At 66.4% G+C, this 119,275-nt stretch overlaps 8 protein-coding genes and 1 long non-coding RNA gene across 16 annotated transcripts; 6 read left to right on the top strand and 3 right to left on the bottom strand.

Annotated features, from left to right (window-relative positions):
* The first annotated feature begins 9,347 nt into the window (after positions 1-9,347).
* PDIA3 (protein disulfide isomerase family A member 3) lies at positions 9,348-24,219 on the top strand. The gene is made up of 13 exons (XM_075918379.2): positions 9,348-9,598; positions 13,248-13,326; positions 14,937-15,054; positions 18,072-18,179; positions 19,031-19,160; positions 19,681-19,797; positions 20,145-20,270; positions 20,909-21,091; positions 21,569-21,677; positions 21,803-21,931; positions 23,043-23,122; positions 23,544-23,601; positions 23,711-24,219. Exons 1-13 carry the CDS (start codon positions 9,438-9,440, stop codon positions 23,825-23,827), a joined length of 1,515 nt encoding a protein of 504 aa, XP_075774494.1. The 5' UTR covers positions 9,348-9,437; the 3' UTR covers positions 23,828-24,219.
* A 204-nt stretch (positions 24,220-24,423) lies between these two features.
* Positions 24,424-33,196, bottom strand: ELL3 (elongation factor for RNA polymerase II 3). 4 transcript variants are annotated; one of them, XM_075918383.2, is made up of 12 exons: positions 33,000-33,189; positions 31,908-31,949; positions 30,148-30,266; positions 29,014-29,174; positions 26,827-27,041; positions 26,645-26,757; positions 26,427-26,517; positions 25,862-26,048; positions 25,402-25,459; positions 25,044-25,215; positions 24,924-24,968; positions 24,603-24,855 (listed from the first exon to the last, which is right to left on the bottom strand). In XM_075918383.2, the coding sequence occupies exons 1-12, from the start codon at positions 33,126-33,128 to the stop codon at positions 24,748-24,750; spliced, it is 1,440 nt and encodes a 479-aa protein (XP_075774498.2). In that variant the 5' UTR covers positions 33,129-33,189; the 3' UTR covers positions 24,603-24,747. The 4 variants fall into 4 exon arrangements, with proteins under 4 accessions (XP_075774495.2, XP_089638255.1, XP_075774498.2 ...); XM_075918382.2 differs by having other exon boundaries at positions 25,862-26,051; positions 33,000-33,188; XM_075918380.2 differs by lacking the exon at positions 25,862-26,048 and having other exon boundaries at positions 24,424-24,855; positions 33,000-33,195.
* A 921-nt stretch (positions 33,197-34,117) lies between these two features.
* LOC112543646 (peptidyl-prolyl cis-trans isomerase FKBP8-like) lies at positions 34,118-42,838 on the top strand. Of its 2 annotated transcripts, XM_089782127.1 has the most exons (8): positions 34,124-34,814; positions 35,942-36,111; positions 38,767-38,855; positions 39,007-39,224; positions 39,324-39,496; positions 39,805-39,882; positions 40,276-40,401; positions 42,526-42,838. In XM_089782127.1, exons 1-8 carry the CDS (start codon positions 34,430-34,432, stop codon positions 42,565-42,567), a joined length of 1,281 nt encoding a protein of 426 aa, XP_089638253.1. In that variant the 5' UTR covers positions 34,124-34,429; the 3' UTR covers positions 42,568-42,838. The 2 variants fall into 2 exon arrangements, with proteins under 2 accessions (XP_089638254.1, XP_089638253.1); XM_089782128.1 differs by lacking the exon at positions 40,276-40,401 and having other exon boundaries at positions 34,118-34,814.
* Positions 42,839-44,710: 1,872 nt separating this feature from the next.
* SERF2 (small EDRK-rich factor 2) lies at positions 44,711-47,688 on the top strand. Of its 2 annotated transcripts, none has more exons than XM_089782126.1 (3): positions 44,711-44,867; positions 46,735-46,843; positions 47,355-47,688. In XM_089782126.1, exons 1-3 carry the CDS (start codon positions 44,861-44,863, stop codon positions 47,416-47,418), a joined length of 180 nt encoding a protein of 59 aa, XP_089638252.1. In that variant the 5' UTR covers positions 44,711-44,860; the 3' UTR covers positions 47,419-47,688. The 2 variants fall into 2 exon arrangements, with proteins under 2 accessions (XP_089638252.1, XP_075774509.2); XM_075918394.2 differs by having other exon boundaries at positions 44,724-44,867; positions 46,643-46,843.
* Positions 47,689-49,266: 1,578 nt separating this feature from the next.
* SERINC4 (serine incorporator 4) lies at positions 49,267-66,802 on the bottom strand. 2 transcript variants are annotated; one of them, XM_089782125.1, is made up of 12 exons: positions 65,002-66,802; positions 59,432-59,599; positions 58,831-59,009; positions 58,673-58,752; positions 55,631-55,724; positions 55,311-55,522; positions 54,346-54,441; positions 54,134-54,260; positions 53,595-53,667; positions 53,157-53,208; positions 51,673-51,820; positions 49,267-50,294 (listed from the first exon to the last, which is right to left on the bottom strand). In XM_089782125.1, the coding sequence occupies exons 1-12, from the start codon at positions 65,026-65,028 to the stop codon at positions 50,078-50,080; spliced, it is 1,473 nt and encodes a 490-aa protein (XP_089638251.1). In that variant the 5' UTR covers positions 65,029-66,802; the 3' UTR covers positions 49,267-50,077. The 2 variants fall into 2 exon arrangements, with proteins under 2 accessions (XP_089638251.1, XP_089638250.1); XM_089782124.1 differs by lacking the exon at positions 49,267-50,294 and having other exon boundaries at positions 50,302-51,820; positions 55,311-55,724.
* On the top strand, positions 59,500-66,939 carry LOC149523622 (uncharacterized). The gene is made up of 2 exons (XR_016350689.1): positions 59,500-59,637; positions 66,798-66,939. It is a non-coding gene; the product is annotated as an uncharacterized LOC149523622 (long non-coding RNA).
* Positions 66,940-67,646: 707 nt separating this feature from the next.
* On the top strand, positions 67,647-69,567 carry HYPK (huntingtin interacting protein K). Its single transcript, XM_075918385.2, has 4 exons — positions 67,647-67,917; positions 68,140-68,195; positions 68,968-69,019; positions 69,293-69,567. The coding sequence occupies exons 1-4, from the start codon at positions 67,732-67,734 to the stop codon at positions 69,386-69,388; spliced, it is 390 nt and encodes a 129-aa protein (XP_075774500.1). The 5' UTR covers positions 67,647-67,731; the 3' UTR covers positions 69,389-69,567.
* A 928-nt stretch (positions 69,568-70,495) lies between these two features.
* MFAP1 (microfibril associated protein 1) lies at positions 70,496-77,527 on the bottom strand. The gene is made up of 9 exons (XM_075918384.2): positions 77,347-77,527; positions 76,751-76,970; positions 74,955-75,084; positions 73,869-74,056; positions 73,294-73,402; positions 73,057-73,217; positions 72,677-72,836; positions 71,352-71,441; positions 70,496-71,199 (listed from the first exon to the last, which is right to left on the bottom strand). The coding sequence occupies exons 1-9, from the start codon at positions 77,423-77,425 to the stop codon at positions 71,017-71,019; spliced, it is 1,320 nt and encodes a 439-aa protein (XP_075774499.1). The 5' UTR covers positions 77,426-77,527; the 3' UTR covers positions 70,496-71,016.
* Positions 77,528-88,174: 10,647 nt separating this feature from the next.
* Positions 88,175-114,140, top strand: FURIN (furin, paired basic amino acid cleaving enzyme). 2 transcript variants are annotated; one of them, XM_075918398.2, is made up of 16 exons: positions 88,175-88,198; positions 92,027-92,375; positions 103,425-103,523; positions 104,029-104,124; positions 105,248-105,376; positions 105,528-105,604; positions 106,063-106,151; positions 106,289-106,461; positions 106,893-107,105; positions 108,319-108,419; positions 108,514-108,617; positions 109,043-109,160; positions 110,019-110,198; positions 110,272-110,396; positions 113,269-113,385; positions 113,459-114,140. In XM_075918398.2, the coding sequence occupies exons 2-16, from the start codon at positions 92,196-92,198 to the stop codon at positions 113,998-114,000; spliced, it is 2,343 nt and encodes a 780-aa protein (XP_075774513.2). In that variant the 5' UTR covers positions 88,175-88,198; positions 92,027-92,195; the 3' UTR covers positions 114,001-114,140. The 2 variants fall into 2 exon arrangements, with proteins under 2 accessions (XP_075774513.2, XP_089638249.1); XM_089782123.1 differs by lacking the exon at positions 88,175-88,198 and adding an exon at positions 89,368-89,571.
* Positions 114,141-119,275: the final 5,135 nt, after the last annotated feature.

The raw sequence follows: 119,275 nt of genomic DNA, 5'->3' as shown, positions 1-119,275 counted from the left end.
CTGTTTGGCCGGTGTTTCACGGTGTACACCGACCACTGCCCCCTGACCTGGCTGCACCAGATGAAAGGGACCAACGCCAAGCTGCTGTGGTGGAGCCTGCTCCTGCAGGACTACGACATGGAAGTGATCCACGTCAAGGGGAGCGCCAACATCATCGCCGACGCGCTATCCCGTGGGGGGGCCCGAACTTCCCTAGGTCACGAGTGGAGTGACCCTGCTCAGTTCGCTCTCGGAGGGGGGAGAACTGTGACGTAGTGGGGGTACTTGCTGGGCTGTGGTGACCCCTGCAGTCTGGAGCAAGACCCATCAGGGAAAACCTTATTATGCAAAGGTACCATACCGGTTGAACCATCCTACCCCCTATGGGGAGAAACAAAGGGAGGTGGAATGCTGCCCTGGCTGGGGGCAGGGCTGGGAGAGGTAGAGTTAGTTCCTGTCTGGAAAGCAGGGGAGAAGGAGCTGGGGAGGGGGCTGGGACTCCCCTATCTCAAGGGGGCACTGAGGCCTCTTAGCCCCAGTTCCTGTAACCAGATTACATCTGTGCTGTGCTGTATCCTGGAGGAGCAATAAACCACCCTCAATTCCACTGGCTGGTGGAGTCTGTTTGTGCCATTTCGGGGTGCAGGAGACGGGGGACCCCCAACGCGCCGTCACAGGGCTGCTTCAGCCTGGCCATGGCAGATGGGGCGTTCCAGCAGGCTGGAAATGCCCCCCCACCTGCCCACATTGAATCTGTTAATTAACCCGGGTTTTACATCCCAGTAAGTATCCTTCGAGCACGCTCTGACATGCCCAAGCAGCATTTGCCTTATGTTCCTATCTTATCTGTACATTAATCACTGGTCTGTCTGTGTGTGTCTCCGTGCATGTCTGTATGTGGTGACATCAACATTTGCCAACATGTACCGATGGCAAAAATCGAACCCTATGCAGGAATATTGACTGTGTATCTGTGCTTCCTCTGGGCACCAGCCACCAGACACGATGTTTTCCATCCTGATTGGAGCGGGCAGTTTGCCAGGGCTAGCTCCCGGTGGGTCGCCACTGCATTTACCTGCGCCTCTGTGGGTATCAGCTCCCGCAGACCACGATTCCCAGCCAATGGGAGCAGCAGAAAGCAGTGCAGACTGGGACATGGCTTCCCGCTGCTCCCATTGGCTGGGAATCATAGAATCATAGAATAATAGGACTGGAAGGGACCTCGAGAGGTCATCGAGTCCAGCCCCCCGCCCTCAAGGCAGGACCAAGCTCCGTCTACACCATCCCTGACAGATGTCTATCTAACCTGTTCTTAAATATCTCCAGAGAGGGAGATTCCACCACCTCCCTTGGCAATTTATTCCAATATTTGACCACCCTGACAGTTAGGAATTTTTTCCTAATGTCCAATCTAAACCTCCCCTGCTGCACTTTAAGCCCATTACTCCTTGTCCTGTCCTCAGAAACCAAGAGGAACAAATTTTCTCCTTCCTCCTTGTGACACCCTTTTAGATATTTGAAAACCGCTATCATGTCCCCCCTTAATCTTCTTTTTTCCAAACTAAACAAGCCCAGTTCATGAAGCCTGGCTTCATAGGTCATGTTCTCTAGACCTTTAATCATTCTTGTCGCTCTTCTCTGTACCCTTTCCAATTTCTCCACATCTTTCTTGAAATGTGGCACCCAGAACTGGACACAGTACTCCAGCTGAGGCCTAACTAGTGCAGAGTAGAGCGGCAGAATGACTTCACGAGTTTTGCTTACAACACACCTGTTGATACAACCTAGAATCATATTTGCTTTTTTTGCAACAGCATCACACTGTTGACTCATATTCAACTTGTGGTCCACTATGACCCCTAGATCCCTTTCCGCCATGCTCCTTCCTAGACAGTCGCTTCCCATCTTGTATGTATGGAACTGATTGTTCCTTCCTAAGTGGAGCACTTTGCATTTCTCTTTATTAAACCTCATCCTGTTTACCTCTGACCATTTCTCTAACTTGCTAAGGTCATTTTGAATTATGTCCCTATCCTCCAAAGAAGTTGCAACCCCACCCAGTTTGGTATCATCTGCAAACTTAATAAGCATACTCTCTATCCCAATATCTACATCATTGATGAAGATATTGAACAGTACGGGTCCCAAAACAGACCCTTGAGGAACTCCACTTGTTATCCCTTTCCAGCAGGATTTAGAACCGTTAACAACAACTCTCTGACTACGGTTATCCAGCCAATTATGCACCCACCTTGTCGTGGCCCTATCTAAGTTATATTTGCCTAGTTTATCAATAAGAATATCATGCGAGACCGTATCAAATGCCTTACTAAAGTCTAGGTATATGACATCCACCGCTTCTCCCTTATCCACAAGGCTCGTTATCTTATCAAAGAAAGCTATCAGATTAGTTTGGCATGACTTGTTCTTCACAAACCCATGCTGGCTATTCCCTATCACTTTATTACCTTCCAAGTGTTTGCATATGATTTCCTTAATTACCTGCTCCATTATCTTCCCTGGGACAGACGTTAAACTGACCGGTCTGTAGTTTCCTGGGTTGTTCTTATTCCCCTTTTTATAGATGGGCACAATATTTGCCCTTTTCCAGTCTTCTGGAATCTCCCCTGTCTGCCATGATTTTTCAAAGATCATAGCTAAAGGCTCAGATATCTCCTCTATCAGCTCCTTGAGTATCCTGGGATGCATTTCATCAGGACCTGGTGACTTGCTGACATCTAACTTTCCTAAGTGATTTTTAACTTGTTCTTTGTGTATCCTATCTTCTAAACTTACCCTCTCTCTGCTTGTATTCACTACATTAGGCACACCTCCAGACTTCTCGGTGAAGACCGAAACAAAGAAGTCATTGAGCATCTCCGCCATTTCCAAGTTCCCTGTTACTGCTTCTCCCTCCTCACTGAGCAGTGGGCCTACCCTGTCCTTGGTCTTCCTCTTGCTTTTAATGTATTTATAAAAGGTCTTCTTGTTTCCCTTTATGCCTGTAGCTAGTTTGATCTCATTTTGTGCCTTTGCCTTTCTAATCTTGCCCCTGCATTCCCGTGTTGCTTGCCTATATTCATCCTTTGTTAGTTGTCCTACTTTCCATTTTTTATATGACTCCTTTTTTATTTTGAGATCATGCAAGATCTCCTTGTTAAGCCAAGCTGGTCTTTTGCCATATTTTCTATCTTTCCTACACAGCGGAATTGTTTGCTTTTGGGCCCTTAACAACGTCCCTTTGAAATACTTCCAACTCTCCTCAGTTGTTTTTCCCTTCAGTCTTGCTTCCCATGGGACCTTACCTACAAGTTCTCTGAGCTTATCAAAATCTGCCTTCCTGAAATCCATTACCTCAATTGTGCTGGTCTCCCTTCTACCTTTCCTTAAGATCATGAACTCTATTATTTCGTGATCACTGTCCCCTATACTGTCTTCCACTTTCAAGTTCTCAACTAGTTCCTCCGTATTTGTTAAAACCAAATCCAGAACAGCTTCTCCTCTGGTAGCTTTTTCAACCTTCTGAAACAGAAAGTTGTCTCCAATGCAGTCCAGAAACTTATTGGATAGCCTGTGCCTCGCTGTGTTAGTTTCCCAACATATGTCTGGATAGTTGAAGTCCCCCATCACTACCAAATCTTGGGCTTTGGATAGTTTTGTTAATTGTTTAAAAAAGGCCTCATCCACCTCTTCCACCTGGCTAGGTGGCCTGTAGTAGACTCCTAGCATGATATCACCCTCGTTTTTTACCCCTTTTAGCTTAACCCAGGGACTCTCTACACAGCTATCTCCTACGTTCATCTCCACTTCAGTCCAAGTGTGTACATTTTTAATATACAAGGCAACCCCTCCTCCCTTTTTTCCCTGTCTGTCCTTCCTGAGCAAGCCGTACCCTTCCATACCAACATTCCAATCGTGCGTCCCATCCCACCAGGTTTCTGTAATACCAATGATATCATAGTTGTATTTATTGGTTAGCAATTCCAGTTCTTCCTGCTTATTACCCATACTTCTCGCATTTGTATATAGGCATCTAAGATACTGATTTGATCTTGCTTCCCTGTTGTGCCCTGACCCTCCTTTCTCCTTGCCATTATAGGCCGTAGTCCCCCCCATTTCCAACCCATCTCCCAGTCCCGCACATTCAGCACTTACCTGTGGGCTTTGCTCACCTGCCCCCGTCGAACCTAGTTTAAAGCCCTCCTCACAAGGTTAGCCAGTCTGTGTCCAAACAAGGCCTTCCCGCTCCTGGAAAGGTGAACTCCATCTCCGCCAAGCAGTCCTTCCTGAAAGAGCACCCCGTGATCAAGGAAGCCGAATCCCTCCTGGTGACACCATCGTCGCAGCCAGGCATTCACCTCCAGCTTTCTGCAACCAGTGAGGGCTGCGATTGCCAGTACCTGCAGGGGCACAAGTACCGATAGCAGTGGGGGCCAGCCAAGGGCTAAACCTCGCGGACCAGATTCGGCCCACAGGCCAATATTTGCCCACCCCTGGTCTTGATAGCTGGTGGGGGAAGGGCCTATTCACAGCAATGAGCCATTAGGGAAAACAATAGGCCTTAGGGAAATCGTATCTCCCACCTGCCGAGCCTTCCCCAGAGCTCTATGAGCAGTGCGTAAGCGATGGCTGCTGTGACTCGTCACCAGGCCACAGGGCTCCGGGCTCCATCTGGGGGGTCCGTGTTTGCCCACAAGCCGGGTGGGGGCCACGCTTTGGAGCAAAGGGCTCCTGCCATAGGCTACAGCTACACAAGGTGGGAGCGGCAGCATCCCCGGTTCGGCAGCCCTGCCCAGAGGCGCCTGGAAACCCCTGGAGCAAAGGCTGGGGAGGGGCGGGGGGACGCTGAGCCAGCCTGCAGGGATTTCTGGCCTGTGCACCAAAGGCCTGGGGCTTCCAAGCTGCAAAGCAAGTGCAGTTTGCCCTTAAGAATCTGCAGCTTTGTTATTTCTCAGGGTTAGAATCTGCTGTTCTTACTCAATCTTTTTCGTATATGCCACTTCAGTTTGTGTTTTTGTTTACTTGATAAGTGACCTGCTTTGGTTTGATCGCTACCATTTGTAATCACTTACTTAAAAGCTATCTTGTGAAGTTAACAAACATGTTTTTCTTTTCATCTAAACCAATGGGCATTGACTGGAGGCCTTGGGGAAAATGTAACTTGCCTACCACAGAGATTGACCAAGGGCAAGTCATGCCTGACCAGTTCACTTCTATGATGAGGTAACCGGCTCTGGAAGTCAGTGGATGTGATACTTTAGCAAGGCTTTTGATACCGTCTCCCACAATATTCTTGCCAGCAAGTTAAGGGAGTATGGATTGGATAAATGGACTGTAAAATGGATAGAAAGCTGGCTAGACTGTTAGGCTGCATCTAGACTGGCATGATTTTGCACAAATACTTTTAATGGAAAAGTTTTTCCATTAAAAGGATTTGCTCAAGAGAGCGTCTGTACTGGCATGTGCCTTTGTGCAAAAGATTTGCTTTTGCACAAAAGCATCTGTGCCAGTGTAGACGCTCTCTTGCGCAAGAAAGCTCCGATGACCATTTTAGCCATAAGGCTTTCTTGCACAAGAAATTAACGTTGCTGTCTACACTGGCCTCTTGCGCAAGAGGGCTTATCCCTGAGCAGGAGGGTAAGAGTATTTTCGCAAGAACCACTGATTTTGTACATTACAAAGTCAATGTTCTTGCGCAAATACTCGCAACCAGTGTAGACAGGCAGCAAGATTTTGTTTGCGCAAAATCATGCCAGTCTAGATGCAGCCTTAGGCTCAACGGGTAGTGATCAATGGCTCAATGCCAGGTTGGCGGTCAGTTTCAAGCAGACTACACCAAGGATCAGTTCTAGGGCCGGTTTTGTTCAACGTCTTTATTAATGACCTGGATGAGGGGATGGATTGCACTCTCAGCAAGTTTGCGGATGACACTAAGCTGGGGGAAGAGGGAGATACGCTGGAGGGCAGGGATGGGTCCAGAGTGACCTGGACAGATTAGAGGATTGGGCCAAAAGAAATCTGATGAGGATCAACAAGGACAAGGAGAAGTGCAGAGTCCTGCACTTGGGACGGAAGAATCCCAAGCATAGTTACAGGCTGGGGCCGACTGGCTAAGTAGCAGTTCAGCAGAAAAGGACCTGGGGATTCCAGTGGATGAGATGCTGAATATGAGTCAACAGTGTGCCCTTGTGGGATGGTTTAGTTGGGGCTGGTCCTGCCTTGGGCAGGGGTCTGGACTCAATGACTCCTGAGGTCTCTGCCAGCCCTAGGGTTCTATGATTCACAAGTGTGTATTATTTTCTTCATATTGATGGAGAGGAGGATCGGGCATTAGACCAGTGGTGGGCAACTTGTAGCCCACTGGGGTTCTATGTGTGGTCCACGAGACATTTATGTGACCCATGCACAAGGTTACCGTTTTTTCTGCTCTTGTTCTCCTACCAGTATTACAAAGGTGACACGCACCGGTTCAATGGGCACACCCCGCAATCTAGGTGCGCAAGCGCTGTGTGCAAAACTGCCCCATCCAGGAAGACCAATTTGGTTACGACAATCTTGCGGCCCACTGAGATGAAGGAGGGCCTCTCCTGTGGCCCACTCACTAGGCTAGGTTGCCCCTCACTGTTTTAGACTCATATACTGGCCAGATTTGCCTAGGGCAGGCTGGCACTGCTCTGGGCCCCCAGGCTGGGAAACTGGTGGTTAGAGAGCCTGCACATAACTGCAGCTAGTGTTTCCTGCCTGACCTGTGTGTTTGCTGGAGAGCTTGGCAGATTATCACAGCAGCACAGTGTGAAAGGGAGCCCAGGCTGATGGGTTAGCCAGGTTCAGTGGTACCCCACTTTCAGATGGCACCCACTTCTGTCTTAGTCTAGTTCCTCTAAACCAGGGGTGCTCAGCAGGGTACACAGAGATCTCCCAGAGGACTTCAACTCACTGAAATATTTACCTAGTCAGTTTTACAATTGGCTACGTAAAAAGCACTACCAATCAGCACAAATTAACCAAGTGATTGTGTGAGATTTTCTACTGCTCTATAGACTATATACTGAAAAGTAAGTACAATATTTATATTCCAGAGCATGTATTTTATAATTATATGGTAAAAATTAGAAAGTCAGCAGGTTTTCCAGTAGCAGTGTGCTGAGACACTTTTGTATTTTTATAAGCAAGGAGTTTTTAAGTGAAATGAAACTTGGGGTGCACAAAATACAGTCACCTAAAAAGGTTGAGAGCCGCTACTCCAAACAACATTCCCTCTCAATGTTCCTCTATAAACAACTGTTGGCTTTTTGATCTTGCTAGTTCCTGGACTTTGACCTTCCTGGTCAAAACCAGTTTCATAACTTGGCTGGAGCATGAAGGTGGACTCTTCAGCGCTTAGTAGTTTGGACAGTCTTGCTCAACAACCCTGAAGTGTTTACCAAGGGGTGAGGCTTTCCATGATCCTTTGTTTCCCTTTGCCTTTGTTTTTCCTGATAGCCCTCTAATTCAACTAAACAAACATTCAAGCAGTGTATATTCCACTAACCTTATCATAATCCTGCTCCATAAATCCACAGCACACCCGCATTGAATACAATGTGCCGATCTGCTCACCACATTTTAGAAAAGATACATTAGAATTAGAAAAGGTACAGAGAAGAACAACAAAAAGGATGTAAGGGTATGAAAAGAAGAGAGATTGAAAAGACCAGGGCTTTGACTAAGAGAGAATAGGGTAGAGGTCTATAACATGCAATCTTAGAATCCTAGGGTTGGAAGAGACCTCAGGAAGCTATTGGATCCAACCCCTTGCTCAAAGCAGGACCAATCCCAACTCAGTCATCCCAAGGGACTTAAAAACCTTTGTGGTGGAGAGTTCACCCCCTCCCTAAGGAACTCAATCCAGTGCTTCCCCACCCTCCTACGGAAATACTAATCTCCAACCTAGACCTCCCCCACTGCAACCTGAGACCATCGCTCCTTGTTCTGCCACCACTGAGAACAGCCTCTCTCCAGCCTCTCTGGAACCCCCTTCAGGCTGCTCTCAAATGCCACCACTGAGAACAGCCTCTCTCCAGCCTCTCTGGAACCTCCCTTCAGGCTGCTCTCAAATCCCCCCTCACTCTTTGCTTCTGCTGATTAAACAAACCCAAATCCCTCCGCCTCTCCTGGTAGGTCATGTGCTCCAACCCCCTCATCATTTTCATTGCCCTCTGTAGTGGGGGCCCAGAACAGGAGGCAACACTCCAGGGCTACGTCTAGACGGGCATGATTTTCCGCAAATGCTTTTAACGGAAAACATTTCCGTTAAAAGCATTTTCGGAACAGAGCGTCTAGATTGGCAGGACGCTTTTCCGCAAAAGCACTTTTTGTGGAAAAGCGTCCGTGCCAATCTAGACGCGCTTTTCTGCAAAAAAGCCCCAATTGCCATTTTCGCAATCGAGGCTTTTTTGCGGAAAACAAATCTGAGCTGTCGCCACTGGCCCTTGTGTGCAAAAGCTTTGCGCAAACGTACTTTTGCCCGAACGGGAGCAGCGTAGCATTTCCGCAAGAAGCACTGATTTCAGACAGGAGGAAGTCAGTGTTCTTGGGGAAATTCACGCAGCCAGTGTAGACAGCTGGCAATCTTGCCAGTCTAGATGTGGCCTCACCAGTGTTGAATAAAGTCACTAGCGACCAGCTCCCCGGGGCAGGTGGCCGATGCGGGCCCACACCGGTTGCCATAGCGACCAGCTCCCCGGGGCAGGTGGCCGATGCGGGCCCACACCGGTTGCCATAGCGACCAGCTCCCCGGGGCAGGTGGCCGATGCGGGCCCACACCGGTTGCCATAGCGACCAGCTCCCCGGGGCAGGTGGCCGTTGCGGGCCCACACCGGTTGCCATGGCGACCAGCTCCCCAGGGCAGGTGGCCGATGCGGGCCCACACCGGTTGCCATAGCGACCAGCTCCCCGGGGCAGGTGGCCGTTGCGGGCCCACACCGGTTGCCATAGCGACCAGCTCCCCCGGGCAGGTGGCCGATGCTGGCCCACACCGGTTGCCATAGCGACCAGCTCCCCGGGGCAGGTGGCCGTTGCGGGCCCACACCGGTTGCCATAGCGACCAGCTCCCCCGGGCAGGTGGCCGATGCTGGCCCACACCGGTTGCCATGGCGACCAGCTCCCCGGGGCAGGTGGCCGATCCGGGCCCACACCGGTTGCCATGACTACAGGGCTATGCTTCAGCCAGCTCTGCGGCGAGGGCTGGTCGCCCAGGCTATTTATAGGGCACCTGACTGAGGGGCGGGGACTCCGCGTCCAACAAGCGCCGCCCACTTCCGTGACACGCCACTCGGGTGCCAATGGGGGGCTGCCACACTGCAGATCCGGTTCGGGGGGCGGGATTTCCGGTCTTGTCGCCGCCGGAGTCGAGTCGGGCCGCCGCCGCGGAGGAAGCGAAGCAGGAGCCGCCGCCCGCCCCGAGCCGCCCGCCCGCCATGGCCCTGCCCGCGCCCCTGCCCGCGGCGCTGCTGCTGCTCCTGGCCCTCGGCCCCCGGCCGGGCCGCGCCTCCGACGTGCTGGAGCTCGGGGACTCGGACTTCGAGAGCGGCCTGGCCGAGCGGCCCGGGCTGGTGCTGGTGGAGTTCTACGCGCCCTGGTGAGCCCCGCCCCCGGCCCCTGGCCCCGCCCCTCTCGACCCCCCCCCCCCCGGGCTGGTGCTGGTGGAGTTCTACGCGCCCTGGTGAGCCCCGCCCCCGGCCCCTGGCCCCGCCCCTCTCGAGCCCCCCCCCCCCCGGGCTGGTGCTGGGGGAGTTCTACGCGCCCTGGTGAGCCCCGCCCCCGGCCCCTGGCCCCGCCCCTCTCGACCCCCCCCCCCCCCGGGCTGGTGCTGGGGGAGTTCTACGCGCCCTGGTGAGCCCCGCCCCCGGCCCCTGGCCCCGTCCCTCTCGACCCCCCCGCCCCCCCCCCCCCCCGGGCTGGTGCTGGTGGAGTTCTACGCGCCCTGGTGAGCCCCGCCCCCGGCCCCTGGCCCCGCCCCTCTCGACCCCCCCCCCCCCGGGCTGGTGCTGGGGGAGTTCTACACGCCCTGGTGAGCCCCGCCCCCGGCCCCTGGCCCCGCCCCTCTCGACCCCCCCGCCCCCCGGGCTGGTGCTGGGGGAGTTCTACGCGCCCTGGTGAGCCCGGCCCCAGGCCCCTGGCCCCGCCCCTCTCGACCCCCCCGGGCCGGTGCTGGTGGAGTTCTACGCGCCCTGGTGAGCCTGGCCCCTGGCCCCGCCCCTCTCGACCCCCCCGGGCCGGTGCTGGTGGAGTTCTACGCGCCCTGGTGAGCCCGGCCCCAGGCCCCTGGCCCCGCCCCTCTCGACCCCCCCGGGCCGGTGCTGGTGGAGTTCTACGCGCCCTGGTGAGCCTGGCCCCTGGCCCCGCCCCTCTCGACCCCCCCGGGCCGGTGCTGGTGGAGTTCTACGCGCCCTGGTGAGCCCCGCCCCCGGCCCCTGGCCCCGCCCCTCTCGACCCCCCCAGGCCGGTGCTGGGGGAGTTCTATGCGCCCTGGTGAGCCCCGGCCCCTGGCCCCGCCCCTCTCGACTCCTCCCCCCCCCCCCCCCCCCCCCCCCCCGCTGGTGCTGGTGGAGTTCTATGCGCCCTGGTGAGCCCCGCCCCCGGGCCCCGCCCCTCTCGACCCCCCCCCCCCCCCCCGGGCTGGTGATGGTGGAGTTCTACGCGCCCTGGTGAGCCCCGCCCCCAGGCCCCGCCCCTCTCGACCCCCCCGGGCTGGTGCTGGGGGAGTTCTACGGGCCCTGGTGAGCCCTGGCCCTGCCCCCAGACCCTGCCCCTCTCGACCCCCCCCCCCCCCCCCCGCCCGGGGCTGGTGCTGGTGCTGGGGGAGTTCTACACACCCTGGTGAGCCCTGGCCCCGCCCCTAGGCCCCGCCCCTCTCGACCCCCACACCCCCACCACCGCCCCCCGGCCAGGGCTGGTGCTGGGGGAGTTCTACGCGCCCTGGTGAGCCCCGGCCTCTGGCCCGGCCCCCAGGTCCCCCCGCCCCCAGCCGGGGCTGGTGCTGGGGGATTTCTAGGCGCCCTAGTGAGCTCCGGCCCCGCCCCCAGGTCCCCCGCGTCCCAGCCCCCCGATTCCCCCGGCTGGGGCTGGTGCTGGTGGAGTTCTACATGCCCTGGTGAGCCCCGCCCCCTAGGTGTCCCCCCCCCGGCTCCGGCCCCGGTCCCCCGGCTGGTCACGGGTTTCTAGCGGGAACCGCAGCTTCTGTGTGGGCTGGGGCTGAGGCTTTGCCACTAGGGGCTTAGAAGATGAGTCGTTGGTGGATGCCCCGCGGGGGGGTCCCGTTCCCTGCACCTTGGGGGGGGGGGTCATGCGTTCTCTTAGGCTGCTTCTACACTGGCAGCTCCTTGCGGAAGAGTAGCCCTTCTTCCACAGAAACCTGCCGGCTGCCTACCACAGAGCGTTCTTCCAGCAGTACATGTACAGGACGGCGTCGGAAAACAGGGCCTCTTCTGGAAGAGTATCTGAGTGGTAGCCGTGTTAGTCTGGCGAGGAGTCCTGTGGCACCTTATAGACTAACTGAAGTGTTGGAGCATAAGCTTTCGTGGGCAGAGACCCACTTCCTCAGAACTCTTCGGGAGGAGTTATTCCTCTCCCCACGAGGAATAAGCCCTCTTGCGCAAGAGCTCTTCCACAAGAGGCCAGTGTAGCCAGGCAACATGAATTTCTTGCGCAAGAAAGCCCGATGGTTAACATGGCCATCAGAGCTTTCTTGTGCAAGAGAGCGTCTACACTGCCATGGATGCTCTTGCGCAAAAGCACATGGCGGTGTAGACTCTCTCTTGTGAAAGAGTTTTTGCACAAGAATGCTTCCGCAAAAGAGTGCTTGTGCAAGAAGCTGGCAGTGTAGACGTAGCCTTATACTTCTGAATTGGTATGCAGCTTCAGAAATATGAGTATTTCCTAATCTTCACATATTAAAAGCAAAACATTCCCTTGACTCTATGGAGTAGTGAATGTCAGCAACTCACTGAGTACATTTATGTAGCCAAACCAATGTATTAATACCTTGTTTGTGACAAGTGGAGCAGCAAATCTTGGTCACTTATATGGATTCTTTTGAAGTAAGGAGAAATGGACAGGCTTTCATTTTGGTTTGAGGAAGAGAGCAAAAGAAACCTAGGATTTCTTGGAACTTTTGAACTAGGTATCATGGATATAGTCCCCTTTGTTCTGTGCCACTGGATTTTGCAATATATATCTCAGTAAACCTTGCCAAAAGATGGAAAGCTATAATGTGTCATGGATAATGTTATTGGCAACAGAAGATGTTTGACTAATGTCGCCATTTTGTTAGTGTGTGTTACTGATTAGCTGGGATGATAAAATAGAGGTTTATTTTTACTTTCAGTTCTGTATGGCGTTACTCAACTGCCAGGCGACGAGGAGTCCTGTGGCACCTTATAGACTAACTGAAGTGTAGGAGCATAAGCTTTCGTGGGCAAAGACCCACTTCGTCAGATGCATGTGCTCCTACACTTCAGTTAGTCTATAAGGTGCCACAGGACTCCTCATCGCTTTTGCAGATTCACACTAACACGGCTCCCCCTCTGATACTCAACTGCCAGGATTATTCAAATCAATTTAATGTATCTGCTGTTGAAAACTACAGAAGTTTGTAAACTAGAAAGCAGTTCACTGTCTAAGAGCTGCAAATACAACTTGCCATGTGTTTCAGGCCTGTATTATGCATCAAATGTTATTGTGATCCTATAGCTAGTGTACTGAAAATTAAGTTATGGTATTAGTGTGTGTATCTTAAGTCTTATTCCTGCGTCTCTTAGCCTGAAATGAACAGAAAGTGAGGACATGGCAGGTCCATTTGCAGTAGCTAAATATCTTGACTGGATGATTGATTAATACTTGATTTCAGACTTAACTCCTGCCCACTGAGCTGACTAGAATTAAGTTAGCGTTGTTGAGCAGCTTCAGGAAGAGAGGAACACGCTGGCATATAGTCTAGCAAATACAGTAATATTTCTGGGAAGGTCAACATGTTGTTTTCTTCCCACTCTGCTCCAAGAGTGGAGCTCAAGAATATGGGGAGGATTAAAGTCCATGTGATTTCCCCATTTCTTTCCCTCAGTTTTTGTCTGAGCTCCAAATTGAAAATCCTTGGAAGCCTCATTGTTTCTGTGCAGACTGTTAGGGTCAGTTGTCCGTGGCCCTGTGGCAATCCTTTGTAACTGGAAACGTGGCATCTGCCCACTTGTGGGGAGGCATTTCTTTGTAATCTGTCACTTCCTTTTCAGGTGTGGGCACTGCAAACGACTAGCCCCTGAGTATGAGGCTGCTGCTACCAGACTGAAAGGAATTGTCCCTCTCGTAAAGGTGAGGACCTGGTCTGTGTTAACTGGTCTGTGGCAGGTTCCCTGCTCTGATTGGGCTGGAATGTTTTGTGGTGGATTTAAGTGGTGTTTGGCGCAGGCAGATTTGATACCTGTGCTTGGGGGTGTGCCCTGACGAGTGCTTCCAGGGTTTCCATGGAGATTTGGGGTCTGACTTAATTTTCTCTGCTTCATAAATGTGAGGGTGTGGGTTTCTGTTCTGCTCCATTTTGAGGGGATGGTCTACAGCAGTCCTCTGAGTCCCTGTGGCTTCCCCTAGCCCTTGCTCCACCTCTTCCTGCCCCTACCTTGCCCTTTCCCCATTGCATCCCTACCCCCAAGGGATGTGGCCTTGGAGGTTACCGGGGGCCTGGCGCAGGGTGGCAGCAGGGGCTAGGCTCCCCTGCACTCCCGGCAGCAGTGGGAGCTGCAGGAAGCAGAGCAACACAGCAGCTTTTGCTGTGCTGTCCTCTCCACTGCACTGCCCAGGCTGGAGACCCTTGGCGCTCCCCTCCTGCAGCCCTGCCAGAGGGGGCTGCCCGCTGGTCCGTTAGGAGGATCTGAGGAGTGGTACTGGCCTTGAGGCCTGGGTCCTGCCCCAGACCTTACGCAGATTTCCCCCCACGGAAGGCAGCGTTGCACAAGTAGCGTGCTGGCTGTAGAGCCCTGGACCCGCAGCTGCAGAAAGGAGCTGTGGCTTTCTGCATTCACAGCTGCAGCTGCGGAGCCCTGCAGCTCTAAAGCAGATCTCCCCAGATTTGCAGGGCTGCAGCTGCCTGGAGAGCTCTGGGCATCCATCGCTCTTGGATAGGAGGGGTCAGTTCCTACACAAGGCAAGCTGCAAAGCCGGTCCCTTTCCTGTTGGAATGAAATACACGCCCCTCGTCTGTCTCGAGTCCTGGGTACTTGTGTGCAAAAAAGTGTATCTGTGGTAAATGACAGAGTGTCACTTACCACAGATGTAGGGGGCTGGGAGGCCTTCTAACGTGCTTGCCTCTCCTGCCCTTCCCCCTGCAGAATCCAGAATACCAGGAAGGAGTCTGCATGCAAGCAAACTCCCTCTCTCTTAACTGGTGACGGAGGAGCCCTCGAAGGCCCGACTTAGCTTATTCCAGCTGGCCCACGCAGAGATGTGCATACAGCACTGCCGGGGGGCGGGGGGCTGCTTTCAAGGGAAGCTCTCTCATGAGGAGGAGGTTAAGAAGTAAAAGGAGCCCTAATCCACTAAGCCAGTGCCTCGCTGTAGTTGTCTTCTCATCCGCCCTGTTCCCATTGACTCCTCTTGGCCCCGCTGGGCTTTCTTCTGTTTTAGCCATCTCTAGGCACTGTTACATTGGCTGCTTGAACGTCAGGGTGCATGGCCGTGTGTCTGTCTTCCAGAATGTGCTTCCCTAGCCCTGTTAGCCAGGCTAACTGTCTTCAGGCTTCCCAGCCACCCCGTGGGTGCAGAAATCTGGCCTATAAGCTTCCAGACCATGGGTACCATCTGCTGCAGATCTTTCTGTGTTTCTCTGCTCCGTAAGGAAGCTGCCATGTGCCCAGGTTCTCATTTGTGCCGCGTGCTGACACTGCAGGACTGTCGCGGTGTTAAGGAGCAGTATCTCTCTTCCTCAGGTTGACTGTACAGCAAACTCAAACACCTGTAACAAATACGGTGTCAGTGGCTACCCTACCCTGAAGATTTTTAGAGATGGTGAAGAGGCAGGGGCCTATGATGGTCCCAGGACAGCTGGTAAGGAACGGCCTGCTCCTTGATTGAGCTTGACCTGTTGCCATGGAGGTGGGAGTATCCTGGCTGTGTGGCCAAGAGTTACTAGGCTTGACTTGTCTGTGAGGGGCGAGGGAGATGGGGTGGAAGCCGTGTTCCCGGTAGACGAGGGATGTGGATGGTGAGCCAGTTAATCAGGAGGGGCTCACTGCAGGCAGGGGCTATTCCAGCCCAGTGGCCAGAGCAGCCCACCCGTTCAATGTGATTTTGAACCAGTTACCCAATGAAACGGGGTTTTACGTTCCTCCGGAAAGCTGAACACTGGGGCAGCTGCTCAGGAGAGATTCAAATGCCACCCAGCTGATTAGCACAGTGCCCATGCATGTGTTTCTGCTGGTGGTGCACATCCACACATGCCTTGATGCACAGAACAAAATTAATTCCACACATGGTGGAAAAAGTATAGGGAGATTGGATGGAAGCCCTGGAGAGCTGAGTATGTAACGGGTTCCTGGTAAAGATGAGGCACTGCAGTAGGGATGTAAGCGACTAGTTGACTGGTTGCTTCCCCCTCCTTGCCGCCTCTATCAGAAAGAGGCAGCAAGGGGAGGGAGTGTTGAGGGGAGAGCCGGCTTAAAAGCTGGTTCCCTCCAGCTCCTGAAATGTACAGGAGTCCCCAGCATGGCACTGCCGCCTTTTGAAATGTAGCAACAGCTGGGCAGGCTCTTGCTACATTTCAAAGCAGATATGCCCTTATCGACTACAAGCAGTCCCCGGGTTACATGGATCCGACTTACATCGGATCCCTACTTACAAACGGGGTGAGGCAACCCCGCACTAGCTGCTTCCCCCCAGCAGACCAGAGAGACGCGAAGCTAGCGCGTCCCCCCAGCAGACCAGGGAGACGCGGAGCGGCTTTTCTCAGCAGGCACCTCAGCTTGAGAATAAAGGACTGAGGGAAGTGAGGTGTGGGAGAATAAAACTGAGCTCTGGAGAAATGTGTGGCTAGAGTTTCCCTACAATATGTACCAGTTCCAACTTACATACAAATTCAACTTAAGAACAAACCTACAGTCCCTATCTTGTACGTAACCCGGGGACTGTCTGTAATTGAATAGTTAATGGAAATTCCATTGAGTATTCAATTAGTTGATTGATCGAATTGTAACATCCCTACACTGCAAGCCTACCTTGCCTGCAGCATGTGGCCAGCTGTGGGAGGGCTGAAAGCATGGGAAGGAGGGAACAGGTGTTAACTTCATTAGCCTGGTACAAAAAGGCATCTGCCTAGTGTCTAAATTCCACTGCAGTGCACCTGCTGCCCAAGGCTCCTTGTTGAGAACCACTGCACTAAGCAACCAGGGGCACGCACACTCCAGGAGGAAGGCAGAGTGGGTGTATCAACCTAGCTAGATATTTGCCTAGTGCTAGAGCACATACATGAAAATCACTAGCAAAGTCAGTAGAAACTAAGATTTTCCACAGACAGCAATTTGTTTTTACTGGTCTGTGTCCTGTACATTGAAATGTAAGTACAGGCAGTCCCCGGGTTACGTACAAGATAGGGACTGTAGGTTTGTTCTTAAGTTGAATCTGTATGTAAGTTGGAACTGGCGTCCAGATTCAGCCGCTGCTGAAACTGACCAGTGGCTGACTACAGGAAGCCCGAGGCAGAGTTGCTTTGCCCTGGGCTTCCTGGACTCAGCCGCTGATCAGTTTCAACAGCGGCTGAATTTGGACGCCTGGGACAGAGCAGCTGGGGTGCTACCGGGTTGGTCCCTGCAGCGCCGCACCTCAGCGCTGCGGGGACCAACCCGGCAGCACCCCAGCTGCTCTACCCCAGGTGTCCCCAACTCTGCCTCCAGGTTCCTGTAGTCAGCGCTGGTCAGTTTCAGCAGCGGCTGACTTGGGGACGCCTGGGGCAGAGCAGCTGGGGTGCTGCTGGGTTGGTCCAGTAGCGCCGAGGAACAGCGGTGCGGGACCAACGCGGCAGCGCCCCAGCTGCTCTACCCCAGGCGTCGTCGGTGAGAAAAGCCTGGTCTGCTGGGGTGGGGGGGTGCACTAGCTGCGCCCCCGCCCCCCAGCATACCAAGGAGACGCGGGTGGCGGGACCGCCGAGACGCACCGCGGTCCCGCCCGCATCCTCCGCGGCTTTGCTCCGCATCTCCCTGGTCTGCTGGGGGGGCCAGCTGCGGCTGTACCGCTGCCGGTGTCCTCGAGGCTTTGCTCCCCGTCTCTCTGGTCTGCTGGGGGGGTCCCCCTCCCCCGGCAGACCAGGGAGACGTGGAGCAGCTTTTCTCACCCCGGAGGACACGGGCGGCGGGACCACGGCGCATCTGGGCGTCCTGCCGCTCCCGTCCTCCGGGGCGAGAAAAGCTCCGTTCGTAACTGTGGATCCGACATAAGTTGGATCCGCGTAACTCGGGGACTGCCTGTACAATATTCCAATTGATTTATTATAGGTAAAAGTGAGTACGCATTTTTCAGTAAGTGGGCTGTAACATTTTTGTATTTGGTCTAATTTTTCAAGCAACTAGTTCTTAAGCAGGGTGAAATTTAGGGCATGCAAGACACAATCTGACTCCTGAAAGGGGTACAACAGTCTGGAAAGGTTGAGAGCTGCTAGCTTAGTGCTCCAAGGTCAGAATTCAGAATATATGCAAAGACGCTGTTGATGTAACCCCGTATGCTGCGATGCTCATCACAACATTTAGCTGGTTAAAATCCAGTTAAGCTTGTTGCAAAGCCTGCAAGGTATGTAACTCGTTGAGAAGGAGTAAGAGGTGAACAGGTCCTGCGGGGGGTGTTCGTACTCTGGGAGTCCTCTATGGATCTCTTCCAGCTCAACTGGCTTTCATAGCAGTTCCACAGTGCGATTGGGATGCGTACCTGTTTGCTTTGAGACTTGCCTGGGGTCCTGTTTAGCTGAACAGGCAGGTGGACAGGGATTGTTTCTGCACCTAGAAGCTTGGAATCTGCCTAGAAGTCCATAAAAGGCATCATTCTAACGCTGCTGTGTACTTCTCTTCCTCCTTTCTCAGATGGGATTGTCAGTCACCTCAAGAAACAGGCAGGGCCTGCCTCAGTGGCTCTCCGCTCTGTGGCAGACTTTGAGAAATTCATCCGTGACAAAGATGCTTCTGTGGTGGGTGAGTAGCACGGGCCAACACAGCCTCTACGCCACATTGGAGACCTCGTCCTGGGCGAGTCCTGCCTTCCAAGTCTGCCAGGGACTTCCAAAGCAAGTTGCTACTGCTCTCAAGCTTGTAAATAGCAAGAGACCTACCCCTCCTTGGGCGAACCCACTTAGCAGTCCCCTCCCACCCACTCGCCACTCAAAGCTCATTGCTTTGGGCTCTTGGAGCCACATGTGAACATCCAGGATTATATCGCAAGATGCCCTGCACAGAGTATCCTGATTTCACCCCAAAACACTCGTGCACTGACACCCACTCTGACTGGGTAAGGATTTTAGATCCCTGTTTCTTAATCTTTGGGGTACCATGAAGGGGCTTGCTAAATGTCAGGGTCTGGCTCCGATCTACGACCCAGCCATTGAGGGAACTCTGCCTTAGCAGAGGTGTGCCAAAGCTGCCTGGAGGGAAATAGCCCAGCACCAGTATATCTGAGGAGGCAAGCGGTGAGATTAGCTGAGAATACTGCCTTGGTGTGCAGAAAGGGTTGGCTTTTCCCTTCAGAGTCAGGGTTAGTGGTGTTGGAGTGTAACCAGTAAGCCTCAGCTTACCGGTTAACGGTCTGTCGCGCTCAGCTGGCTCCTGGGGAGGGCGAGGGCTGCGGCTGGGGATTGGTCTGGCTCCTGCTGGCACACAGGAGGAAGGAAATGCTGGTCCGCTCCTTGCCGAACAGAGGAGGTTGAGCTGGGCAGAGAAGAGCCCGTTCGGAAGGGACAGATTCTTAGGCAGGCAGGGTCAAGTCAGTTAGCGAACTGGTGTCTGCTGAGGCAGAGATTCTGCAGGGTCACTGTCTTGCTTTGCTCCAGGCTTCTTCAAAGATGCATTTGGTGACGCGTATACAGAGTTCATGAAAGCAGCTAGCAACCTGCGAGAGAGCTACCGCTTTGCACACACCAGCGAGGAGGAGCTGATCCAGAAATATGAGCCAGATGGCGAGTAAGTGGCTCTGGCCCATGGTTATGCTGTGGGAAATGAGGGCAGCTGTGTTACTCTAAAATTAGCCCTGCTGGGTCCTTGAACGGCCTTGGACCAGCCTGGCTCCATCCTGCTCTTGGGCCCTTGAGCCCCCAGAACCAGGAGCTACTGCGAGTGGGTCGTGTTTCTGGGGAGGGATGGGGGAGAGACGCTTACCTGGAAACACCTGTAAAATCACCATGGGGCCTGCTGAGCTGTTTGTGTCAATTCCTGCCTTCCATGGAAAGTTGCTACTGTAGGAGGACCTGGACTGTGTTTTTCCTTTATGACCAGCCCTGGTCTTCCCTTGTCACCATGGGGCAGAGGAGGGGGATGCCAGACATCTTGCCCAAACCTGGGCCACAGGTAGCTTTGGGCAGCCCGTGGATGAGCCCGTAGTGTACTTCGAAAGGCTGTAGTGGGTCGGGGTCTACAACTCTGCCTCTCACTTACCCTGAGGCTGCTAGTTCCTCAGTTTCACCTGTTCCCCATCTCTGCTCAGGGGTCTTGTCTTGTTCCGTCCCCAACACCTGGCAAACAAGTTTGAGGACAGCACTTTGCGGTACACCGAGGACACAATCACCAGTGGCAAGGTCAAGAAGTTTATCCAGGAGAACATGTGAGTGACGCCTAGGGTGGGTGGCTTGTGGATAGCTAGTGCTGCCGCCCGTCGTTCACGCTCCGCTGGGTTCTCTGCACTCAGTGGCTGCTGGGCGTCGAGCTGGCATTCTGGCCCCTGGCTTGCTCGCTCAGCGTAGGTCAGTGTTTGTAATGCACAAGAGTAGGTCCCTAATCTGATCCAAACCCAGGTGTGACTGTCTGGCCAGCCACGGTAGCAGAATCTGGATGGGCCTGACGCACAATGAGCTACCTGGAAGAAAACGCTTCTCAGGCCTGCTGGATCTCAGCAGTTCAGGCCTGGGGGCTTGGTGTGCTGCAGGTTCTAATCGCTGCTTTTCTTGCTAGCTTTGGCATCTGTCCACATATGACAGAAGATAACAAAGACCTGATCCAAGGGAAGGACTTGTTGGTGGCGTATTATGACGTGGACTACGAGAAGAATGCCAAGGGCTCCAATTACTGGCGCAACAGGTGAGCAGAGGAAGGTGGATCCGCCTCCAGTCTCTCCCCTCGGCTGCGCACGGGTTTGGGTGGGTCCTGTTTGCGTAGCAGAACGCTGCCTCCCGTGGGCAAACTCGGGAATCGTGCTGGACTCCGGTAAAATCTGCCTTCGCATGGCTCTGGCCGCAGGGCATGCTGCCTCTGCAGCCAGGCGCTACAGGCCCCTCCTGACTCCGGAAGCCTGGCTCTCCCAGCTCATGCGTCTGCAGCAAGCAGTGGGTGTTTCCATAGCGGGGCGGCCAGCTCGCGCGTGTGCAGCTGAGGCCACCCTTCTCAGGAGCTCTGTCAGCACACTGAGGCTCATGCTCACTGCCATGCTTTGTACTCCTCTCGCTGCCGCCGCCAGGGCCCTGCTTGGGCGGAGCTGACGGAGGGGCTCGAGGACATGAAATGCAGAAGAGAGGCTCCTTGCACTATGCATTGGGAGATCCCTAGGCTACACCCAGCTTAGTAGCATGGGTCGTTCTTTCCTGTTACTGCTCTGCAGAACCTCCGACCCAGCAGCTCCCCCACACGTTCTTGTCTCTGGCTGCTCACGATCAGCTGGGAAGAGGCGGTGCTCCTGCAGTCTGTAGGCGTAACAGCACCATTTCCTCTGCTTTCCTCAGAGTGATGATGGTGGCGCAGAAGTTCCTGAATGCGGGACACGTGCTGCATTTTGCTGTTGCTAATCGAAAAACTTTTGGCCATGAGCTTTCCGAGTTTGGCCTGGACAGCAGCACGGGCGAGGTTCCTGTCGCTGCCATCCGAACCGCCAAGGGAGAGAAATACGTCATGCAGGAGGAATTCTCGTAAGTCCTGGGCCTGGTGCCCCCTCGGGTCCAGTCCCAGCCAAACCCTCTGCTGGCCTTGCTGGGAGGAAACCTGAGCTGTGCGTGGTGTGGCAAGGCAGCAGCGGTGGCTGTAGCCCGCGCCTGCCCGTGGGCCCTTACAGGCCGTGGGAGGGTTACGTGAGGGGTTGCGGTTTCATTCCGTCACACACGAGGTGGAGACTGGGGTAGAAAATGACAGGGCTGAACTCTCCTGAAAAGCCAGGGTGTGAGACATTGCGGGGTGCCCGTTCCCCCAGTAGGTCAGGCATGCCTGCTGCCCACGTTTCCCCCCCAGGAGATGGGCTGCAGGCTGAGTGGCCATGTGGCTCTTGGGTTTGGCACAGAGGCTCAGGAGCCAAGCGGCTTCTGGGTATGCTGCTGTCTGCGGGCAGGACAAGCTGTCTTGGGACATGTGGGCGCGTTGGCTCTCAAGCGTCACCTGCGTTTGCTTTGTAGCCGCGATGGGAGAGCCCTGGAGAGATTCTTGCAGGACTACTTTGCTGGCAGCCTGAAGAAGTACCTGAAATCGGAGCCCATCCCCGAGAGCAATGATGGCCCTGTGAAGGTGAGTGCTGCTCAGCCCAGGGCCACGGGGCTGTGGCCCCCAGCTGGGACCATGCATGTGGAGCCTTCTGGGCTGGCTCCCAGGCTACCGCATGGGGCTGCTACTCCAGGGAATGCAATCTGCAGGTGGTGGTCGCTGAAAACTTTGAGGACGTTGTCAATGCGGAGGGCAAAGATGTTCTGATCGAGTTCTATGCGCCGTGGTGTGGCCACTGCAAGAACCTGGAGCCCAAGTACAAGGAACTGGGAGAAAAGGTAGGCCTGGAGCCCTTGCCTGTCCACTGTGCGTGCAGCAGGCGTCCTGCAGACCGCTCTGTCCCAGGGGGCTGCGCTCAGCTGGCAAGACCTCGGCCTCCTGACGGCTCTCCAAACCGGCACTGGCCAGGAGTAGTCAGCCTCTTCTGCCTTCTCCCCGCCCTGGAACCTAGAGCGTCTCCTTTGAGCCTGGCTGGAGAATGGTGTTGGTGCTGGGGTCGGCTATGGCACATCGGCATTCCCTGGCCAGTAACTGGCCCCGAGTGGCAGCAGGTCCCTGCCCTCTTCCCAGTCCCTCCTAGACAGATGCCTGCCCGTCCCGGGGTGTTAAATTCATCGACTAGTGGCTGGATTTTCCATCGAGTCGTCGATAAGCGGGGGAGCCACAGTGGGGTTAGCTCCTGGGCTGGGCCCTGCCTTTTAAATGTATTGAGAGCTGGCAGGCTCTTGCACACTTCAAAGGCAGAGGCGCGGCAGGGGGGACCCTGTGAGAGGCCGGACAGCTGATTGCAGGCTTCCCCTGCCCCCTGTGGAGATGGTGCTGGGGGGAACCAGTTAAGCCAGCTCCCCCTGGCACTGGCTCCGCTTTCCTCCTGCCTCTGCCTCTGCGGCAGCAAGGGAGGTGGGCGGCTAGTCGAGTGACCAGTCACTTCCATCCCTTGTCTGTCCTTTGTCGTCCTTTGTCGCCCATAGCCCCCGTTCTCCCAGTCCCGGGGGAGAAGTGCACCCAGCTGTCTACACTCACTGGAATGGCTCTGGTTTGTGGTAACACCCTGTTCATTAGGCTGCAGCGAGGCTCAGAGCCTGGTACAGTGTTCCTCGCACTGCTCCCCCAGGAAGCCTTGGCAGGCCGGGAGGAAGGGGTACCCTGGAAGGATGGCCTCCCAGAGGAGACACGGCTGTTACCAGTCAGCCAGGGTGCCTGAGGGCCTGAAAGTTATTCCTGCCTGTGTATCTCTGGCCGTAGCTTGCACCCTCCTTACTGCCCAGAGCAGCCTGACCTTGTCCTGCCAGGGCCTCAGGCCAGTGCTTGGACTGCTAGTATTACCATAGCGCCTCTGGCCAAGAGCCCCTCTCGGCCTAGTGGTGATCGGCTCGCTCCTGCCCACAGCTCAGCAAAGACCCCAACATTGTCATAGCCAAGATGGACGCCACAGCCAATGATGTGCCGTCTCCGTACGAAGTGCGAGGGTAAGTGCGCCGGCGTGGCGGCAGGGGCAGTCTGCACCAGTCACTGCGGGAGGCGGGCGAGGCCGGCTCGGGGCTCAGTGGTCGTAGTGGCTGGAGCCGTGCCTTGCTCCAGAGCAGCATTCGGACCTGGCACAACTCCACTGAAAGCGTCTGCCCCTGCTCCTGTAGCGCAGCTTCCCGTGCAGCCTCCGCTTGCCAGAAGCTGGGCGTGGGCAGCAGGAAAGGGCCCGTTGATACTCCCTGCTGTGGGTGCTGGGCCCGATGGGCCTTTGGTCTGAGCCCTGCAGAACCTGTCCTTGGGCCCGTGGCTGTCTGCTGGGCCATGCCCTGGCCCCTCCTTCAGGCGGCGATTGGCCGTGGGAGGACCCTGCGTGGGGCTGGAAGGCTGAGCACAGCGCTGAGAGCTGTCTTCTCTCCCCAGCTTCCCCACCATCTACTTTGCGCCAGCTGGTAACAAGCAGAATCCAAAGAAGTATGAGGTGAGTGGCTGCTTGCGGGGCTGGGGGCTGGCTGTGCAGCTCAGAGCGGGGGCAGGGGCAGTGCCTCTGGAGGCCATGGGGCAGGTCCAAGCTCTTGTGCTGTTTGCAGGGGGGCCGGGAGGTGAGCGACTTCGTTAGCTACTTGAAGCGGGAGGCCACCAGCCCCCCCGTGCTGCAGGAGGAGGAAAAGCCCAAGAAAAGGAAGAAGGCCCAAGAGGACCTGTGAAGTGTCCAGCTGCTCAATTCCCTGGTGGTGGAGGAGGGGCGGGGGCCGTGGAGAAACCGTGCCCAGTGCCCCGTGGGCTGGAGGGACCCAACTGCTGTACCTACTTGTTTGATTTGCTGCCCCAGGCCTGGGCGGTGGGGGCGGGGAGGGGGGAGATGGGTTATTTTCTAATTTTTTTGTACATGTGGAGAAGTGAGACAATAAAATGGACCCTTCAACCCACCCAGCTGTGCCGGGCGCAGCCCTGTCCTGGCTGGTACCCGAGTGCCAAGGGCTCGTGCTGCCCAGCCTGGGCCTGCCCTGCTGCTGCGCCGAACCCCAGGCCACGAGAGGGGAGACCTAGTGGGGCTGGGGCACAGGGTGGCCATTGGCCCTGCAGGGGCTGGAGTTCCCAGCTGGCGGTAAGGGGGCTGCTGGAGGTGGGAACGGCGGTTCTGGGCCCCCCAAGCCACGCACCACAGGACACCGTGCTGAGCTCTTGTTTATTGCCGTGGCCCTGGCTGGTCCAAGGGCAGTTACAGCCTTGTCTCCCCTCCCTCAGGCGCAGGCTTTAGGCACTGGTGCCCCAGCCCAGGCCTGTGCCCACCCTTGCCCCGGGCAAGGTAGCACCTGCAGGGCATCCCTGCTCAGCCCCTGGGGCCAGGACAGCAGCTCAGCCATGGCTGCTGTGCGCCAGGGCAGCACAGGAGGGACTCGGGCCATGCTGGTGGAGCCCACCGGCCCCGTCCTTGAGCCCTGCCCTGCAGCCCAAAGGGCCCAGGCTGGCCCTAGAGCAGAGCCCTGAGCTCTGTGGGAGCAGGTAGAGATGGCCTGGGCCTGGGCCATGCTCTGTCCTGCAGCTACCCTGCCAGGACAGAACCACCAGGGCCTGGCTCCTGCTGGGGGAGGCTGCAGGCTCAGAGCCCCTGCCCTGGGGGCTCTTAGGCCGCCCCTGTCTTCTCAAAGTCCAGGATGAGGCCCTTGATGTGGGACAGCTTTTGGTGAAGATACTCGCACCGGTCCTTCTCCTTCCTGTAGCTGGGGTAGGTCTGCAAGAGAGCCCAGGTCAGCGCCTGCCAGGGAACCCGGCCCCGTCCCCCCACGTGCCCAGCCTCACCTGCTTGAGCCGCTGGTATTCCTGCAAGATTCGCTCCTCCACCACCTGCAGAGCAAGACAGCAGACTCAGCACAGGCCCCAGGGCTGCAGCCCCTGCCCTGCCCAGCGCCGCCCCCTCACCTTGCGCTCTGGCGACCCAGGGGGCAGCCCTTTGATTTTGGCTCCCAGGTGGACGAAGGTCCTGCTGACGTGCCCGACCCGGGCGTGGAGGCGCCGGTACTCAGCGTAATCCGCCCTGAAGGCCTCGGCGTAGGCCTGCTGCTGCTCCACGGAGCAGATGGCTCTGTACGTCCTACCCCATGGGAGAAGCCACTGAGCAGCAGGGCACATGCCAGAGGGCCCAGGCCAGCGCGGTCGCTGCCCCACACCCAAGCAGCGAGCTCAGGCCAGGCTGCTGCATCGCCACTGGTGGGACTCCAGTTCCACCCCCAGGTCGGAGTGGGGGTAGGGCTGTGCAGGAGTGGCAGCTCATGCTTACCGGCAGTAGTCGGGGAGCTCCGCCAGGGAGGCAGGGGGGCCTGGCAGGGGGCTGCTGTCTGGGGTGGAAGCATCATTAGGTACATGAAGGTAGAAACTCGCCAGTGAATTTCCCTTCTAGCTCCAGCCTCTGCCTGCGAAGCCACGTGCCCCACACGGGGCCTGGTGGGGCAGGGTACTGGGGCTGGCCATGACCCGCTCCCACCGCGCACAGCCCAGGACAGGAGCTGTCCAGGCAGGGGCCAGTCACCCCTCTCCCCAGTGGGCAGGGGGCAGAGAACTAGAGCCCCTCCCCCTGCCAGGGCACCCCCTGCTGGCCATGGAGTGAGAGACTGCCCCTTGGCCTCTAGCTGCTGCTTTGGGGCCACAGCCTCTTCCCCCCCCACCTCTGGCTGACATGAACCTCACTTGTCACCCCCCAACCCTGGGGGTGGGGGGCCGGGAGCAGCGCAGCCCCTCACCTGGCAGGGCAGAGAGGTGCTGCTCCAGGCGTAGAGCTGCCTCCTCCCACTCGTCACCCCCTTCCCCTTCACTCGGCTCCTCCTCGGAGCTCAGCAGCTCAGGCTCCTGCAGGGAGCCGGGCGGGGGCTCCAGGGGGCAGGGCTGCTTCAGCCCCCTTGCGTCCGCGGCACCCAGCACGGCCAGGCGCTGCTGAAAGACAAACCCAGCTGCAGGGCGTGCCCAGAGCCCCCCAACGCAGGCCCCAGCCCAGAACGGGGGCCCACCTCCCCCCCAGCGCTGGCCTGGGTGCTCACCCCTGCTCTAGGCCGGCCGGCCTTTCCTCCCACCCTGTTTCCAGGCAGGGTCAGTGGCTCTCAGCCCGAGCCTGGCCCCAGGGCAGGCAGGAGGGTGGCGGGGGTGTTGAGTTCTTGGGGACAGTGGCACCAACACCCCTTCCAATCCGGGCGCCTGCCGTTATGCAAATCTGCACCTGGGCTAATGAGTCTGCTCGCAGGGCCCATGCTCAGCCTTGGCAGGGTCAGGTGGGGGGTGGCCGTGGGCCCGGGCCCAGGCCCTGCTACTCACCACGCCGAGGGGCCGCCCGCCGGCTCTCTGGCACGAGGGGCACTCCAGAGGCGCCAGGAAGGGCCTGGCCTCGGCTCTGCGGGCCCGTCTCCTGCAGCAGGGGAGAGGAGAGGGGCTCGGTGGCGCCTCGGCCAAGGCTCTGGCCGGAGGGCAGCAGGGAGCAAGGGGAGAACCACCTGGCTGCATCCCCACGCCCTGCCCCCGGCCCCGGGCCTCACCTGCGCAGCAGCTGCCGCTCCTCGGGCGTGTAGCCCAGCCAGTCCTCCTGCACCTGCCCGAAGAGTTCCTCCTTCAGCCGGTAGCTGCCCCGCCGGGGGCCCAGCTGCCCCACCTGCAGGGACCAGCAGCCATCACGACCACGCGGAGCCCAGGGCCCGGAGACGCCCCCCCCCCCACTCACCTCCGACAGCAGAGGCAGCAGCTGCGCCCTGGCCAGCCGGCCGCCCTGCGCCCTGGCCAGCCGCTCCAGGAGCTGGTGTTTGCAGTGGGGCCGCAGGGCCAGGAGCTGCACCAGGCACGTGGCCAGAGCCCCGCGCTCGGGCCCCTGGGGACGGCGGCTGCTGCTCCCCGCCGAGCCCTTTCCGCCCGGCTCCGTGGGGCTGGCGACACGCTGACCTGCCAAGGGAGACGGGCGGCGCTAACGGCCTCGCCTGCCGGGGGGCTGGGCTGGATCCTGCCTCGCCTTCCCCACGGGGCACTGGAGAGGGGCCTCCCCGGCCCCGCCCCCGCCCGCCTGCCACCGTTCCCAGGGGTCCTGCCACCCCCACGGCAGAGCCTGCACCCCAGACCCCTCTCGCCCCCACGTTCCTTCCTAGAGCCCTCCCCCTCCCCCCGTACCCGCCCTCCCTCCCCTCTCGCCCCCACGTTCCCTCCTAGAGCCCTCCCCCTCCCCCCGTACCCGCCCTCCCTCCCCTCTCGCCCCCACGTTCCCTCCTAGAGCCCTCCCCCTCCCCCCGTACCCGCCCTCCCTCCCCTCTCGCCCCCACGGTCCCTCCTAGAGCCCTCCCCCCCGTACCCGCCTCCCTCCCCTCTCGCCCCCACGTTCCCTCCTAGAGCCCTCCCCCCTGTACCCACCTCCCTCCCCTCTCGCCCCCACGTTCCCTCCTAGAGCCCTCCCCCCCGTACCCGCCTCCCTCCCCTCTCGCCCCCACGGTCCCTCCTAGAGCCCTCCCCCTCCCCCCCGTACCCGCCTCCCTCCCCTCTCGCCCCCACGGTCCCTCCTAGAGCCCTCCCCCCCATACCCACCCTCCCTCCCCTCTCGCCCCCACGGTCCCTCCTAGAGCCCTCCCCCCCGTACCCGCCTCCCTCCCCTCTCGCCCCCACGGTCCCTCCTAGAGCCCTCCCCCCGTACCCGCCCTCCCTCCCCTCTCGCCCCCACGTTCCCTCCTAGAGCCCTCCCCCCCGTACCCGCCTCCCTCCCCTCTCGCCCCCACGGTCCCTCCTAGAGCCCTCCCCCCGTACCCGCCCTCCCTCCCCTCTCGCCCCCACGTTCCCTCCTAGAGCCCTCCCCCTCTCCCCCGTACCCGCCTCCCTCCCCTCTCACCCCCACGGTCCCTCCTAAAGCCCTCCCCCCTCTCCCCCGTACCCGCCTCCCCTCCCAGAGCCCTCCCTCCCCTCTCGCCCCCACATTCCCTCCCCCTCCCCCCCATACCCGCCCTCCCTCCCCTCTCACCCCCACATTCCCTCCTAGAGCCCTCCCCCCGTACCCGCCTCCCTCCCCTCTCACCCCCACGGTCCCTCCTAGAGCCCTCCCCCTCTCCCCCATACCCGCCTCCCCTCCCAGAGCCCTCCCTCCCCTCTCGCCCCCACATTCCCTCCCCCGTACCCGCCCTCCCTCCCCTCTCACCCCCACAGTCCCTCCTAGAGCCCTCCCCCTCCCCCCCGTACCCGCCTCCCTCTCCTCTCACCCCCACGGTCCCTCCTAGAGCCCTCCCCCTCCCCCCCGTACCCGCCTCCCTCCCCTCTCACCCCCACGGTCCCTCCTAGAGCCCTCCCCCTCCCCCTCTCCTCCGTACCCGCCTCCCCTCCCAGAGCCCTCCCTCCCCTCTTACCCCCACAGTCCCTCCTAGAGCCCTCCCCCAAGGCCTCCCCCCTCATGCCCGCCTCCCCGGCCCCGCCCGCCTGCCGCCGTTCCCAGGGGTCCTGCCACCCCCGCGGCAGAGCCTGCACCCCAGACCCCTCTCACCCCCACGGTCCCTCCTAGAGCCCTCCCCCTCCCCCTCCCCCCCGTACCCGCCTCCCCTCCCAGAGCCCTCCCTCCCCTCTTACCCCCACGTTCCCTCCAGGGCTGCACCCCTCCCCCCGTACCCGCCTCCCCTCCAGCACCCACCTCCCCCCCCAGAGCCTGTCTCCATCCAAACTGTCTCCGAGCCCGCACCCCAGTTCCCCCCCCCCAGCAGACCAGGGCAGAGCGCTGGGGGAGGTGGGCTCTGGGTGCCGCCCCGGGCCAGCTGCCAGCACTCAGGCCACCCGCTGCCTTGGGGCCTTTGCAGAGAGGGAGGGGCTGCTCTGCTCTCTGGGTGCCCCCACTCCTCCAGGTCAGCACCCCTCATGAGCCGCACCCTGAATCTGCGGGATCCGGCCTCACCATGGCCCGGGGCTTCCGGCTTGATCTCGCTGGCAGCTCTGCTCCACGCCGCCTCCGCCTGGGACACGCGCTCCTGCGTCAGCTGGCACGAGCCGTCTGTGGCGCAGACCGTGATTTTCTCCTGGATGCTGCCCACACAGTCCAGCTGCTTCCGCCCCAGCCTGGGGCACGGAGCCTGTGTCACTGGCCAGGCCCCGAGCAGCCTGCTAGGGAGGGAGCCCCATACCACCCACGGGGCCCTGGCGCTCACCATCACCCAGCAGGGCAGCCAAGGGCTTTTGCCTTGTCTCACCCCCAGACCCTGCCCAACACAGCCGCTCCCCACAGCAACTCTGGGGCGGCGCTTGGTATGACGGGCCTGCGTCCCTCAGTTTCCCTTAGATGCTGTGTTGTTGACAAGGGGGTGGGAAAGGCTTTGGCACGGGTATGAAAGGTGCCCCCCTGTCAACAGGGAGTCCATGAAGACAACGGCAAATCCAGTCACCAGAACTAAGGGCCACAGATGGCCCCCTCGGCTGCAAGCCATGCCGGTTTGCCCAGCTGGGAAAGGCCTGCAGGAGCACGGCGGGCTGAGGGACAAACTAAGGCCAGGGCCGCGGGCTCCTGGTGGAGCAGGACAGACGGCGCTGGGCTACCCAAGGCCTGTGCTGTCTGCCAGCGGCCGTCGCCCCGGCTGCCCAGCACCACGCGAGGGGCCTCGCTGAGCCACTGGGCCGGAGCTGCAGCCTAAAGGAGCGGTGACACTGCACGGCTCCCCGGGAGGGCGAGACCCAGCGCTGGCTCCAAGGGGCTGGGAAGGAAGGGGAGTCGGGGGCGTGTGGGCCCTGCTGCCTCCCTCCCTGTCTCCGTGGCAGGATCTGGAGGGGAGGCTGGCAGTAGGCCCATAGGGCCCCGGGCTGGCTTGGGGCTCCCCGAGCGAGAGCCCCGGGCAGCACGGACACTGCCGCCTCCCACGCTGTCCAGAGGACAACATCCCGTCCCTGGCAGGGGCTGCAGCTCCACACACAACCGGCCCCAGACAGCACGGCCAGGCAGGTGCATCATGAGACAGCCTGCCCCCTACCTGCCCCCTGGAGCTGCCTGGCCAGGGCAGGTCCCCACAAGCCCTCAGCCCCGCCCCAGGGCCTCGCTCACCTGGAGACGTACTGCCGCACACAGTCGAAGCTGGCCTGGGGCTTGTCCTTGCTGTAGCGGGACAGGTAGAAGGTGAAGAGGCGAGCGCCCGTCCCAGGGCTGCCGGGGATCTTGATGTACTGTGGAGAGAGCCAGGGCTTGGGCGCCGCCCTGCCGCACACACGCCGGGCTCCCCAGGCAGGGAGACTGGGGGCTCCCCAGACCCCATGTTTACACACAAAGGGTCCCAGCAGTGCCCCATCTAATTGGCACAGCACTTCCCAGGGGCTGCAGGCTGCTTTTAGCAGCAGCTCTCCGGGGCAGCTCACGGGCAGAGCGTTAACCCCTGCGGCGCTGGGACAGATCCAGCCGGGGGGTGGGGGGCTGAGCGGAGGCATAGCAAGGGGAGGATCAGAAGAGGTGGGTCTGGTGTCCCGGGCAGGAGATACTGGCCAAGCAGGGGCTCTGTGCCCCAGCTCAGGTGGGGAGTTACGAGGCAGGCGTGCTCCCAGCCCCCACCTTTGGGGGGTACATGGGCAGGCATCCCAGCCTGGTGGGGCCAGCTCTCCTTGTGCTCATCCCAGCTGGCCAGGCGGAGCTGGCAGCCCCACCCTGCCCGCCCGGCCACACCGGGGGCTGTTACTGTGTTTGCTCAGCGAGGCCGGAGGGACCCTCCTGTGAGCTGCGGTAGCAGCTTCCCCAGGAATCCCCTGCAGAGCTAGTTAGCAAGGACACAGCTGAGGTGCTGTGCCCTGGAGCCAGAGGGAAGGAAGCAAATCCCCGACCCCAGAGCCCCCAGAAAACAGCAGGGGAGAGACTCGGCCAGGCCAGAGCCTGCAGCGCCCCAAGCTGCGGCACCCCCCGACCTCTAGGGCTGCACCCTGACCCAACCCCGCAGTGCCCGGATCTGCCAAGCCCCCCCCACCTCCAGGGCTGCACCCTGACACCCCCCCACAGTGCCCGGATCTGCCAAGCCCACCCCACCTCCAGGGCTGCACCCTGACCCAACCCCGCAGTGCCCGGATCTGCCAAGCCCCCCCCGACCTCCAGGGCTGCACCCTGACACCCCCCCCCCCGCAGTGCCCGGATCTGCCAAGCCCCCCCCCGACCTCCAGGGCTGCACCCTGACACCCCCCCCCCCCCCGCAGTGCCCGGATCTGCCAAGCCCCCCCCCCGACCTCCAGGGCTGCACCCTGACACCCCCCCCCGCAGTGCCCGGATCTGCCAAGCCCCCCCCCCGACCTCCAGGGCTGCACCCTGACACCCCCCCCCCGCAGTGCCCGGATCTGCCAAGCCCCCCCCCCCCCCCGACCTCCAGGGCTGCACCCTGACCCAACCCCGCAGTGCGCAGATCTGCCAAGCCCCTCCGCCCCCTATAGCTGCAGCCTGACTCCCACCCGCCCAGTGCCCTCATCTGCCCACCCTCCCTCCCACCCCCCTGGCAGAGCCCTGGGCCCTGCAAGCTCCAGCTCGGAGGGGCTGGGGAGGCCTGTGGTGCACCCCTCTCCAGCACAACTGCGCCCAGACCCTTGCAGGCCCCCGGCCTGTGGTCCTGCAGGGGCAGCCCGAGGCTCCAGGGCAGGGGCCAGGGACCAGCCTGGCCTGCCAAGGCCGGGGCCCATGGAGCGCGCGCCCACCTGCCCAGCAGCGTCCACCAGCAAGGCCCTGGCGCCCAGCCCAAGGGGCCGGAGCGGGACCGAGCCAGGCTGCAGAAGGGGCAGTGGAAAGCCACAGGGGCTGGCACCGGGCCCCATCCTCACCCCCAAGGGCCCCCCACTTACCCCCTGGCTCCCCTGGAAGGCAACGACAGGCTGGGCTGAGCCCTGCAAACAGACAGAGGTGCAGTGAGAAGCTGCCCCCCCCCCCCGCCGGGTCCAGACCGGCTCTGTCCCAGCAAACTCCCATAGCCCGGCTGGGGGCCGGGGGCTGCCCGGGGAGACCAGGCTGAGGGGCAGCACCTGAGAGCGGCTGTGGCGGACTCCCGTAGCCGGGACGGCGGCGCCTGGTCCCGTCCAGTTCTAGTGCCCCTCCGGCAAAACCCCCCCGGCTGCGGCCAGTGCTATGGGGGGGGAGCGCTGACCCGGTCCCGGCCCGGGGGGGGGAGAGCGCTGACCCGGTCCCGGCCCGGGGGGGGGGGGAGAGCGCTGACCCGGTCCCGGCCCGGGGGGGGGGGGGGTAGAGCGCTGACCCGGTCCCGGCCCGGGGGGGGGCGGGGGGGGGGAGAGCGCTGACCCGGTCCCGGCCCGGGGGGCGGGGGGGGGAGAGCGCTGACCCGGTCCCGGCCCGGGGGGGGAGAGCACTGACCCGGTCCCGGCCCGGGGGGGGAGAGCGCTGACCCGGTCCCGGCCCGGGGGGGGGGGGGTAGAGCGCTGACCCGGTCCCGGCCCGGGGGGGGGGGGGGGAGAGCGCTGACCCGGTCCCGGCCCGGGGGGGGGGGGGGGAGAGCGCTGACCCGGTCCCGGCCCGGGGGGGGGGGGGGGGAGAGCGCTGACCCGGTCCCGGCCCGGGGGGGGGGGGGGGGGGAGAGCGCTGACCCGGTCCCGGCCCGGGGGGGGGGGGGGGGGGGAGAGCGCTGACCCGGTCCCGGCCCGGGGGGCGGGGGGGGGAGAGCGCTGACCCGGTCCCGGCCCGGGGGGGGGGGGGGAGAGCGCTGACCCGGTCCCGGCCCGGGGGGCGGGGGGGGGAGAGCGCTGACCCGGTCCCGGCCCGGGGGGCGGGGGGGGGAGAGCGCTGACCCGGTCCCGGCCCGGGGGGCGGGGGGGGGAGAGAGCGCTGACCCGGTCCCGGCCCGGGGGGGGGGGGGAGGAGAGCGCTGACCCGGTCCCGGCCCGGGGGGGGGGGGGAGGAGAGCGCTGACCCGGTCCCGGCCCCACCTGCAGCCGCTGACAGGTCCGCAGCGCCCGCAGCGCCGGGTCGGTGAGTTTCAGGTGCAGGAGACTGAGGCGGGGCCCGCGGGAGCCGCCCCGGTACCGGAGCCGCCCGCACAGCTGCGGCCGCGGCATGGCTCGGAGTGCGGGCGGGGCCGGGCCGGCAGGTGAAGGGAGCAGCGGGGAGCTGGGGGCGGGGCCAGGAGCAGGGGGCGGGACGAGAGCGGGCGGGCGGGGCCGGGCCGACAGGTGAAGGGGGCAGCGGAGAGCTGGGGGCGGGGCCAGGAGCAGGGGGCGGGACGAGAGCGGGCGGGCGGGGCCGGGCCGGCAGGTGAAGGGGGCAGCGGAGAGCTGGGGGCGGGGCCAGGAGCAGGGGGCGGGGCGAGAGCCGGCGGGCGGGGCCGGGCCGGCAGGTGAAGGGGGCAGCGGGGAGCTGGGGGCGGGGCCAGGAGCAGGGGGCGGGACGAGAGCGGGCGGGCGGGGCCGGGCCGGCAGGTGAAGGGGGCAGCGGAGAGCTGGGGGCGGGGCCAGGAGCAGGGGGCGGGGCGAGAGCCGGCGGGCGGGGCCGGGCCGGCAGGTGAAGGGGGCAGCGGGGAGCTGGGGGCGGGGCCAGGAGCAGGGGGCGGGGCGACAGCCGGCGGGCGGGGCCGGGCCGGCAGGTGAAGGGGGCAGCGGAGAGCTGGGGGCGGGGCCAGGAGCAGGGGGCGGGGCGAGAGCCGGCGGGCGGGGCCGGGCCGGCAGGTGAAGGGGGCAGCGGGGAGCTGGGGGCGGGGCCAGGAGCAGGGGGCGGGGCGAGAGCCGGCGGGCGGGGCCGGGCCGGCAGGTGAAGGGGGCAGCGGGGAGCTGGGGGCGGGGCCAGGAGCAGGGGGCGGGGCGAGAGCCGGCGGGCGGGGCCGGGCCGGCAGGTGAAGGGAGCAGCGGAGAGCTGGGGGCGGGGCCAGGAGCAGGGGGCGGGGCGAGAGCCGGCGGGCGGGGCCGGGCCGGCAGGTGAAGGGGGCAGCGGGGAGCTGGGGGCGGGGCCAGGAGCAGGGGGCGGGGCGAGAGCCGGCGGGCGGGGCCGGGCCGGCAGGTGAAGGGGGCAGCGGAGAGCTGGGGGCGGGGCCAGGAGCAGGGGGCGGGGCGAGAGCCGGCGGGCGGGGCCGGGCCGGCAGGTGAAGGGGGCAGCGGGGAGCCGGGGGCGGGGCCAGGAGCAGGGGGCGGGGCGAGAGCCGGCGGGCGGGGCCGGGCCGGCAGGTGAAGGGGTCAGCAGGGAGCTGGGGGCGGGGCATCTGGCTATTCCTGGCCAAATCCCCTAATCGCCTTACTGCAGCCGGCTGGAACCCGGGGGGGGGGGCCTGATCCGGCTGCCCCAGCGCAGGGTCCCAGCACCGGGCCGGGCTGGCCGGCGGAGGCGGAGGCAGAGCTGAGGCTTAGCCCGGCCTAGGTGCCGGGAGCTTATGCTAATAGCCTGGCCGGGGCATCGTGGAATTACTGGCAGGCTGGGCAGCCGCCTGCTCGCTCCCCCCAGAGCCCTGAGCCCGGGTGGGGCTGGCCTCCGCACAGGGATGGTGGGAGCAGGGCAGAGCCCTCAGCCTCAGGGCCCTCGGGAGGTGTCCCCGGGTGCGCAGGGGGAAGCGGAGACACCCCGCGAGGGCCGGGAGCTGGAGGGGAGCCCTGGGCTGCGGAGGGCGGTCAGGTTCCTCCTGCCTCCCACTACGATTGAGGCCCCCCTGGCCCAGGAGGAGGAGCGGCAGTTCTACCAGGGGCTGGCGCAGGTGCTGGGGCCGAAGCAGGGCGGCTTTCAGGAGCTGTTCACGGCTGCGGGCTGGGCAGATGTCACAGGTGAGTCACCAGGACAAGGGGGCAGGAAAGGGTGGCTGGGAAACGAGAGCCCAGAGCCGTTGCTGGGGCAGCCCCACCTGCTGCCCCCCAGAGCAAGGCAGAGCGCGGGGGAGCCCCTGCCACGGTTCCTGCTGGAGCTGGAGCTGGATTGTAGAGCAGGCGGGGTCCTGGGCCTGGCGGTGCCGCGTGGCTGAGCAGACTGGGGCCGGGGCACACGAGCTTTGCGCTGGGCGTTTTCGTCCCTTCGGAGCCACCGAGCAGGTGCTGGGCAGAGGGGCTGAGGCTGGAATTCCAGCAGCTGACATGTGCGTGTAGAGCAGTATGGGGCAGTGGGCAGGGCACGGGGCTGGCAGGGACTCAGGGCCGCTGGGCTCCAGGAGCCGCTAGATGGCCTGAGGCAAGGCACTTCCCCTCTCCCTGCCTGGTGTCAGCAGACTGGGCAGGGGCCCTTGCTCCTGATCTCAGTGCTACTGCCACAGCTACCGTGTGTCTGTCCGTCCAGCTGTGAGTCTGTCCGAGAATCCCTCCTAAGCCGTAGGCTCTAGGGCCACCAAACGTGGCAAATTCCCCTTCTCCCCACGTACCAGCAGGACGAGGGGCTTGCTTCTCATCGGGGAATGGGAGGGCTGTGGCAGCAGGGACGGTAATGCTCCAGAGTGACCACAGGGGGCAGCGAGCGAGCCAGCAGCCTCAGAGCCGCACAGCAGCCCCAGGGAGGGGTCCCCGAAAGCCTTAGACAGCTGCACAGTGCAGCCCCCACCACCCTGGACTGACCCCACCCTCCTGCCCTGACTCAGCCACCTCCCACTCCTTGCCCTGAGCCCCTCCTCACCCCCCAACCCTGACTCCTGCACCCCTGCCCTGAGCCCCCCAAGTCCCTGCCCTGACTCCTGCACCCCCCATGTCCCCAGTCCCGAAGGACCTGAGCAATGCCGCTCCCTTAGGGAAATGCAGCCACCTCCATGAGATCGCCCCTTGCTGGCCAGCGCTGGCAATACAGCGGGCCCAGGGAGGGGGAGGCGTGCACCTGGCTGGAGAGGGGAGAACAGGGCCCAGTGAGTCCCACACCCGCTGCAGCCAACGCCAGCTGGTCCCGGGGCTGACCCCGTGCTCCCCGTGCTCCCCAGAGGACAGGCTCCTGAGGAAGTGGCAGGTGAGAGAAGGCCGAGGAGAGGCCAGCAGGCCCCAGCTGGGCCAGGAGGTGACGGTGAAGCTGCTGGGGGTCCTGGAGGACAGCAGCCTGGTGGAGAAGGACCCGAAGCTGACTTTCCACCTGGGGCAGGGCGACGTCATCCAGGTCTGGTCTCCCGGGCCCCGTGGCCAGAGCCACCTAAGGCCGGGGGTTGGCATTCGACCAAGTTCTCCTGAGCCCACCCCCCAGAGCTCTGCCAGGCCGCACCGGCCCCTCACCCAGCCGGGCAAAGAACCCAGCTCCTGGGCTCAGCCCTCGGCCAGGGCCCAGCACCAGCCTGCCAACGGGAGCCATGAGGGACCGGAGGGTTGGAGTCTCAGCTCCGACTGGCCATTCCCTGAGGAGTGCAGGGCCCGGGGGTGCGGGGCGGGCTGGCTCCAGAGCCCTGGTAAACCTCCAAAGGGTCACTCCGCCAGGCCGGGGGGAGCGAGTCAGCTGGGGGCTTGCACAGGAGCCAGCCTCACCCAGTGGCTTGCAGGCCCACCAAGGCCCTGTCCTTGCAAAGCTGGCTGAGCAGGGACCCAAGCAGAGCCGCCCCCCCCCACAGAGCGGCATGCCGCCCCCCCCCACGGAGCGGCGCCCCCCCCCCACAGAGCAGCACGCCGCCCCCCCCACGGAGTGGCGCGCCACCCCCCCACGGAGCGGCGCGCCACCCCCCCCACGGAGCGGCGCGCCGGCCCCCCACAGAGCAGCACGCCGCCCCCCCCCACAGAGCGGCATGCCGCCCCCCCCACGGAGCGGCGCCCCCCCCCACGGAGCGGCGCGCCGGCCCCCCACAGAGCGGCACGCCACCCCCCCACAGAGCAGCACGCCGCCCCCCGCACGGAGTGGCGCCCCCCCCCACGGAGCGATGCGCTGTTCTGGGATTCCCAGAGGGGACGTGCGCGTTGGGTTGCCTCTCACTTCCTACCGCCAGCCCCGGGGCAGGTGTGCGAAGGGTCTGTCGTCTGTGGAGCCATGCATGTGATCCCTGCCAGAGCAATGGGAGGGCCGGCCCATCTGCCCCCAGGCCTGGTAACGCCCTGGGCCCCTGCCACCGTTTGGGTCTGTCCAGGGCTGTGGGCCAGGCTGGTGTGTGTAGGGATGGAGGGGTCGCTCCATGGTTCCCTGCTCTGCTGCCTCCCTCTGGGGCCTGGCGCTGGCCGCTGTGGGCAGCCAGGACGCGGGGCTGGCGGGCTGGCCGCTCTTACCGCTGCTCTAGGCCCAGGTTGTCTCCCCACTTGTCCTGTAAGCGCTGAGGGCCGGCTGCCGCTGCTCCCTCTCCCCTCCGGCCTGTCCCCAGCCTCGGGGACCCGCCCCGTGCCAGGCCCCAGTCTCCCCAAGCCCTGCCCTGAGTGCCTCGAGGCGCCGTAGGGCGGGCCCGGCTGGGAGAGACGGCGCTGCCCCCATCCTCCCCTCCAGCCCAGCCCGGGCCGGGTCGGGTCAATGCAGGGCCAGCAGCGCGGCTGCAGTTGGCTGGATAATTGGCTGGATAACCGTAGTCAGAGAGTTGTTGTTAACGGTGCTAAATCCTGCTGGAAAGGGATAACAAGTGGAGTTCCTCAAGGGTCTGTTTTGGGACCCGTACTGTTCAATATCTTCATCAATGATGTAGATATTGGGATAGAGAGTACGCTTATTAAGTTTGCAGATGATACCAAACTGGGTGGGGTTGCGACTTCTTTGGAGGATAGGGACATAATTCAAAATGACCTTAGCAAGTTAGAGAAATGGTCAGAGGTAAACAGGATGAGGTTTAATAGAGAGAAATGCAAAGTGCTCCACTTAGGAAGGAACAATCAGTTCCATACATACAAGATGGGAAGCGACTGTCTAGGAAGGAGCATGGCAGAAAGGGATCTAGGGGTCATAGTGGACCACAAGTTGAATATGAGTCAACAGTGTGATGCTGTTGCAAAAAAAGCAAATATGATTCTAGGTTGTATCAACAGGTGTGTTGTAAGCAAAACTCGTGAAGTCATTCTGCCGCTCTACTCTGCACTAGTTAGGCCTCAGCTGGAGTACTGTGTCCAGTTCTGGGCGCCACATTTCAAGAAAGATGTGGAGAAATTGGAAAGGGTACAGAGAAGAGCGACAAGAATGATTAAAGGTCTAGAGAACATGACCTATGAAGCCAGGCTTCATGAACTGGGCTTGTTTAGTTTGGAAAAAAGAAGATTAAGGGGGGACATGATAGCGGTTTTCAAATATCTAAAAGGGTGTCACAAGGAGGAAGGAGAAAATTTGTTCCTCTTGGTTTCTGAGGACAGGACAAGGAGTAATGGGCTTAAAGTGCAGCAGGGGAGGTTTAGATTGGACATTAGGAAAAAATTCCTAACTGTCAGGGTGGTCAAATATTGGAATAAATTGCCAAGGGAGGTGGTGGAATCTCCCTCTCTGGAGATATTTAAGAACAGGTTGGATAGACATCTGTCAGGGATGGTGTAGACGGAGCTTGGTCCTGCCTTGAGGGCAGGGGGCTGGACTCGATGACCTCTCGAGGGCCCTTCCAGTCCTATGATTCTATGACCCTTTGCTACCCCTCACACGTGGCCCCAAGCATGGGGCAGATTCCTCCCCCCACTTGGGGGGAGCAGCCCCAGGGAGAGCAGGCCCGGGGCCCTCCCTAGCGCACACCGGCCGGCCAGTGGTGGCACTCGGAGGCCTGTACGTGGCTTTCCCTGCAGAGCTTTCTCGTCTCTGCAGCTGCCCCGGCTCACAGCCTCTGGGCCAGGGAGGTCTCCGGGCAGGACTAAACCCCTGCTCTGTCCCTCTCGACAGGCCCTGGAGCTCGGGGTCCAGGCCATGCAGCTGGGAGAGGTGTCCTTCCTGCTCAGCAGCTTCCTGTACGCCTACGGGCACCTGGGCAGGTAGGCTGGGCTGCTCGCTGGTCCTGGGGCTGGCTGCCTGGAGGGGCCTGACCCCCAGGCCCAGCCACCCCAGCTATCTGCCCCACTCTGTGTCTGGGCTTCCAGAAGCCCCGGAGCCCGGGAAAGGCAAAAATCTCAGTTCCTCTTCCAGGGACCCCGATATCCCCTCGGGTGCCTCATTACTCTACGAGGTGACCCTGCTGCAGATCCGGGACGGCCCCTGCCTGGGGCTCCTGCCGGCCCCCGTGCGCATCAGCCTCAGCAATCAGAAGAGGGAGCGGGGGAACTTCCACTTTGAGCGGGAGGAGTACCAGCGCGCCCTGCGGTCCTACCGGCTGGCCGTGGGCCTCCTGGACCCCCCTGGGGCAGGTAAGGCAAGAGGCAGACGCAGGCCGGCCGGGCTGCCTTTCCCTGACAGCGCCTGCGCTCCCCAGCCGCCCTGACCCCCTGCTCCCGGGCTCCTTTCAGCCCCCCCGCGGCCAGAGGAGGAAGAGGAGCTGCGAGAGCAGCAGGTGAAGTGTCTCAACAACTGTGCGGCGGCCCAGCTGAAGCTGCAGCTCTTTGAGGAGGCTCTGGCGTCCTGCGAGGCAGCGCTGCACAGGGACCCTGACAGCGTGAAGGCTCTGTACAGGAAGGGCAAGGTACCGCCAGTGCCGCCCGGCCTGGCCCAGCCAGGAACACGGGACCTCCCTGCCACCGAACGCAGGCACCTCCTCCCCGTGCGCAGCCAGGCAGGCTCGTGGGGGGGCTGGCAGCTCCCCTGGGCTCACAACCCCTCACAGCAAGGGGCCGGCAGGCGGAAGCCAGGCCAGGCGGGGAGACACATGCAGGGGTGGGAGGACGTGCTAGGAGCTAGCAGCCAAGCGGCTCTGCCTCGGTGGGTCCTGTCCCCTTTCACTGCGTCCTGTGCCCACTGCCCACCCCGCCTGACGAGCCTCTCCCCGCCCAGCTGCTGTCCGAGCGAGGGGAGGACCAGGAGGCCATGAGCACCCTGAAGAGAGCCCTCCAGCTAGAGCCGAGCGCTAAGGTAAGCGCAGAGCCGGGCCCAGGGGCTGGCTCCCGACTGACCCACTCTCACAGGCCAGGTGGGCAGCGAGGAGCCCCGGCTCCTGGGGGAGATCTCAGCCCTGCACTGGGGCAGCCAATGTCCCGCTCATCCCAAAGGCCCCCAGCCTTGGCCCCCAGGGGTCAGTGCAGAATGGGAGCGAAGGCCCCGAAGACGCCCTGCTCTGCTGCTGCCATGTAACCGGGAGAGGCCCTGTCCCTGCTCTGGGGCCCTGCTGGGGGGGAAGGGCTGCTCTCCCGCCTCCCCCCCATAAGGGCTGCTCTCCCCCTCCCCTCATAAGGGCTGCTCTCCCCCTCCCCCCATAAGGGCTGCTCTCCCGCCTCCCCCCATAAGGGCTGCTCTCCTCTCTTGCAGGCGATTCACGCCGAGCTCTCCAAGCTAGCGAAGCGCCAGAAAGGGCAGCTGGAGCGCCCTGCCCCCACAGCCGCAGCCAAGCTCCAGGGCCCCCTGGGGCAGCCAGCAGCGGGCCAGAGCACATGGGTACATCGGTTTGGCCCACCAGGCCACTGGGGCTGCCTCCCCGTGACTGCCCGGGGCCCTGCCCTGCCCTGCCCTGCCCGCCACCCGGGGCCCTGCCCTGCCCTGCCCGCGCCTGCCGCCCGGGGCCCTGCCCTGCCCGCGCCCTGCCCTGCCCTGCCCGCGCCCTGCCCGCGCCCTGCCCTGCCCGCGCCCTGCCCTGCCCGCGCCCTGCCCTGCCCTGCCCTGCCCGCGCCTGCCGCCCGGGGCCCTGCCCTGCCCGCGCCCTGCCCTGCCCGCGCCCGCGGCCCGGGGCCCTGCCCGTGCCCGCGGCCCTGCCCGCGCCCGCCGCCCGGGGCCCTGCCCTGCCCGCGCCCTGCCCGCGCCCTGCCCTGCCCTGCCCGCGCCCGCGGCCCGGGGCCCTGCCCGTGCCCGCGGCCCTGCCCGCGCCCGCCGCCCGGGGCCCTGCCCTGCCCGCGCCCGCCGCCCGGGGCCCTGCCCTGCCCGCGCCCGCCGCCCGGGGCCCTGCCCGCGCCCGCCGCCCGGGGCCCTGCCCGCGCCCGCCGCCCGGGGCCCTGCCCGCGCCCGCCGCCCGGGGCCCTGCCCTGCCCGCGCCCGCCGCCCGGGGCCCTGCCCGCGCCCGCCGCCCGGGGCCCTGCCCTGCCCGCGCCTGCCGCCCGGGGCCCTGCCCTGCCCGCGCCTGCCGCCCGGGGCCCTGCCCTGCCCGCGCCCGCCGCCCGGGGCCCTGCCCTGCCCGCGCCCGCCGCCCGGGGCCCTGCCCGCGCCCGCCGCCCGGGGCCCTGCCCTGCCCGCGCCCGCCGCCCGGGGCCCTGCCCGCGCCTGCCGCCCGGGGCCCTGCCCTGCCCGCGCCTGCCGCCCGGGGCCCTGCCCGCGCCCGCCGCCCGGGGCCCTGCCCTGCCCGCCGCCCGGGGCCCTGCCCTGCCCGCGCCCGCCGCCCGGGGCCCTGCCCTGCCCGCGCCCGCCGCCCAGGGCCCTGCCCTGCCCGCGCCCGCCGCCCGGGGCCCTGCCCTGCCCGCGCCCGCCGCCCGGGGCCCTGCCCTGCCCGCGCCCGCCGCCCGGGGCCCTGCCCGCGCCTGCCCCCGGGGCCCTGCCCTGCCCGCGCCTGCCGCCCGGGGCCCTGCCCGCGCCCGCCGCCCGGGGCCCTGCCCTGCCCGCGCCCGCCGCCCGGGGCCCTGCCCGCGCCTGCCGCCCGGGGCCCTGCCCTGCCCGCGCCTGCCGCCCGGGGCCCTGCCCTGCCCGCGGCTGGCATTCCCAGGAGCGAGGAGCAGGCACGCCCCAGCCGCCTGCTGGCTCCAAGCGAGGGGGTGGACACCAGGAGCCACTGGGCCTCAGCGCATTCCCCAGGCACTGGCAGTGCAGAGCCCAGCCCCCACTGGCGGGGGGGGGGAGGGAGCCTTTGTCAGAGGCAGGGGCCCAGGGCCTCCTTGCTCCACCAGCTTCAGCCCAGGCCCGGCCCGGTACCAGCTACAGGCCTGCTCCAGCTTCGGCCCCCTGCCTGCGCCACTGGGGCTCTCCTGCCCTCTCGGGTCCTCTCTGCAGGCTCCTCCTGTCCCACCCTGCCTCTGCCGCAGGGCCTGGCCCCGGCCACCCAACTGCTCTGATGCCCCCCAGCTGAGCTGAGCTGCCCCTTGAGCTCAGCTGGGCTCAGGGCTGCTCTGGAGCCTTCCCTGACCAGCGTGGGGCTGGCACCCTCACAAGGGCCCTGCCTGGCAGACACTCCCAGCCCCATCTGGCATTGCGCAGGCAGGCTGCAGAAGCTCCGTGTGGCCATGAGAACTGCTCGCAGCCCAGATCCTCCGGCATGAGCAGCCCGGCAGGCAGTCGGGTTGTGGGGCAGAGGAATCCGAAATTCATTGGCCTGCCCTGCTGCCTTCCTGAGGAGAGCAAAGCCCTGGGCACCCTCGTGACCTGAGCTACACCCCTCTGTTCCTGCCCCCGAGTCACAGGCTGGGAGCCAGTCAGCATTGGAAACCGCCTCCATCCCTCAGAGTGACCCCTCTGACCTGGTTCCTTGGCACAGCCCCTACCCACAGCAAGCCCGGGCATGGCGCGGTGCTGGGCTGCCTGTGGCAATGGGGGTGTAGGCCGCGGCCAAGCTCATTCGGTGTCTCTCTCCTCCTCTTGCAGACGGACCCCAGCGGCCCACCGCCGCCTAACGCCCGGAGCTGAGTCACCCCCTGGAAGCTGCTCGTGGCTGCTGTGGCAGTGGCTGTGGGCAGCGCGGTGACCTCCCTCCTCCTGGCAGCACTGAACTGAGGCGAGCCACGGCCACCCGGATCTTACAGCCACTCCCACAGCAATAGGTCCCCCCACTGGCTACTCCTGGGGGAGCTCTGGGTTGTGCAGCACAGGACGCGGCTGCGGCCGGTCCAGCTGACCAGACTGAGCACTGGGCTCTGTATGGCAGGAAATAAAGGAGGCTGCGCCCAGCCTGACTGAGCGGGGCTGGGCCTGGGTGGACCGTGCGCTGGCGCCCGGAGAGCTCCTGGGACCCTGCTCTCTGGCTGCTGCCTCGCGGGCAGGCCCTAGACACGGAGCAGCACCGGGCTGGCCGGGAACCTGCCCCTGCAGCTGTGCGGGGGATACTGTCCCCGGGGCCTCGGCCTCCCCCTCCCCGGCCCTGGGCCTCACCCCCCCGGCACCCAGCGCCTCACCTCCCCCGGCCTCACCCCCCGGCACCCAGCGCCTCACCCCCCCGGCCTCATCCCCCAGCACCCAGCGCCTCACCCCCCCCCGGTCTCACCCGCCCTGGGCCTCACCCCCCAGCACCCAGCGCCTCACCCCCCCCCCGGTCTCACCCGCCCTGGGCCTCACCCCCCGGCACCCAGCGCCTCACCCCCCCGGCCTCATCCCCCAGCACCCAGCGCCTCACCCCCCCCCCGCGCCTCTCACCCGCCCTGGGCCTCACCCCCCCGGCACCCAGCGCCTCACCCCCCCGGCCTCATCCCCCAGCACCCAGCGCCTCACCCCCCCCCGGTCTCACCCGCCCTGGGCCTCACCCCCCCCCAGCACCCAGCGCCTCACCCCCCCCCCCCCCGGTCTCACCCGCCCTGGGCCTCACCCCCCCAGCACCCAGCGCCTCACCCCCCCCGGCCTCACCCACCCAGCACCTCACCCCCCCCAGCCTCACCAGCCCTGGGCCTCACCCTCCCAGCACCCAGCACCTCACTTCCCCCGGCCTCACCCCCCCGGGCCTCACCCCCCCCAGCACCCAGCGCCTCACCCCCCCCCGGCCTCACCCCCCCTGGGCCTCACCCCCCCCAGCACCCAGCACCTCACTTCCCCGGCCTCACCCCCCCTGGCCTCACCCCCCAGCACCCAGCGCCTCACCCCCCCGGCCTCACCCCCCCTGGGCCTCACCCCCCCAGCACCCAGCGCCTCACCCCCCCCCGGCCTCACCCACCCAGCGCCTCACCCGCCCTGGGCCTCACCCCCCCAGCACCCAGCGCCTCACCCCCCCGGCCTCACCCACCCAGCGCCTCACCCCCCCCGGGCCTCACCCCCCCCAGCACCCAGCGCCTCACCCCCCCCCGGCCTCACCCGCCCTGGGCCTCACCTCCCCAGCACCCAGCGCCTCACCCCCCCCAGCCTCACCCACCCAGCGCCTCACCCCCCCCTGGCCTCACCCCCCCGGCACCCAGCGCCTCACCCCCCCCCGGCCTTACCCCCCCCAGCACCCAGCGCCTCACCCCCCCGGCCTCATCCCCCAGCACCCAGCGCCTCACCCCCCCCCCGGTCTCACCCGCCCTGGGCCTCACCCCCCAGCACCCAGCGCCTCACCCCCCCCCCCCCCCCCCCCCGGTCTCACCCGCCCTGGGCCTCACCTCCCCAGCACCCAGCGCCTCACCCCCCCCCCCCGGTCTCACCCGCCCCGGGCCTCACCCCCCAGCACCCAGCGCCTCACCCCCCCCCCCCCGGTCTCACCCGCCCTGGGCCTCACCCCCCCAGCACCCAGCGCCTCACCCGCCCTGGGCCTCACCCCTCCAGCACCCAGCGCCCCGCCCCCCGGCCTCACCCCCCCGGCACCCAGCGCCCCGCCCCCCCCTGGCCTCACCCCCCCAGCACCCAGCGCCCCGCCCCCCCCGCCTCACCCCCCAGCACCCAGCGCCCCGCCCCCCCCGGCCTCACCCCCCCCGGCACCCAGCGCCCCGCCCCCCCCCGGCCTCACCCCCCCGGCACCCAGCGCCCCGCCCCCCCCCCGGCCTCACCCCCCGGCACCCAGCGCCCCGCCCCGCCCCCCCCCCCTCGGCCTCACCCCACCCCTCGCTCTGCTTACAGCCAATCCTAAACCAGACTCTGATCCCGCCCCTCGCGGCGCTGAGCCAATGAGAAGCCTCCGGGGGCGGGTCTACGCGGCGGTTGGGCAGCTCGCGGCCTTGCTCCCGCTCCCGGCAGCCAATGAGGAGCCGCGCGGGGTGGGGCCGCGGACGTGGTCGCCGAGCGGACGCAGCCGAGCGGAGCCATGACCCGTAGGTGCCGCGCGCCCGGCCGAGGGGGGACCTGGGGGGGGTGCAGCCTTGGGGTGCCCAGGGGCTGGGGGGGTGCCTGGGGGTTGGGGGAGCTGGGGGGTGCCTGGGGGTTGGGGGAGCTGGGGGGTGCAGCCTTGGGGTGCCCAGGGGCTGGGGGGGTGCCTGGGGGGGGTGCCTGGGGGTTGGGGGAGCTGGGGGGTGCCTGGGGGTTGGGGGAGCTGGGGGGTGCAGCCTTGGGGTGCCCAGGGGCTGGGGGGAGTGCCTGGGGGTTGGGGGAGCTGGGGGGTGCCTGGGGGTTGGGGGAGCTGGGGGGTGCAGCCTTGGGGTGCCCAGGGGCTGGGGGGAGTGCCTGGGGGTTGGGGGAGCTGGGGGGTGCCTGGGGGTTGGGGGAGCTGGGGGGTGCAGCCTTGGGGTGCCCAGGGGCTGGGGGGGATGCCTGGGGGGGTGCCTGGGGGTTGGGGGAGCTTGGGGGTGCAGCCTTGGGGTGCCCAGGGGCCGGGGGAGTGCCTGGGGGGGTGCCTGGGGGTTGGGGGAGCTGGGGGGTGCCTGGGGGTTGGGGGAGCTGGGGGGTGCAGCCTTGGGGTGCCCAGGGGCCAGGGGGAGTGCCTGGGGGGGTGCCTGGGGGTTGGGGGAGCTGGGGGGTGCCTGGGGGTTGGAGCTCGGGGTGTAGTCTTGGGGTGCCTGGGGGGTGCAGCCTCAGGGTTCCCCGGGGGCTGGGGGAGGGGAGCAGGCAGCGGAAGGGGGAAGCCCCAGGTGTGTGAAGCTGCGGGGTAGCGGGGCGCCCGGGGTGCTGTGCTGGCCGAGAGGCTGGTGAGAGGCCCTGGGCTTGTCTCTGGGGGCTGTGGGAAGCCGCGCCGGCCGGAGCATTAACGGGGTTCACGGAGGACCTGGGGGTGGAGGGGTCCCTGGCCTCTGTGTGTGGAGGGGGGTGACGGGAGGGATTGCGGGATGGTTCCCTGTTCGGTTCCCTCCCTCGGGGGCACTGGCCCTGGCCCTGTGGGCTGGCAGGACCCCGGCCTGGATGGTCCCTTGCTCTGACCCCGTCTGGCCGCTCTGCTGTTCTGTCTTTCCCATCCATGTGCGGAATAAGTGTGATGTGCGCTGAGGCGCGTGTGGCCGTGCACCACCAGTCGAAACAGCCCTGTGTGGGTGCTCTGCCAGTCGTCTGGCTGGCCGCCCGAGCGCCTGGCTCACGGAGCTCCACTGCCAGGGCGCTGGCCTATGAAATCATGGGAAGGTGGGTGGGCAAAGCCCCTCCCCAGCCTTACGGGAGGGACACTGAACCCATGTTCAACTGAATCCGGGGGACAAAAAATGAGGAGGGGCAAGGAGTGCGGGTCGCAGGTTTAAAGTAAGGGAGCCGGATGGGGACACCGAGCAGAGAGCCCCGGCCAGCGCCCACTGCTCCTCCAAGCCGGCGATGGAGCCAGCGGGCGCTGCCCAGGGGAACTCTGCCCGGATTCGTGCGTGCTGGCGGCCATGGCCCTAGCCGGCTGCTGTCAGGGATCTGTAGGGCTTCTGGGTGGCCTGGCGCCAGCACCAGTTCCTGTGCTGCCTTGGCTGGCTGCTCGCCCAGTCTCCGCAGGGCACCCAGCTGCCCCCCACTGAGCCAGGCTCCTTTGCCCGTCCCTGGGCCCGCCCGCTATGTGCGTGCCCCTTGGATCCTGGCAAGCTTGTTCTCTGAGCTCTCAGCCCGTGGCCAAAGCCCCGCCTGGGCGCTGGCGCCGGGGGAGCCCAGTCACCCCTCATCTCAGCCTTGTCCTCCTTGCTTCCAGAAGCACCTCGGAAGGGAGGGCAGCTGGTGTCTGCTGGGGCTGGGCCGTGGGGCCAGGGGCAGCGAGTCAGGCTGCTGCTGGTGTTGTTGCAGGCGGCAACCAGCGCGAACTGGCCCGTCAGAAGAACATGAAGAAGCAGACGGACTCGGGCAAGGGGAAGCGGCGGGATGACGGCCTGTCCGCTGCCGCTCGCAAGCAGAGGTGACCCCAGCAGAGAAGAGGCGCTCGGCTCCCTTCTGGCTGGGAGGTTCATGGTCCCTGCAGGCTGGACAGTCCGTAGTCCAGTGGGGGGTCCCAGCCCAGCAGTGAGCAAACGGCTGGGCCTTGGCGGGACAGCCGGGCCGCTCAGCTGTCTCTTGAGTAACGGCGCTGGGTGCCCTCCGGCCCTTTCGCGTCCCTTCTCGGGCAGTCTCCTCCCTCCGGCAGAGCTCCCTCGTGTCCCCGCCTGTGCGCCCGGCAGAGCCCTTTCCGCCTGGCGACGGCCCTGGGGAGCCCACCCCCCACTTAGTCCTGTGCTACCCAGCCAGCCCCCGCTTTGCCACATTCAGTTCTCCTGCATATGCAGCTTGGCGGCCTGGGTCTGTCTCTCCCGCTCCTGCTCTGGCCAGCAGCTTCCTGCCCCCAGAAACCCCTGCTTGTGCCACCAGACCCCCCCCAGCTAACGGCCCAGCTGCTCCCCCTCCCCCACTAACTGGCTCCTTTCCTCCGCCAGAGACTCTGAGATCATGCAGCAGAAGCAGAAAAAGGCCAACGAGAAGAAGGAGCCTCCAAAGTAACATGCGGCAGCCTTGGTCTGGCCCAGGAGAAGTGAGGCAGCGTCCCTGCCCTTCCCCTCCGTGCCCTGCCCTCGTCGCCAGCCCACGCAGCCTCCTGCTGGAACGGTGCAAAGTGGCAGCGCTGCCGGCGTGCTCCGTGCTTGATGTCTGTTCTCCCCAGGGCTGGCCCGAGGGGCTGGCCCGCGGCTGCAGAGCCAAGCAGCTGCCGGAGCCCCTTGCCCTTCGCACGTGGGCCCCGCGTCCCTGGATTAAAGTAGCTTTTGGATTCTGGGGGTGCTGCAGGATTTGTGGGTGTGAGAAGCAGCAGCGCCTGCCCGCAAAGGCCCTTCCCTGCCGTGCCTGCCACTGGGGCTGGCAGGGGAGCTTCAAGCAGGCAGCTCCCAGTGGCTTCTCTGAGCAGCATGTGGGGGGCAGGGGGCTGCCGGAGGCTCCCCGTTGCGTCGCAGGCTGGGCGTGGCCCGCGGACTCTCCGGATCCATGGTACAGCTGCCTCTGGAATGCTGCCTGTGGCCGCGGCTGCCCCTGCTAGGTAGGAGGGGTGGGAGCGGCTGCCATGGGAGTCGGGAGAGACGACGGGGCCGGGGAGGCCTGAGTCAGGGCTGGGGGCAGGCAGTGACCAGGAACATTCCCAAGAACTCAAGAACCAGGGCTCGCCCAGTGGAAGGAGCAGGCGGCAGGGTTCCAACACCAGGGCGGTTTCTTCACGCACGGGGTGGGTCTGTGCAGCCCAGGGCTGCCCCAGGGTTCAGAGAGCCGGGTACAGGCAGGGGGTCAGGTCCGTCAATGGCTGCGAGCCAGCTGGGGCCCTAGTCTCTGTCAGGGCTGGGAGTGGGTGGCGGGAGGGGTCCCTGGCTGAGTCCCTGTTCTGTCCCCTCCCTCTGGGGCGCCTGGCACTGGCTACTGTGGGCCCACGGCACCCTGGGCCGGAGGGGCCTTTGGGCTGATCCAGCCTGGCTGCTTTGATCTTAGGGGAGACCATGATGCCTGTGACAACCCAAGCCCCCGCCCGGGCCGTGTGTCTAGTAGAATCCAGCTCTGAAACCTGCCAGACCCATGGCCCACCCCGGCCCTGCGGCCTGCCTCCCTCGGGTCGCCCGCTGCCGGGCCGTACCCCACCCCGGCCCTGCCTCCCTCGGGTCGCCCCCTGCCGGGCCGTACCCCACCCCGGCCCTGCCTCCCTCGGGTCGCCCCCTGCTGGGCCGTACCCCACCCCGGCCCTGCGGCCTGCCTCCCTCGGGTCGCCCGCTGCCGGGCCGTACCCCACCCCGGCCCTGCCTCCCTCGGGTCGCCCCCTGCTGGGCCGTACCCCACCCCGGCCCTGCGGCCTGCCTCCCTCGGGTTGCCCCCTGCTGGACCGTACCCCGCCCCGGCCCTGCAAGCCTCTGGGCACCTTCCTTGTTAGCCAGACCAAGCCCCCCCCTTCTTGCAGGACTTGGCCCTTCCTCCTGTAGGGCTGTCCCCCCCCCCCCACACACACACCCTGGTGCCCTGCTCCTCGCCTGTGGAGATGTAGCTGTCACATGACTGGGAGACGTTCCCGCATAGTGCGTGGCTGCTGGCCTGTGCTTTCCCCTGCCTGGCCAGGTCTCCCATCGCCCCTGCATGCACCTCCCTAAGCCTGGGCACGAGCACATCGGGCAGCTGCCATGGTCACCCAAGACTGCCCCTCCTGGGCCAGGCCTGGGCTGCGGTGTTCAGGCCATGCTTGGACCCGGAGCCGCCAGGCGCAGGCAGGCGGGAGATGGGGCGAGGCTGCGCAAGCGGCTCCTTGTGCAGATGCTGCTCGCACCGGCATCCTGGAGCCTTTCCCCCACCAGCCAGCGCTGGCCGGCCGCCCCCTCACACAGGTTGGCTGGGTGCTCACGTGTATTTCACAAGGGTCGTACAGCTTATCACCGTGCACCAGCACAGCCTCCCCCCTCCCGTGTGGGCGGCCTGGGACTCAGGGCTCCTGCCCGGGAACCAAGGCTGACAGCGAGTTCTGGCTTCGCGGCGTCCGAGCCGCCCGCCGGGACCTTGCCACCCTGCTCCTAAGGAGGCCGCCTGGCCAGCACTGCTCTGGGCAGGGCACAGGCACAGCCCCCGGCAAGCCGGCCCCCAGACCAGCTCTGAGCACGCCACAGGCTGGAGGGCGCAGCCTGGCTGGGTGGGGGGACAGCGGTCTGGATGCACCGAGCTTTGGCTCCCCGTTGGGGGGGAGGGGGAGCAGCTGTAGGGCTGGGCTGAGGGCAGGGGCGTGAGGGGGGATAGCAGTGGGGCTGGGCTGAGGGCGGGGGCGTGAGGGGGGGATAGCAGTGGGGCTGGGCTGAGGGCAGGAACAGGTGGGGCTATGGGCAGGTGTGTGGGGGGGGCAGCGGGCGGGGGCGTGAGGGGCAGGGCCACTGGCCGGTGCTCTGGGCCTCGCTCTGCCCGTAGGAGAGGCCGGCGGAGCCCCTGGCTGGTGTGGTCCCTGGGGCCCAGCTCTCTGGCCGAGGTGGCCGCTGGGACAGCGTCCTGCCCAGGGCCGGCTCAGGCCTGATCCGAGCTCCTGTCTGGCTTTTTGGCAGCTCGCCGCTCCGCGGGCCGTGGGGCAGGGCTGGTGGGGCTGTGCTTGCTGGAGTCCGCAGCTCGGCCTGGGGGCTCCTCAGTACGTGGTGCCAGCCTGGAGCCCGGCCGGGGGCTACGTGGAGACGCTGATGCGCTGCAGCGGGCGCCGGCGGCGCAGGATGCGTGGGGGCGGGCTGCTTTTCCGGCGCTGCCGCCAGGTGCAGCGGCACAGGGGACACAGCAGCAGCCAGAGATACAGCAGGAGGCAGGCCCAGCAGGAGGCCACCTTCACCCAGAACGTGGCCCAGCTGCCGTGCGTGAAGGTCGTTTCCAGCTCCGCGTCCTCGTAGCTGGGGGAGGGAGAGACGCAGCGCTGAGCGCACAAGCCTGGCACGGGGACGCTGGGCCTGCCCACCTCGCCAGGGCACGCAGCCCCAACCTGCCAGCACCACGGGGCAGCCTGGCAGGGGACTCTCCTGCAAGGGGCCCCCAAGCAGGCGGGACGCTGGGACCCGTGGGCCTGTGTTAACCTGCGCTGGGGTGAAGACACGAGCCCTCGGAGCAGAGGCCTGGCGTCAGGCTGCGCACCTGGCAGGAGCAGGCTGCTGGACCAGCCAAGCGGTGCTGAGTGGAGCGGGGCGCAGACACCGCAGCGAGGGGCAGCCGAACGCCTGAGGGCAGCACGGAGACGGCCCCGCCGGTGCATGGACGCGGGTGGCGTGAGCTACGCGGGGCAGAGGGGCAACACGCGACTTAGTTCTATGCAAGGGGCTGAAACCGCAGCGGGGGGGGGGGGGGAGCGTTGGGTTGGACACCAGGAAAACGGCCTGCCTGTCGGGGGGGTAAACGCTGGACACGTTGCCCGGGGGGTTGTGGCGACACGAGCCGGTTGGGCGGACGCCTGCGCGGATGGTCGAGCTGGTGCTTGGCCCTGCCGGGGGCTGGACGCGACGCCGTGTGAGGGCCCCGCATTGCGACAGGCCCGTGGTTCCATGAGTGCAAAGCGGCCGCTTGGTGGGAGCCGAGCGTGGGAAGCCCCCATGGGCTCTGTGTGCGTGGCCCGGCGTGGCCGCGCCCTGTGGCATGTGCGGTGCAGGGCTGGGTTGCGTCCTGCTCCAAGAGCCAAGCCTGGATCACTGGGCCGCTCAACCGGGTCCTGAGCCAGCACAGCCCCCAGCCAGAACCCCCACGGGAGGGACACCGTGCTACGCCAGGGCCAGGGACATGCAGCTGGGGCACTCAAGAGGAGCCTATGGAGTCCGTCCGTCCCCCCCCCCCCCCGGCCCGCCCGGGCAGCAGCTGACTGCCAGCAGCACCGCCCGGCAGGCCGGAGGGCGCCTGCCAGCAGCACCGCCCGGCAGGCCCGATGGCGCCTCCAGCAGCACCGCCCGGCAGGCCGGAGGGCGCCTGCCAGCAGCACCGCCCGGCAGGCCCGATGGCGCCTCCAGCAGCACCGCCCGGCAGGCCCGATGGCGCCTCCAGCAGCACCGCCCGGCAGGCCCGAGGGCGCCTCCAGCAGCACCGCCCGGCAGGCCGGAGGGCGCCTCCAGCAGCACCGCCCGGCAGGCCCGATGGCGCCTCCAGCAGCACCGCCCGGCAGGCCCGAGGGCGCCTCCAGCAGCACCGCCCGGCAGGCCCGATGGCGCCTCCAGCAGCACCGCCCGGCAGGCCGGAGGGCGCCTCCAGCAGCACGCTGAGCCCGCAGCCGGGGGCTGGGCCAGGCCGCACCTGAACCAGTTGGTGAGGGTCATCATGACGTAGAGCGAGGCGAGGAAGAAGACGAAGTGGAACGTGGAGTAGCTGTAGACGACGTGCACCTGCTCATTCTGGACAATCCGCTGCCCCCCGGCCGGCCCCTCCTGCTCCAACACCCGCTCTGCGTCCAATGAGAGCGCCCGCTTAGCTCCGGCCCCGCCCCCAGTCACCCGCCCGCTCTGTGTCCAATGAGAGCGCCCGCTTAGCTCCGGCCCCGCCCCCAGTCATCCGCCCGCTCTGCGTCCAATGAGAGCGCCCGCTTAGCTCCGGCCCCGCCCCCAGTCACCCGCCCACTCTGTGTCCAATGAGAGCGCCCGCTTAGCTCCGGCCCCGCCCCCAGTCACCCGCCTGCTATGTGACCAATGAGAGCGCCCGCTTATCTCTGGCCCCACCACTTGCTCCCAGTGACAAGCTGCAGTCACCAGCCCCAGAAGATGTCAGGCCTGCTTCAGACCCAGAGGTCAAGGGTTCGAGCCTCACTCCTCCAGGGACCGGCACCTCCACACACTTGGCAATGGAGGAACCTGGCACCCTTGGAACAGAGGACGGATAAGGGGGCCCAGAGTGTAGGGAGATTGGAGGCTCCTGTTCTACTGGGCCCCACTTCTCAGGGATCTGGTGCTGGGTCTGTGGGGCCCACAGGTCTCCCCGGGCAGGGGCTTCCCCGCTGTGCTCGTCGGTAGCAGAGTGCACTGCTGCATCATGGCGCACAGGCCCTTGGGCAGCAGGCTTGCCATGCAGGATCCGCGTTCAGCCCTGAGACTGCCCCCTTCGAGGGGAGCGCCCCCAGCTTGCACCCCAGGGCCACATCCCAGGGCCACATCCCATGGGTCCGCCTGCCAACAGCCATGCTTCCTCAGGGCTCAGGCCCACCCCAGGCCACGCCCTTCTCCTGGCCTGTCCCGCCTCCCTATCCCAGGCCACGCCCTTCTCCTGGCCTGTCCCGCCTCCCTAGCCCCAGGCCACGCCCCTTCTCCTGGCCTGTCCCGCCTGTCCCGCCTCCCTATCCCAGGCCACGCCCTTCTCCTGGCCTGTCCTGCCTCCCTAGCCCCAGGCCATGCCCCTTCTCCTGGCCTGTCCCGCCTCCCTATCCCAGGCCACGCCCTTCTCCTGGCCACGCCCTTCTCCTGGCCTGTCCCGCCTCCCTAGCCCCAGGCCATGCCCCTTCTCCTGGCCTGTCCTGCCTCCCTAGCCCAGGCCACGCCCCTTCTCCTGGCCTGTCCCGCCTCCCTAGCCCCAGGCCACGCCCTTCTCCTGGCCGGCCACGCCCTTCTCCTGGCCTGTCCCGCCTCCTTAGCCCCAGGCCACGCCCTTCTCCTGGCCTGTCCCGCCTCCCTAGCCCCAGGCCACGCCCTTCTCCTGGCCGGCCACGCCCTTCTCCTGGCCTGTCCCGCCTCCCTGGCCCCAGGCCACGCCCTTCTCCTGGCCTGTCCCGCCTCCCTAGCCCAGGCACTCACCTTCCAGCTCTTCCCCTGTCTGGTCGGGGCAGCAGAAGCAGCACGAGGGGCTCTGTAGGGAAGCAGAAGGCACCCAGTGATCACCGGCTGCCCCCGCTCACAGCCCTCCCCAGGGCAGCCCCTGCGCCACGCGGCCGTCTCGGCACAAGCGGCTGCCGGGTGCCAGGCCGGTGCCCAGGGCTTACAGAGGACTGTCTGGGGTTGCCAGCCCAACCACGCCCCATCCACAGCGCACTGGCGCCGTCACAGGTGGCCCAGTTGTGGCTGAGCTGGGAATCGCTCCGGCCGGGTGTAAGCCTTGTGCCATCCCCGGGACAACGTGGGCGATTCCTGCGCGCCTCGGACGACCCCCACTCCCGGGGGAGACGGTGCCTGAGGTGGGGGTGAGGGGCAGAGGGGGTGGGGACCAGCCCCGGGGGCAGGCAGGATCCGACTCACTTTGAACTCAAAGCTGTAGACTTTGATCATCCACAGGGGTCCGAACATCTCCGCAAGGTAGGAGGCCTCGTTGCTGCAGAGAGGCAGGGTCTGTAACTCGGCCGCTCCCTGCCCGGCCCCACCTCGCGCCCTCCCGCCCTGGTTCCCTGCGAGCTGCTGCTGTAGCACCGCCCAGGTGCTCAGGGACTGGCCCAGGGACCTGCCACGGCCCCCAGACCCGCTGGGGCAGCCCGAGGCCAGTGCCAGCCCAAACCCGGCGTGGCTGGGTGCCTCTCCCCAGCATGGCCAGGGCAGCCTGGGCCGCAGCCCCTCCCTGCTTCGCTCACGGAGGGGAAGAGGAGGGTCCAGGCCCCGCCGCAGCGAGGCGGCGCGCAGCGGGCTGGGGAGGGCGGCAGAGCAGAGCTGGCTGCTGGGTGTGGGCGAGGGGGCCGCCCAGCTCGGGAGAGGGGGTGCAATGGGGGCTTGAGGAAAGGGGCAGTGGAGCAGGGCCGGAGGCGGTGCCCAGGACACGGGGTGGCCCGGCCGCAGGGCGTACGCACCACGCCAGTAGCACGCAGGCGTACATGATGGTGGCTCCTAGCACGGCGACCGTGGTGTCCTCCGTCTGCAGCTCGTCCTGCCGCACGCCGGGGAAGCAGACGGTGAGGTTCTGCCCCTTGTGCAGCACTGGGGGCAGAGCAAAGCGTGAGGGGTGGGCGCCGGCTCCCGGCTGGCTCCCGCTGCGCGCCGGGTGGGCACCGGCCCCACTGACCTCTCTCGGGCGGGCGGCTGGCCAGGGCGGAGAAGGTGAGGTACATGACGTAGCAGCTGATGATGGAGGCCTGCAGCAGGCCGGAGCGGGGCTGCTCTGCACGCAGACGGGAGAGGAAGTCACTTTCCTGCAGGCCAGCTACCCTCCAGGCTGGCCTGCCCCACCCCCAGCACACACATGGCAGTGTCACACACGCATGCAGTGGCACTCAGACACGCGTGCAATGTCACTCGCACGTGTGCAGTCTTGGTCTTACACGTATGAAATGTCACACGCACAGTGTCGCTCTCACACAGTGTCATTCTCACACGCACGCAATGTCACACATGTAGTGTCACTTGCACGCGCAGTGTCGCTCGCACACGGTATCCAGAGCCACGGGCGACTATTGTGCTTCTGCCCCTGGAGCGTGGGGGGCAGTGCAAAGCCCAGAAAGGGCTTAGGGCAGGGTCCTGAGCAGGAGCATGGGGGTCCCGTGCGGGGCACCCACCGAGCCGCACGCAGGGCGCGAGGGAGAGGGCGGACGGGAGACGGGGGGGAGGTAGGGACGCGCCGGGCGGCTGCCCCAGGCAGGCGGGGGGCAGGGACGCGCCGGGCGGCTGCCCCAGGCAGGCGGGGGGGCAGGGACGCGCCGGGCGGCTGCCCCAGGCAGGCGGGGGGCAGGGACGCGCCGGGCGGCTGCCCCAGGCAGGCGGGGGGCAGGGACGCGCCGGGCGGCTGCCCCAGGCAGGCGGGGGGGCAGGGACGCGCCGGGCGGCTGCCCCAGGCAGGCGGGGGGCAGGGACGCGCCGGGCGGCTGCCCCAGGCAGGCGGGGGGGCAGGGACGCGCCGGGCGGCTGCCCCAGGGAGGCGGGGGGGCAGGGACGCGCCGGGCGGCTGCCCCAGGGAGGCGGGGGGGCAGGGACGCGCCGGGCGGCTGCCCCAGGGAGGCGGGGGGGCAGGGACGCGCCGGGCGGGGCACCCACCGAGCCGCACGCAGGGCGCGAGGGACAGGGCGGACAGCAGCCCGCACAGGCCCAGGTGCAGGACCAGCAGGGCTTTGTTGAGCAGGCAGCCGCCCGGGTGGGTGTAGTACTTGTACAGGAAGCAGAAGGCCGTGGAGGCGATGGCGTAGAAGCCCAGCGTGGCCAGCAGCACGGCCAGGTACCAGCGCTTGTCCTGGGAGGCGCCCAGCAGCCTGCAGGGGAGGGAGCCGAGCTGAGCAGCGTGCGGGACGCTGGGCGCAGACGCCCAGAGAGGGCCCAGCTGCAGGGGAGCTAGAGAAGCCCCCGGGCCGCGCACGCACCAGTTCTTGTTCCAGCTGTGGGCGAAGGCCGTGATCAGCACCAGCTGCAGGAGGATGAAGGCGAAGCCCCCGCAGACGCCCACGTAGTGCCAGGCTGTCGGGAGGAGAAGCAGTGAGAGGAGCAGGCTCGGACCAGCAGCGGCCCAGCCAGCCCAGCTATGCTCCCCTCACCCGCTGGGCGCCGAGGGGCCCAGGCCTCGGGGGGGGGCAGCCGAGGGGCCCAGGCCTCGGGGGGGGGCAGCCGAGGGGCCCAGGCCTCGGGGGGGGGGGCAGCCGAGGGGCCCAGGCCTCGGGGGGGGGCAGCCGAGGGGCCCAGGCCTCGGGGGGGGGCAGCCGAGGGGCCCAGGCCTCGGGGGGGGGCAGCCGAGGGGCCCAGGCCTCGGGGGGGGCAGCCGAGGGGCCCAGGCCTCGGGGGGGGGCAGCCGAGGGGCCCAGGCCTCGGGGGGGGGGGCAGCCGAGGGGCCCAGGCCTCGGGGGGGGGGGGCAGCCGAGGGGCCCAGGCCTCGGGGGGGGGGGCAGCCGAGGGGCCCAGGCCTCGGGGGGGGGGCAGCCGAGGGGCCCAGGCCTCGGGGGGGGGGGGGCAGCCGAGGGGGGGGCCGGGCCTGGGGGGAGGGGGGGGGGGGGGCCCTGGCCTCGGGGGGGGGGGGCAGCGGGCCCAGGCTGGGGGGGGGGCAGCCGAGGGGCCCAGGCCTCGGGGGGGGGGGCGGGCCCTGGCTGGAAGGCCCAGGCCCCTCTAGGCCGTTCCCTGCCCTAGTTCCTACGCCAGGGAGCCGGCTCAGCGCTGGCCGGGGGCCGCGGGGGGCTTGGGGGGAGGGGGGGCGGGCCCTGGCTGGAAGGTCCCGGCTGGCTTGGGGGGGGCCGGGCCCCAGGCAGGCCCAGGCCAGGCGTGAGGAGCAGGGACCTGAGCAGAGGGGCTTTCTCTGGGGCTGTCAGCTCAGATCCGGCCCAGGCAAGGACTGGCTGGGGGGGGCGGGCCCTGGCTGGAAGGGCCTGGCTGGCTTGGAGGGGGGGGACCGGGCCCTGGCTGGAAGGTCCTGGCTGGCTTGGGGGGGGGGGGGCCGGGCCCTGGCTGGGGCTGGCTGGGGGAGGGGGGGGGGGGTCCTGGCTGGAAGGTCCCGGCTGGCTTGGAGGGGGGGGCCGGGCCCTGGCTGGAAGGTCCTGGCTGGCTTGGAGGGGGGGGCCGGGCCCTGGCTGGAAGGTCCTGGCTGGCTTGGAGGGGGGGGGGGGGGGCCGGGCCTGGCTTGGAGGGGGGGGGGGCGGGGCCCGGCTGGCTTGGGGGGGGGGGCCGGGCCCTGGCTGGAAGGTCCTGGCTGGCTTGGGGGGGGGGGCCGGGCCCTGGCCCTGGCTGGCTTGGGGGGGGGGGGGGGCGGGCCCTGGCTGGAAGGTCCCGGCTGGCTTGGGGGGGGGGGCCGGGCCCTGGCTGGAAGGTCCTGGCTGGCTTGGGGGGGGGCCGGGCCCTGGCTGGAAGGTCCCGGCTGGCTTGGGGGGGGGGCCGGGCCCTGGCTGGAAGGTCCCGGCTGGCTTGGGGGGGAGGGGGGGGGCGGGCCCTGGCTGGAAGGGCCTGGCTGGCTTGGAGGGGGGGCCGGGCCCTGGCTGGAATGTCCTGGCTGGCTTGGGGGAGGGGAGGGGGCCGGGTCCTGGCTGGAAGGTCCTGGCTGGCTTGGAGGGGGGGGCCGGGCCCTGGCTGGAAGGTCCCGGCTGGCTTGGGGGGGGGGGGGGGGGCGGGCCCTGGCTGGAAGGTCCTGGCTGGCTTGGGGGGGGGGGCCGGGCCCTGGCTGGAAGGTCCTGGCTGGCTTGGAGGGGGGGCCGGGCCCTGGCTGGAAGGTCCCGGCTGGCTTGGGGGGGGGGGGGGCGGGCCCTGGCTGGAAGGTCCTGGCTGGCTTGGGGGAGGGGGCCGGGCCCTGGCTGGAAGGTCCTGGCTGGCTTGGAGGGGGGGGCCGGGCCCTGGCTGGAAGGTCTCGGCTGGGGGGGGGGGGCGGGCCCTGGCTGGGGCCCTGGCTGGGGGGGGGGCGGGCCCTGGCTGGAAGGGCCTGGCTGGGGGGGGGAGGGGCGGGCCCTGGCTGGCGGCTGGGGGGGGGGGGGCGGGCCCTGGCTGGAAGGTCCTGGCTGGCTTGGAGGGGGGGGCCGGGCCCTGGCTGGAAGGTCCTGGCTGGCTTGGAGGGGGGGCCGGGCCCTGGCTGGAAGGTCTCGGCTGGCTTGGAGGGGGGGCGGGCCTTGGCCTGGCTGGCTTGGGGGGGGGGGGGGCGGGCCCTGGCTGGAAGGTCCTGGCTGGCTTGGGGGGGGGGGGCCGGGCCCTGGCTGGAAGGTCCTGGCTGGCTTGGAGGGGGGGGCGGGCCCTGGCTGGAAGGTCCTGGCTGGCTTGGAGGGGGGGCCGGGCCCTGGCTGGAAGGTCCTGGCTGGCTTGGAGGGGGGGGCCGGGCCCTGGCTGGAAGGTCCTGGCTGGCTTGGAGGGGGGGCCGGGCCCTGGCTGGAAGGTCCCGGCTGGCTTGGGGGGGGGGGGCCGGGCCCTGGCTGGAAGGTCCTGGCTGGCTTGGGGGGGGGGGGCCGGGCCCTGGCTGGAAGGTCCCGGCTGGCTTGGGGGGGAGGGGGGGGGCGGGCCCTGGCTGGAAGGTCCCGGCTGGCTTGGGGGGGGGGGCCGGGCCCTGGCTGGAAGGTCCTGGCTGGGGGGTGGGGGGGCGGGCCCTGGCTGGAAGGTCCCGGCTGGGGGGGGGGGGGGCGGGCCCTGGCTGGAAGGTCCTGGCTGGGGGGGGGGGGGGCGGGCCCTGGCTGGAAGGTCTCGGCTGGCTTGGAGGGGGGGGCGGGCCCTGGCTGGAAGGTCCCGGCTGGCTTGGAGGGGGGGCCGGGCCCTGGCTGGAAGGTCCTGGCTGGCTTGGAGGGGGGGCCGGGCCCTGGCTGGAAGGTCCTGGCTGGCTTGGAGGGGGGGCCGGGCCCTGGCTGGAAGGTCCTGGCTGGCTTGGGGGGGGGCCGGGCCCTGGCTCCAGCAGGCACTGAAGGCCGATGCTCTCCGGCCGTTGTGCGGCTCCGGCGGGGCGGGGTTGGCACCTGGCAGGAAGCGCTCGTCGGGGATGACGAAGGCTGCGGCACAGAGCCCCACCAGGGTCAGCAGCTTCAGGAACCAGAACCTGCAACACAGACGAGCCGTCAGGGAGCCCTGCCCCACGTCCCTGCCCCACGTCCCTGCCCGGGGCCGGGGCTCCTACCCGTTGTGCAGCCGGGCGCGGCAGCTGCTGCTGGACGTCACGTTGAGCAGGAAGACGGCCTGGGCCAAGTGGAAGCAGGCGGTGCCGAAGCAGACCCTGTAGACGGCCGAGTAGCCCACCAGGACCTCGCAGTCCATGCCTGGGGGCAGGCTCTCGCAGAGCAGGGCGTACAAAGGCACCTGCAGAGGGGGAAGCACAGGGCGGCTCAGCCGGGGCTACAGCCCGGGGGACCCTGGGGCAGCGCCCGGCCACACGGCCACGGGCTCCCTCCGCCCGGCCAGGGACCCTGGGGCAGCGCCCGGCCACACGGCCACGGGCTCCCTCCGCCCGGCCAGGGACCCTGGGGCAGCGCCCGGCCACACGGCCACGGGCTCCCTCCGCCCGGCCAGGGACCCTGGGGCAGCGCCCGGCCACACGGCCACGGGCTCCCTCTGCCCGGCCAGGGACCCTGGGGCAGCGCCCGGCCACACGGCCACGGGCTCCCTCCGCCTGGCCCGGGGGGAGCAGGACAGAGCAGCGCCACGAGCAGCAGAGCCGGACAGCAGCGCCCACGGCTCCGCCTGGCGCCCACGGCCCTGGCCCGCGGGCAGGTGCCACTCACGTTCTTCCGGAGGGCTTCGGAGACAGTGCGGGACAGCATGAGGCAGCACACCGTGGAGGCCAGTACGTGGAAGAGCGTGTAGAGAAGGCGGGATCCTGTGGACACCTTAATGCTGGGGCAGCAGGAGCAGCAGAAGCCACACGGGGCCGAACCACAGCAGCAGCGGATCTGGGGGAGGAACGACAAGGCATCGCACTCACCCTGAGGTGCCCGTGGGGCTGCACCCGGCTGTCCAGGGCGAGGAGCAGGGCAGGCTGGGATCACCGGGCGGGGGAGCCGAGGGGCTGCCGAGCCTGGGGAGCACTGTGCGGACTGACTCACCTGCCTTGGAGGGGAGCTGGGCCCCACGGCTGGCGGGGGAGGCCAGGGGTGAGCCACAGGAGGGGAGCTAAGCCCCGCGGCCAACGGGGGAGGCCGGGGTGAGCCACGGGAGGGGAGCTGGGCCCTGCCCCACGGCCGACGGGGGAGGCCGGGGTGAGCCACGGGAGGGGAGCTGGGCCCTGCCCCACGGCCGACGGGGGAGGCCAGGGGTGAGCCACGGGAGGGGAGCTGGGCCCTGCCCCACGGCCGGCGGGGGAGGGCAGGGGTGAGCCACGGGAGGGGAGCTGGGCCCCGCAGCCGATGGGGGAGGCCAGGGGTGAGCCACGGGAGGGGAGCTGGGCCCTGCCCCACGGCCGACGGGGGAGGCCAGGGGTGAGCCACGGGAGGGGAGCTGGGCCCTGCCCCACGGCCGACGGGGGAGGCCAGGGGTGAGCCACGGGAGGGGAGCTGGGCCCTGCCCCACGGCCGACGGGGGAGGCCAGGGGTGAGCCACGGGAGGGGAGCTGGGCCCCGCGGCCGACGGGGGAGGCCAGGGGTGAGCCACGGGAGGGGAGCTGGGCCCCGCGGCCGATGGGGGAGGCCAGGGGTGAGCCAAGGGAGGGGAGCTGGGCCCCGCGGCCGACGGGGGAGGGCAGGGGTGAGCCACGGGAGGGGAGCTGGGCCCCGCGGCCGACGGGGGAGGCCAGGGGTGAGCCACGGGAGGGGAGCTGGGCCCCGCGGCCGACGGGGGAGGCCGGGGTGAGCCACGGGAGGGGAGCTGGGCCCTGCCCCATGGCCGACGGGGGAGGCCGGGGTGAGCCACGGGAGGGGAGCTGGGCCCCGCGGCCGATGGGGGAGGGCAGGGGTGAGCCACGGGAGGGAAGCTGGGCCCCGCGGCCAATGGGGGAGGCCTGGGGGCTGCTGGCGTGGTGTGGGCCAGGCCGGGAAAGCTCACCTGTGCACGGGGGCCATGGCGGCTGCTGCAGGAGCGGAGGCCGGGAGGTGGCACGGGGCCTCTCCTGGGCGGTGCTCGGGGGCAGAGCCGAGCGGCTCCCGTGGGATTAGGAGGGATTGGGAGGCGCTGGCCGGCCCTGACCATATGTTCCTGGGGCGGCCGGGGCAGCGCAGGGCCACAGCCAGGCCCCTCCTGGCCCCCGGCCGGGGCTTCACAGGGACTAGAGCTGCCCTGGGCCGATCCCAACCCCATCACACCTGTCTAGGGACCCCCTCTTGCCAGGGCCAGGCCCTGCAGGCTCCCTCTGCGAGGGGAGGGGGATTAGGGCTGCTAATTGGCTCAGGATTGCAGAGCCCAGGAGATGGGGGAGGGTCTCGTGTCCTGCCCCTGCCCCCGCCCCCACCCTCCCTGGGGGAAGGCCAGGCCGGTAGCCGAGAACAGTGGCCCCTCTCCCCATAGCCCCTCCACTGCAGAACAGGCGGAGGGGCTGGGCTCCCCCCACGCCTCACCTGGGTACTTGCTGCTCAGCTGCTGGCATGGGCCTCAGGCCCCGCCCCCGGGCCCCCCAGCTTCCTGGAGCCCCACAGTGCCGCAGCCCAAGGAAGCAAAGGGCAGCCCACGCGCCAGGTGGCCGGGAGCGGAGCCTGGCACACAGCGGGTGCTGCTGCCTGTCAGTCTTTGCCGGAGCTTCACTGGCCAGCTTGTGGCCACAGGCTCTGCCGTCCGGGCACTGGGCAGCGCTGGGAGGGAGACTCCTGCGAGTGACGTGCAGAAGGGCTGACGTGCTGCTCCGAGGCCAGGCAGGAGGCCTGAACACACACCTCCCCGGGTACGAATGGGGCAGCCCCTAGCACTGGGGTCGGAACCCGGGGGGCACCTGCAGGAGCCAGTGGAGCAGGAGGAGGTGAGAGGCGGCTGGGCTGAGAACTGGACTCAGCCACAGCCGCTCTGGCCTGGGCCTGCGAGAGACTGGAGCGGGCAGCACCTCGGCTGGGTTGGACCTGGCTGTGGCAGCCCATGTCCTGCCTCCGACCACAGCCCGGAGGAGGTGAGCACAGGGCAGCGACCAAGCGGTCCCGCCCCTGCCATCTGGCCCATGGGGCATGGGGGCGTCTCCGCCCTGCCTGGCTAACGGCCACCATGAGGCCTTCCTCCATGACATTCTCTCACTCTTTCGGGAGCCCAGCCATACTTTGGACCTACACAGCATCCCCTGGCAAGGAGTTCCACCGCTCCCCTGTGCATTGTGAGGCAACGACGACACCTGCTGCCTCACGTGGTCATTGCAACGCCTGGCTCGTGTTACAGGAAGAAGTAACAACATTTCCCTATTTTCCGTCCCCACAATTAATGACTTGATAGTTCTGTCAAGCGCGCTCTCCCAAGCTGGCTAGCCTCAGTCTTTCGAATGTCTCCTCGCGCTGGGTATGGCTGGGGAGAGAACTTCGTGAGGGCTGGTGAGTGAGATTTGAACCAGCGCTGGCCTAGCTACGCGGGGCTCGGGTTTGGCTCCAGCAACGGGGCCGAGACGGAAACCAGCAGAGGGAAGAACCAGAAGACGGGGAGGAAGAACTCGGCAGTGGTCCGTCACTCGAGAGGAAGGGCATGGCTGCGGGGCACAAGGCCGGCCCGCGAGGGATGAGAAGGGTGCTGGTGGTGCACTGCCCAAAGAGCACGCTGCACGGGATTCGGATCACACGACTGGCTCTTGCAGCATCGCTGTCGAGTGCTCGGGGGTCAGGGCAGGCCAGCGGCTGGGTCTCCAAACGGGCTCAGCAGGGAGGCGTAGGAGACCCTAGGGGTCAGTCCTAGGCTGATGCTGGCCCCGTTTGGAGGGGTCCACAGGAAATCCCTGCTGAGCGCAGCGGCGGATGAACAAGGCAGGGTGGGCGGCAACTAGCAGTGAGGAGTCGCCTGTGGCGCGACTGGGTTCGCTTCCTGGCGCCGCATGATTCTACACGGCTGGCAGCTACCCAGCCCGGCCATGCGGCGCCGGAGTGCAAGTGTGGCTCCCTTGGCAGAGGGGCAAGGAAGGGAGCAGGCGGCACCACCCCGGGAGGGGCACCCCAGAGAGAGGTCGGGGAGGAGCCCCGCGTTTTATGGAAATCGGCTTATAAATATGAATATGCAGAATTCAAAGATGCTTTATGCAGACCAGGTCATGTGACATAATTTTACAGGTGGCAGTCAGCTGACCAGCTATCCTGCTGTTGTGCCTGTATCACTCGTGTATGGGACGGTAGGAGTAGGAAGGGGGCGTCTGGTTCGAAACTGAAATGTGCTAACGGGGCAGCAATGACTCTTTAGAAACTTAATGGCTCGGTACTCAAGCCAACCAGCCAGGAATCATTTTATTTGTCCTGTGAGCCCAAATGTGCTTGGCCCTAGAAATAACGTGCCCAGGCACCTGGTACTGGACTCCATCCCCAACCTGGCATTTCTCCCTGGCGCTGGAGAGACTGAACAAAGGGTTCCCACCCCAGAGGAAGTCTTTTTAAGGAATGGAAAGCAGTCAGGTCTGTATCTTCATCCGGCCTTGGGAACTGCCTGGCCCACCAGAAGAGGGGACACAGGAAGAAACCTGAAAATGAAAGACTCTAAAGGACTCTCGCTGACAAGCCGTAGACCCAGGCCAGAGGGAAGAGCAGCTCTACCATGCAGCTGGTACGGGGGTAAGAACAGCTGCTTAGGGCAGGAATTCGCAAGTAGCAGGTTTCTTAGTGGATTAGAAGCAGCTAAGTGGTTTTAGAGAGGTAGCCCTGTTAGTGATCTTGGCAAAACAGGGAGGGTGTGGGGAGGGTGTGGGTAGTAAAACAAAAAAACCGCCATGTAGCACTTTATAGGCTGACAAGATGGTTTATTAGGTGATGAGCTTTCGTGGGGCAGACCCATGAAAATTCCCCATATTTCGTAGGGAATATGATCTGAGGAAGTGGGTCTGCCCCATGAAAGCTCATCACCTAATAAACCATCTTGTCAGCCTATAAAGTGCTACATGGCGGTTTTTTTGTTTTACTACCCACACCCTCCCCGCCACACCCGCACCACACCCTCCCTGCCACACCCACACCCTCCCTGCCAAACCTGTGCCACACCCATGCCCTCCCTGCCACACCCACACCCTCCCTGCCACACCTGTGCCCTCCCTGCCACACCTGCTTCGCACCCTCCCTGCCATACCTGCTCCCTCCCTGCCACACCCACACCACAGCCGCCCCTTCCCCGCCACACCTGTGTCGACTCCGTGACACCGGTGCCCTCCCCTCTGCACCCACACCCACACCCTCTGTACCACACCTTCCCCATCACACCTGCACACCCTCCCCACCACACTGGTGCCACACTGCGCCCTCCCCGCTGCGCTGTCCCTGCCACACCCGCCCCGTTACAAGCTTCTGAAACCTGGCACACGTTAGCAGTCCCCTCAGGAAGCAGGGCGTAAAATCCGCTTTAGTGAGCAAACTGGTTCCATGTTACGTTTAACCAGCTAACTGATTAAAGGGCGGCAGGTGGCTGGAGCGCCCCCCCCCCCACGAATTGCTGGGGGAGCCCCTGCTCCAGCCCCACGTTATCTGGCTCCGTGGAGGGGAGGCTTGCCAGTGACATGCTTAAGCAGGCACAGCCCCGCGGGAACGGACGCCCCCCCTGCCCCGGCGCGCCTGCAGCGGGAGGAAGCAGGACGGTGCTTGTGGGGTGCAGCCGCAGAGGCAGTGGCTGGGGGGACGGCTGTCCAGCACACGTCCCTAGCTAGGCCTTGCCTGGGCCCCGCTTGGGCGGAGGGACAAGGCGGGGCCAGGAGCCGGACAGAGAAACCACCCAGACACGTGCGGCTGGCAGGCCAGGGAACTTCAGTGGAGGGAGCCACCGAGCATCAGAGAGCAGGAGGGGGAACGAGTGTGTCCAATCTGTCGTGACCAGAGGGGGGCTCTTCCCACGGGCAGCCGGGGCCGGTCCAGTGTCCGGCAGGCACCAGGAGCCTGCCACCCTGGCTACTGAGAGCATCCCCACGGCAGACACTGCCCCGTAGCCCTGAGCCCCACAGCCAGGCCAGCTCGGGAGCGGAGCAGGGGGCCCGGGCCAGCCCTGGGATGGGACAAACTCGGCTGCCCTGGGGCCAGCACGGAGACCTGAGGTTTGAGCAGACCAGGAGGCTTTGCCCTGCTCAGTGGTGCCTCTCCCATGGCATCCAGGCCAGCTCCCGGCTGTTGCAGCCGCTGCCCCGCGCCCCGGCGGCGATCCGGGGCTCAGGGACGAGACCTGGAGCTGCCACAGGGCGATCGCAGTGGCTCCCGCGAGAGGCCTCGCTCTGGCTCACCTGTGCCTTCCAGCAGCTGGCCACCATCCCGCTGCAGGCCTGACGTCTCTGGCTCCCCCGTGGCGATGCCGGATGTGCTGCACCAGCCTCCTGGTCATCAGACGGGGGATGCCGGGGCCTGAGGGTTCTGCCAGCCCCTCCCTGGAGATGCCCCCACAGCTCCCTGCTCCTGAAAAGCTATCTCAAGTGGAAGCCAATTAGGCAGAGGGCTCTGATTGGCTGAATCTTGGTACTAGACCCACCCCCATGCATGATCTCCGGGCGACTCTTGTCTTTCATCGAGTGATTACACTGGGCACTAAATCAGTCCCCTTAACCCTCTTACCCCGCAGACGCAGGGATTAGCGATCCCTGGAGAGAAGCTGGGCACACGCCAGGCAGGCAGCGCGATGGCGGAAGCACCTCCAGAGCCCGCAGTGAGAGCAGAGCCTCCTCTGGCCGCCGTGTCTGTGCCTGGCCGAGCCCCTGGGACCAGGAGACAGACACGGCCCAGCCACCAGCTGGCGAGGCGGGTCCCGCCTAGCACTCGACCGATGGCTCTCTGAGCCCAGGGCCAGCAGCTGCTAAGAGTCGTCTTCACCGTGCCCGCTCCCCACTCCCTACTCCCTGTGCCTGCGGCGCCCGGCCCACACGGCCAAGGCCTGCTCGGGTCCCGGCCGCGTCAGAGGGGCGAACCTGCTTGGCATGGAAGGACACTATGGAGCGTCTCTCAGGAGTCACCGGGCTCTGGGCACGGCGCGGCTGCCCCATTGCAGACAGGCGCTAGCAGGAGAGGGGAACTTGCCCTCTGAACACAGGCCGAGGAGACTGGGCGGGCTCTAGGGAGGGGAGGCCGACAGGAAGGGCGATAAGAGTCTAAAGTGGGGGAGGCTCTCGTAACACAGCAAGGAAGGGGCCCGACGACACCGAGAGGTGGGCAGACTTCACCCGAGCCAGGAACTCCTGGCCACAGGGAATCAGCGTGGCCTGGGCCTCTCTGTGGCCAGCCAGGATATTCAGTGGCCTGGTGCAAGTGAACTCGGGCGGGGCGGGGCATGTGCTGCTCTGGGGCTTAGGCCGGTCTCCGCCATTAGGGATCCGACTGGGCCTGTGCATGGGCCGACTCTGCAGCTGCCGCCTGCAATCTGTGGCTGGGTGCTACATGGCGGCGGCGCGGGGCAGCCACAAGGGTGCTGTGCGCAAGAAAGCCCCTCCCACCAGCCCGAGCTCTGGAAGGGCAAAGAATCGCAGCAGACAGGAGGGTTCTCATCTCTAAGAAGCAGAAACAGAGACCCCCCGGCCCTAAAGGAAGTCCAGTGCGGACAGATTCTACAGCTGTTACCTCTTGGAATTAGAGACTGCACCCTTGGGTGTGTGCGTGGCCTACCTGAGCCTGTAAACTGCAGGTTTCATTTCATAGTTCATAACTCCTTCCCTAGCAGAGCGCAGGGCCGGCTACCCGCGCTGCCTTTGCTGCGAGATCTGAGCACAGTGACCTGGGAGAGGAGGTGGGACTCTTGGGATTGGGAACTACCTGAATACTTGGGGATTGGGGGAACTGACCGTTCAGAACACAGGTGGGCTGCTGTGCCCAGGGGACTCTCTGGTAAGACTCTGTAGGGTGAACATTTCTGAGGCAGGCTGATATTCTGTTAAGAGCCCAATCTAAATTCAGACTCTGGGAATGGCACATGAACACAGTACATGGTTATTCCCCTTCCCCACCAGTCCAGCCCATCAACGGAAAGCCATCCCCCAGGATGGGAGGCAGGACAAGACACATTCAATGGTGCTAATGTCTCTGCTTTAATCCCCAGATGGACCGCATCCCGCAGAGATCCCTTCTTGGAGCTGACAGACATAGCACCACTTCACTGATAACTGATGTCCAGACTAACAGGCTACATCTCTATTGCTTTGTTTAAATACTTCTTGTACTGGAAACACGAGATAACTTTCTATTACTGTTCTTATCTTGCCTTACTGTTAGCATCTATCTGGGGGGGTCTGGGATCCCCCCCCCGCACCACTTTGATCTGCCTATTGAGCATCCTATATAACTAGCTGTGACCTATTGTTCAGGAGTGTGCACTGAGCCCTGGCTCTGAATAGTCCTGGAGCCTGGACACCATATAACTCGCTGCCCATGAACTCGGGAGTCACCGAGGTACTCGGAGTGCCAGAACTGCACTAGAGCAAGCACTCTGGGAGGGAAGCCCTCCCCCGCACCCGCCTCCCCCCTTCCCTCGCCTCCCCTCCCCCCCGCCTCCCCTCCCAGAGCCCTTCCCCCTCCCCCCCCCGCCTCCCCTCCCAGAGCCCTTCCCCCTCCCCCCCCCGCACCCGCCTCCCCTCCCAGGGCCCTTCCCCCCCCGCACCCCCTCCCCCCCCTCCCTCCCCCCCCCCGCCTCCCCTCCCAGAGCCCTTCCCCCTCCCCCCCCCCCTCCCCTCCCAGGGCCCTGCCCCTTCCCCCTCCCCCCCCGCCTCCCCTCCCAGGGCCCCGCCCCCTCTCCCCCCCTCCCAGGGCCCCGCCCCGCCCCCTCTCCAAGAGGCTGAGGCGGGGGGGGGAGGGGCCGCCGCGCTCACGACACTTGCCCGCGGGGTTTGTGCCGGGCCTACAAAAAGGGGGCGGGGCGGGGGGCGGGGCCGGCGATTCCCCTCCCGGACGCTCTGGGCTCGCAGGCGCGTCTCGCTGGTTCCGGCGCCGCGCGCGGCCAGGTCCCGTGACCGGAAGCGGAAGCGGGGCCGGGCGCGATGGCGGCGGAGGGCGACGTGGAGCTGGAGCTGGAGACGGAGCCGAACGGGGCCGGGGGCGGCGCGGAGGGCGCGGGGGGGCGCGCGGCCGAGAAGCCCCGGAAGCACGACAGCGGCGCGGCCGACCTGGAGCGCGTCACCGACTACGCGGAGGAGAAGGAGATTCAGAGCTCCAACCTGGAGACGGTGCGGGGCGGGGCCGGGAACAGGGGGCGGGGCTTGGACAGGGGCGGGGCCGAGCGGGGGGCGGGGCCTGGACAGGAGGCGGGGCCGGGAACAGGGGGCGGGGCCTGGACAAGGGGCGGGGGCCCTGCGGGATGTTCTGGGCTCCTCCATCGCGGGTCCAGCTGTTCCTGGTTGTGCCTTCCTGAGCCGTGGCTCCCCCCCCCTTTCCCTCTTCTCCCCCAGGCCATGTCCGTGATTGGAGACCGCCGATCCCGAGAGCAGAAGGCGAGGCAAGAGAGGTAACCGCTCCCTGCACCTCTCCTGTAGAACTTAGAGAATCCTAGAACCACAGAGCTGCAGGAGACCTCAGAAGGTCAAGTCCAGCCCCCTGCTCTAGGCAGGACCAATCCCACCTAAATCAACCCGGCCAGGGCTTTGTCAAGCCGAGACTTAAACACCTCTAGGGATGGAGACTCCACTATGTCCCTAGGTAACCCATTCCAGTGCTTCACCACCCTCTTAGGGAAATAGTTTTTCCTAATATCCAACCTGGATCTCTCCCACCACAACTTGAGACCATTGCTCCTTGTTCTACCATCCGTCACTACTGAGAACAGCCTCTCTCCATCCTCTTTGGAACCTCCCTTCAGGAAGTTGCAGGCTGCTATCCAATCCCCCCTCACTCTTTGCTTCTGCAGACTAAACAGACCCAAGTCCCTCAGCCTCGCCTCATAGGTCATGTGATCCAGCTCCCTAATCATTTTGGTTGCCCTCTCCAATGTGTCCACATCCTTTTTGTAATGGGTCAGCAGCCCACACCCCTGTCCTAAGCCATTTGGTCCGGTACTATGTGGCTTGGTTCTGCACATGCAGAATCTTCCTCTAAAGGCTCTGGGTAGTTTTTCTAGTTAAACTTTCTGCTTATCCATGGCCAGTCTCAATAACAGTGGCTTTGTCTCAGCAAAGAGCTACTGCAAGTGCTCTGGTTGTATTTGACAGTTGTGACTGAGCTGCTCTGCAAAGGGGAGTCTGTAAGATTGGTACTTTATCTTCTGATTCCTTTTGTCACAGGGAAAAAGAACTGGCAAAGGTTACAATCAAGAAGGAAGATTTGGAGCTGATTGTGAGTATGGCAGGAAGTGGTGCCAAGAGCGAGGCTGGGGCAGGCCAAGCCCAGATCTCAGTCAAGTTATTTACTCAGTCTCGGGGGCTCAGAATACGTGCACTGCAGCCGGAGGACAAAGGGCTGTAAAAAGTCACTTGTGTTCCTGGCGCACTGCAGTGCAGCAGAGACAGCAAATGTGTACGCTTGGTGCCAGCTTCAGTGATGCTGCAGCAGCAAGCCTTGAGCGAGGCCTGTGGTGCAGCATCTCTTCCCTTGGCTCCCTCCCTGCAGATGAACGAGATGGAGATCTCGCGGGCAGCAGCAGAGCGCAGTCTGCGGGAGCATATGGGGAACGTGGTGGAGGCTCTGATCACCCTCACCAACTAAGCACATTCCTACGGGACTGCTTGGTGCTTTGGGGAGAGAACGAGGAAAACTCTCGCTGGGACTTCAAGTCTTTGTGCTGCCAGCCCTGTCCTGAGCACAGCCTTCGTGATAGTGGTGGGACAGCCAGATTGGTCAATGCTATGTGTTAACTTATTGAAATAAAGAGCGCGCTAATCTTCTGTGGGCAGAGTGTATAAAACAAGGCTCAACAGGCGCTGAGCTCCGTGCAAGAGCATGCAACAACTCCACCAGTTGTAGCAAGCTTGGGTCAGTCCACGGTGCACTGGTGTGCGAGCTATGGGCACTGTGTCACGAGACAAACCCCTTCAGAAGACAATGGCTGAGCTTTCAGAAAGGGAGAGCAGAGGTATCTCTTCCCACCCCTGCTGAATGGTTCTTGAGAAACTTTGTTCCCTTCCTCCCTTCCAGCGCTCTGTCTTGCTCCCAGGCTTAGGTTGAGCTAGCTTGCTAGCGCTTAAGCTGAGCCCCACTGTCTTCAGTCTCACATGGTATTGGCAGATCTTAATCCACAGGGGTGCTCTGTATATTTACACTGTGCTATGTCCTGAGTTAGCGGAAGGGGAGGTTCTGCCTTCTGCTGAGTTCCCTACTAGTGCTTCAAGGCCTCAGCAGCCCAGAGCCGCCTGCTTCGTCAGGCCCCGGGGGAGCGGCTGGTTTCAAAACAAGGTGGCAGGGTGCTTAAAGGCATTGTAGAATGGAAGGGTCAGAGGGAACACAAGCTTTAGCTTGTGCCCTGGGAGGGAGCCGGGTGTTCACCTTGGCTCCCACGAGGGACAGGGGCCTTTCGAGTGGCAGTCTAGTGAGCTCTTCTCTGGCAGCTGCTAGAGGGGCAGAGCTACCCCAGTGCCAGGATGGGGTATGAGCCCACAGGCCGCCCACGGGCGAGCAGACACCACGCAGGGTACTCAGGTGGGGGAGGCAGGCCAGACGGAAGTGCTGTTACATTGAGTGCTTCTTCCTCAAAGCCAGAATTCCATCCACCTCCAGCACCAGGCTGCATTCAGTTACCCAAGCCCCCAGCAGACACAAGGGAGAGGGCCTTGGTTCAGCTCCCCCCACCCCTCCCAAGCCACAGCACAGCCACTCTTGTGAGAAAACAACTTTTAATTCAAACTCACCTTGTGCCTCGGGGGCCTGGCAGAGCCCCAGCCCCCAGTGCCTGGGGATGGGAGCGTCGAGCCACAGTGGGCTAGGCAAAAGGGGCTGCAAAGCCCCTCGGGCAGGGCACAGTAGACTCTCAGCTGTTCCAGAGAACCAAAAGGGGCGGGGCTCCCTTCCCCACAGGAGAGGTTCTGGAGCACCAGGTACCTACAGCCTGCTAAGTCCAAGGGAAGGGGGTGGTGGTTGCTGGCCTCTGACAGTGGGAATCTAGGGAGCGCTTTAACCCCTTAGGGCTGGGGGACGAGAGCAATTGGGCACCGGGTCTGGCAGGCCCATGCCAAGGGTAGAACCGCTGGAAAGTCTGAGCTCCCCCCTGGGGCAAGGTCACCAGAGGCAACACCCACTCCGGCCGGAGAGGAGGAGAACTGGCCAGGACCTCGGGGTCTCTGGCAGGGTGAGGCCGCGGGGCCCTCCGGTGTCAGCAGCATGCCGGCCAGGCAGCAGCTCTAGGTAGTTTTCCGTTTCTTAGCCGACGGTCTCTCAAAGACGTCCCGCACGCCGGCTGCCTTCTGCTTGAAGAACTTGGTGTTCTGGGCGCTCTCCTGGCCCCACGCAGAGTCAAAGGAGGTTGTGTCCTGATCCACCAGATGGGTATACTTGGTCCGCCCCGAGCGCCCAAAATTTTTGACCTAGGGAGAAGAAAAAAATTGAGCCGACACCCCCTCCTCATACAAGCAGGACCTGCAGCCCCCCCTCCCCATGGACCAGGCCTCCATGTCACCCTAGTGCACAGATGCCATCCAAGGCCCCTCCCCCATGAGCTCGTTTCCAGCACACCCACCTGCATGACTTTGGGCAGGATGGTCTTGTTGAAGTGATCCTCCAGCGTGGGGGCACTGAAGTCTCTCTTGTACACCTCCTCATCTTCATCCTAGGGAGGGAAGGACGTGGCAGAGCCATTGTCAGCTGGCCACATGGCACGGCTGCAGGAGTTCCCTGCTCAGGTCAGACCCTCACAGATGCAGACAAGGCTCCAGTCCCGTCTAGGCCGTCCCGAGGGACTACGGCACGAGTCTCACCAGCTCAGGGCTTTGCTCAGAGCGGTGCCCACCCTGTGTCTTCGCTTAGGCACTTTAAACACAGACAAGGCCCCTCCTGCCCGGGGGGCTGACGCTGGGGGAGAGGGGAGTGTTACAGCCGAGGGACGGCCCTGGGCTACACACGACAACAAACCGTGAGCAGGTCTGCAAGGGCCCATCAGTCAGCTTCCTGTTTGAATGTGTCTAGCTACGCCCTCCAGCCATTGGCCCACGTTACATCTGCTGCTGCTGGACTGCAGAGCCCACTGGCAAACATTTGTCCCCGGGTCGGTAGGCAGAGACTGACCAAGTCTGCCCGTGCCTTCGCGGGTAAGCCAGACAGCCACAGGCACCGCTACTGGATGGAGCATGCGTCCGCTGGGCTGTTCCTTACGGGCGGGGCTTTGGGAAGGAGCTGAAGCAGGGAACTGTTTGAGAAGGCTGGCGAGGCTAACTTCAATGACGTGCTAGACGTGACAAAACGGGCCACATGGTTCGGCTTCTGTGACAAGCCCGCCCAGGATCCAGGAAAGGAGGGACTAGGGACAGCGTGTCCGAAAGATGAGGCAAAGGGCTGACACAGCATGTTGCAGAGGCTGCCGCTGCAGTGAGGCAGGAAGTGAAGACAGATGCTACAGCTATGGAGGAATCAGCAGGAAGATTGGGATGTGTGGGACATGGAGGAGACCCCTCACCCATGGTGCTGGGCCTGAGAGCCAGGGAAGGCTGGGTTGACAGTGACAGAGAAAGGGAAATGGAGAGGATTTGGGCCCCATGAGATCAAATGGCAACGAGCCATCCAGCAGATCTGTCGGTCCTCGCCCAGAGCGGCTAGCGGAGTCAGGAGAACAGCCACCAGGAGGTCGCGTTACAACTTCACTGCCAAGAAACTCCCTGGTGTCCAGCCTGCATCTCCCTTGTTTAACGTAGCCTCATCTTCAGGCAAGCCCAAATCACACCCATCTCAAACAGCATGCTCATCTTGCTCTCCTGCAGAGCTCGTGGCTGCTCTACAGCTGTAGCCCTTGAAAACGAGGCGGCTCCTCAAACCGCCAGCCCTGGCCCCGGCCGGCCTGCAGCTACTCACCATGAAGAAGGCCCCGCGGTGGTAGTACTTCTGCAGGAACTTGTATTTGCCCTTCACTGCCTTGTTGGTGATGACCTTGCCATTGGCGCGGAGCTCGGCACGGCGTTCCTCCTCCGTCAGGTTCCGCATGCGCTCAATCTCCGCCTTCTCCTTCTCCAATCTGCGCGAGGCACAACGCCCGTCAGCCAGCACTACCCCACGCCCTCCGCTCAGCCCACTTGCAAGCCCAGCCAGAGTCAGCAGCTCGCGGTGCCACTGCCCACTGAACTCCAGGGGCAGACACCGAATAAAGGGGGTGGCCCCGCTCGGCCTGAGGCTGCAGTGGCTAGGCAGAGCAGGAAAGATGCCCTGGGACCAGCACTAGCGACAGCAGCACTTACGCCTCTCGCTCCTCGCGGTCCCGTTTGATGCGCTTCAGCTCACGCACTTTCCAGGACTCGTACTCCTCCTCGTCGTTCTCGTCATCGGTGTCGAGTGCTTCCAGCGCAGCCAGCGAGCGCTTGTTCTCCTCCAGCTCCTTCTTCGTCTCCTCCTCCACGATCTGCAGAGACACCCACGCTGAGCCCTGGGCCTGCGGCAGGCCAGCCCTTCCCTCCCACGGCTCCTGCCCCCGGTACCTTGAGCGTGTACTTCCGTCTCTCCTCTGCCAGCCGCTTGGCTTCCTGCTCCACCTCCTTCTGCTTCAATGCCTCTGCCTCACGCTCCTGGACTGTAACGCGATCCTTCCTGCAGCAGAGAGGCCATCCCAGGTTCCTTTCCCCTTCCCGCTGCACCTGCCCAGCCCTCTGAGCCCCATGCCAGCGTCCGCCCCTGGATGCTCACCTGCAGGGCGCTGCCCTAGGCATCCCGGCTGTGACTTCCTGAGGGGCCTCGCCCCAGCTCGGTTATGGGGGAAGAACCCTTTCCTGTCACTCTGCTCCTCAGCGCCAGACACCCACCCAAAAGGACCAGCACAAGCAGCCTGCGAGCCCTGCAGGGTCATTCAGAGCCGTGAGAGCGGCTGCCCACCAGCGAGCACAGCGACGCTCCGCTAGGCAGACAAGTGCCAAGCCAGCCGTCCCGGCTGCTTTCCCAGCTACGTAGTGCCTGGAACACTGGCACCGCCCCTCTGCACAGGCTGACCCTGTGCACCGCCCAGCTCAGCTGGCACTCTGCCCTCCTTGGGGGCAAGCAAGTCCCCTGCCCAGCGTACTTGCGGATGAAGACAGGTTTGAGGCGCGGCTCCATTTCATCCTCACTGTCTGTGTATTCCTCGTACTCCGACTCGGATTCAGACTCCTCCCCGGACCTGCCTTCGTCCTCCACTTCCATCACCTCCATCTCCTCATTCTTCCTCTCCTGGGCTCGCTGGCGCATCATCCCGCGCCGCCGCTCAATCTCCTACACCAAGCCCAAAGGGATTCAGCAGAACGGCCTCTTGCAGAGGGGTGTGCCTGCAGAGGCTCCGTCACGCAGCGGGTGAGAGATGGAAGTCATGGGTGTTAACTGCACTACCTGCTCATTCCAGAGGGGCCAGACCCTGATCCACCTCTGCATCCCTCACCACGTGAGCCAGAGGGGCCTTCAGCCAACGGGCCCGCCCCAAGCAAGCCAGCAGTGGGACATCTGCCCATAAGAGCTGCCATGGTGGGCCAGAGCAGCAGTGGGGGCTGCCCAGCACCCTGTCTGACAGTGGCCAGTGCCAGAGCTCCAGGGAAAGAGCAGAACAGGGCAGCTTTGGAGAGATGCACCCAGGTTCCCCAACCCCCTTCTGGCAGTTGGAGGGTTAGGGTCACCCAGAGCGTGCGGTTGCATGCCTGGCCAGCTTGGCTAACAGCCCTGTCCTCTGTGAAGTGATTTCTCTAGGGTAGATTAAAACCCAGCTTTAGTTTTGGCTACCAGCATCCCATGGCGATGCCTCCGAGTCTCCGTGCTTTGCGCGAGTAAGCATTTGCCGTGCGGTCCCTTTGTAAGGCTTTGCCATCAGCTTTGGACTTGAAAATGTTGAACTGCACCCAACCCAGTACAGCCCATCTCCTATCCTTTAATCGGTTACTGATCACGAGAGAGCCGTCCCTCTCAGCCCATGACACCCAAAGGCAAGGCAAGGCCACCTGTAGACCCACCTTTAACCTCTCGACAGACCGGCCGTGTATTAGCCAGTCCCATTTGCCCACAGACCTCGTACTGCCTCCTGCTGCAGGGAGCCAGCCTCCACCCTGTGGAACCTCTGCCGAGAGATCCTGGGAAACCGGAGCTTGCAGCGCATCTGCAGCATGTTTTGTGGAACTGCACATACCTCGTCGTCAATCTCTTCCTCCTCCTCCTCGCTGGTGTCTTCCCGTTCCAAACGCCAAGCTTCTCCCTCCACCTCTGAGTCACTTTCTCCAACCACTTCTGGCTCCACAATTTTGCGGTGCCTTGCCAGTCTATGCACAGACACCAAAGTTAGCAATTCAGCTACCACAAAGCAGTGACATAGGCATGGCCCATCTACAAACTGAAGTCCCCACACACACATCCAAGCCAGCGCTTCCAGCTACACAATGGCCTTGTCCTAACCCTCCAGACCCCACTGTTCTGGCTCCAGGAACCACAGCAAAGATGCATCTCAGTACACCACACTGAACACATGCTAATCTCAGCTGTTCAAGTAACTACAAAACGCGGCTAGACCCACCAGTATCCTAAATATAATCATGCTGTAACAACCAGAGCTCTTCTGAATATGATGCTACAGCATGAACTCTCATGGACAGTCTGTGAGTGCCTGGCCTACAGTCACAGTGATCACAGCAAAGCCTGGAAAAAGTAAAATTCTTCTCAGAAGGTTGGTTTACATGGCATCAGTAGAAGCAGTAGGTGGATTGCTCCAGAACAGACTTTCCTGTTTCTTCCACTGCAGAAAACACAGCTTCCATTGGGATCCTCCTGCTTCTTCGCTGGCTACGCTAAAGACTGAAGCAATTCTAGAACTGACCTGGCTACTCCGAATAGATATGAATTACTGACTAGAGAAGAGTTAAATAAAACCTCAACTATCTGTTTTTCTCAATGAGATTCAGTAATATAATACTCCCTATCTCCATACAAGAATGTTGTCCTGTTTTCTAGATTTTGCCTTCCTGTGAAGAGCTAGCTGTACCACTTATGACACCTTTCAGAACTTGCTTACTAACTGCAATAATCTACATCTAAAGAATTATTTGTGCCAATGCACAAAGCTGTTTTTTCCTCCTCAGACCCCTCAATTTAAGATGTGGGGAAAACAAAAAAGGGACACTCCAAAAAGTTACACACCTGAAAAATGTATTTCCACAAAAGACTCATGCAAAGTGTAGCTACCACAACAAAAAACTTTCTTTCCATGTTTTTATTCATATTTTAGTTTATTTACACAGTCCCTTGGACAGCACTCTGGTAGAGTCATCTCCAAAGGGAGGTCTTTCACAAAGAGAAACTCTCCTGAAAATATAACAAAGGTGTATCTACAGCTGTCAGTGTACATCAGGGCAGGCGGGCCGGACACCATGGGCGGTGTGTCTGACTGAAGCTTTGTCTACCTTACGTGGCTGGGTTGCCAAAAGTCACCTTTGCTGATAAAATACTTTTGCTCCCCAAGAGCAGCATTTGCTTTATCAGCTGGCGAGCACTCCTGCCAACAAAGCACTTTTTACCCTAATACTGCATCTATAATTGCACTCAACTGATAAAACTTTTGTCATCCATGGATGCTTAACTCCCCCCCGCCCCCCCATGAACGACAAAGTTTTTCCATGGCAAATGCAAGTGTAAACGCCGCTTTGTCAGCAAGAGCGCCCTGCTGCTGACAAAGCAAAACCTCCTTGGAGGTGGCAGTATTTTGCTGACAAAAGTACCAACAGCGTTCTCACAAGCTGACTGTTAGCCACAGGGCTGTGTGGACACAGCCTTGCTGCTAAAAGCGGCGTAGTGCAGACGCACCCTAACGGTTGCTACAACAAGGCTCGTCAGTCAGGGTTGTTTTTTTAAACGCCCATGAACAACAAAACCTTTGTGGCTCATTTGCCAGCGTAGACACAATCTAAAGCAGGGCTGTCATGGGCAGGGGCTTACCGCTCCTCCACATCCTCGTTAATGCGGTTCTGCAAGCGCCGCAGGCGGGGGTCGCTGGCTGAATCCTCCTCCTGCTCCTCTGGCTCCAACTCCTGCTCCTTCGCCTTCTTAATGAACTGGAACTCCTCATCCTCCTCGTCGGAGGACTCCATGGGCGCGTAGTCTGGCCGCTTCCCCGACACATAGCGCTTCACCTTCACCTTCTCCATGGAGATCTCACCTGCCAGGGGGAGGGGTTACCCCAGACCAGACCTCAACGCCCCGGCCCCACGGGGACCACAGCCCCCCGGCCCCCCCGTGAGAGCCCCCAAATTCCCGCGTGCAAACCCCCAGATCCCCCCGGCCACGCGCGCGAGCCCCCCCATGTCCCCCTATCCGCCCCGCGAGCCCCCCCATCCGCCCCACGCGCGCCCCCATGTCCCCCCGCCCGAGCCCCCCCATGTCCCCCCATCCGCCCCGCGAGCCCCCCCATCCGCCCCACGCGCGCCCCCATGTCCCCCCGCCCGAGCCCCCCATGTCCCCCCATCCGCCCCCCCGCGCGAGCCCCCCCATGTCCCCCCGCCCCCCCCCTGTCCCCCGCGCGAGCCCCCCCCCACCCTTCTCGTTGCGGACGGGCACGGCCCCCGCCGTGGACTGGATCGGCGGCTGCTTCATGAGGGCGCTGGGCGCGGCCATGGCGGCGGCTTCTGGCCCGAACCCGGGACCCTCCGACACCGACAAGAGCGGCTGCGATCGCGCCCCGAACCGGAACCGGAACCAGCCGAGCGTCACAGCCACGACCCGGAAATTGTCTTCGCTCAGGCGCCCGCTGGCCGGAAGTACGTCACTACGGGTGGGGACTTGATCCCGGAACCGGCTGTTGATTTGCCGGGGGGAGGGGGAATCGGGTCCCTCGCGCCGCCCGACCCCTCCCCCCCGGGTGCCTGGAGACTCGGCCACGTGCCCTGGCAGTAGCTGGGCGGGGCCCGCCAGGGGGCGCTGCCCTTAGGCCGCGATTCGTCCGCTGGGATGAAGCTATTTGCATCTATTTGCATCTATTTGCATGCGCGGCGGGAATCGCTGCCCCGGGGCTCCCCGGCCCCGCATCCGCCTGCAGCGCGGGCCCAGAGCGGGGGGGGGGCAGAGCCGGGGGGCCCAGAGCCGGGGGGGGGGCCCAGAGCGGGGGGGGCCGAGAGCGGGGGGTGGGGCAGAACCGGGGGGGCCCAGAGCCGGGGGGGGCTCAGAGCAGGGGGGGGGCAGAGCCGGGGGGGGCAGAGCCGGGGGGGCCCAGAACCGGGGGGGGCCCAGAGCCGGGGGGGGCCCAGAGCCGGGGGGGGCCCAGAGTGGAGGGGGGCCAGAGCCGGGGGGGGCCCAGAGCCGGGGGGGGCCCAGAGTGGAGGGGGGCCAGAGCCGGGGGGGCCCAGAGCCGGGGGGGCCCAGAGTGGAGGGGGGCCAGAGCCGGGGGGGCCCAGAGTGGAGGGGGGCCAGAGCCGGGGGGGCCCAGAGCCGGGGGGGGCCCAGAGTGGAGGAGGGCCAGAGCCGGGGGGGCCCAGAGCCGGGGGGGCCCAGAACCGGTGATGTGTAAAAGGGAAGTCAAAACCCCCGGAGCCATTGATTCCCCTATGAGGGGCACGTACAATATACATACATTGCTAATGCTTAGATCTATTTGCTATTTGTATCGGAGTAAGACATGACAAAGGTCAAGGCCTGTCACAGGTAATAACTTGTAATAAGGAGACGAGGGGAGGTGAATCCAGTCTTCTGTTAAGTAGAGATATGGATAGATTCCACATCCTTTAAACTTGTGACCGGCTCAAGCAGGAAAGGGAAAAGGGAAGTATGGCTTGCCCATTGTTCAGCAAGTAGGCACTGTATTTAACCTCGTTTGGAAAATTAACCTGACCTATAGGAATGCTAAACGTCAAAGATGAAGTAACCTATCATGTTAAGGCACCTAAACCAGGAAGGATGTGAACCCTATAAAAACCCCTGCCTATGAGATGTTGGGGGTCGGCTCTGATTTGAACATTGAGTTCCTTAGCCGTACCTTGGTTGCAACCAATAAACTTGAGTTGGACCCAGCCTGAAAGTGTGACTCTCTTCTTGGGGTAAATCAGACTAGCCTCCAAGGGGACGAAACCAGCAATTTATGCAACACCGGGGGGGGCCCAGAGCGGGGGGGGGCCGAGAGCGGGGTGGGGCAGAACCGGGGGGCCCAGAGCCGGGGGGGGCAGAGCCGGGGGGGGGTCAGAACCGGGGGGGGCCCAGAGCGGAGGGGGGCCAGAACCGGGGGGGCCCAGAGCCGGGGGGGGCAGAGCCGGGGGGGGGGGGCCAGAACCGGGGGGGGCCCAGAGCGGAGGGGGCCAGAACCGGGGGGCCCAGAGCGAGGGGGGCCAGAGCCGGGGGGGCCCAGAGCCGGGGGGGCCCAGAGCCGAGGGGGGGGCAGAGCCGGGGGGGGCCCAGAGCCGGGGGGGGGCGCTCCCCCAGCCCCGCCTGCCCTCCCTGGGGCCTTGGCACACGCCCCCCCGGCGCCCAGCCCGCGGCACAGCCCAGGCCCTCTGGACTACGGGGGGGGATCCCCGGGCCCCCTGCGCCTACTCCAGGAGCAGCCGCTCTCGGCCTGCAGCCCCTCCCCTCCTGCAACCCCCCGTCCCTGCGCCCCACCCCTCCTGCAACCCCCCCCGTCCCTGCGTCCCGCCCCTCCTGCAACCCCCCCATCCCTGCGCCCCGCCCCTCCCCTCCTGCAACCCCCCGTCCCTGCGCCCCGCCCCTCCTGCAACCCCCCGTCCCTGCGCCCCGCCCCTCCCCTCCTGCAACCCCCCGTCCCTGCACCCCTCCCCTCCTGCAACCCCCCCCGTCCCTGCGCCCCGCCCCTCCCCTCCTGCAACCCCCCCGTCCCTGCACCCCGCCCTTCCCCTCCTGCAACCCCCCGTCCCTGCGTCCCGCCCCTCCTGCAACCCCCCCGTCCCTGCGCCCCGCCCCTCCCCTCCTGCAACCCGTCCCGTCCCTGCGCCCCGCCCCTCCCCTCCTGCAACCCCCCGTCCCTGCGTCCCGCCCCTCCTGCAACCCGTCCCGTCCCTGCGCCCCGCCCCTCCCCTCCTGCAACCCCCCGTCCCTGCGCCCCGCCCCGCCCCTCCTGCAACCCCCCGTCCCTGCGCCCCGCCCCGCCCCTCCTGCAACCCGTCCCGTCCCTGCGTCCCGCCCCTCCTGCAACCCCCCGTCCCTGCGTCCCGCCCCTCCTGCAACCCGTCCCGTCCCTGCGCCCCGCCCCTCCCCTCCTGCAACCCCCCGTTCCTGCGCCCCGCCCCTCCTGCAACCCCCCGTCCCTGCGCCCCGCCCCTCCCCTCCTGCAACCCCTCCGTCCCTGCACCCCTCCCCCTCCTGCAACCCCCCCGTCCCTGTGCCCCTTCCCTCCTGCAACCCCCCGTCCCTGCGCCCCGCCCCTCCCCTCCTGCAACCCCCCGTCCCTGCGCCCCTCCCCTCCTGCAACCCCCCCCGTCCCTGCGCCCCGCCCCTCCCCTCCTGCAACCCCCCCGTCCCTGCGCCCCGCCCCTCCCCTCCTGCAACCCCCCCGTCCCTGCGCCCCGCCCCTCCCCTCCTGCAACCCCCCGTCCCTGCGCCCCGCCCCTCCCCTCCTGCAACCCCCCCGTCCCTGCGCCCCGCCCCTCCCCTCCTGCAACCCCCCCGTCCCTGCGTCCCGCCCCTCCTGCAACCCCCCGTCCCTGCGCCCCTCCCCTCCTGCAACCCCCCGTCCCTGCGCCCCTCCCCTCCTGCAACCCCCCCCGTCCCTGCGCCCCGCCCCTCCCCTCCTGCAACCCCCCGTCCCTGCGCCCCGCCCCTCCCCTCCTGCAACCCCCCCGTCCCTGCACCCCTCCCCTCCTGCAACCCCCCCCGTCCCTGCGCCCCGCCCCTCCCCTCCTGCAACCCCCCCGTCCCTGCGCCCCGCCTCTCCCCTCCTGCAACCCCCCCGTCCCTGCGCCCCGCCCCTCCCCTCCTGCAACCCCCCGTCCCTGCGCCCCGCCCCGCCCCTCCTGCAACCCCCCGTCCCTGCGCCCCGCCCCTCCCCTCCTGCAATCCCCCGTCCCTGCGCCCCGCCCCGCCCCTCCTGCAATCTCCCTCCCTGCGCCCCGCCCCGCCCCTCCTGCAACCCCCCGTCCCTGCGCCCCGCCCCTCCCCTCCTGCAACCCCCCGTCCCTGCGCCCCCCCGCCCCGCCCCTCCTGCAACCCCCCGTCCCTGCGCCCCGCCCCTCCCCTCCTGCAACCCCCCCGTCCCTGGGCCCCGCCCCTCCCCTCCTGCAACCCCCCGTCCCTGCGCCCCGCCCCGCCCCTCCTGCAATCCCCCGTCCCTGCGCCCCGCCCCTCCCCTCCTGCAACCCCCCGTCCCTGCGCCCCGCCCCTCCCCTCCTGCAACCCCCCCGTCCCTTTTTATCGGCCCCCCCGTCCCTGGACCCCCAGCCGGCTGCAGAACTTGCAGCAAACCGCGCCCAGGGAACATCTGCACACGCTCCTGCTCCACACCCTGCATTTCCCCACCCGCGTGTCCCGCCCCCATGCCAAGTGGCGGGACGACCTCAGATCCACTGAGGGTGGGGAACCCCGAGGGGCCGGCGTTTATTCCATCTTAATCCCGCGGCCCATCGGAGACATCAGTTGGCGGCTCCTTCATGGAGCCGTGAGCACGGGTGTGTACCTGGGGCGGTTCACCCCTATCCTGGACACCTGGGGCGGTTCACCCCTATCCTGGACACCTGCCCCTTCTGCGGCGTGAGGGAGAACCTGGCCCACGCCTACCTCGAGTGCGCCAGGGTGCAGCCCCTATTCCGGCTCCTCCAGAACCTCTTACTGAGGTTCTGGCTGCACTTTTCCCCTCACCTTTTCATTTATGCACACCCCATCCGTGGCCCCACAAAGTCGCAAGACCTCCTCGTCACCCTCCTCCTGGCCCTAGCGAAAGCCGCCATCTCTAATACCAGGAGGAGGATGCTGGACGAGGGGGTCTCTGCGACTGTGGGGCCTATTTCTGTTCCTCCCTTGTGTCACATATCTGGGCAGAGTTCCTCTGGGTGGCGCCCACTGGCTCCATCGACAGCTTTGAGGAGCAGTGGGCGCTGTCCAGGGTTCTCTGCTCCGTGTCCCCATTTGGTTCCCTTATTTTGAACCTGTGACCCGCACTCCTTGATCCTTTCGTCATTATGTGTCCCCTGTAATCAGTTGGACACGGGTCCAGTTGTCCCTCCCGTAAGGCTGGGGAGGGGCTTTTAGAACGTGAGTGGGCTTTGCCCACCCACCTTCCCATTGTTTTCAAATCGACCCTAGACCCTGTCTGCAGGGCTCCTCCCCAGACAGTCGCTCCCCACCGTGTGCGTGAGACGGATTGTTCCTTCCCGAGTGGAGCACTTCGCATTGGTCCTGTTCACCTGAGACCAGCTCTCCAGTTTGTCCAGATCAGTTTGAATTCTGACCCGTCCTCCAGAGCAGTCGCAACCCCTCCCAGCTGGGGATCATCTGCAAACTTAAGGAGCGTCCTCTCTCTGCTGATATCTCAATAACTGATGAAGATACTGAACAGAGCCGGTCCCAAAACAGAGCCCTGTGGACCCCCCTTGTCCTGCCCTTCCCACAGGCCTGTGAACTGTTATCCAAACCAGGCAGCGAGTGGCTTGGCCCCCGGGCAGGGTGGAGCCTAGATGCTCTGCACATCTCACCCTGGGTGCCCGTTGCCCCCAGGCCAGGTGTGGCTGCCAGAGGCTCTGCCTGCTCTGCCCCCACCCACCAGGCCTGGAGAGCCGTGTGCAGCCGGGCTGCAGCCTGCCTGGGTAGGGGCCTCGAGCTTCAGCAACAGGCGGCCCTTCCCAGCCACCTGCTGTGCTGCTCCGTCCCCGAAGTGGCGAGCAGAGGCGTGATCGCGGTACGCCTGGGCCGCCACCGTTCCACTCCCTGTGGGCAGCGGGGATTGAACACTGAGCTGCAAGCGCTTGGCAAGCTCTCGAGTGCAGCTACACCTGCTTGGCTTGGCCCGTGCTCATGGGAAAGCTGCTGCCGTGAGTCAGACAGGTCAAGAGGATGTGGGGCAATTCCAGGAGCCCTTGAAAGGCTGCAGCAGGCTCCTATTGGGCCCATCTGGCTCCACCCAGCCCTGGGTTGCCCTGGAAATTGGTTTCAGGCTGCGTCATGGGCACTGACCCCATTTCTGCAATTACCTGCCCCCTTCTTGAAAGAAAGGAAGAGGTTTCTGCTTCCAGGAAACCGGGCCCCCAGGCTGGCAGTGCCTGAGCCGCAAGCTGGTGCATCTTCCTGCGGAAGCCACAGCCCAGAGGCCTCGGGAGCTAGGAAGGGTGTGAGCGGCATGGCCCTGCTGCCAGCTGCCCCCTCCCACTTGGGGGCCCAGTCCACACCTGGCAGGACTGTCCCTGGGCTCTGGAGGTGAAAATTGCAGCCAGTGGCTGGAAGCTGATGCCAGGTTCAGGTTAGAAATGAGGCCCAAATGCCTAGCAGTGAGTGACCACTGGGTCACGTTGCCAAGGGCAGCGGTGGAGTCTCCGTCTCCGTCTCCGTCTCCTTTGCTTGGCAGGTCAGCCTCGATGATCACATCTGCCCTTCCAGCTTGTGCTCTGGGGCCCTCGGGTGCTGCCCTACTGTCTGGACCCAGCTTGGCCTGGGCAGGCGGAGCAGCTGCAGACAGCGCCAGCCCCGAGGAGCCTGACTCGGACGGGGTTACGCTGCCATGAATCTTCTGTCTTGGCGCATGGCCACAGCCCAGGCTCCAGGGCTTTCTCTAGAGAGACTTGTTTCACAGGCAGCTGCTGGCTGCACATGGGTTTGCCCTGCCCTGCCCTAGACTGGGGAGGCAAGATCTCTGGCAGCATCTCGCTGGCTCCCACCCCTGCAGTGGGGGCAGAACGGTGCTCTGGGGCCCGCACTGTGGCCAGGGGAGTCCTACAGCTACGGAGGCAGTGCTGCTGTGGGCCGGGGCCAGCGTGTGCTGCCTGTCACCTGGCCGTGTCCCAGGGCGTCTGCGAATGCTCGCGTGGCACCACTCGACTCGGCTAGCGCTGGGAATGACACGCAAAGCACAGGAACCCCGCTCAGCTGGAGTCCGCCAGCATCTCCCTTGGGAGGGTGCACCACCCCCGATGCAAGGGGTGGCCCGGCCTGCTTTGCTCTGGGTGCGCTTGGGAATGGCAAGTCCCCTTCCTGGAGCAGCCGGTGCTGCAGGTGGAACCCGCCCTGGATTCGGCAGAGTTGGCTCTTGGGACCGAATTGGCCTGGGTTCCATGGGCTGGATTTTCTGCCCCAAGTCGAGGCGAGCGTGCAGGCCCCTGGCTGGTGGGGGCTGTGCTCAGCCAGGGGTTGGCTTCCATGTCCCTGGCCCTGCCCTCTCGGCAGCCTGGGCCTGTGAAGAGACACGCCCCAGAGCTGGCAGCCTGCCCTCTCTCTGGCTTGCGCCATCTGGTCGCTTCTGCCGCACGAGCAGCCAGGCAGGGCCACGCCCCGGCCGGCTTGACAACTGTGGCAAGTTGGGCGATGCGGTCACAAGACAAAGCTCCCAGCCCCGCCGGTCGGGAGAGACCAGGCTCCAGAGCACAGGCAGCGCCCGGGGCCTCGCGCAGGCTGAGGGACCAGTGGCTCCAGGGCCATCCCTGCTGAGCCAGGCCATCGTGGAGGGCTGGCAGCCTCGGGCAGGGGAACTGGCACCCTGGGTCCCACAGAAGGCATGTGAGGGGCCAGGCCAGGGGCTCTAGATCTGTCCATACGTGTGATCCGCTGGTGTGAGTGGGTCCCCATGGGGACGGGCAGGGTGGCAGAGGAGAGGCCAGTCCCGGGCAGGGGAGGCTGGGGCCTGTGTAGCAGTGACCCCGAGGACCCTGGAACTCAGGAGTGCTCTGTGGGCTTGGGCTCAACAGTCTCACCCTGCTAAGCTTGCCCCTGTGAACGACTTCCAGTGACAAAGCTGATCCCTTTGTTCTCCGCAGCGCCAAGCGGCCAAGGGGCCTGCTCCCTGTGGCTGGCGCCCCGCAGACGCCGCCGAGGTTCCCTTCCCTGCGCAGACTCTGGTCTGTTCCGTGCAAGTCCCTTCCCAGGCCTCGGGGGAAGGCCCTGTCAGGACTCTGGGCTTGGCACTGTGGCTGGGACTCAGATTCCAAAGCCAGAAGGAACCCTTGGGATCATGCAGTCTGACCTGCCCCCCGATACGCCCTGGAGCAGCTTTAGGACTCAAAGGCCTTCTTTCCGGTTGGGTCTGCCTGGAGCAGTCGCCAGTCCACACTCAGCTGCGCCCCTTGCTTAGCTCAAAGCTCTTCTCCTCCGCGGCTGCATACTTGAGAGCGTCCGGCTGTCCCTCTGGGAGACCGTGTTCAGGAACTCCTCCTCCACGGCAGAGGCCAGCAGCTTCCTTGTACCCTAACTTCCAGCCAGGGCGGGGGTTGGGCTGTGCCAGGACAATGGGATGTGCCTGGAATGGGATTGGTTTCCATCAAAGAAAGGGAGGGGTGTGAGAGCAGGGACAGTTATACTTACAAATGGCCACCGGGCGGCCGCAAGCGCCCCAGCCCCACAGAGCAGCTGCTGGCCAGAAGCACAGCCCCCAGCACCTCAGCCTGCACCTGAGAGCAGCTGCCAGCTGCTGCACAGCCCCTGTCTCGGGCCAGCCCCAGGGAGAAGCCCCCGGGCAGGCTGCATGGCCCCGCCGCCCCAGGGAGAAATCACCGGGCAGGCTGCATGGCCCCGCCGCCCCAGGGAGAAGCCACCGGGCAGGCTGCATGGCCCCGCCGCCCCAGGGAGAAGCCACCGGGCAGGCTGCATGGCCCCGCCGCCCCAGGGAGAAGGCCCCGGGGCAGGCTGCATGGCCCCATCGCCCCAGGGAGAAGGCCCCGGACAGGCTGCATGGCCCCATCGCCCCAGGGAGAAGGCCCCGGGGCAGGCTGCATGGCCCCATCGCCCCAGGGAGAAGGCCCCGGGGCAGGCTGCATGGCCCCATCGCCCCAGGGAGAAGGCCCCGGGGCAGGCTGCATGGCCCCATCGCCCCAGGGAGAAGGCCCCGGGGCAGGCTGCATGGCCCCATCGCCCCAGGGAGAAGGCCCCGGGGCAGGCTGCATGGCCCCATCGCCCCAGGGAGAAGGCCCCGGTCAGGCTGCATGGCCCCATCGCCCCAGGGAGAAGGCCCCGGGGCAGGCTGCATGGCCCCATCGCCCCAGGGAGAAGGCCCCGGACAGGCTGCATGGCCCCATCGCCCCAGGGAGAAGGCCCCGGACAGGCTGCATGGCCCCATCGCCCCAGGGAGAAGGCCCCGGTCAGGCTGCATGGCCCCATCGCCCCAGGGAGAAGGCCCCGGTGCAGGCTGCATGGCCCCATCGCCCCAGGGAGAAGGCCCCGGGGCAGGCTGCATGGCCCCATCGCCCCAGTGAGAAGGCCCCAGGGCAGGCTGCATGGCCCCGCCGCCCCAGGGAGAAGGCCCCGGGGCAGGCTGCATGGCCCCATCGCCCCAGGGAGAAGGCCCCGGGGCAGGCTGCATGGCCCCATCGCCCCAGGGAGAAGGCCCCGGACAGGCTGCATGGCCCCATCGCCCCAGGGAGAAGGCCCCGGGGCAGGCTGCATGGCCCCATCGCCCCAGTGAGAAGGCCCCGGTCAGGCTGCATGGCCCCATCGCCCCAGGGAGAAGGCCCCGGGGCAGGCTGCATGGCCCCATCGCCCCAGTGAGAAGGCCCCAGGGCAGGCTGCATGGCCCCGCCGCCCCAGGGAGAAGGCCCCGGGGCAGGCTGCATGGCCCCATCGCCCCAGGGAGAAGGCCCCGGACAGGCTGCATGGCCCCATCGCCCCAGGGAGAAGGCTCCGGACAGGCTGCATGGCCCCGCCACCCCAGGGAGAAGGCCCCGGGGCAGGCTGCATGGCCCCATCGCCCCAGTGAGAAGGCCCCGGTCAGGCTGCATGGCCCCATCGCCCCAGGGAGAAGGCCCCGGGGCAGGCTGCATGGCCCCATCGCCCCAGTGAGAAGGCCCCAGGGCAGGCTGCATGGCCCCGCCGCCCCAGGGAGAAGGCCCCGGGGCAGGCTGCATGGCCCCATCGCCCCAGGGAGAAGGCCCCGGACAGGCTGCATGGCCCCATCGCCCCAGGGAGAAGGCTCCGGACAGGCTGCATGGCCCCATCGCCCCAGGGAGAAGGCCCCGGACAGGCTGCATGGCCCCGCCACCCCAGGGAGAAGGCCCCGGTCAGGCTGCATGGCCCTGCCGCCCCAGGCAACGCCAGGGAAGTCTTTAGTTCTCAAATATGCATCAGTACTTATAGATTAGCCAAGCCACCCCTTAGCCTTCTCTTTGTCCAGCTACGGAGACTGGGGCTGTTGCCGTAAGGGAGCTTTTCTAATTCGCTCGTCATCCTTGGGGCTCTTCTCTGAATTCTTACCAGTAACTTACATCTTCCTTGAACTGTGAGCACCAGAACTGCGCTATCACAGCTGGGCCATTTGGAGACCTATCACTTAGGCAGCGTTAATCCAGTTCATGTGTCCCAGGTTCTCGTGTGTATTCTAGTTTTTTAAATCCAAATGCTGTGATCCCTAGAGTTCTGCAAGGCATCTGACTTAGTATGTTACCTCAGCCAGCTCTATAATCTCATCAGAATAAGAGCCAGTTCATTTGACAGACTCTGTTATCCACAAACTCATGTTGATTGGCATGAATAAGATCACGTGTGTTACTCTCCTTTAATTCTGTATTAATCAAGTCCCTCTGAGTTGCTTCATTATGTTGATCAGGGTCAGCATTGGACTGCTATTCTGCTTGTGCTTTGAAACACTGACACAGCAGTACATGTCTCCCATGTTTCTGCAACTTCCCTGATCTTCCAAGACTTCTGGAAAGTCAATGATAATGGCCCAACAAACTCCTCAGCCAGCTCGTTTTCAACTCTTGGCAGCAAATGATCCTGACCTGATTTTTGAAATGTTTAATTTTAGTAGGTGCTGTTTAACTTGATCCTGAGATTCTAGTGGAATGGAAAGTGTGTGGCCACGTATGACCACATCACGTGTCTCCACAAATACGGAGCAAATAGTGGCTGAATCTTTTTGCCTTACTATGGATAGTTCTGTCATTTTCATCAAAGAGCAGACCAATGACATCACTGGGGTTCTTCTTGTTCCTATCTGCATTAAAAACTCTTTCCTAGGTCTCTAGCAACACTAGCCATAGACTTCTCCTCGCACCTTTTTGCTTCCTTTAGCAGTTTTTTCAAATTCCTAGCTTCTGACTCGTATTTACACTCTCCACTTTCCCAGAGTGCTCAGCATGTGTCACCCAGATGGAAGTCCCTCCTGAGCACACAGCGTCCCCCTACACTCTCTGGATCAGTGCCCTCGTGCGGCCGGGGGCTCTGCGGCAGACACCGACGAAAGCACCCGTCCTGTGCCGGATCCGCCAGGGCACGGAGCAGTAGATCCATTTTCTTTCAAGCTAGCAGTGACTCAGACAGGTGTGGTGCCCGCGAGCTCAGCACAGGCATTTCCACATGCCATGGACTTGTGCTGTGGAGAAACCCCCTTTCCGCCCGGCCGGCCGCGGGCCTCTCTCAGCCACTCCGCCACACTCTCTATTGCAGCTCAGGGGAGTCTGTCCGTGGGGACCCAGTGACTGGGGGAGGCTCTTACACTTCCCAGCCAACCCCCCAGCTTCCTAAGAGCAGCCCTGCGCCCATGGGGTTGAAGTGGGGGGGAGTGACTCGGTGCTTACAGGCAGGCGGGGTGGGGATGACCTGACGCGTGGGGATGCAGAGGTGGAGGGGTGGTGATTGGGGGGAGTAGTGGGGTGGGCTTGGGGGGTAGCGGGGGGGGTGAGAAGTGGGATGGGGTGACTGGGGAAGGAGCAGGGGGGAATGGGGGGGTGAGAAGCAGGGTGGGGTTGGGGGGTGACTGGGGAGGAGCAGGGTGGGGGTGGAGCTGTGGGGAGGAGCAGGGTGGGGTTGGGGGCTGGGGGGGAGGAGCGGGGAGGGGGGCCGTGGGTGAGTAGGGGGGTGGGGTTGGGGTGGCTGGGGGAGGAGCAGGGAGGTCCGGGCGCTGAGAAGCAGGGTGGGGTTGGGGGTGGCTGGGGGGGCGGAGTGGGGGGGGTTGGGCAGGAGCAGGGTGGGGATGGGGGTGAGTAGGGGGGTGGCTGAGGGAGGAGCAGGGGGTCTGGGGAGGGAGGAGTGGGGGGGCCAGGGGGTGAGTAGGGGTGGCTGAGGGAGGAGCAGGGGGGTCCGGGGAGGGAGGAGCGGGGGGGGGCCAGGGGAGGGTGGGGGGGCTGGGGGAGGAGCGGGGGGGCCAGGGGTGAGTAGGGGGTGGGGGGGCCAGGGGAGGGTGGGGGTGGCTGGGGGAGGAGCGGGGGGGCCAGGGGGTGAGTAGGGGTGGGGGGGCTGGGGGAGGAGCGGGGGGGGGGCCAGGGAGGGTGGGGGGGCCAGGGGGTGAGTAGGGGGTGGGGCTGGCTGGGGTGGCTGGGGGAGGAGCGGGGGGGGCTAGGGGAGGGTGGGGGGGCCAGGGGGTGAGTAGGGGGTGGGGCTGGCTGGGGGGGCCGGGGGAGGCGCGGGGGGGGGGGGGGGGCCGGGTCTCGGCCGCGGGCTCCCGGGTGTCCGGCGCCGCCTCCCGGGGAGGGGCCGGCCGGTCCCGCTGCTCCGTGACGGCATCCGGCGGCGCCCGCGGGGCCGGGCCGGGCCGGGCGGGGCTGCGGCGAGTCACCAGGCGGCCGGGCCGGGCCCCCCCGCTCCTGCTGGGCCGGGCTGGCTCGGGGCGGGGGCTCCGGGCTTCCCCGCGACGTGACGCTGCTCGGCCGCCCAGAAAGGCCCGCGGCCGCCAGCCCCGCGCCCCGCGCCGCACGGTGAGAGCGGGGGGGCCGGGCCGGGGAGCGGGGGGAGCCGAGCGGGGCGGGGGGGGGCCTGGCCGGGGAGCGGGGGGGGGTTGCTCGGGGAGCGGGGGGGGGCCGGGCCGGGGGCGGGGGGGGGTTGCTCGGGGAGCCCGGGCTCTGCCCCGCCGCCCGCCTGGCCCCGGCCCCAAAGCGCCACGGAGCCAGCGAAGGCTCCGCTGGGCCAGGCTGCCTGGGCGTCGCGCAGCGGGCGGCCCGTGGGGCTCTGTGCGTGACCCATAGATGGCCTATGGGGTCTGTGCGTGCCCCACTGGTGGACTGTGGGTTTCTGTGTCCCGCGGGCGGCCCGTGGGGCTCTGTGCGTGGCCCATAGATGGCCTATGGGGTCTGTGCGTGCCCCACTGGTGGACTGTGGGTTTCTGTGTCCCGCGGGCGGCCCGTGGGGCTCTGTGCGTGGCCCATAGATGGCCTATGGGGTCTGTGCGTGCCCCACTGGTGGACTGTGGGTTTCTGTGTCCCGCGGGCGGCCCGTGGGGCTCTGTGCGTGGCCCATAGATGGCCTATGGGGTCTGTGCGTGCCCCACTGGTGGACTGTGGGTTTCTGTGTCCCGCGGGCGGCCCGTGGGGCTCTGTGCGTGGCCCATAGATGGCCTATGGGGTCTGTGCGTGCCCCACTGGTGGACTGTGGGTTTCTGTGTCCTGCGGGCGGCCCATGGGGCTCTGTGCGTGGCCCATAGATGGCCTATGGGGTCTGTGCGTGCCCCACTGGTGGACTGTGGGTTTCTGTGTCCCGCGGGCGGCCCGTGGGGCTCTGTGCGTGGCCCATAGATGGCCTATGGGGTCTGTGCGTGGCTCGCTGGTGGACTGTGGGTTTCTGTGTCCCGCGGGCGGCCTGTGGGGCTCTGTGCGTGGCCCGCAAGACATCGTGTTTCCTTGCCCACGCGCGGGGCTGCCACGTTCCGCTGGATTCTGCCCGTGGGGCTTTTCCCTACCGGTGTCACTGAAGTGCCAGGCACGTTGGCGCCAGGGCCTGTGCAGCGAGGTGGGGGCTGGTTGCACACAGCCCTGCCTGTCGGAGCCGTGCGCTCCCTGCAGCCGGTCCCAGCGCTGCTCCGGTCCGGTCAGTGCCCCCGCACGGCGAGGTGAGCGAGCAGGGAGCAAAGCTGCCCTGTGCTGGAGACCGTCTGAGCTACGAGTCTTGTGACCCGCCGAGACCAGCCTCTCCCATTCAGGCCCCCTGGGAGTAAAGCTCTTGCTGCCCTTGGCTTTGGAGGGCACTGGAGGCAGGCGGTTCCCTATCAGCAGGAGGTGGCAGCTGGATGATTGACAGGGGATGGCAGTGTGTGGCTGCCCCAGCAGATGGTCTTGTGGATCAAGAGGAAGTGGTTTGTTTGGAGCCACGTGGCCTGTTGGCCACGTCTCTGCACTGGCCTGCATACTGACGTGGGGGCGGTGAGTTCCACAGGTGGCCATTCAGGTGGGAGTGCAGCGGGTGGGGTTGGCGTTGTGCGGAGCTCACCCCCAGCTGTTGAAATGGCAGGTCCGGGGCACTGCCAGGTGGGAGCCAGCTGGCCACATTCCCTGAGCTGCTTCTCAGACTCCTGAACCACCTTGGTGCCCCCCGTCCCCCCCCTGCGCTGTGCCCAGCTGGTCTCGGCCCGGGGTGTGCCCCGCACGGGCCGCAGGCACCACAGCTGTGCGGTGACTCGCAGGGCTGGGGGCCTGGGCAAAGCACCCCACCCCCTCCTGCTCCATGGAAACAGGCAGCGCTGAGTGCCGGGGCAGGCTCTGGGCGCACCGGGGCTGGGCCGATTCCCAGGCCCTGCAGAGCTTTGCTGAGGCAGCTTCCTTGCTGGTCGCTCGTCCCCTGCGGCTGTCACGTGGGGTCAGAACCCGGGGAGCTGAGCCGTGCATTCCCCCAGCCCTGTCCGTGCGAGGCGTGTCCCCGCCCGCTGGGCCCTTCGCACTATTACGGCTTCTCGTGAGGCGGGACGCGGGGCCCATCCGCGGCAGGTCCAGGCTGCTGCCTTTGTGAGCCCCATGTCCCCTGCCTGGCTTCCAGCCAGATCCACGTTCCCTGCACGAATCCGCACGAGCGTCGCAGCGCCCGCACCCGCCGGGGGCCGTGGCACCAGCCGAGCGTGGCCAGCTGGGGGGTTTGCACCGAGGGCCAGTGGCCCTGCAGCGAGTGGCTCTCCCATAGCCCCAGGAGGGGGGTTCTCAGCCCTCGGGTGTGGCTGCGATTTGGCTGCTTGACCCAGGTGGGGTCTGCCCCCGAGCTGGGCACTGGGCGGGTTCCTGTTTGAGCCGTTTGCTGCCGGGTTGTAAGTCCAGCGCGTAAACACATTGACCAATAGCTGGGTAAACAGCCCGAGGGGAGGGGAGCTCCGGCTGCAGGGCCTCCGCGCGGGAGCCGGGCCTGGGTGGGCTCTGCGGCTCTCAGCCCTGACCTGTGCTGCTCTTCCTCCAGGGGCACCGCTGCCTGCTCGTTTGGCCAGCCCCTGCCTCCAGCTCAGCCTGCTGCCCGGATGTGGTCCCCGGGCTGGCCGCAGGGCCAGCTGGGCAGAGCGAGCGGCTGAGCGCCCGGCGGGGCTGGGCGCTGCTGTTCCTGGCCCCCCGCGAGAGGCGCCGACCTTCTGATGGATCGGGGGCCCCGTTGGCTGCTCTTGCTGTGGACTCCAGTGGTGGCCGTGGCGCTGCTGGCCCAGGAGGGGCGCGGCCAGCGTGTCTACACCAACAGCTGGGCTGTGCTGGTCCCGGCGGGGCCGCAGCAGGCCCACAGGCTGGCCCGGAAGCATGGATTCCTCAACCTTGGGCCGGTGAGTGACCCTCCCTGCTTGGCGCGACACCCCCGTGCCGGGGGCTGTGTCTGGCTCCTGCCCAGGGCGAGGGGCATGTCCCCCGGGCTGGGCGTCTGTTGGCACCTCTGGCTTGGCGTGACCGGAGCTGTGGGGAGGCAGGGCGGAGGCGCTCGGGACCCACCCCCGGCAGACTCGGGCAGGCTGAGCGAGCAGGGTGCAAGGCCCAGCGGTCGGGCCCCGCGAGCGGCTGCGGGCCTGCCCGGGCGGGTTGCTGACGCTGGCTCCTGTGCCCTTCGCCGGCCGGGCCTGTCCTCTGCAAACGCAGGCGTCAGCATGTGGCCATGGGGGCTGGGTGCCGGGCCAGCCGCGTGTCCCTTCCCCATTGGCTCTGCGGGTCCTCCTGCAGGACGGGCTCCGGCCCAGGGCTCAGCACCTGCTCCCTGGAGGGGGCCCACTGCTGGGCAGACCCGTCCCAGAGGCGCCGCTCCGGAGATGCACCTGTCCCAGGCTCCTTGGCCTGCTGGAGCCGGGACGTGCTGGGCGAGGCCTTGTCTGGGTCCTTGTTTTCTTGTCCCGTTGGCAGCCTCCGGGCAGGTCCCTGGCTGGGGAGCGGTGGGGGGGGAGACCTGTCCCTGTCCGGGGGGGGGGGGACCAGTCTCTGGCTGGGGAGCGCCGGGGGGGGGAGACCTGTCCCTGTCTGAGGGGGGGGCGGGGGGACCAGTCTCTGGCTGGGGAGCGCCGGGGGGGGGAGACCTGTCCCTGTCCGGGGGGGGGGGGACCAGTCTCTGGCTGGGGAGCGCCGGGGGGGGGAGACCTGTCCCTGTCTGAGGGGGGGGCGGGGGGACCAGTCTCTGGCTGGGGAGCGGTGTGGGGGGGAGACCTGTCCCTGTCCGGGGGGGGGGGAACCAGTCTCTGGCTGGGGAGCGGTGTGGGGGGGAGACCTGTCCCTGTCCGGGGGGGGGGGGGACCAGTCTCTGGCTGGGGAGTGCCGGGGGGGGGAGACCTGTCCCTGTCCGAGGGGGGGGGGGGGGACCAGTCTCTGGCTGGGGAGCGGTGTGGGGGGAGACCTGTCCCTGTCTGGGGGGGGGGACCAGTCTCTGGCTGGGGAGCGCCGGGGGGGGGGGGGACCTGTCCCTGTCCGAGGGGGGGGGGACCAGTCTCTGGCTGGGGAGCGCCGGGGGGGAGACCTGTCCCTGTCCGAGGGGGGGGGGAGACCTGTCCCTGTCTGGGGGGGGGGGACCAGTCTCTGGCTGGGGAGCGCCGGGGGGGGAGACCTGTCCCTGTCCGAGGGGGGGGACCAGTCTCTGGCTGGGGAGCGCCGGGGGGGAGACCTGTCCCTGTCCGAGGGGGGGACCAGTCTCTGGCTGGGGAGCGCCGGGGGGGAGACCTGTCCCTGTCCGAGGGGGGGGACCAGTCTCTGGCTGGGGAGCGCCGGGGGGGGAGACCTGTCCCTGTCCGGGGGGGGGGGGGGACCAGTCTCTGGCTGGGGAGCGGTGGGGGGGGACCATCTCTGGCTGGGGAGCGCCGGGGGGGAGACCTGTCCCTGTCCGAGGGGGGGGACCAGTCTCTGGCTGGGGAGCGGTGGGGGGGGACCATCTCTGGCTGGGGAGCGCCGGGGGGGCTGTGAGGGAGTGGGGGCATGGCTTCCGCTTGCTCAGGGTGATGGGCAGGGGGCCGCGTGCCGGCGGCAGCACTCGGCTCTGGCTGCCTAGGCCCCCCAGCCAGCCCTGTCCCCTGCCCGAGGGGAGCAAGGCTGTGGCACGTCCACCTGCCCCTGGCTGAGCAGCGAGTGCTTGGGGAGCGGGCGGGCTCCCTTGGCGAGGCTCTGCCCCCGCGCCCTGCCCTGGCAGCAGTGGCTTAGTGCCAAGTGCAGGGCCCTGGCTGGGCTCTCTGGGGCGAGGGCCTCTGCCCCCCTGCATTCCTGGCTCCTCTCCTCTGGTGCCCGCAGCTGCCCAGGTGCAGGCGGAGGGCGGGGAGGCCGTGGGCGCAGGGCTGGCCCTGCCAGGAAGGAAGCGTGTGCGTGGGGGGTGAAATCCCTCAGGAAGTTGCACAATAAGTGAGGGCAGGGCCGGGCCTTGCTCGGAGCCTCCAGCTGCAGCCAGCTGGGAGCCGTGAGAGCGGCTGCCTGAGCAGCCCAGGTGCCTGGTGCTGCCTGCTGGCCAGGAGAGCTGCCGGCCGCTGGGGCCAGGGTTCCGCGCTGGAGGAGGGGGGCGGGGGCGAAGCTGCCTGCTGTGCTGCCGGGCCCGGCTCTGGTTGTGGGGCCCTGCTCAGGCTGGCTCCCAGAATGCACTGGGGCTGCACAGCTCCTCTGCCAAATGCCGTGACTTGCCTGAGCCCCATGGGGTGAGCTCAGGTCCCTTGGCCAGGGCAGTGGGTCGCCCCTGTTGCATCCTGGGGCTGGAAGTGACTAGCCCCCGTCTCTCTCGGGGCAGCGAGGGGGAGCAGGAGCTGGCCTAAAGGCTCCGTGGGGGGAGGCGCGAGCTGGGACTCCTACCCCCGTGAAGGGCAGAGGGCAGCGGGGTTGGCTCCTGGGGCAGGGCCAGGGTCCCTGCGCTGGTGCCCGCAGCGTGCCGGGCTCTGCTGAGACGGCCCTCTGGGCCTGGCTGGCACCCGGCGCCATGGGAGCGAGCGAGGACGGGCAGGACGTGGGGCGCCCCGGTGGGCGTGCCCAGTGAGCTAGCTTGGGACTGGGCTGCTGCTCGACCGGGTCTGGCCCTGGCAGTGTCGGGCGAGGGCCCAGTTCCCCCAGAGTCGCTGCTGGCATAGTGGGCAGGGGGCTGTGCGGTGCCCCTCTGCCGTCTGCGCCCGCCCTGACCTGCCGGCTCGGCAAGCGGGGCCGCCCCCGCCTGTTGCCATGGAGCATGTCTGCTGAGCCCGGCCTGGGGGCGCTGCGGGCAGGCCCAGGGGTCTGGGTCGGCTGCTGGTGGCCTGCTCGGAGCATGCTGCTCCCACAGCCTGGCGGGCTCCGGCGCTGGGGCTGAGGCCGGGCTGCCTGCTGGCACTGCCGCTTGGGTCGGGCACCCTAATCCCGTCTGGCGAGCAGGCAGAGCCTGGCGCTGCGCCGAGCAAGGGGCCCTGTCCCTGGGCCAAGGGCGGCTTACGGAGCCAAGGCGCTTGTCTCCCGCCCCGTGGCTGGCCAGGACTCCAGCCCCGCTGACAGGGAACGTGGGGTCCCGTCTGTGGCCTCAGTGCCTCAGCTCTGCCCCGGTGCTGCGGGGGCCAGGGCCATGGGGCAGGAAAGGGACTCGCCTGTGGCCGCACGGGGCAGGGCCGCGCTCAGCGGAGGCACTTGGGAGAGAGAGCGGGGAGCCAGGCTGGGCAGCCACCTGTGCTGGGTGAGGCCCGTGGCGGGGCAGAGCCCAGCTGCTGCTCGGCCGGGGCCCCTGCACCTGCTTGGGGAGGGCTCGCCGGCGCCGTCTGGCTGTGCCTCCCCTGCCGGAGCCGAGGGGCCCCGCCCGGCTACCCGATGGCTGGCCTGTCCCAGCCAGGGCATGGGGCGCAGCAGTGGGGCGCAGCGTTCAGGCTGGGTGGGGCCGTGAGACCTGCCTCAGCCTCGGGGCTGCTGCTTGTGTTCCCCTGGCCCCGCGGGGCCTAGGACACGTGCAGTGGGACTGGGGCAGATGGGTGCAAGGAGGAGACTGTTGGGGACACTTCCTGGGACAAGCACTGAAGGAACCGAGCAGGGGCCGTGCGCAGCTCGACCTGCTGCTCACAAACCCGGAGGAACTAGCAGGGGAAGCAGAGGTGGGTGACAACCTGGAAGCAGGGATCACGAGACGGTGGGTTTCAGGGTCCCGATCAAAGGAGGAAAGGAGAGCAGCAAAATACACCCCCTGGACTCCAGAAGAGCAGAACTGCCGGGCAGGAGTCCCTGGGATGTAACACGAAGGGGAAGGGAGTCCAGGAGAGCTGGCAGGATTTGAAGAAGCCTTACTGAAGGCACAGGATGAAACGATCCCGAGGCGCAGCACGAAAAACAAAGCTAGTGGGCGACCAGATTGGCTTCCTGGGGACATCCCTGGTGAGCTGAAACACGGAGAGGAAGCTGACAAGAACTGGAAACTTGGACTGATGAGCAGGGAGGGGGAGAACGCGGGGGGGTTCTCAGGCAGGCCACAGCACAACGGGAATTGCAGCTGGCGAGCGATGTGAAGGGGAACCAGAAAGGGTTCTCCAGGCATGTAGCAATGAGAGGGGATCCGAGAGGGTGAGCGGCCCCTACTGGCTGAGGGCGGTAACCCAGTGACAGACCATGTGGGGAAGCTGAAGCGCTCAGGGCGTTCTTCGCCTCTGTCTTCACGGACAAGGTCACCCCCAGACGCAGGCGCTCGGCGCGCCGGTCGGTGTCTAGCGCGGCGCCCCGGACGCAGGCGCTAGGTGCGCCGGTCGGTGTCTAGCGCGGGGCCCCGGACGCGGGCGCTCGGCGCGCCGGTCGGTGTCTAGCGCGGGGCCCCGGACGCGGGCGCTCGGCGCGCCGGTCGGTGTCTAGCTGTGACGGCGCGTTGGGGTCCGCCGTCTCCTGCACCCCGAAATGGCACAAACAGACTGCACCAGCCGGTGGACTAGAGGAAGTTTATTGCCTCTCCAGGATACAGTACAGCACAGATGTAGTCTGGTCACAGAGCTGGGCTAGGATGCCTCAGGCCCCCTTGAGATGGGGGAGACTGGGCCCCTAAACTCCAGCCTCTTTCCCTAGGCTCTCCTCCATGCTCCCAGACAGTAACTAACTAAATTCCCTTCCAGCCCTGCCCCCCAGCCAGGGCAGCATCCACCTTCCTTTGTTCCTCTCCATGGGGGGTGTCTGGCCACTGGTTCAACAAGTTTGGCATTACCTCTGCCTAGTGAGGTTTTCCCTGCTGGGTCTTGCTCCAGACAGCAGGGGTCACCACAGCCCAGCAAGTACCCCCACTACGTCACACTAGCGCGGCGCCCCGGACGCGGGCGCTCTGCGCGCCGGTCGGTGTCTAGCGCGGCGCCCCGGACGCAGGCGCTCGGCGCGCCGGTCGGTGTCTAGCAAAGCGCCCCGGACGCGGGCGCTCGGCGCGCCGGTCGGTGTCTAGCAAAGCGCCCCGGACGCGGGCGCTCGGCGCGCCGGTCGGTGTCTAGCGCGGCGCCCCGAGGGTCTGTTCTTGGACCAGTGTTGTTCAAAATCTTTCTGAATGATGCGCATGAGGGGATGGATTGCACCCTCAGCAAGTTCCCAGATGACACTGAGCTGGGGGAGGGGTAGATACGCTGGGGGGCAGGGAAGGGTCCAGAGTGACCTGGACAGATTGGAGGATTGGGCCAAAAAAATGTGCTGCATTTCAACAAGGAGAAGTGCCGAGTCCTGCCCTGGGGGCGGAAGAATCCCATAGGTACAGGCTGGGGACCGACTGGCCAAGCAGCCGTTCAGCAGACAAGGCCCTGGGGGCGGAAGAATCCCATAGGTACAGGCTGGGGACCGACTGGCTAAGCAGCCGTTCAGCAGACAAGGCCCTGGGAGCGGAAGAATCCCATAGGTACAGGCTGGGACCGACTGGCCAAGCAGCCGTTCAGCAGACAAGGCCCTGGGGGCGGAAGAATCCCATAGGTACAGGCTGGGACCGACTGGCCAAGCAGCCGTTCAGCAGGAAAGGCCCTGGGGGCGGAAGAATCCCATAGGTACAGGCTGGGACCGACTGGCCAAGCAGCCGTTCAGCAGACAAGGCCCTGGGGGCGGAAGAATCCCATAGGTACAGGCTGGGGACCGACTGGCCAAGCAGCCGTTCAGCAGACAAGGCCCTGGGGGCGGAAGAATCCCATAGGTACAGGCTGGGACCGACTGGCCAAGCAGCCGTTCAGCAGACAAGGCCCTGGGGGCGGAAGAATCCCATAGGTACAGGCTGGGACCGACTGGCCAAGCAGCCGTTCAGCAGACAAGGCCCTGGGGGCGGAAGAATCCCATAGGTACAGGCTGGGACCGACTGGCCAAGCAGCCGTTCAGCAGACAAGGCCCTGGGGGCGGAAGAATCCCATAGGTACAGGCTGGGACCGACTGGCCAAGCAGCCGTTCAGCAGACAAGGCCCTGGGGGTGGAAGAATCCCATAGGTATAGGCTGGGACCGACTGGCCAAGCAGCCGTTCAGCAGACAAGGCCCTGGGGGAGGAAGAATCCCATAGGTACAGGCTGGGGACCGACTGGCCAAGCAGCCGTTCAGCAGACAAGGCCCTGGGGGCGGAAGAATCCCATAGGTACAGGCTGGGGACCGACTGGCCAAGCAGCTGTTCAGCAGACAAGGCCCTGGGGGCGGAAGAATCCCATAGGTACAGGCTGGGACCGACTGGCCAAGCAGCCGTTCAGCAGACAAGGCCCTGGGGGTGGAAGAATCCCATAGGTACAGGCTGGGACCGACTGGCCAAGCAGCCGTTCAGCAGACAAGGCCCTGGGGGCGGAAGAATCCCATAGGTACAGGCTGGGACCGACTGGCCAAGCAGCCGTTCAGCAGACAAGGCCCTGGGGGTGGAAGAATCCCATAGGTACAGGCTGGGACCGACTGGCCAAGCAGCCGTTCAGCAGACAAGGCCCTGGGGGCGGAAGAATCCCATAGGTACAGGCTGGGGACCGACTGGCTAAGCAGCCGTTCAGCAGACAAGGCCCTGGGGGCGGAAGAATCCCATAGGTACAGGCTGGGGACCGACTGGCCAAGCAGCCGTTCAGCAGACAAGGCCCTGGGGGCGGAAGAATCCCATAGGTACAGGCTGGGACCGACTGGCCAAGCAGCCGTTCAGCAGGAGAGGCCCTGGGGGTGGAAGAATCCCATAGGTACAGGCTGGGACCGACTGGCCAAGCAGCCGTTCAGCAGACAAGGCCCTGGGGGCGGAAGAATCCCATAGGTACAGGCTGGGGCCGACTGGCTAAGCAGCCGTTCAGCAGACAAGGCCCTGGGGGCGGAAGAATCCCATAGGTACAGGCTGGGGACCGACTGGCTAAGCAGCCGTTCAGCAGACAAGGCCCTGGGGGCGGAAGAATCCCATAGGTACAGGCTGGGACCGACTGGCCAAGCAGCCGTTCAGCAGACAAGGCCCTGGGGGCGGAAGAATCCCATAGGTACAGGCTGGGGACCGACTGGCTAAGCAGCTGTTCAGCAGACAAGGCCCTGGGGGCGGAAGAATCCCATAGGTACAGGCTGGGACCGACTGGCCAAGCAGCCGTTCAGCAGACAAGGCCCTGGGGGCGGAAGAATCCCATAGGTACAGGCTGGGACCGACTGGCCAAGCAGCCGTTCAGCAGACAAGGCCCTGGGGGCGGAAGAATCCCATAGGTACAGGCTGGGGACCGACTGGCCAAGCAGCCGTTCAGCAGACAAGGCCCTGGGGGCGGAAGAATCCCATAGGTACAGGCTGGGGACCGACTGGCCAAGCAGCCGTTCAGCAGACAAGGCCCTGGGGGCGGAAGAATCCCATAGGTACAGGCTGGGGACCGACTGGCCAAGCAGCCGTTCAGCAGACAAGGCCCTGGGGGCGGAAGAATCCCATAGGTACAGGCTGGGGACCGACTGGCCAAGCAGCCGTTCAGCAGACAAGGCCCTGGGGGCGGAAGAATCCCATAGGTACAGGCTGGGGACCGACTGGCCAAGCAGCCGTTCAGCAGACAAGGCCCTGGGGGCGGAAGAATCCCATAGGTACAGGCTGGGACCGACTGGCCAAGCAGCCGTTCAGCAGACAAGGCCCTGGGGGCGGAAGAATCCCATAGGTACAGGCTGGGACCGACTGGCCAAGCAGCCGTTCAGCAGACAAGGCCCTGGGGGCGGAAGAATCCCATAGGTACAGGCTGGGACCGACTGGCCAAGCAGCCGTTCAGCAGACAAGGCCCTGGGGGCGGAAGAATCCCATAGGTACAGGCTGGGGACCGACTGGCCAAGCAGCCGTTCAGCAGACAAGGCCCTGGGGGCGGAAGAATCCCATAGGTACAGGCTGGGACCGACTGGCTAAGCAGCCGTTCAGCAGACAAGGCCCTGGGGGCGGAAGAATCCCATAGGTACAGGCTGGGGACCGACTGGCCAAGCAGCCGTTCAGCAGACAAGGCCCTGGGGGCGGAAGAATCCCATAGGTACAGGCTGGGACCGACTGGCCAAGCAGCCGTTCAGCAGACAAGGCCCTGGGGGCGGAAGAATCCCATAGGTACAGGCTGGGACCGACTGGCCAAGCAGCCGTTCAGCAGACAAGGCCCTGGGGGCGGAAGAATCCCATAGGTACAGGCTGGGACCGACTGGCCAAGCAGCCGTTCAGCAGACAAGGCCCTGGGGGCGGAAGAATCCCATAGGTACAGGCTGGGACCGACTGGCCAAGCAGCCGTTCAGCAGACAAGGCCCTGGGGGCGGAAGAATCCCATAGGTACAGGCTGGGACCGACTGGCCAAGCAGCCGTTCAGCAGACAAGGCCCTGGGGGCGGAAGAATCCCATAGGTACAGGCTGGGGACCGACTGGCCAAGCAGCCGTTCAGCAGACAAGGCCCTGGGGCGGAAGAATCCCATAGGTACAGGCTGGGGACCGACTGGCCAAGCAGCCGTTCAGCAGACAAGGCCCTGGGGGCGGAAGAATCCCATAGGTACAGGCTGGGGACCGACTGGCCAAGCAGCCGTTCAGCAGACAAGGCCCTGGGAGCGGAAGAATCCCATAGGTACAGGCTGGGGACCGACTGGCTAAGCAGCCGTTCAGCAGACAAGGCCCTGGGGGCGGAAGAATCCCATAGGTACAGGCTGGGGACCGACTGGCCAAGCAGCCGTTCAGCAGACAAGGCCCTGGGAGCGGAAGAATCCCATAGGTACAGGCTGGGGACCGACTGGCTAAGCAGCCGTTCAGCAGACAAGGCCCTGGGGGTTGCAGCGGGTGAGAAGCTGGAGATGCGTCACCAGGGCCCCTGGTAGCCAAGAGGATGCGAATGGCACATTGGGGGCACTAGGAGCATGGCCAGGCCCTCCTGAGAAGTGTTTATTCTGCTCTGGTGAGGCCACATCTGGGCTGCGTCTAGACTGGCCCGTTTTTCTGCAAAAGCACCTGCTTTCTGAGAGCAGCCTGCAGCTCCCGGGGGGGGGGGGGGGGGGGGGGTCCAGAGAGGCTGGTCTCAGTGGGGCAGGTGGCAGACAAGGAGCAATGGGCTCAGGTTACCGCGGGGGAGGAGGGGTCTAGGTTGGAGATTAGGAAAAACCCTTTCCCTAGGCAGGTGGGAAGCGCTGGGCTGGGTTCCCTGTGGGGCGGGGGGGGGGGGATCTCCAGCCCTAGAGGTTACGTCTCGTCTGGGATGACTGAGCTGGGCTGGTCCTGCCTTGGGCAGGGGCTGGACTCGATGGCTCCTGAGGTCTCTGCCAGCCCTGGGATTCTGTGATTCTATGGGGGAGGAGGCTGCCAGGGGCTGGAAGTGCCAGGGCCCCTCGGTGTGCAGCGAGCCCTGTGGCTTACAGCCCCCTCTGCCAGCCCCGCTGCACCGGCTCCCTGCTGGCCATAGCCCCACTCCTGCTGTGGGGTGGAGCTGCAGGCTGCGCCCACCTCGCGCTGCTTGGCTCCCCCCCCTACCTCGCGCTGCCTGGCTCCCCCCCTACCTCGCGCTGCCTGGCTCCCCCCCCTACCTCGCGCTGCCTGGCTCCCCCCCCTACCTCGCGCTGCCTGGCTCCCCCCCCTACCTCGCGCTGCCTGGCTCCCCCCCTACCTCGCGCTGCCTGGCTCCCCCCCCTACCTCGCGCTGCCTGGCTCCCCCCCCCTACCTCGCGCTGCCTGGCTCCCCCCCCCTACCTCGCGCTGCCTGGCTCCCCCCCCCCTACCTCGCGCTGCCTGGCTCCCCCCCCCTACCTCGCGCTGCCTGGCTCCCCCCCCCCTACCTCGCGCTGCCTGGCTCCCCCCCCCTACCTCGCGCTGCCTGGCTCCCCCCCCCCCCCCTACCTCGCGCTGCCTGGCTCCCCCCCTACCTCGCGCTGCCTGGCTCCCCCCCTACCTCGCGCTGCCTGGCTCCCCCCCCCCTACCTCGCGCTGCCTGGCTCCCCCCCCCCCCCCTGCTTGGCTCCCCCCCCTACCTCGCGCTGCCTGGCTCCCCCCCCCTACCTCGCGCTGCCTGGCTCCCCCCCCTACCTCGCGCTGCCTGGCTCCCCCCCCCATACCTCGCGCTGCCTGGCTCCCCCCCCCTCCCCCCCCCCCCCATACCTCGCGCTGCCTGGCTCCCCCCCACCTCGCGCTGCCTAGCTCCCCACCCTACCTCGCGCTGCCTAGCTCCCCACCCTACCTCGCGCTGCCTGGCTCCCCCCCCCATACCTCGCGCTGCCTGGCCCTCCCACTGCTGCAGAGGGGTGCGGGCTGGGGCTGCAGTCAGGCTCGTGCTCCACTCAGAGGCCTGCACGCTGGCTGCGGAGGGCAAGGCCTGGCTCCCACCCCCAGCAGTCTGTGGCTGGGGGTAGCGAGCAGGGTGACCTGGCTGCTCCCAAGCAGCAGCTGAGCAGAGGAGACCCCAGCGAGCAGCCCAGACCTGGCCCTGCCCCCAGGCAGGGGGGTTCAGGGCAGAGGCTGCCTGCGGGATCTTGGCAGGCTGGGCTGCGGCTTGGAGGGGGAGGGAGGGTGGCCTTGGCCTGCGGCCCCAGAGCACAGGCTGGGGGAAGTGGGGGCAGGCCGAGGGACCCTGCCCTGGGCTGCCTTGCCCCAGCGGAGGCCCGGGAGGAAGGCCGGGGCTGAGCCGGGCAGCGTGTGCAACCCAGGGCTGGCGAGGCCGGAGCCAGGCCACTGCGGAGCCGAAGGGGCAGGCCCGGGCTGCCGTTGGCCGCGGTCCCCGGCGTGGAGCGCTGGCCGGGCCGTGCCGGGACTCGCAGCGGGAGGCCTGACCTCAGCCGGGCACGGGGCTGCTGGCCCGGGTCGGGTGGCTGCGCCCTGAGGGAGGGAGGAGTTGCCTTGGGGCAGGCGGGCCCCTGGCGCTCTGGGGGGGGCTTGCCCTGGCTGCTCGGGCACTCGGCCCTGGAAGGAAAGCGCAGCGCCCAAGGCCTGGGGTATGGCCCGGGGCTTGCCCAGCCTGGCGGGTGCCTGCTCTGCCCCTCCCCGCTGTGCTCACCCGCGCCCTGTGCCCTGCAGATCGTCGGTGACTATTACCACTTCCGGCACCGCGCCGTGGTGAAGCGCTCCCTCTCGCCCCACCGCGCCCGGCACGCCCACCTGGCCAGGGAGCCCCAGGTGAGTGGCGCTGGGGCGGGCCAGAGGAGAGACGGCCTGTGGGCCAGGCCTTCCCAGAACTGGGGGGCTGCTGTAGCAGAGCCCTTGGCTCCCTCAGGCTGGTGCTGAGTGCAGGGGCCCTGGCTTGCTGCAGGGGCCCAGGGGCCCCACGCAGGGCTGTCCGGGGGCATGGCCTTGCCTGGGCTCCGGCCACAAACAGGGGCGCCCGTGGTGTGGCTGGAGGGGTCGGAGCTGGGAACAGGGAGGCAGGAGGGGGCAGGTGTCTGGCTCCCGGGGCCCTGAGCCAGCAGCCTGGGCCTGGCTTGACAGCCTCAGGTGTGTTGGCGGGGAGCCAGCCGAGAGCTGGCACTCACCCCAGCAGGATGGCAGGGTCCGGCCCCCCCAGTGTGCCAGCCTCCTGGCCTGGAGCGCCCCTGCCCTTGCCAGCCTGGCCGGCTCCTGCAGCCGGACAGGGAAGGGGCATGTGGCCAGGGGCGGAGGCTCTTCACCCTGCTGCTGTCTCTAGGTGCACTGGCTGGAGCAGCAGGTTGCGAAGCGCAGGACGAAGAGAGACGCCTTCGCGGAGCCCGCGGACCCCAAGTTCCCTCAGCAGTGGTACCTGGTGGGTGATGGCTGGGTGCTGTGCCTCAGTTTCCCTGTTTCCTTCCATTTCAGCCATTCTCCAGCCTGGCCAAGCCAGGGCTCCCTCTGTTCCCTCCTGCCCTGTAGTTCCCAGCAGAGCTCCCATGTCTCCCCCCAGGCCAGCTCTGATCCCTGCCCAAGGCCGGGTGCTCTGCTTGCCGGAGGGCACTGCTGTTCAGCCCTAGGGTCTGGGGTGGGTTGGCTCCAGCAATGCGTGAGTGAGGTGTCAGGAGTGGATCTGCCCCTTTAGCCCCTCTGGGAGCAGTGTAAGGCATGGAGGGAAACCGAGGCACGCAGCATGTATATATAAACTGGGCCACTGTGTCCCATCCCCCACACACCTAGGCTGCGTCTAGACTGGCAAGTTTTTCCGCAAAAGCAGCTGCTTTTCTGGAAAAACTTGCCAGCTGTCTACACTGGCCACTTGAATTTCCACCAGAACACTGACGTCCTACTGTCTGAAATCAGTGCTCCTTGTGGAAATGCTACGCTGCTCCCGTTCGGGCAAAAGGCCAGTGTCAACAGCTCAGATTTGTTTTGCGCAAAAAAGCCCCGATGGCAAAAATGGCGATTGGGGCTTTTGTGCCGAAAAGCGCGTCTAGATTGGCACGGACACTTTTCCCCAAAAAGTGCTTTTACAGAAAACTTTTCCATTAAAAGCATTTGCGAAAAATCCTGCCCGTCTAGACGTAGCCCTGGTGTGGCCTGATGGCCAGAGCATCTGTTGTTGCCGGAGCCGGGGACGGGGGGGGGGGGTGACAAAGTGGGAATGTGCTAAGCTCTGCCTCAGTTTCCCCACCTGGTACTAACATGGCTAGGTGACGGAACACCAGGCTGGCCTTGTTGCAGCCAGTCGGCAGTCATGCCTGCCCTGCCCTGTCCATCACCGCACGCAGCGCTCGGACAGGGCACCCAGCTTGTTCCCACTTCGGCCCACGTGTCACGGCAGCCATTTGCACGTTCCCTGTGGCTTGGGGGTCTCTGGCACCGACCGTTCCGGCAGGCCGCCGTGCGGCATGGGAGTTGCCGCCTGTGGCCTTGGGGGCTGCACCCCCGCCCGCCTTCCCAGGTTTGACCGTGGGTTTCTGGACTCGTTCCTCTAGTACAACGTGAACCAGAGAGACCTGAATGTGCGGGGGGCCTGGGAGCAGGGCTACACCGGCAGGGGCGTCGTGGTCTCCATCTTGGACGATGGCATTGAGAAGAACCACCCGGACCTGGAGAACAACTACGTGAGTAGGCCCCCGGCGCCCTGAGCCCCTCGCAGGCCACCAGAGGGACGACCTCTGCCCCTCCCTGAGCCCGCTGTGACCCACAGCGCAGCCCCGGGCAGCTGCCTGGCCCAGGAGGGCTCTGCTGAGCTGCCTGGCTTCTGCTTTCTAGGACCCCGGGGCCAGCTTTGATGTGAACGACCAGGACCCGGACCCCCAGCCTCGCTACACGCAGATGAACGACAACAGGTAGCAGGGCTGGGCGGCCCGTCGGGAGGGAGCTCAGGAGGACTCCGGGGCCTCGGCTGTGGTGGGAGCCTGCTTCTCCTCGGGGCTCTTGGGGTGGCCTGCGCACAGGACCCCCAGGTCCGGGCAGGAGTGGGCCCTGCACCCGCTGTGCACTGGCAGAGCTGGAGCCGCCCCTCCTGCCGTGAGCCCTGCACTGGAGGGGGGCTGCGTGTGGCGGGGCCCGGCCGTGTTGCTGCGCGTGGCGGGCCGTGTTGCTGCATGTGGCGGGGCCCGGCCGTGTTGCTGCGCGTGGCGGGCCGTGTTGCTGCGCGTGGCGGGCCGTGTTGCTGCATGTGGCGGGGCCCGGCCGTGTTGCTGCGCGTGGCGGGCCGTGTTGCTGCGCGTGGCGGGCCGTGTTGCTGCGCGTGGCGGGCCGTGTTGCTGCGCATGACGGGCCGTGTTGCTGTTCCCTGCTGCAGACATGGCACCCGCTGTGCTGGTGAAGTGGCCGCTGCAGCGAACAACGGGATCTGTGGCGTGGGCGTGGCTTACAACGCCCGGATCGGAGGTGGGTGTGCGCCCTGGCCTGCCTCTCACCCTGTGGCACCGGGGGGAGACCTGCGTGGGGCTGGTGCCTGCAAACGCTAGGCCCAGGCGGGGGCTGCAGGCTGGGCCGGGGAGCCGCTGACGTGCCTGTGACCCTAGGTGTGCGCATGCTGGATGGGGAAGTGACTGACGCGGTGGAGGCCCGTTCCCTGGGCTTAAACCCCAACCACATCCACATCTACAGCGCCAGCTGGGGCCCTGAGGACGACGGCAAGACGGTGGACGGGCCGGCCCGGCTGGCGGAGGAGGCGTTCTCTCGAGGGGTCAGCCAGGTGAGCAGGTGTGACGGCGCCCCCCGACCCTGCACCCCTCTGCCAGCCAGGAGAATAGGGAGGGACAGCCCGGCCGGGTTCCATGTGGGTATCCAAGCGAGGGGCCGGGGGGGAGGCACAGGCCCCTGACCCCAGTACCCGGCTTAGTCCCTTCTCCCTGTGTGCCCAGCCCAGAATACCCCCCTTTGTTCACACCCCTGCCCTGGGCAGGTGAGCAGGTGCTGGGCCATGGCCTGTGCCTGCCCTCAGGGACCCCCCCCCGGGCAGTGCACACGGACCCCGGCCAGCAGGGGGCACCCCCGGCCCGACACAACCAGTGACTGACCCACAGAGCGGGTCCAGGCCCCCCCAGCGTGTACAGCACCCCCCCGCTACGTCACACCAGGCGGGCGGGCACGGCTGGGCCCTGCCTCACTCTCTCCTTTCTGCAGGGCCGGGGGGGCCTGGGTTCCATCTTCGTCTGGGCCTCTGGGAACGGGGGTCGCGAACACGACAGCTGCAACTGCGACGGCTACACCAACAGCATCTACACGCTGTCCATCAGCAGCACCACGCAGTACGGCAACGTGCCCTGGTACAGCGAGGCCTGCTCCTCCACCCTCGCCACCACCTACAGCAGCGGCAACCAGAACGAGAAGCAGATTGTGAGTTTGGGCCGGGCCCAGGGCGTGCCGGAAGCGGCGGCCACGTCTGTCTCCGTGGGCCGGCCGGGCCCCTACCACGCTCGGGGCGGGGGCCACGTCTGTCTCCGTGGGCGGGCCGGGCCCCTACCATGCTGGGGGCGGGGGGCACGTCTCTCTCCGTGGGCGGGCCGGGCCCCTGCCACGCTGGGGGCGGGGGCCACGTCTCTCTCCGTGGGCGGGCCGGGCCTCTGCCACGCCGGGGGCGGGGGCCACGTCTCTCTCCGTGGGCCAGCCGGGCCCCTACCACGCTGGGGGCGGGGGCCACGTCTCTTTCCGTGGGCCGGCCGGGCCCCTACCACGCTGGGGGCGGGGGCCACGTCTCTCTCCGTGGGCCGGCCGGGCCCCTGCCACGCTGGGGGCGGGGGCCACGTCTCTCTCCGTGGACGGGCCGGGCCCCTGCCACGCTGGGGGCGGGGGCCACGTCTCTCTCCGTGGGCGGGCCGGGCCCCTGCCACGCTGGAGGCGGGGGCCATGTCTCTCTCCGTGGGCGGGCCGGGCCTCTGCCACGCTGGGGGCGGGGGTCACGTCTCTCTCCGTGGGCCGGCCGGGCCCCTACCACGCTGGGAGCGGGAGCCACGTCTCTCTCTCTGGCTCTCTCTCCGTGGGCGGGCCGGGCCTCTGCCACGCCGGGGGTGGGGGCCACGTCTCTCTCCGTGGGCCAGCCGGGCCCCTACCACGCTGGGGGCGGGGGCCACGTCTCTTTCCGTGGGCCGGCCGGGCCCCTACCACGCTGGGGGCGGGGGCCACGTCTCTCTCCGTGGACGGGCCGGGCCCCTGCCACGCTGGGGGCGGGGGCCATGTCTCTCTCCGTGGGCGGGCCGGGCCTCTGCCACGCTGGGGGCGGGAGCCACGTCTCTCTCTCTGGCTCTCTCTCCGTGGGCCGGCCGGGCCCCTGCCGCGCTGGGGGTGGGAGCCACGTCTCTCTCTCTCTGGCTCTCTCTCCATGGACGGGCCGGGCCCTTGCCGTGCTGGGAGTGGTGGCCATGTCGCTCTCTCTCCGTGGGCGGGCCGGGCCCCTGCCGCGCTGGGAGTGGCACTCGGTGTTGGCCGCCTCTCCGAGGAAGTGCCTGGTGGGGCCAAGCCCCGTCTCTGGCAAGAGCCCAGCAGGGGTCTCAAGAGGCCGGGCTCCACTGCTCCAGGCTGCGTGGGGCTCAGGTCCTGCCTCTCCCCACAGGTGACCACGGACCTGAGGCAGAAGTGCACCGAGTCCCACACGGGAACCTCCGCCTCGGCCCCCCTGGCTGCAGGCATCATCGCGCTGACCCTGGAAGCCAAGTAAGGCCGGGCGGAGGCTGGGGGGCGGGACTGGTTTCAGCGTCCCGGGGGCGGGACTGTAGCCACGGCTGCCCCATCCTGCCTCTCTCCACAGTAAGAACCTGACGTGGCGCGACATGCAGCACCTGGTCGTGCGCACCTCCAAGCCAGCCCACCTCAACACCAACGACTGGGCCACCAACGGTGTAGGCCGCAAAGGTAACCCCCCCCGGCCCGGGCAGCCCACGGACACGTTGCAAGCACCCCCCCCCGGCCCGGGCAGCCCACGGACACGTGGCAAGCACCCCCCCCGTCCCGGGCAGCCCACGGACACGTTGCAAGCACCCCCCCCCGGCCCGGGCAGCCCACGGACACGTGGCAAGCACCCCCCCCCCCCGGCCCGGGCAGCCCACGGACACGTTGCAAGCACCCCCCCCCCCCGGCCCGGGCAGCCCACGGACACGTGGCAAGCACCCCCCCCCGGCCAGGGCAGCCCACGGACACGTGGCAAGCACCCCCCCCCACGGACACGTGGCAAGCACCCTCCCCGCCCGGGCAGCCCACGGACACGTGGCTAGCACCCTCCTCGCCCGTGCTCCAGGGACCTTCCCTTGTCCCCCCCACCTCACCCTCTCTCTCTCCAGTCAGCCACTCCTATGGCTACGGCCTGCTGGACGCGGGGGCCATGGTGACCCTGGCCAGGAACTGGACCACGGTGGGACCCCAGCGGAAGTGTGTCATCGACATCCTCACCGAGCCAAGGTGAGAGTGGGTGTGTCCCGGGGGCCCCTGGCCTGGTGCCCGACTCCTCCCTGTGGGGCTGGCCTGAGCGTGGCGCCCTGCCCTGGCTCCGTGGCTCTGCCCTGCCTGTGGCGCGGTGCCAGGCTTTGCTGGCGCCACTCCCTGGGCGCTGCGGTTTGGGAGCAGCCGGCGTGAGCTGCTCTGGGACAAGGGCCTTGTCAGGCCTCACAGACGCGCCTTTCACAGGGCTGGCTGCCGTGCCCCGGGCTCCCCTTCCCCCACCCCGCCGGGCCATGGCCAGTGCCCAGGCCGAGTGCAGCCGCCTGGCACGCTGGGTGTGGGGCTCTATCCCTGCCGCCCAGCCCCAGCTGCTCTGGGCCCCAGGGACAGCGGCCTGGCAGCTTAGGCCCAGCTCCCGGCCCAGGCAGTGGCGCTCCGCGGGGCGCGTCTCCGCTGCAGGTGAAGAAAGGGGCCATTCACGGCTGGCACAGAGGGGCCATTCAGCCTGGGAGGGGACTCGCCCAGCGCAGGCCACACGTTTCCGGGAACTGGCTGCTGGGAACGTGGTGGCGGGGGGGCTGGCCAAGGGGTCCCCGTGTCCATCCCGGAGCCAGGCCTCTGGGAGAACGTCCGCACCCCACGGCTCTGTACCGCAGCGCAGTTCTGCCTGCTCCCCTCCCCGGAGCCAGCTCCTGCCAGGCCTGACTCTGCTGCGCGTGCTTGTGCCCGGCTCTGGGCCCTCCAGGGTAGGGGGCTGGGATCCGGAGCCCCACGGCCGGGGCGGAGGGTGTCCGTGGGGCGGGGGCTGGGTTTGGCAGTGGGGGGCGCTCAGCGCCTGGCAGCAGGGCGGGCCGGGCGCTGACCCTCCTGCGTCCGCAGAGACATCGGGAAGCGCCTGGAGGTGCGGCGGAAGGTGGACGCCTGTGTGGGGAAGGCCAGTGCCATCAGCCAGCTGGAGCACGTGCAGGCCCGGCTGACGCTCTCCTACAACCGCCGCGGCGACCTGGCCATCCACCTCACCAGCCCCATGGGCACCCGCTCCACCCTCCTGGCACCCAGGTAGGGCCCCGCCCGCCCGCCGGCGCCGCCAGGCCCCTTTCGGGCAGCAGCCTCACCTCGCTCTCGCCCCCAGGCCCCACGACTACTCCGGCGACGGCTTCAGCGACTGGGCCTTCATGACCACGCACGCGTGGGACGAGGACCCCGCCGGCGACTGGGCGCTGGAGATCGAAAACACCAGCGAAGCCAACAACTACGGTCCGTCCGTCCGTCTGTCCTGCCGCTGCCGTCTCCCCCGCCCGCTGCCCAGCCTCCTTCCGCCCCCTGCTGCCCCTTCCCCGCCTGCCCAGCCTCCTTCCGCCCCCTGCTGCCCCTTCCCCGCCTGCCTAGCCTCCTTCCGCCCCCTGCTGCCCCTTCCCCGCCTGCCCAGCCTCCTTCCGCCCCCTGCTGCCCCTTCCCTTCCTGCCCAGCCTCCTTCCGCCCCCTGCTGCCCCTTCCCTTCCTGCCCAGCCTCCTTCCGCCCCCTGCTGCCCCTTCCCCGCCTGCCCAGCCTCCTTCCGCCCCCTGCTGCCCCTTCCCTTCCTGCCCAGCCTCCTTCCGCCCCCTGCTGCCCCTTCCCCACCTGCCCAGCCTCCTTCCGCCCCCTGCTGCCCCTTCCCCGCCTGCCCAGCCTCCTTCTGCCCCCTGCTGCCCCTTCCCCGCCTGCCCAGCCTCCTTCTGCCCCCTGCTGCCCCTTCCCCGCCTGCCCAGCCTCCTTCCGCCCCCTGCTGCCCCTTCCCCGCCTGCCCAGCCTCCTTCTGCCCCCTGCTGCCCCTTCCCCGCCTGCCCAGCCTCCTTCCGCCCCCTGCTGCCCCTTCCCCGCCTGCCCAGCCTCCTTCCGCCCCCTGCTGCCCCTTCCCCGCCTGCCTAGCCTCCTTCCGCCCCCTGCTGCCCCTTCCCCGCCTGCCCAGCCTCCTTCCGCCCCCTGCTGCCCCTTCCCCGCCTGCCCAGCCTCCTTCTGCCCCCTGCTGCCCCTTCCCCTCCTGCCCAGCCTCCTTCCGCCCCCTGCTGCCCCTTCCCCTCCTGCCCAGCCTCCTTCCGCCCCCTGCTGCCCCTTCCCTTCCTGCCCAGCCTCCTTCCGCCCCCTGCTGCCCCTTCCCCGCCTGCCCAGCCTCCTTCCGCCCCCTGCTGCCCCTTCCCCTCCTGCCCAGCCTCCTTCCGCCCCCTGCTGCTGCCCCTTCCCCGCCTGCCCAGCCTCCTTCCGCCCCCTGCTGCCCCTTCCCCGCCTGCCCAGCCTCCTTCCGCCCCCTGCTGCCCCTTCCCCGCCTGCCCAGCCTCCTTCCGCCCCCTGCTGCCCCTTCCCCGCCTGCCCAGCCTCCTTCCGCCCCCTGCTGCCCCTTCCCCGCCTGCCCAGCCTCCTTCCGCCCCCTGCTGCCCCTTCCCCTCCTGCCCAGCCTCCTTCCGCCCCCTGCTGCCCCTTCCCCTCCTGCCCAGCCTCCTTCCGCCCCCTGCTGCTGCCCCTTCCCCTCCTGCCCAGCCTCCTTCCGCCCCCTGCTGCTGCCCCTTCCCCTCCTGCCCAGCCTCCTTCCGCCCCCTGCTGCTGCCCCTTCCCCGCCTGCCCAGCCTCCTTCCGCCCCCTGCTGCCCCTTCCCCGCCTGCCCAGCCTCCTTCCGCCCCCTGCTGCCCCTTCCCCGCCTGCCCAGCCTCCTTCCGCCCCCTGCTGCCCCTTCCCCGCCTGCCCAGCCTCCTTCCGCCCCCTGCTGCCCCTTCCCCGCCTGCCCAGCCTCCTTCCGCCCCCTGCTGCCCCTTCCCTTCCTGCCCAGCCTCCTTCCGCCCCCTGCTGCCCCTTCCCCGCCTGCCCAGCCTCCTTCCGCCCCCTGCTGCCCCTTCCCTTCCTGCCCAGCCTCCTTCCGCCCCCTGCTGCCCCTTCCCCGCCTGCCCAGCCTCCTTCCGCCCCCTGCTGCCCCTTCCCCTCCTGCCCAGCCTCCTTCCGCCCCCTGCTGCCCCTTCCCCTCCTGCCCAGCCTCCTTCCGCCCCCTGCTGCTGCCCCTTCCCCTCCTGCCCAGCCTCCTTCCGCCCCCTGCTGCTGCCCCTTCCCCTCCTGCCCAGCCTCCTTCCGCCCCCTGCTGCTGCCCCTTCCCCGCCTGCCCAGCCTCCTTCCGCCCCCTGCTGCCCCTTCCCCGCCTGCCCAGCCTCCTTCCGCCCCCTGCTGCCCCTTCCCCGCCTGCCCAGCCTCCTTCCGCCCCCTGCTGCCCCTTCCCCGCCTGCCCAGCCTCCTTCCGCCCCCTGCTGCCCCTTCCCCTCCTGCCCAGCCTCCTTCCGCCCCCTGCTGCCCCTTCCCCTCCTGCCCAGCCTCCTTCCGCCCCCTGCTGCTGCCCCTTCCCCTCCTGCCCAGCCTCCTTCCGCCCCCTGCTGCTGCCCCTTCCCCTCCTGCCCAGCCTCCTTCCGCCCCCTGCTGCTGCCCCTTCCCCGCCTGCCCAGCCTCCTTCCGCCCCCTGCTGCCCCTTCCCCGCCTGCCCAGCCTCCTTCCGCCCCCTGCTGCCCCTTCCCCGCCTGCCCAGCCTCCTTCCGCCCCCTGCTGCCCCTTCCCCGCCTGCCCAGCCTCCTTCCGCCCCCTGCTGCCCCTTCCCCGCCTGCCCAGCCTCCTTCCGCCCCCTGCTGCCCCTTCCCTTCCTGCCCAGCCTCCTTCCGCCCCCTGCTGCCCCTTCCCCGCCTGCCCAGCCTCCTTCCGCCCCCTGCTGCCCCTTCCCTTCCTGCCCAGCCTCCTTCCGCCCCCTGCTGCCCCTTCCCCGCCTGCCCAGCCTCCTTCCGCCCCCTGCTGCCCCTTCCCCTCCTGCCCAGCCTCCTTCCGCCCCCTGCTGCCCCTTCCCCTCCTGCCCAGCCTCCTTCCGCCCCCTGCTGCTGCCCCTTCCCCTCCTGCCCAGCCTCCTTCCGCCCCCTGCTGCTGCCCCTTCCCCTCCTGCCCAGCCTCCTTCCGCCCCCTGCTGCTGCCCCTTCCCCGCCTGCCCAGCTCCCCGGCCTTGTGCTGCGCCCCCCCGCCCGCCCCGTTCCCAGCCTCCTTCCGCCCCTCCCCCTTCCCCGCTGTGGCCAGTGTTGGGCCGGGCGGGCTCAGGAGGCCCCGGCGCCCCTCACCCTCTGCCTTGGCCTGCAGGCACCCTGACCAAGTTCACGCTGGTTCTGTACGGGACGGCGCCGGAGCCCCCCGGCCTCTCCAACCAGCTGGAGGGCAGCGGCTGCAAGACCCTCACCTCCAGCCAGGCCTGCGTGGGTGAGTGGGGGCCGGGCCGGGCCGGGGGCGGGGGAGGCAGGCCAGGCCGAGCACTCACCCCTCTCTCCCGCAGTGTGCGAGGACGGCTTCTACCTGCACCAGAAGAGCTGCCTGAAGCGCTGCCCCCCCGGCTTCGCGCCCGGCCTGCCGGCCCCCCCCGCCCTGGAGAACAGCGTGGAGCCCGGCCCCCCCCGCCTGTGCGTGCCCTGCCACGCCTCCTGCGCCACCTGCAGCGGGCCCACCGCCACCGCCTGCCTCAGCTGCCCTGCCCACTCGCACCACGACAGCCTGCAGCTCACCTGCTCCCGCCAGAGCCCGAGCAGCCGGGCCTCGCCCGCCCTGCCCCAGGGCCCGCCCGCCGCCTCCCGCCTGCCCGTGCTGGTGGCCAGCCTCAGCTGCACCCTCATCGTCCTCGTCTTCGTCACCGTCTTCCTGCTGCTGCAGCTGCGCTCGGGCTGCTCGCTGCGGGGCGTCAAGGTGTGCGCCCTGGACGGCGGCCTGGTCTCCTACAAGGGGCTGCCCTCCGACCTGTGGCAGGAGGAGCCGCCCTCCGAGGAGGAGGGCGAGGTGCAGGGCGAGAGGACTGCCTTCCTCAGGGACCCAAGTGCCCTTTGAGCCCCCGGGGTGCTGGGGTGAGGGCTCCCCGCTGCTGGCCCCGTCCTGGGCCCTGGCCCCACCTGCGTTTCGTTTACCTCGCCAAGGGCCTTCGAGCGTGGCCCCCCCGGGGCCCGCCGTGGCCGCGCCTCTCAGGGCAGCGCCGGGGCTCGGGCGGGGGAGGGGTGCGTTGCCTTGCGCTCCCTCGCCCACCGGGCAGGGCCAGGCCCCGGCTCAGAGCCCAGCAGCCAGTGGCAGCGCCTCCTTCCTCTACAGCAATAACGTCTGGGCCGGGGCCCGGGGCCCCGCCCCTGTGGCCCCTGCCGGCTGCCCCCGCTGGCCCCGGCAGTGCAGGGCCTGGGCTGCGCCGCCAGCCCCCTGCAGAGGACCTGAGGCCTGGCCCGTTCCCCGACGTGCCTTGCCCCCCTTGTGGTGACAATCCGGTCTGCTCCCCGGGGAGCCCCCCCCGTTCAGTCACAAGGCGCGAGGCAGGCCCGGGGGGGTGCCAGTGCGGGGGGGCTCCCGCGGGCCCCGGCCTTGGCCCCCGCGCCTGCTTTTCTAGCAGAACTTTTTGGTGCCCGGTAATTTCTTCTTGTAATTTAATCAGGCAGGTGCTGCCTCTTGCGCCCGGTTTTTAATTTAATGGTTGTGGATATAACGCTAGAGACTGAGAGTTATTAAATGTGGAGAACTATGCAACCCCTCCCCCGCCTGCTCGTGTGTCCCTGCACCCCGGGCCTGGGCCTCTGCGCCACACACCCCCCTTTGGCCCCCGGCTGGCTCTTGGTCTTGGGCTCGTCTGGCCCTTGCTGCTGCCTGACTTCCCCACGCGCTGCCCGGCTCGCAGGCTGCGGGAGCACGGGGAGGCATGGGGGGGTCCACGGGGCCCTGCGGGCAGGCTGGGAGCTCTAGTCCGAGGGTGCCCAAAGCAGGCCCCTGCCCCTGCCGCACCCCCTGGAAGTCAAGGCCTGGATTCTCTGTTAGCAGCTCACCAGCAGGGGCGGGGCTCAGGCAGCCCCCCAGGGCGATGAGACGGGGCCCTGGGCTGGGGGGCTGCCCCATGGCGCTCCCCGTGCTTTCCTCAGTGCCGCAGCCATGCCCGGCGGGTGCCCGGTGCCAGGGGCGCGTGGGGGAGGGGAGAAGCCGGGTGTATTTGGAGACCCAGCGCCTGCCCTGTTGTTGGGGGGCAGTGTCATGACATGGGCAGCAAGGGGGTGGCGGGGGCAGAGGGCCAGGCTGGGAGTCGGGCCGGGCCATTTACCTGCTGCCCCGTCACTGGCAGTGGCGGCTTGGGCCCCTCGGAGGAAGGTGGAAGATCTGGGCATTGGCAGACATGGGGCAATTTGACTGCCCCCGCAGGTCACACCCCGCCCCCGGCAGCATGGCTCACACTGTGGAGGAGGGTTGTCTCGTCCCAGGGCTGCTATTTACAGAAATAGCCCCCCCACTCCCTGTGGCTCTTGTTCCGGGCCAGACCTCAATGGCTTCCTGTGGCGGTGAGTTCCGCAGGCTAACGGCAGGGCGGGGGACAGGTGTTTCCTTTGCTCGGTTTCCAAAGCCTCAGCTTGGTGGGTTGCTTCCTGGCCCCTGGTGCTCAGCCAGCAGCTCCTCCACACCCTTGGCCCGGCCGGCCTGGTCGCTGGCTGACTGTGGGACAAAGCTCTTGCAGGCCCGGCCTCCCCCCGCCCCTGGGCTTCCCTCGGCTCTGGCCCCCTTCCCACCTAGAGGGCTGGAGCCGGCCCCAGGTGAACTGGCCACACGCCGGGGCTGGATCCCTTTGCTGGGGCCCCGGAGCCATCCCAAGGCCCAGCAGAGGCTGGTCCGAGCGCTGCAGCCTGCCCCCCGGGCCGGGCGGGCGCACACTGGAGTCAGCCTCTCCCTTGAGCCTGGGGTGACTGGCCCTGGCCCCCTGCCGGGCCAAGGGAGCAGCCTGGCCCAGCCCATGGCGTTTCCTGCCCACGGACCCCTTCCTGCAGCCACGGCCTGGGGCAGGGAACGGGCAGCGCCAGCCGCCGGGCGTGTCTGAGCACCGCCCCGGTGCAGCCAGGCCTGAGCGCCCCTGCTGGGCAGCGTGTGCTGCCGGCCGCCCAGCACCGTGCCTGTGAAATCGGCCCCGCCGGGTTTCCGGCCCCCTGCTGAGGCGGGAGGCCTAGAGCCGTGGCCGGCTCCCCAGGCGGGGTGGGTCCGGTGCCAGGCTGGGGCAGAAAGGGGCCTAGAGGCAGGGCCAGGCCAGTGCTGGCAACACTCCCAGCTCTGCCGGCCAGGCCCAGGGCTCTGCTGTCCTCCCGGCACCTCCCGCCGGGTCCCTTGGCCTCCCAGGCCGGTCACTCAGGCAGGGCGGGGGCCTCTCCTCCCGGCTCCTGGGACTGCCCTGCGCCTTGGAGAGCCGCCCGGGCCAGGGGCTCAGCCCCTCCTCCGCCCCACGGCTGCTGGGCCAAGGCAGGGAGACGAGGGCCCTGCTGCCCCATCCCTCCACCCAGGGCAGCCCCTCAGTCCCTGCGCCTCTCCCAGCAGGGCCAGGAGCTGCGCACGCTGTGAAACCCGCTGCTGGAGCCTCTGGGCCCTGGCACTTCTGTCACCCCACACCTTTGACTGGGCTCCCCTCTGTGCCGCAACGCCCCCCTCGCCACCCCGCCCCCCTGGCAGCGCCCCCCTCGCCACGCCCACCCCCCTGGCAGCGCCCCCCTCGCCACGCCCACCCCCTGGCAGCGCCCCCCTCGCCACCCCGCCCCCCTGGCAGCGCCCCCCTCGCCACCCCGCCCCCCTGGCAGCGCCCCCCTCGCCACCCCGCCCCCCTGGCAGCGCCCCCCTCGCCACCCCGCCCCCTGGCAGCGCCCCCTCGCCACCCCGCGCCCCCTCGCCACCCCGCCCCCGCTGGCAGCGCCCCCTCGCCACCCCGCGCCCCCTCGCCACCCCGCCCCCCTGGCAGCGCCCCCCTCGCCACCCCGCCCCCCTGGCAGCGCCCCCTCGCCACCCCGCCCCCCTGGCAGCGCCCCCTCGCCACCCCGCGCCACCTCGCCACCCCGCCCCCCTGGCAGCGCCCCCCTCGCCACCCCGCCCCCTGGCAGCGCCCCCCTCGCCACCCCGCGCCCCCTCGCCACCCCGCCCCCCTGGCAGCGCCCCCCTCGCCACCCCGCCCCCCTGGCAGCGCCCCCCTCGCTACCCCCACCCCCACCCCCTGGCAGCGCCCCCCAGCGCCCCCTCACCCCCACCCCCGCCGGGCCCCAGCGCCCCCTCGCCCCCCCACCCCGCCCCCTGGCAGCGCCCCCTCGCCACCCCGCGCCCCCCTCGCCACCCCGCCCCCCTGGCAGCGCCCCCTCGCCACCCCATGCCCCCTTGTCACCCCGACTCCCCTGGCAGCGCCCCCTCGCCACCCCGCCCCCCTGGCAGCGCCCCCTCGCCACCCCGCCCCCCTGGCAGCGCCCCCCTCGCCACCCCGACCCCCTGGCAGCGCCCCCTCGCCACCCCGCCCCCCTGGCAGCGCCCCCCTCGCCACCCCCACCCCCTGGCAGCGCCCCCCTCGCCACCCCGCCCCCTGGCAGCGCCCCCCCGCCACCCCGCCCCCGCTGGCAGCGCCCCCTCGCCACCCCGCGCCCCCTCGCCACCCCGCCCCCCTGGCAGCGCCCCCCCGTCACCCCGCCCCCCTGGCAGCGCCCCCTCGCCACCCCCACCCCCTGGCAGCGCCCCCCTCGCCACCCCGCCCCCTGGCAGCGCCCCCCTCGCCACCCCCACCCCCCTGGCAGCGCCCCCCTCGCCACCCCGCCCCCCTGGCAGCGCCCCCCTCGCCACCCCGCCCCCCTGGCAGCGCCCCCTCGCCACCCCCACCCCCTGGCAGCGCCCCCCTCGCCACCCCCCCCCCCCCTGGCAGCGCCCCCCTCACCACCCTGCGCCCCCTCGTCACCCTGACCCCCCTGGCAGTGCTGCCCTCGCCATCCCACCGCCCCCGGCAGTGCCCCCTGTGACGTAGTGGGGGTACCTGGCTGGTTTCTAGGCTGCTGGCTCTGGGGTAACCCCCACTGGCTGCCGTGGGTACCACGACCCAGCAAAACAGGATGAGTCACTATGCAAAGGGTCTCTCAACCTGTCCGACCAGCCACCCCCCCATGGAGAGGAACAAAGGAAGGTGGATGCTGCCTTGGCTGGGGGGCAGGGCTGGAAGAGGGTTAGTTAGTTCCTGTCTGGAAAGCAGGGGAGAAGGAGCTGGGGAGGGGGGCTGGGACTCCCCTATCTCAAGGGGGCACTGAGGCCTCTTAGCCCCAGTTCCTGTAACCAGATTACATCTGTGCTGCGCTGTGCTGGAGGAGCAATAAACCACCCTCAATTCCACTGGCTGGTGCAGTCTGTTTGTGCCATTTCGGGGTGCAGGAGACGGGGGACCCCCAACGCGCCGTCACACTGGTGGCAGGAGTGGGATGCACTGCACCCCGTGGATGGAGCTTCCAGCGGCAAGCGACAAGGCGCAGGAGAAGCAAGAGCCCTGGAGCCAGGCGTGCTGGAGACAGAGTGAAGCAGTTCCTGGGAATCGTGGGGCGCTGCAGCACTAGACTGGTGAGTCTGCAGAGGGGCCCAGCGGGCAGATGGCCTACGCCCGACTCTTGAAGGCAGAGCTGGTGGGGCTGTGCGGAGAGAGGGGCTTGCCTGTGCGGAAAGCAACCAAGGCCCAGCTGATTACCCAGCTGGAAGAGAACGACCAGCCACAGGGCCAGGATTTGCAACCCACCCTGAGCCCCCAAAACTCCCCCCCTTGTCACATTGACCAGTAACATCCAGGCACTGAGCCCCCCCGTGTGCAACCCCCCCCCCCCTGAGCCCCCAAAACTCCCCCCTTGTCACATTGACCAGTAACATCCGGGCACTGAGCCCCCCCCCGTGTGCAACCCCCCCCTGAGCCCCCAAAACTCCCCCCCTTGTCACATTGACCAGTAACATCCGGGCACTGAGCCCCCCCCGTGTGCAACCCCCCCTGAATCTCCAAAACTCCCCCCCTTGTCACATTGACCAGTAACATCCGGGCACTGAGCCCCCCCCGTGTGCAACCCCCCCCCCGAGTCCCCAAAACTCCCCCCTTGTCACATTGACCAGTAACATCCGGGCACTGAGCCCCCCCGTATGTAACCCCCCTCTGAGCCCCCAAAACTCCCCCCCTTGTCACATTGACCAGTAACATCCGGGCACTGAGCCCCCCCCCGTGTGCAACCCCCCCTGAGCCCCCAAAACTCCCCCCTTGTCACATTGACCAGTAACATCCGGGCACTGAGCCCCCCCGTGTGCAACCCCCCCCTGAGCCCCCAAAACT

Source organism: Pelodiscus sinensis, chromosome 14 (genome assembly GCF_052426305.1).
Source record: "Pelodiscus sinensis isolate ZL-2025 chromosome 14, ASM5242630v1, whole genome shotgun sequence".
Classification (NCBI taxonomy): Eukaryota; Metazoa; Chordata; order Testudines; family Trionychidae; genus Pelodiscus; species Pelodiscus sinensis.
This window is presented reverse-complemented; position numbering and strand designations above follow the sequence as displayed.

Excerpts from the sequence above, each read along its gene's own strand:
- PDIA3 (XM_075918379.2), top strand. The coding sequence starts at position 9,438 with ATGGCCCTGCCCGCGCCCCTGCCCGCGGCGCTGCTGCTGCTCCTGGCC. Across the intron at positions 18,180-19,030 it reads CAAAGATGCTTCTGTGGTGG|GCTTCTTCAAAGATGCATTT; the intron begins GTGAGTAGCACG and ends GCTTTGCTCCAG. Across the intron at positions 19,161-19,680 it reads AAATATGAGCCAGATGGCGA|GGGTCTTGTCTTGTTCCGTC; the intron begins GTAAGTGGCTCT and ends ATCTCTGCTCAG.
- ELL3 (XM_075918380.2), bottom strand. The coding sequence starts at position 33,128 with ATGCCGCGGCCGCAGCTGTGCGGGCGGCTCCGGTACCGGGGCGGCTCC. Across the intron at positions 26,758-26,826 it reads TGCTGCCTCTGCTGTCGGAG|GTGGGGCAGCTGGGCCCCCG; the intron begins GTGAGTGGGGGG and ends TGGTCCCTGCAG. Across the intron at positions 26,518-26,644 it reads GAGCGGCAGCTGCTGCGCAG|GAGACGGGCCCGCAGAGCCG; the intron begins GTGAGGCCCGGG and ends CCCCTGCTGCAG.
- LOC112543646 (XM_089782127.1), top strand. The coding sequence starts at position 34,430 with ATGCTAATAGCCTGGCCGGGGCATCGTGGAATTACTGGCAGGCTGGGC. Across the intron at positions 34,815-35,941 it reads GGGCTGGGCAGATGTCACAG|AGGACAGGCTCCTGAGGAAG; the intron begins GTGAGTCACCAG and ends CGTGCTCCCCAG. Across the intron at positions 36,112-38,766 it reads GGCAGGGCGACGTCATCCAG|GCCCTGGAGCTCGGGGTCCA; the intron begins GTCTGGTCTCCC and ends CCCTCTCGACAG.
- SERF2 (XM_075918394.2), top strand. The coding sequence starts at position 44,797 with ATGAGGAGCCGCGCGGGGTGGGGCCGCGGACGTGGTCGCCGAGCGGAC. Across the intron at positions 44,868-46,642 it reads GCCGAGCGGAGCCATGACCC|AAGCACCTCGGAAGGGAGGG; the intron begins GTAGGTGCCGCG and ends CCTTGCTTCCAG. Across the intron at positions 46,844-47,354 it reads GCTGCCGCTCGCAAGCAGAG|AGACTCTGAGATCATGCAGC; the intron begins GTGACCCCAGCA and ends TTCCTCCGCCAG.
- SERINC4 (XM_089782124.1), bottom strand. The coding sequence starts at position 65,028 with ATGGTGGCCAGCTGCTGGAAGGCACAG. Across the intron at positions 54,442-55,310 it reads CGCGCCCTGCGTGCGGCTCG|AGCAGCCCCGCTCCGGCCTG; the intron begins GTGGGTGCCCCG and ends GTCTGCGTGCAG. Across the intron at positions 53,209-53,594 it reads TCTACAGCTTTGAGTTCAAA|AGCCCCTCGTGCTGCTTCTG; the intron begins GTGAGTCGGATC and ends GCTTCCCTACAG.
- HYPK (XM_075918385.2), top strand. The coding sequence starts at position 67,732 with ATGGCGGCGGAGGGCGACGTGGAGCTGGAGCTGGAGACGGAGCCGAAC. Across the intron at positions 67,918-68,139 it reads AGAGCTCCAACCTGGAGACG|GCCATGTCCGTGATTGGAGA; the intron begins GTGCGGGGCGGG and ends CTTCTCCCCCAG. Across the intron at positions 69,020-69,292 it reads AGGAAGATTTGGAGCTGATT|ATGAACGAGATGGAGATCTC; the intron begins GTGAGTATGGCA and ends CCCTCCCTGCAG.
- MFAP1 (XM_075918384.2), bottom strand. The coding sequence starts at position 77,425 with ATGGCCGCGCCCAGCGCCCTCATGAAGCAGCCGCCGATCCAGTCCACG. Across the intron at positions 76,971-77,346 it reads GCCCGTCCGCAACGAGAAGG|GTGAGATCTCCATGGAGAAG; the intron begins GTGGGGGGGGGC and ends TCCCCCTGGCAG. Across the intron at positions 73,403-73,868 it reads AAACCTGTCTTCATCCGCAA|GAAGGATCGCGTTACAGTCC; the intron begins GTACGCTGGGCA and ends TCTCTGCTGCAG.
- FURIN (XM_075918398.2), top strand. The coding sequence starts at position 92,196 with ATGGATCGGGGGCCCCGTTGGCTGCTCTTGCTGTGGACTCCAGTGGTG. Across the intron at positions 108,420-108,513 it reads GCGCTGACCCTGGAAGCCAA|TAAGAACCTGACGTGGCGCG; the intron begins GTAAGGCCGGGC and ends CTCTCTCCACAG. Across the intron at positions 110,199-110,271 it reads TCCACCCTCCTGGCACCCAG|GCCCCACGACTACTCCGGCG; the intron begins GTAGGGCCCCGC and ends TCTCGCCCCCAG.